Source organism: Nerophis ophidion, linkage group LG15, assembly GCF_033978795.1.
Source record: "Nerophis ophidion isolate RoL-2023_Sa linkage group LG15, RoL_Noph_v1.0, whole genome shotgun sequence".
Taxonomy (NCBI): Eukaryota; Metazoa; Chordata; class Actinopteri; order Syngnathiformes; family Syngnathidae; genus Nerophis; species Nerophis ophidion.
Window position 1 is genome coordinate 34383326 of NC_084625.1, and position 144179 is coordinate 34527504.

Below are 144179 nucleotides of genomic sequence, written 5' to 3' on the forward strand. Positions count from 1 at the left end.
CATCGATCTCTAAAGGATATCACCATATGTTCGTTGCTACATCTGTAAGTGCAAATTAAACTTCTATTATGCAAAGCTAAAGGCATTTATCAACAACATCCAGAAACGCCGCCAGCTTCTCATCTAAGATGGACTGACGCAAAGTGGAAAAGTGTTCTGTGGTCTGACAAGTCCACATTTCAAATTGTTTTTGGAAATATTCGACATTGTGTCATCCGGACCAAAGGGGAAGCAAACTATCCAGACTGTTCAAAAGCCAGCATCTGTGATGGTATGGGGGTGCATTAGTGCCCAATGCATGGGTAACTTACACATCTGTGAAGGCACCATTAAAGCTGAAAGGTACAAACAGGTTTTGGAACAACATATGTGCCATCTAAGCGGCGTATTTTTCATGGACACCCCTGCTTATTTCAGCAAGACAATGCCAAGCCACATTCAGCACGTGTTACAACAGCGTGGCTTCGTAAAAAAAGAGTGCGGATACTTTTCTGGCCTGCCTGCAGTCCAGACCAGTCTCCCATCGAACATGTGTGGCGCATTATGAAGCGTAAAATACAACAGCGGAGACCCCGGACTGTTGAACGACTGAAGCTCTACATAAAACAAGAATGAGAAAGAATTCCACTTTCAAAGCTTCAGCAATTAGTTTCCTCAGTTCCCAAACGCTTATTGAGTGTTGTTTAAAGAAAAGGTGACGTAACACAGTGGTGAACATGCCCTTTCCCAATTACTCTGGCACGTGTTGCAGCCATGAAATTCGAAGTTAATTATTATTTGCAAAAAAAAAAAAATTAAGTTTATGAGTTTGAACATCAAATATCTTGTCTTTGTAGTGCATTCAATTGAATATGGGTTGGAAAGGATTTTCAAATCATTGTATTCCGTTTATATTTACATTTAACACAATTTCCCAATTCATATGGAAACGGGTTTTGTAGGTCGACCAGTAAATTGAGAGCTTTGCCTTCCGGTTAAGGTGGCGTATATTCAAAAGGAATATGAACCTTTTGACAGTCCCCGCCCAAGAACACCATTTGTTTTCGCCGACGGATCGATATAGCGTCCGTATTACTAAAGACCCCGCACCGATCTGCCTGTCAATCTCACGATCCACTCTTCTCTCACTCGTGAACAAGACTCCGAGGTACTTGAACTCCTCCGGTTGGGGCAGAGTCTCCTCCTCAACCCGCAGATGGCACTCCACCCTTTCCTGGGCGAGAACCATGGATTCGGACTTGGAAGTGCTGATTTTCATCCTAGTCGCTTCACACTCGGCTGCAAACCGATCCAGTGAGAGCTGAAGATCCTGGCCAGATGAAACTATCAGGGTCACATCATCTGCAAAAAGCAGAGACCTAATCTTGCAGCCACCAAACCAGATACCCTCAACACCCAGACTGAGCCTAGAAATTCTGTCTATAAAAGTATGAACAGAATCGGTGACAAACAGCAGCCCTGGCGGAGTCCAACCCTCACTAGAAACGTGTCCGACTTACTGCCGGCAATGCTGACCAAGCTCTGACACTGATTGTACAGAGAGCGGACCGCCCAATCAGACAGTCTGATACTCCATACTCTCTGAGCACTCCCCACAGGACTTTCCAAGGGACGCGGTCGAATGGCTGCGCAAAACTCCCGTGCACCCTCAAGGACCCTGCCGAGAGTATAGAGCTGGTCCACAGTTCCACGACCAGGACAAAAAACGCACTGTTGCTCCTGAAACCGAGGCTCGACTATCAGGCGTTGCCTCCTCTCCAGTACACCTGAATAGACCTTTTCGGGAAGGCTGAGGAGTGTGACCCCACAACAGTTGGAACACACCCTGCGGTTCCCCTTCTTAAAGAAAGGAACCACCACCCTGGTCTCGTAAACCAGAGGTACTTCCCCCGATGTCCACGCGATGTTGCAGAGTCTTGTCAACCAAGAGAGCCCCACAGCATCCAGAGCCTTAAGGAACTCCGGGCGAATCTCATCCACCATTGGGCCCTGCCACCGAGGAGCTTTTTAACTACCTCAGCAACCTCAGCCCCAGAAATAGGAAAGCCCACCACAGATACCCCAGGCACTGCTTCCTCATAGGAAGACGTGTTAGTTGGATAAAGGAGATCTTTGAAGTATTACCTCCACCAATCCACAACATCCGCAGTCCAGGTCAGCAGAACACCATCCTCACCATACACGGTTTTGACAGTGCACTGTTTCCCCTTCCTGAGGTGGCGGATGGTGGTCCAGAATCGCTTCGAAGCTATCCGGAAGTCGTTTTCAATGGCTTCCCGAAACTGCTCCGATGTCGATGTTTTTGCCTCTCTGGCATCTGAAGCCGCACTCGGTACCTGTCCGCTTCCTCCGGAGTCCCATGAGCCAAAAGATCCTGATAGGACTCTTTCTTCAGCTTGACGGCATCCCTCATTACTGGTGTCCACCAGCGGGTTCTGGGATTACTGCCGCGACAGGCACCAACTACCTTGCAGCCACAGCTCCAATCACCCGCCTCGACAATAGAGGTGCAGGACATGGTCCACTCGGACTCAATGTCCAGCACCTCCCTTGTGACATGCTCAAAATTCTTCCGGAGGTGGGAATTGAAACTTTCTCTGACAGGACACTCTGCTAGACGTCCTCAGCAGATCCTCACAATGCGTTAGGGCCTGCCAGGTCTGTCCGGCATCCGCCCCCACTATTGCAGCCAACTCACCACCAGGTGGTGATCGGTAGAAAGCTGCGGCCCTCTCTTCACCCGAGTGTCCAAAACATGAGGCCGCAAATCCGATGACACAACTACAAAGTCAAACATGGAACTGCGGCCTAGGGTGTCCTTGTGCCAATTGCACATATGAACACCCATGGTGTTTTTTTATGGATAATCAAGATGGCGGCGCCCGGACGGGCTGCGTCCTCGAGGTGCTCTTGCTAAAGATGGAACATTTGGCAGAAATACCGGACAATTCCACAAACTTTATGGCTGGCTCACATTGTGGTCACTCCGTGATCACGTACGACCGCCAGACACTTCTGGATGTGGACATATCGGGCCATTTTGGACTGATAGATGCGTGCGTGCTAAACGTGCTAACTAGCATGGGAATACGTCGGCGGCTACATCCAGCGGCCTGTGAAGCAGGGGAGTCTAGTAGCAGCGGGGGCCGTCTACGGAGCAGACGCCAGCGGTGTGATCGGAAACGCGGATGCCGAGCGGGGCTAAAAACAAAGCAGAAGGCTAATCCCCACAGAACACCACTTCCCTCCATCCTGAAGACGGATTTAAATGGAAAATGCGAGACTACTGGTCTGGGTAAGGAGTCAGTTAAATTAGAACAAGTTTTTTCTGCTTTGAGTGTTTCAGAGTTGGACATGTGTTTTACTGAGGTGGCTAACTATGATGCGTGCAGTTTATCAAAGCAACAAACAAAATATCGGAAAATTCCCGTTACTGAGGTGGCTAACCATGATGCGTGCAGTTTATCAAAGCAACAAACAAACAATCGGAAAATTCCCGTTACTGAGGTGGCTAACCATGATGCGTGCAGTTTATCAAAGCAACAATCAAACAATCGGAAAATTCCTGTCGTATCATTTCCTAGATATGGTCGTAACTTTACTAAATGCACTGGGCATAATAAACACAACATTATTAATATTGCTACTACGGATAATTTGATCAAACATTCCCTAAAACAGCCCACTACCTGTAATATAGGTTTTTTAAACATAAGATCATTGTCTCCTAAAACGTTGTTAGTTAATGATATTATCAGAGACAACAATCTTAACGTCATCGGTCTCAGCGAAACCTGGCTTAAACCAAACAACTTTTTTGCGCTAAATGAGGCATGTCCTCCTAACTTTACACATGCGCATATTGCCCGTCCGCTTAAAAGGGGTGGGGGGGTCGCACTAATATACAACGAAAACTTTAACCTTAGTCCTAACATAATTAATAAATATAAATCGTTTGAGGTGCTTACTATGAGGTCTGTCACACCACTGCCTCTACAACTGGCTGTTATCTACCGCCCCCCAAGGCCCTATTCGGACTTTATCAATGAATTCTCAGAGTTCATTGCTGATCTAGTGACCACGCCGATAATATAATCATAATGGGGGATTTTAATATCCATATGAATACCCCATCGGACCCACCGTGCGTAGCGCTCCAGACTGTAATTGATAGCTGTGGTCTCACACAAATAATAAATGAACCCACGCATCGCAACGGTAATACGATAGACCTAGTGCTTGTCAGGGGTATCACCGTTTCCAAAGTTACGATACTCCCGTATACTAAAGTATTGTCCGATCATTACCTTATAAAATTCGAGGTTCAGACGCATGTTCGTCAAACTAATAATAATAATAACTGCTATAGCAGCCGCAACATTAATACAGCCACAACGACAACTCTTGCTGACCTACTGCCCTCGGTAATGGCACCATTCCCAAAGTATATGGGCTCTATTGATAACCTCACTAACAACTTTAACGACGCCCTGCGCGAAACCATTGATAACATAGCACCGCTAAAGTTAAAAAAGGCTCCAAAAAAGCGCACCCCGTGGTTTACAGAAGAAACTAGAGCTCAGAAATTATTATGTGGAAAGCTGGAACGCAAATGGCGCACGACTAAACTTGAGGTGCACCATCAAGCATGGAGTGATGGTTTAATAACTTATAAACGCATGCTTACCTTAGCTAAAGCTAAATATTACTCAAATCTCATCCACCGTAATAAAAACGATCCTAAATTTTTGTTTAGTAGGGTAGCATCGCTAACCCAACAAGGGACCCCTTCCAGTAGCTCAACCCACTCAGCTGATGACTTTATGCAATTCTTTAGTAAGAAAATTGAAGTCATTAGAAAGGAGATTAAAGACAATGCGTCCCAGCTACAACGGGGTTCTATTAACACTGACACGATTGTATATACGGCGGATAATGCCCTCCAAAATAGTTTCTCTCGTTTTGAGGAAATAACATTAGAGGAATTGCTACAACGTGTAAATGGAATAAAACAGACAACATGTTTACTTGACCCTCTTCCTGGGAAACTGATCAAGGAGCTATTTGTATTATTAGGTCCATCAGTGCTAAATATTATAAACTTATCACTCTCCTCGGGCACTGTTCCCCTAGCATTCAAAAAAGCGGTTATTCATCCTCTTCTTAAAAGACCTAACCTCGATCCTGTCCTCATGGTAAACTACCGACCGGTGTCTCACCTTCCCTTTATTTCAAAAATCCTTGAAAAAATTGTTGCGGAGCAGTTAAATGAACACTTAGCGTCTAACAATCTATGTGAAACCTTTCAATCCAGTTTCAGGGCAAATCACTCCACGGAGACAGCCCTCGCAAAAATGACTAATGATCTATTGCTAACGATGGATTCTGATGCGTCATCTATGTTGCTGCTCCTCGATCTTAGCGCTGCTTTCGATACCGTCGATCATAATATTTTATTACAACGTATCAAAACACGAATTGGTATGTCAGACTTAGCCCTGTCTTGGTTTAACTCTTATCTTACTGATAGGATGCAGTGTGTCTCCCATAACAATGTGACCTCGGACTACGTTAAGGTAACGTGTGGAGTTCCCCAGGGTTCGGTCCTTGGCCCTGCACTCTTCAGCATCTACATGCTGCCGCTAGGTGACATCATACGCAAATACGGTATTAGCTATCACTGTTATGCTGATGACACCCAACTCTACATGCCCCTAAAGCTGACCAACACGCCGGATTGTAGTCAGCTGGAGGCGTGTCTTAATGAAATTAAACAATGGATGTCCGCTAACTTTTTGCAACTCAACGCCAAAAAAACGGAAATGCTGATTATCGGTCCTGCTAGACACCGAACTCTATTTAATAATACAACTCTAACATTTGACAACCAAACAATTAAACAAGGCGACACGGTAAAGAATCTGGGTATTATCTTCGACCCAACTCTCTCCTTTGAGGCACACATTAAAAGCGTTACTAAAACGGTCTTCTTTCATCTCCGTAACATCGCTAAAATTCGCTCCATTCTGTCCACTAAAGACGCTGAGATCATTATCCATGCGTTTGTTACGTCTCGCCTCGACTACTGTAACGTATTATTTTCGGGTCTCCCCATGTCTAGCATTAAAAGATTACAGTTGGTACAAAATGCGGCTGCTAGACTTTTGACAAGAACAAGAAAGTTTGATCACATTACGCCTGTACTGGCTCACCTGCACTGGCTTCCTGTGCACTTAAGATGTGACTTTAAGGTTTTACTACTTACGTATAAAATACTACACGGTCTAGCTCCATCCTATCTTGCCGATTGTATTGTACCATATGTCCCGGCAAGAAATCTGCGTTCAAAGGACTCCGGCTTATTAGTGATTCCCAAAGCCCAAAAAAAGTCTGCGGCCTATAGAGCGTTTTCCGTTCGGGCTCCAGTACTCTGGAATACCCTCCCGGTAACAGTTCGCGATGCCACCTCAGTAGAAGCATTTAAGTCTCACCTTAAAACTCATTTGTATACTCTAGCCTTTAAATAGACTCCCTTTTTAGACCAGTTGATCTGCCGTTTCTTTTCTTTTTCTTCCATGTCCCACTCTCCCTTGTGGAGGGGGTCCGGTCCGATCCGGTGGCCATGTACTGCTCGCCTGTGTATCGGTTGGGGACATCTCTGTGCTGCTGATCCGCCTCCGCTTGGGATGGTTTCCTGCTGGCTCCGCTGTGAACGGGACTCTCGCTGCTGTGTTGGATCCGCTTTGGACTGGACTCTCGCGACTGTGTTGGATCCATTGTGGATTGAACTTTTACAGTATCATGTTAGACCCGCTCGACATCCATTGCTTTCCTCCTCTCTAAGGTTCTCATAGTCATCATTGTCACCGACGTCCCACTGGGTCATTATTGTCACCGATGTCCCACTGGGTGTGAGTTTTCCTTGCCCTTATGTGGGCCTACCGAGGATGTCGTGGTGGTTTGTGCAGCCCTTTGAGACACTAGTGATTTAGGGCTATATAAGTAAACATTGATTGATTGATTGATTGATGAGCACAAAAGTCCAAAAACAAAACACCACTCGGGTACAGATTCCGGTGGCCATTTTTCCCAATCACGCCTTTGAAGTCCCCCAGTAGGACAAGGTAACCACCTGGGGGAGCACTTTCCAGTACTCCCTCATGTGTATCCAAAAAGGGCGGGTAGTCTGTATTGCTGTTTGGTATAAAAGCACAAACAATAGTCAGGAATCACCACCCCACCCGAAGGCGGAGGGAAGCTACCCGGGGGGAAACAAAACATTTTACCCCAGCCTGTTGCCTCACACTGCGTGCAACGCCAGAGTGGAAGAGAGTCAATCCCCTGTCAAGAGAACTGGTTCCAGAGCCCTTGCTGCGCGTCGAAGTGAGTCGGACTATATCCAGCCAGAACTTCTCCACCTCGCGCACTAGCTCAGGCTTCTTCCCCCCCAGCGAGGTGACATTCCACAACCCAAGAGCTAACTTATGTAGCCGAAGATCGGACCGCCAAGTGCCCTGCCTTCGGCTTCCGCCCAGCTCACATTGCACCCAACCTTTATGGCCCCTCCAATGAGTGGTGAGCCCATTGGAGGGGGGACCCACATTGCCTCTTTGGGCTGTCCCCATGGGGCCAGGCCGGGCTCGCCATTGTGCCCCAACTCCAGGCCTGGCTCCAGAGGGGGCCACAACCCAAGAGCTTATGTAGCCGAGGATCGGACCGCCAAGTGCCCTGCCTTCGGCTTCCGCCCAGCTCACATTGCACCCAACCTTTATGGCCCCTCCAATGAGTGGTGAGCCCATTGGAGGGGGGACCCACATTGCCTCTTTGGGCTGTGCCCGCCCTGGCCCCATGGGGACAGGCCGGGCTTGCCATTGTGCCCCAACTCCAGGCCTGGCTCCAGAGGGGGCCCCGGTGACCAGTGTCTAGGTGAGGGAAAACTGAGTCTCGGCTGTTGTATTTCCACAAAAGTCTTCAAGCTGCTCTTTGTCTGATCCCTCACCTAGGACCTGTTTGTCTTTGGAGACCCTACCAGGGGGAATGGAAGCCCCCGGACAACAGGCAGCTCAGAGAGGAGCAAATCGAAATGTGTGGTGCCAAAACATTCACAGCTCTATATTACATCAATGTCTGATATTAATATTTGCCAGGGATACTCCTAACTTCAAATGCATTGTGTTTCAGTTAAGTATGAATATTTCCATATAATTCTCAACAATCCTATAAAGGTCTAGTTTAGAATATTTATTTTTAGAAATATATTGAACCTTTGGCACTAAAAGAAAATTTGCCACAAACTAGGCCTTTTAAAAGGAGGATAGAAGCCCCCTACAATCAAATAAAAAAAATATAAGACTCGTTGTTCCATTACCTGTTGGGAGGAGGAGCACACAGGCCCCAGGCGGTGTTTGAATTGAGCTACAACAGTTCTCCCTTGCTCTGAAGTCTCTTTCGCACTTTAATCCCTGCAACCTGCAGCAATATCACATACCAGTGTTCGTGTATTCTCTCCCAGCTCGATGTGTAACACGGGATGTGCCAAAAGCTTTAAACTGTAAAAGGATTTGCCCGATGGTTTTTTAGGTGCCAAAAAAACTCACAGTGATGTCGCTCAGGAAGTCATCCATGGGTCATGCTCGCCACAGCTGTGCAAGATCAACATTGTCTGCTCAAAATCAAACAAATGCCTTCCGTGTCATTCTCGGCAAATCACTGGGTGGAGAAGAGAAAAAAATATCAGAGTAGTCCCATCGAATAAACAAAAGATATACATATTTCATGGCATGCATAATTGATCTTTTTAGCTCGCAGGGTGTCCTTTGCCGTTTGCGGTGAGCACTGGAGACGTAAAAATAAAACATGAAGTGTTGGGGAAAGTCATTAAAACAGTAGTAGGGGACTCAAGAGCTGCAGCATCAATACATTGGCACAAGAGTTAACGGCTAGTTGATCACATCCATGCTGGACTGCATGGTCATTTAGGGAAGACCGGGTCTTATATATCAGTGATTATGGGTCAGATTCATCTAAAAAGTTGAGTTTGTGTTAGGGTGTATGACTTAATCTAGGTTAAATGGCCAAAAAATTACAGACAGGCCACCACTGCTGCTCACTGCTCTCCCCACCTTCCAGGGGGGGGAACAAGGGGATGGGTCAAATGCAGAGGGTAATTTCACCACCCCTAGTGTGTGGTAATTTAACTTTAACTTTAACCTTAAGGTAGTCTAGTGGTGGTATATAGTTGTTATAATATATTGTCCCATGATGAAGAGAGTGCTTTTTGGTTGTTTGTGTTGAGACAAAGACATGCACCTGGGGATAGGCTGACTGGCGACACTAAATTGGCCCAAGTGTGTGAATGTGAGTGTGAATGATGTCTATCGATATTGGCCTTGCGATGAGGTGGTGACATGTCCAGGATGGACGCTGCCATACCCCCTGAGTACAGCTGGAATAGGCTCCAACTCCCCCTTGATCCCAAAAGGGAGAAATGCTTCAAAATGGATAGATGGATCAGTAGTGCAATTAAACCTCCTTTTACAAGTACAAACGTTTCGATTTGAAGGAGAACTGCACTTTTTTGGGAATGTTGCCTATTTTTCACAATCATTATGAAAGACATGATGACAGATTTACTTGTTTTAATGCATTCTAAATAGTAAATAAATGCGATCAAAGGTCTGCTTACAATAGAGCCTATGAGAGACGCTCTTTTGTGCCTATAAAGCCCTTAAAAAAACTCCAAACACCCCTGTTAAGTATTTATATACATGATCTAAGTATATATGTAATATAGTAACAGGCACATTTATAATAACATTGAATATTTATGTATTTCTGCGATGAGGTGGTGACTTGTACACCCTGTACGCCGCCTTCTGCCCGATTGTAGCTGAGATAGGCACCAGCGCCCCAGCGACCCCAAAGGGAATAAGCGGGAAAAAATGGACGGATGGATGGATTTATGTATTTTGATTATTTTAAGCATACACAGCAAAACGATTTCAAAAACGCATGAAGACATTTGGTTGTTTTTTTTTTAACATCACTGATCACTGCTTAGTTCAGACCAGGGGCGTCGCCAGACATATTTCACTGGGGCACGTGCCCCACGGTTGATCTGCAGTGCCCTAGTAAAAATTTCACCAATAAAAAAAAAACGCTTCAGAGTTTTAAGTCTATATAACATAGACAACAGCGCACATATTACTTAGTATAGTAATTGATTGCTACTGTATTCACTCCACTAACAATGAGCACATGGCTAAATAATATGGTAATTTATTCACGTGTGGATCGAGACTTCAGTTGAGAGAAAGAGAGAGAGAGAGAGAGAGAGAGAGAGAGAGAGAGAGAGGATGAGAATCACTGCGCGAGGTAGGTAACGTTAGCCAACAACAATTTGTTGATTACATTATTTTGATTTTGATTTGACTCAAACTGTAACTCCTAGATGGATATCATAAAGTTATTCGCCCGCAGCAGAGAAGAAGCAGCAGGAATGAGATGTGTAAGTGAAGTCCTAGCTAGCTAGGCAACATCATTGTCTTAAATTGATGCTAAGTTAGCTAACGTTATTCCTTGTATCAAGACAGACATATTCATTTGCTGTACGAGCTGTCGGGGGAATTTCCAATGGACATGAAACATAATGTTGGTTATTGTCTGCTGGTTCTGCATCAATGATGATTTGGAGTAAGCATGTGTGAGTTGAGTGCTTCTCAAATGGTTTATCTTCAGGAAGAAAAACATTTTTCCATATCATCAAGTCGTGAGCCAATTTTTAAATCATTCAAGTTTATTTGACCGTAAAATAGCACAGTAGACTTGTCTTGTTAATCGGAGTGACTTTGACTAAAATAATTTTGTTTTGTCACCAGAAAAATGGCTACAGCTAAAGCATCTGGTTTTGTTTCCAGAAAAATAGTAACATTTCTGTTTTGTTTTCAGAAAGATGGCTGAAAATATCAGGTTTTGTTGCCCCATTTAGATTAAATATATATATATATTTCCATGTCTGTCCTGAGTCCTCCTCCAACTTGTTAGTCGGTTTGTCTTTTGCTAAAATACTCACTAATAGTCACTAGAAAAATAGCAATAAATATCTGGTTTTGTTGCCACAATTAGATTTTTTTCTCCCTAAACTTTTTTTTTTTCATGCACACATCTGACTGCGACTCACTGAAAATGACACACAATCCACTTTTATGTCACGACCCACCAGTTGGGAACCACTGGTCAACTGAATAACAGTTACTGTAATATTTCCATGTCTGTGATTGACCACTTTGCAAAAATGAAAACGAGACGTTACAGTTTACTTCTCAGAAAATGATTCCCTGAACAGACACACAACAGTCATTTATTGTACTACTGCGGCTTTATTGTTTTGTGTATATTTTATTGTTTTGTCTATCTGAAATAGGATTAGCCACATTGCCATAAATGGAAATTAAATATAAAATAACCCAGAGATGTAGGGGTGCTTTATTTTTTGTTTTACTTTTGCACATGTTAAATTTGCAGATGATTACTGCAATATATATTTCAAAAATATTCATTGCGCTTCTTTTTTGCTTTTACCAGTAGCAGTTTAGAAGTCTGGAGTAAAAAAGTGCACAAGTAGGTCAAATGCATTAGTTAATTTCAGGTGGTTAATCAAAGATCCATACAACATAATCTGATATGATTTCATAGTTTAAAGCACTATTTATGTATTTTTTATGATAAATAAGTGCTAAAAATGTTTTTGCATGCGCGCTTTGCACGCTCACATGAATTATTTGTGCCCCAGGTGTGCCCCAGTACAGTATTAGGTCTAGTTCAGACTTTATTAAAGCCAACATGACAAAACCTACTGTGTAACGTCTGCTGTCATTAGAATGCCGACTGCTACTATGTTCATATATTCACGAAAAATAGCTCATAATCCTGGCTAAGAAGAGAGGATTGGAACCAAGTGTCTTTTCGTGTTGTTCTCGCCATGTCTGGGTCTAAATTGGCTGTCAAAATGTAACAACTTTTCAGAATATGTCTTTATCTTTCTACTATTCAGGTGAGAGACATGATTTATGATCTAGAATGAAGTTTGACGAGCAAGGAAAAGAGGACGCTGCTGATCAGTCGATCATGTCAACATTGGCACAGAAGCTTGTGATCACGGCACCGCTATAGTTAGTCTGCGTTAGCGCTTATAATAACAATATTACTAATACTTGCTTGAAGGTGCCGCATGTAATCATTTCATGTCAAGTGATAATTAAATGGCCCTGATATGTTAAAAGGCAATAATAAAACATGTTTTTTTGAAAACCTCTATAACTGATAACGGCCAGAATATGCTCATTTCAAAATTTAATTTACAGCCCCGAAATATTGATATTGCTTTCATTTCCCTGCTCCGCCTTCCACCGTTTGACCAATTAAAAGTCTGTGAGTGTGTCACATCCGGGTTGCCAGTTACGCACCACCCTCTTTGTCCAGCTACTGCTACTGGTAAAGTTATTAAACATGTCAGACTGTAGTCAGCCTAAAAGGCGTTGTTATGATTCTCAACTTATTCATGCTAAAGCCAGGAACGAAACGAAGATTTGTATTTGGGATGCCTTTGAAAGATGGAGACGATTGAAGGTGGAGAAGATGTGTTCATCTGACGCCAAACTTGCTAATTTCCTCCTTGATAGGTAAGTAAGGCATTTTTTTTTTTATTACTTGTAATAAATGGAAATGGACATTTCGTATATTATATATTGTCCATTACAGTCTATAATCTTGTCTAAAAAAGCTAATATGTTTGTGCTTAGCATGCTAGCCCGGTCAAAGACACATGGATATAAAGGCGAGGGAAATATATGCCCGTTAGCCTGTATGTCGATGTGTCATCTAACTGACAGGGCAAAATATATTTTCGACAAATAAAACCTACGTGGATATGGGTAGTGTCAGTGCCTATTTTGTTCTCAATATGCGGATATGCTGAGGAAATGTGTTACAACATTACCACGGCTCATTGCGGTTTCTGGTACTGGGTGTGCATCAAACACATATGGGGTGGTATTTGTTCGTCACAATGTAATGCATTACATGTGATGATTTTCTACTTTGTGTATTGACATGGTAGTAAGCTATATGATTTATACGTAACGTGTTTTTTGCATAAAGTGAGTTGGCTCATAGAATTGCACTCTGCACTGAAAGATGGTGATGTGTGTACATAAAAAGAGAATGCAGTGTGTCAGATTGGATGCAACATGGAGTTATGTTGAATGAAATGTGACGGTAATTTGAATTAGTCTCAACCGGAGAGAACAGAATGCTAATGCTAAAAAGCTAACGCTAAAGCAAATGTGTTCATGTTGTCAGCGTGCAGTAAACACTGTATTACTTAGACATAGTAGACATGTATTACTTCTATATTGTTGTTTACAGCTGAAATGGACCAAAAGGAATCACCTGACCCTCATTAATTCATCATTGACCGAGAGAACGACTTTCTGACTGTGGACAAAAGCTTGACCTTTTATGAACAATTCCGTACACTTTATTTTTTAAATCTTATCGTTTTGTATATTATTGCTATCGTTACAGTCAAATGGTGTTGTTGGGGCTTTTTTATTCATTTACTTACTTTTTAGTAAAATAACTAACCTATTATTGTTTGTCTATATACATGGTATAAGTGTAGAAATATACTTAACCACTCCTCCATACGTCATCAGCCTGATTTGTATAAACCACCCTTAACTGTGAAATGCGGTTGAAACACAAACATCAACACATTTCTACAAGATACTAGGAACTAGAGGTCACAGGAACTAAAACTTTCCGGAACTTTTGGTCAAAAGGGGCCTAAGCTCATTGTTGTTGCTCTCCGATAGTGGTTTCACAAATGAAGCCCCAAAAAAAAAGAAAAGCTCTTAAGTTCTTCCTTTCGAAGCTCTTTTTATCGGACGATAGGTGTTTTTTCGTGCGGCCGCTGTTGTGGTCTCTGCAGTCAATTACATCAGCGGAGAGGCCATACATCACAGGCTCAGTGGGACCATCTGTGGAACAAACTGACGAATGTCCCTCTCCTTCGTCATAAGGACACACGTCTCACACGGCCCGCGATGAATGCCCCTTTCGCCGACACATTTATTTGTCACGGAGGTATTTATACCTGCAGTGTCTTGCTTCGTATTACCAAGGCTGACAAGACCGCGAGCCATTACCACCATGGCCAACCTCCTGCACATATTTGAAAGCCTCACTGCCTCAAACACAGAAGACCTCAATGACATGTTCACAGGCGAGGGAAAAAAAGGGTGTACCACGCCTACCGCCCGAATGCAGCTGACATAGGCTCCAGCATCCAACTACGACCTCAAAAGGGACAAGCGATAGAAGATGGATGGATGGAGGTTCTACCCATTGTTTAAAAAAGACCCTATACCTCTGAAAGTGGTGATTTTGACCTCGCCCCGATAGAGTGAAACAAGGTTGTTTGCCCTGCGTGACGAGTGTGTCGTGGTCAAGACGAGCACTTGTGGAAGTGATTGCTTTGTTGTCCATCCATCGGTCTCTTTTGCAACCATGGTGATCGTTACAACTACCATTTGGTAAATTGGTGCCATTAAACAAGGTCAGGGAGGCGAGGCTCATTACGTCATCGCTTGGACGACCTCAAAGCATAAGGGCGATCAAAAGTACGTCCATTAGAAAATATGGACTTTGCAGATTTTACACACGTTCAATTTTTCTGAAACATTTGGTCTGTAGGGTAATTTTTGTTTTAGCTCATATCTTGATTATAAATATACTTCCGTATCAACAAATACAAGTAAGAACTATATGCTACTTTTTGTCATGATCTGTGGTCTGGATTATGTTTTTTTCTGTTTGTTTTGGACTCTTTTAGTTCTTGTTTGCACTCCCTTGTTTGTTTAGGTACCATGGCGACTTAGTAATTTCACCTGCCTAATGTGTTTGGGACACGCACCTGCTCTTTTCATGCTTGTTTCATGCCATTGCTTCATTCGTGCTGCAGTAAGTCTTGTTTGTTTGATGCCGTAGTTTGTTTAATTGTTTTCTTGTTATGGGTCACACTCCTGCTTCCTCTCTTCCTGCAATGTCTCCTCCTGCTGGGCGTCCGGACAAGCACACCACGGGCCACTCCTACATGTGCTCTCTCGCCGCTGCGGGCGTGCCTCCTCGCACCTGCAAACACTCACCAAACTACACACCTGCCTGTGATGAGCGAGCTGCCTTCAAGAGCAGACGCAGCCTGAGATCCGACGCGAGAACGTAGCTTCACGTACCCAGTACAGTAAGCCCACACGTATCTAGCTCCTCTGCATGTGCAAACTATCTCCCTGTGCTCCTTCCCTGTTGTGCTCATTGTCTCCTGTGTCCGTCTTCCAGCCTCCCGCCATCCTTCCTTGTCGTCGAGTTGTTTGTCTCATCACCTTGGACCTCCCGTGGATTTTCCCTTGCCTTCCTGGACATCGACCTCATTCCTGCCTAACGACCACGAAACCAAGCTCCTGCCCTTGAACATCTGCCTGCTCCCCGACGTTCGATTCCGCCTTGCTCCTTGCTGGACTTCCGCCTGGATCCCAACACGCATCCTCAACACCCTCTGGCAACCATACTCAGATAAGTCTCACACTTCGTCACACTACATCTCTTTGGTTAAATACACATCTCACTCACACACTAAACTGTCATTAAATACGCTGACAGCTAACGACGTCATCGTTCCTCTGCCGTCTTCTTCTCCCTTTGTATCGTCACATTTCTATAACCATAGTTCAGTCTACAAACCCCGTTTCCATATGAGTTTGGAAATTGTGTTAGATGTAAATATAAATGGAATACAATGATTTTCAAATCATTTTCAACCCGTATTCAGTTGAAAATGCTACAAAGACAAAATATTTGATGTTCAAACTGATAAAATTTTTTTTTTTTTTGCAAATAATAATTAACTTAGAATTTCATGGCTGCAACACGTGCCAAAGTAGTTGAGAAAGGGCATGTTCACCACTGTGTTACATCACCTTTTCTTTTAACAACACTCAATAAACATTTGGGAACTGAGGAAACTAATTGTTTAAGCTTTGAAAGTAGAATTATTTCCCATTCTTGTTTTATGTAGAGCTTCAGTCGTTCAACAGTCTGAGGTCTCCGCTGTCGTATTTTACGCTTCATAATGCGCCACACATTTTTGATGGGAGACGGGTCTGGACTACAGGCGGGCCAGGAAAGTACCCGCACTCTTTTTTTACGAAGCCACGCTGTTGTAACAAGTGCTGAATGTGGCTTGGCATTGTCTTGCTGAAATAAGCAGGAGCGTCCATGAAAAAGACAGCACTTAGATGGCAGCATATGTTGTCCCAAAACCTGTTTGTACCTTTCAGCATTAATGGTGCCTTCACAGATGTGTAAGTTATCCATGCTTTGGAACCATTACAGATGCTGGCTTTTGAACTTTACGTTGATAACAGTCTGTATGGTTTGCTTCCCCTTTGGTCCGGATGACACGATGTCGAATATTTCCAAAAACAATTTGAAATGTGGACTCGTCAGACCATAGAACACTTTTCCACTTTGCATCAGTCCATCTTAGATGATCTCGGGCCCAGAGAAGCCGGCGCCGTTTCTGGATGTTGTTGATAAATGGCTTTCGCTTTGCACAGTAGAGCTTTAACTGGCACTTACAGATGTACCGAAAAACTGTATTTATTGAAAGTGGTAAATTTCTTGTAATTGTACTTTGAGTAACGTTGTTCGTAAACTGTTTGACTATTTGCTCACGCAGTTGTGGACAAAGGGGTGTACCTCGTCCAATCCTTTCTTGTGAAAGACTGAGCATTTTTTGGGAAACTGTTTTTATACCCAATAATGACACCCAGCTGTTCCCAATTAACATGCACACCTGTGGGATGTTCCAAATAAGTGTTTATCAGTATTTATTGCCACCTTTCCCAACTTCTTTGTCACGTGTTGCTGGCATCAAATTCTAAAGTTAATGATTATTTGCAAAAAAAAAAAATGTTTATCAGTTTAAACATCAAATACGTTGTCTTTGTAGCATATTTAACTGAATATGGGTTGAAAATGATTTGCAAATCATTGTATTCCGCATATATTTACATCTAACACAATTTTCCAACTCATATGGAAACAGGGTTTTTAAGTTTTAGCGTACGTTTCCTGCGTTAAGTTTTATGTTCCTTGACCTCTCGTTCAGTAGGCACGCGTTCCTTTTGTTTTAGTTCCTGTCTGTTGTCTTGTGTAGTTAGATTAATAATAAATATATTCCTACCTGCTACCTTTGTCCGGATAAGTCCAATAGCATCCCGGAAGAACAATCCTAGCAGTAAATTGCGAACCCACCATGGCCATCGGACCGGACCCCTCCACAAGGGAGAGTAGGACATAGGAGAAAAAGAAAAAAAACGGCAGATCAACTGTTCTAAAAAGGGAGCCTATTTAAAAGCTAGAGTATACAAATGAGTTTTAAGGTGAGACTTAAATGCTTCTACTGAGGTGGCATCTCGAACTGTTACCGCGAGGGCATTCCAGAGTACTGGAGCCCGAACGGAAAACGCTCTATAGGCCGCAGACTTTTTTTGGGCTTTGGGAATGACTAATAAACCGGAGTCCTTTTTAACGCAGATTTCTTGCCGGGACATATGGTACAATACAATCAGTAAGATAGGCTGGAGCTAGACCGTGTAGTATTTTATACGTAAGTAGTAAAACCTTAAAGTCACATCTTAAGTGCACAGGAAGCCAGTGCAGGTGAGCCAGTATAGGCGTAATATGATCAAACTTTCTTGTTCTTGTCAAAAGTCTAGCAGCTGCATTTTGTATCAACTGTAATTTTTTAATGCTAGACATAGGGAGACCCGAAAATAATACGTTACAATAATCGAGGCGAGACGTAACAAACGCATTGATAATGATCTCAGCGTCTTTAGTGGACAAAATGGAGCGAATTTTAGCGATATTACGGAGATGAAAGAAGGCCGTTTTAGTAACGCTTTTAATGTGTGACTCAAAGGAGAGAGTTGTGTCGAAGATAATACCCAGATTTTTTACCGAGTCGCCTTGTTTAACTGTTTGGTTGTCAAATGTTAAAGTTGTATTATTAAATAGAGTTCGGTGTCTAGAAGTACCGATAATCAGCATTTCCGTTTTTTTGGCGTTGAGTTTCAAAAAGTTAGCGGACATCCATTGTTTAATTTCATTAAGACACACCTCCAGCTGACAACAATCCGGCGTGTTGGTTAGCTTTAGGGGCATGAAGAGTTGGGTGTCGTCACCATAACAGTGAAAGCTAACACCGTATTTGCGTATGATGTCATATTCATGTCATCATGCTCTTCTTACCTGTCGCATTTTGCTACGTTTTTAAAAAAAGAAGAAGACATCTACCAATTTGTATGGGCATTTTAGAAGCAGCCGTGCAGTGCATCTACATCACTTGTTATTATTTTTCTTTTTCCCCCGCCAAAGGTGCGCTCATTGGTGAGAGGCTGCACTTACTCCGGCTCAAGACACACAAAAAATGAACACTTAGAGAAGTTATTTTTGTATGACAAATATTTTGAAAACATACAGTGTATCATATGTGAAATAAACAAAAGTCATTAAAAAAATGTAAATGACACCAAAAGGCATACATTTAATTTATACATTCTATATAGAGAGGATGCAGCTTTCTACCGATCACCACCTGGTGGTGAGTTGGCTGCAATGGTGGGGAAGGATGATGGACAGACCTGGTAGGCCCAAACGCATTGTGAGGGTCTGCTGGGAGCGTCTTGCAGAGTCTGTGAGTTTCAATTCCCACCTAAGCAAGAACTTTGAACATGTCACGTGGGAGACGCTGGACATTGAGCCCGAATGGACCATTTCCCGTACCTCTATCGTCGAACAGGCCGATTTGGGCCATGGCCGCAAGGTGGTTGGTGCCTGTCGTGGCGGTAATTCCAGAGCTCGCTGGTGGACACCAGCTGACAGGGATGCTGTCAAGCTGAAGAAAGAGTCCTATCTTTTGGCTCATGGTACTCCAGAGGCCGCGGACAGCTACCGACAGGTCAAGCGGTGTGCGGCTTCGGTGGACGCGGAGGCAAAAATTCGGACATGGGAGGAGTTTGATTGATTGATTGATACTTTTATTAGTAGTTTGCACAGTACAGTACATATTCCGTACAATTGACCACTAAATGGTAACACCCGAATAAGTTTTTCAACTTGTTTAAGTCGGGGTCCACGTTAATCAATTCATGGTAATAGTTCAGAGACGCCATGAAAAACGACTTAAAGCGCCGGTTAACTCAATAGTGCCGTTGATTGGAAGATTAATGAAATTCTTTGCACTTTTGTTCAAGCCTTTAAATTATTTTTGTGTTGAAGTTAAAAATTGCAGTTTTTGATATCATTATCATTTTGCGTTCTTCTGCAAAACAGCTGCTGCTCCTGTTGGTATGGGTGTGTGTGTGTGTGTGTGTGTGTGTGTGTGTGTGTGTGTGTGTGTGTGTGTGTGTGTGTGTCCATGAGGCACTCACACCCACAGAGGGAGTCAGACAAGGGTGAAAGAAGAAAAGCTAAAACTCACACTCCAAAGGACTCTGCCCCGTGGAACTGAATGTGCACACACATACACACACACACACCCTCTCCGATAGAGAGTCACTTGTTGGTAATGAGGGACTGGATTTGGAATCAATTATGAATGTTCCATCAAGAGGCTTTGGGGCCATATCAAGGGAGCTAGGTAATGAGAAGGAGAACGCAGAGAAAGGAAGTACGGCCCTGCAGGCTGTGATGTCTCCAGGCAGCGCTTTAAATACATTTGCATCCGTTCACGTGGCACAAAGGGCTATATTTTATTTAGGTGAGACAGTTTCCGTGAACAATAACATGGCTAGACAAAGTCTTTGATTCTTGGATAGATGAACAGTGTCTCTTTTACGACATATATGGCCTAACACAACTGTATCGCTGCAATAGGTGTGTGTGTGTGTGTGTGTGTGTGTGTGTGTGTGTGTGTGTGTGTGAAGAGAGAGTGAGTCAGTGAGCAATTCTGGCTGTACTGATCCCAGCAAGTCATCAGGTTCTATTGAGACTTGACGCTAGCCAGAGCCCACCATGATTGATTCTTGTTTGGGGCCATGCCTTTGGGCCTTATTAAATCAAAATGTAAACTCACTCTTGAAACAGATTGCAGAGAAAATGCCAGTAGCCAGCTCATGCAACCTCCCTCCCACACTCTGACTCTCCGACCAACCTGGATCACTCAGACAAGAAGCCTTTCAAAACTGTACTTTAACGGCGTATGCTATTTTTTTCAGGGTGATATTAGCGGGGAATTCCTTTACGTCAGTCAAGACATACTGCAATTTCTAGCTTTTTTGTGAAGCATCATCCATCCATCCATTTTCTACCGCTTATTCCCTTTTGGGGGTCGCGGGGGGTGCTGGCGCCTATCTCAGCTACAATCGGGCAGAAGGGGGGGTGCTGGCGCCTATCTCAGCTACAATCGGGCAGAAATTTATTATTATTTTATTTTAGAACAACCAGGTTGAACCCCAAATTATTTAAATTACCGTATTTCCTTGAATAGCCGCCGGGCATGTAATATTACTGGCGGGTCAAACTCGCTCCCCAAAATTATTAGCGCATGCTTACTATTACCGCCGGGTCAAATTTGTGACGTCATGAGTGACGCTTCCCCTATCGTCATTTTCAAAATGGCAGAGCAGTTTTTTTTTTGCTTGTACTATGTGTAAACCAGGGTTCTTGTTCAACAGCCATACAGATCACACTGAAGGCTGCTATATAAAATAACTTTAACACTCTTATTAATATGCACCACACTCTGTGAACCCACACCAAACAAGAATGACGAACACATTTCGGGAGAACATCGGCTCTGTAACACCTTATAAACGCAACATAACACTTACCCAGAATGCCATGCATCCATGACTCTTGGCTATATTATACACCCCGCTAGCACCAACCCCCCCCCCCCCCCCCACCACCACCACCACCCCTCCGTGCGTCGGTCGAGGTGGGCGGGGTTGGGGGCGCGTGTGTAATATAGCCAAGAGTCATGGATGCATGGCATTCTGGGTATTTGTTATGTTGTGTTTATAATGTGTTACAGAGCCGATGTTCTCCAGAAATGTGTTTGTTATTCTTGTTTGGTTAGGGTTCACAGTGTGGCGCATATTAGCAAGAGTGTTAAAGTTGTTTATATCACAACCTTCGGTGTAACCGGTATGGCTGTAGAGTAAGTATGCCTTGCAATCTCGTACGAGGGGCAGTGAAATGCATGCGTCTGGCCGGTATGCAGATAGCATGGTATAAAGGTGGGCGCGATGACATGTTGTAGAGCAGTGGTCCCCGACCTCCCGGCCGCGGCCCCGATACCGGGCAGCAGAAGAATTTATTATTATTATTATTATTATTGTATTTATTTATTTTTTAACTGCATGCAATTGGTAAGCGCAGGGGTGAGAAGAGGTTTTAAAATAATTAGCGCCCCGGCGGCTATTCAAGGAAATACAGTACTAATATAATTGTGATATATATACAGTGCAACTTTGATTTACAAACCCCTTTTGATTTATGAACTTTAAGGTCAAACCAAATTCATGTGCAAACTATTTCTCTGTGTATGAATGCTTCATTCATTCATTAATTTTCTGTCCAGGAAAAAAGAAGGGCGCAGCATTTTTCGGGAGACGGAGTTCTCCCAGTCACTTGCTGTGCAATACACCACAAGTCCCTTTTCAGCGCTTCAGCGTGTGTGCCTTTACTCTGTTTTGCCACTATTTGACACGTTTTGGCCATTTTGCTAACTCAATATGAGTCCCAAAAAGACAACAGAACAACTTGGAAAGAAGGAGTACATTAATGGTATGGAAGAATCGTACCACAGCAAGTTTTATTTGTGATGAGACCGAACTTATCTGGAAGAACGTGCCGAACACACACACGGTCCGCTCTTCAATCCTCCCCTCGGTCTGCTCCGTGCCAATGTTAATTGGTTCCAATTTTTGGGAAAATTATTGTTGCTAAAGTTGAGGATTTTTGTGGTTTCTGATTTTTTGTGAGGGCACCAAAGGGACTTCTGTGTGAGGGCACCAAAGGGACGTTTGTGTGTGTACGCGTGTTGGCAGAGCAGCGCATACAGATGACAGCAGCTTGTTGTTGTTGTTGTTGTTGTTTTGGCTTGTAAATAAGGATAACAATGATGCATTACTCACCATGATGTGTTTGTTTGATACTTAAGCACTTTTTTTATAGTCTTGAAAGTGTACGAACATTCACTAAAATATAGACTTTTGTCAAGGCTGGAACCCATTATTCATGCTTACATTGTTTCTTATGAAATAATTTGCTTCACTCTACGAATTTCTCGATTAACAAACCCTGTTCAAATACCAAAGAATTTTGTAAATCGAGGTTTCCACTGTACACTGTAATACAAAAAAAGCAATGTCAGCTAACAAACAAAATACTGTACATGCCAATATATATCAATGACTCAATTCATGCTTTCAGATGACACAATAATTATACTACTGAAACACTCTTATACACACTGCTGAAACACTCTTATACACACTACTGAAATACTGTTGCATACACTACTGAAATGCTCTCACATAAACTTATGAAATGTTTTTCTCTCACACACACTACTGAAATACTCTTATACACACTGCTGAAACACTCTTATACACACTACTGAAATGCTCTGGCATACACTACTGAAATGCTCTCATATACACCACTGCAATGCTCTCACATACACTACTGCAATGCTCTCACATACACTACTGAAATGCTCTCACATACACTACTGAAATGCTCTCACATACACTACTGCAATGCTCTTACATACTCTACTGAAATGCTCTCACATACACTACTGAAATGCTCTCACATAAATAACTAATATGCTCTCATAAACAACGACAATGTTTTTCTCTCACGCACACACACACACCACGTGTATGTGAGAGACAACAATTTCAGTAGTAAGTGTACAAGGATTTCAGTTATGTGTATGAGTGCATCTTACCAGTGTGTATGAGAGAGGTTATATTCAGGTTCCGGTCACCAATAATGCCCGCCCCTTTTTCAGACAAGTTTTATTTATTTTTTTTAAAGCCAAGTTGTTTGTGAACAAAATGTCTACCTAACTGCCGACAAGTAGCTTAACCAAAGCAGGAGCTCTATTTCATAATACCAATCTCAGGGCGGACTCTCTAACCACAAGGCCACTGAAGGATGGTGACGTTTGTCAACACACCTCTTACTATGAGTGCAGTGCTGAGAACTGCAACTGAAATGTGACAAAATTGTCACAACTCCCGCAGTGTAATCAGGAAACTCTTATTCTGACATTAAGCTTTTCATTCCGGCCCGCCGGACATCTCCAAAAAATGTTTAAGTAATCTTGAAACTGAGCAATGTGATGTTCCGTGCATTTTTCAATTTACTGCAAGTTATGAGAGTATTTGAATGATCCGGTAACTTAACAGTGAGAATAAGGTGACTGCTGTCAGCACAGCTCTTACACACACAGGTGTGCTGACAGCTGTGTTTCAGTGTTATAGCTTCACTTTTAACATTAGTTTTTTTGCCAAAATGCTTCCGTTCTCCCTTTTCTGTCCACACACTGTGTTTGCATTTAAGTGTTCCGTGATTGTGCGCTGCCGCACATGCTCCTCTGCTCGTAACACCTGCAATGTCACATCGTTGACTACGTCTGTTAATAAAAACAATTTAAAAAAAGCAGAACTGGTACTTTTTAGTGGTGTTATAGTGCCAATTATTATTATTATTATATATTGTGGTACCCTGATTCTCACCAAGACACAGGATTGGTTTTGCAGCAAGCCAAAAAGGGTATTTATCATACAAGTCTTTTTAGGAAGGGCGGGGTGTGGAAGAATCAAACTTAAAGTGACCAAACATAAATATCTCCCGTCCGGGGCTCTCAGTCATTCACACAGCACACGTCTTTAAATGTCATAGGTAATTGCCTATAAAACAATAGAGACACAACATAAGTAAATTATTTCACTAGTATTGTCCATAATGGTAAAATAGTGGATGTCTCAACTTACCGCCTGATATACCTGCCTTGACACAGAGGAGAGCCAGAACTGAATGAGGCAGAGTTAAAAAAGGTTTGTCGCTGCGCCCCACCTGGCCGCACAGCTGGTAGCACTTCAGGCTGATTGAGAAGGTACAGGGGCATGTACCGCCCCTCGATGATGCGGCCAAGGCTGGTGCGTTGTCTTCCATGTTCCACTCTGCCTCCATGCCCTGGCTCCTCCCCTGTGGGCTTACCTGTCAGGCGGTGCTTGAGTGAGACACCACTATATATATATATATATATATATATATATATATATATATATATATATATATATATATATATATATATATATATATATATATTGCCAGAGCCTATATCAGGTGCATTCGGGCGGAAGGCGGTGTACACCCTGGACAAGTCACCCATCACAGGGCCAATTCAGATAGACAGAAAACATTCACACTCACATTCACACACTAGGGACCATTTAGTGTTGACAATCAACCTATACCAAATAAAGCAGAGTGATATAAATATTATAACAATGTATAATGAGTGAGTTTGCCACGAGAGAATTGTGAAAAACATATTTATACAGTAGACACATTTATCTTTGTGTTACTTAGTGCACATGCAAATACACACACAAACACACACACACACACGCTGGAGCATCGTCTTAAAGGGCAACCCGATCGGCCATCTGGCTTACAAATTAACAGAGGTTATTAGGTCAACATCATCATTAGCCAACACATTGGTGTTTAGCAAAGGTAAGCTCAAAATCTGCACAATCATCTGGAACGTCACAGGTAGCTCTCATTTCTTTTTATTCCTGGTAATAATCCACACTTCCACATGTTGATTAGTTGATTAAATATATTAGCATTATAAATGAAAGATTTGAAAGCAATTCGCAATGTGGGTGCGTATAGAACCTGTAATGTCAAATCTCATCGTAAGTCTTTTTATTTAAAAAATGGAAATAAATTTTTTTTTTTATATATTTGCTTATGTAGTTTATGTACACTATACAGCAGAAAGAATCTTGGCTGATATTGAAATGCAGCTGAGATAGGCTCCAGCACCCCCCGCTACCCCAAAAGGGACATGCGGTAGAAAATGGATTGATTGATCTATATAGTAACTAACAGTTCTTGAAGTTTCTTCATATTTGATTGCCATATTTTTGAAGTAATTGTTACCATAGAACATTGTCACATTATTAATATTATTATTATTATTAACTATCACGCAAGTGCAAATAGAAGTTAACAACTGTCAGTTAGTAAACTTGAGACTTACGGTTTTCAATAATTTCAACTGCCTGTGGTCCAAACGCTTTTTGTTTATTTTTAAATAATGCTGCAAAAATGACAATATAGCCCAAAAAAAAGCATTACACCCACTAAGTTGATTATTTTCCATTCAGAGTTGAACCCTTTCTTACTTAATATTTTGTGTTGTTAATAATTACAAAGCAATATAACTAGTTAACAATAACTTTGAAATGTATAATCTATTGTGTATTTATATTCATTAATTTCTGTTTCCACAGCAACAACTCTGGCAACAACTCGTGTCTCTGCTTCGGGAATCAAACACCTGTGTGTTTGCTAATCATGGCAGACTTGGTAAAAGACAACGAAGACGACTATTTTTGGACAAATGAGGATTTACAACCTCTTACTATAGAAGTGAATACGAAGTAAGAGTGAGATGTTGGAGTACATGGATGACGGTAGAAGGGGATGAAAGGAATTTTGTCGCTATAAATATGGAACTTGGAGCCAAGTTTCGACATAAATGGAGTGCTTACCCAAAATCAACAGGAAATGTGCCTGGCTAGCTGGATCAGACTAACAACTGTCCATCGAGTGAGTCGATTTATTATTAATCATGACACATGCAGCACGTCATGCGTGTTATTACAGCTACAGTGCATATGATGTCTGGCTAGCTCAGCTATGTACAAACAAAAGATGAAATGTGGGCTAATACTTTACAGATACTGTAATATGATTGTTCATGTTTTTCAGTAAGTACAATTTGGTGTCGTCTCGCAGTGTTATGCATTACAAACTCAAACACGTTTCTTGTTGATGTAGAAACTAGCTTATGTCTCGCCGTAGTTAGCTCTTAAGGCGATGTGTTAATATGCAATAAAAAAAGTTCCTCAGTGTTCGCTCTTACAATAACAATAGCTTGGTTATTATATGGGTTATAGAATGTAAATTAAGTATTGTTGACTGTTTGAGGGATTTAGAGGGAGTATTGATTGCTTTTATTAGCTGCATTGCTAGCCACTTAGAACGAGACAATTTTAAACATTAGAAAGCGTAAAGAAAAAAAAAAAATTTGTCTTCTTCCATCCATCCATTTTCTACCGCTCATTCCCTTTTGGGGTCTTGGGGGGCGCTGGCGCCTATCTCAGCTACAACTTGTCTCTCATAATGATTGTGAACGATAGGCAACATTTAAAAAAAAGTGCAGTTCATCTTTAAGATGACAAAGTCCAACTGGAGCAGCAGTCTCTAAATACCAGTACATTTTATAATAACATCAGAAAAAGATGTACTATTAATTGATGAATGACGGATTTAAAAAAATAATGTATCTTTACATTTGTAGAGCCTTTTTAAAGAAAACTGTGCCGTTATAGCAGATGGTGTAAATTATGTGATTACTTCATGGTGACCAAAAGCCTCCAACTACGCACTTACTGCCACAGGTATCTTGGCAATCTTGGGGAAACCCTGGTTACCCTCCTTCATGTTTTCCATCCAAACTCTGACCAAAAACTTAGGCCTTAAACGTCAGAATCATTAAAATTATCGCTGCAAATTACAAAACCCAAAACCAGTGAAGTTGAATGGTAAATATAAAAATTTATACAAAGATATGCAAATCCTTTTCAACTTATATTCAATTAAATAGACTGCAAAGACAAGATGTTTAATGTTCAAACTGAGAAACTTTTTTTTTTTTTTTTTGGCAAATAATCATTGACTTAAAATTTAATTGCAGCAACACATTGCAAAAAAGTTGGCACATTGGCAGTTTTACCTGTGTGTCACATGGCCTTTCCATTTAACAACGCTCAGTAAACGTTTGGGAACTGAGGAGACACATTTTTGAAGCTTTTCAGGTGGAATTCTTTCCCATTCTTGCTTGATGGACAGCTTAAGTTGTTCAACAGTCCGGGGCTTCCCTTGTAGTATTTTACACTTCATAATGCGCCACACATTTTCAATGGGAGACAGGTCTGGACTACAGGCAGGCCAGTCTAGTACCGCACTCATTTAATACAAAGTCCCGCTGCCGTAACAATTGCAGAATGTGGCTTGGCATTGTCTTGCTGAAATAAGCAGGAGCGTCCATGATAACGTTGCTTGGATGGCAACAAATGTTGCTCCAAAACCTGTATGGACCTTTCAGCATTAATGGTGCCTTAACAGATGTGTAAGTTACCCATGCTTTGGGCACTAATACACCCCCATTCCATCACAGATGCTGTATGTTAAACTTTGCGCCTAGAACAATCTGGATGGTTCTTTTCCTCTTTGTTCCGGAGGACACGACGTCTACAGTTTCCAAAAGCAATTTGAAATGTGGGCTTGTCAGACCACAGAACACTTTTCCACTTTGCATCACTCCATCTTGGATGAGCTCTGGCCCATGGAAGCAGGCAGCGTTTCTGGGTTTTGTTGATAAATTTGCATAGTAGAGTTTTAACTTGCACATACAGATGTAGCGACAAACTGTAGTTACTGACAGTGGTTTTCTGAAGTGTTCCTGAGCCCATGTGGTGATATTCTTTACACACATATGTCGGTTTTTGATGCAGTACCCCTTGAGGGATCAAAGGTGACGGGCATTGACGCTTACGTGCAGTGATTTCTCCAGGTTCTCTGAACCTTTTGATGATATTATGGACTGGAGATGGTGAAATCCCTAAATTCCTTGCAACAGCTCGTTGAAAAATGTTGTTCTTAAACTGTTCGACAATTTGCTCACACATTTGTTCACAAAGTGGTGACCCTCGCCCCATCCTTGTTTGTGAATGACTGAGCATTTCATATAAGTTATTTTTATACCCAATCACAGCACCCATCTGTTCTCAATTAGCTTTTTCACCTGTGGTATGTTCCAAGTAAATGTTTGATGAACATTCCTCAACTTTCTCAATCTTTTTTTGCCACTTTTTCCAGCTTTTTTAAAACATGTTGCAGGCATCTAATTCCCAAGGAGTTAATATGTGCAAAAAATAACACAGTTTACCAGTTCGAACGTTAAGTATCTTGTTTTTGCAGTATATTCAAAGTGAATATTGTCACGGTGTGGATGCGAACCCAAGATTCTTCCGCAGCAGGTTCCCACACTATTTCTGGCAGCATGTCAGTACAAGACCCCACACGCGCCTAGCGCACCACGCCCACGCTTCGCCGCAGCTGCAGGCTGCCTCTCATCAGAGCACCAGGCAGCAATCAAGGGGACAGCATAAGATCCAGTCACTCCTTGGTTCCTACGCCGGAACGTCGTTAACTCTCGTAGTAAGCATTCACGTCTCTGGCTTCCCTCTCGTTGTCCTCGCCTCTTTTGTCTTTTGCCCTTTTTGTCTCGTTGATGTCAGGTTTTCCCCTGACAGTTTGTCTATGTTTTAGTTTTCCTCTGCATTTGTCTGTTTCCTCTGTGTTTAGTATCTCCTGTCTTTAGTTTCTGTCTAGTGCTCTTATTTTGTCAGCTTCCTGTCTTGTTCCCTGAGTGCTGTGTTCCTCCTCAGCTGCGGCTGATTGGCACCTGGTCACACCCGTTGCCAATCAGCCCGCTCCTATTTGTACCCTCTTCGTCTCGTGTCAGTGGCTGGATCATTGTATTGTATTGTCATTTGTATTGTCGTTGCCACATGTCGCTCTTGTCGTGTCGTTTTGATTTCAGCTATTACCTGTCGTGCTACATCTTGTCCTGGTCGTCATAGCGGTAAGCTGTTTTTGTTAGCCATAGCTATTTCCAGTTTTTCTGTTTGTTATCCTCTAGCTTCCATGCTAAAGTTCCTTTTTGTTTCTTGTTAGCTTCTATGCTAAAGGCCTTTTGTTTTTTATCCGCCCACATGCGCGCTTTTGGTTTGAACCATTTGTTTGGTTTTGTCTTAGTATTTATATTAAAATCATGTTTGCTCACTCAATGCCTGCCTCCATCTCTGCATCCTAGGGTTTGACATCAAACAACCCTGACAGAATGATCCAGCCAAATACGAACCCCGCAGAGTTGTCCATGGCGGAGAGGCTTAATTTAGCGCTAGAGCTAATGGCTAAATTAAAGAGAAGTTCGGCCGCGTTTCAAGCCCTCTCCCACCCACCCCTGTTGACTGTGGGCCTATCTGGGGACGTCTTGGAGCCGTCCCTTGAGGGGGGGGGGCTATCAGTAGCTGTGCAGATGGGGATGCACAGCTACTACTCATCCCAGTTAGTCTGCAACAGACGCCACCATCATCTCCGGAGGGCCGGCAGATGCCACCATCACCTCCGGTGGGTCTGCAACCTACGGCGCCATCACCTCCGGTGGGTCTGCAACAGACGGCGCCATCATCTTCAGTTGGTCTGCAACAGACAGCGCCATCATCTCCGGTGGGCTGGCAGACGCCATCACCTCCAGTGGGTCTGCAAACTACAACGTTATCATCTCCAGTTGGTCTGCAACAGACGGTGCCCTCTTCGGTGGGCTGGCAGATGCCACCGTCATCTCCGGTGGGCCGGCAGACGCCACCATCACCTCCGGTGGGTCTGCAACCTACGGCGCCATCACCTCCGGTGGGTCTGCAACCTACGGCGCCATCACCTCCGGTGGGTCTGCAACCTACGGCGCCATCATCTCCTGTGGGTCTGCAACTTATGGCGCCACCACGCACTCCTGTGGGCCAGCAGACTCCTCCACGCACTCCTGTGGGCCAGCAGACTCCACCATGCACTCCAGTGGGCCAGCAGCAGGGGGCGCCACCACCACGGACTCAGGTGGGCCAGCAGCGGGGGGCGCCACCACCACGCACTCCGGTGGGCCAGCAGCGGGGGGCGCCACCACCACGCACTCCGGTGGGCCAGCAGCAGGGGGCACCACCACCACGCACTCCGGTGGGCCAGCAGCAGGGGGCGCCACCACCACGCACTCCGATGGGCCAGCAGCAGGGGGCGCCACCACCATCCTCTCCGGTGGGCCAGCAGAGGGCTCCACCATACACCTGTCGGCCACAAGAGGTGGTCATTTTATGGGCGATCGCCTCGCAAATGGCAGCGGCGTTCCATTCGCCGTCGCCACCTGACTCTTCCCCGCTGGCTGCGGGGACACTTGGCCTGGTGGCCCACCACCTTGTCCTCCCTCCACTCTCCCTTGACTTTGGACTGTTTTTTTTCTAGGGGGGGAGGGTTCGTAAAACGTCTGGTATCCGTTATGGGAGGGGGGGGCTACTGTCAGGCTTTCCCCTGACAGTTTGTCTATGTTTTAGTTTTCCTCTGCATTTGTCTGTTTCCTCTGTGTTTAGTATCTCCTGTCTTTAGTTCCTGTCTAGTGCTCTTATTTTGTCAGCTTCCTGTCTTGTTCCCTGAGTGCTGTGTTCCTCCTCAGCTGCGGCTGATTGGCACCTGGTCACACCCGTTGCCAATCAGCCCGCTCCTATTTCTACCCTCTCCGTCTTGTGTCAGTGGCTGGATCATCATTTGTATTGTCGTTGCCACATGTCGCTCTTGTCGTGTCGTTTTGATTTCAGCTATTACCTGTCGTGCTACATCTTGTCCTGGTCGTCGTAGCGGTAAGCTGTTTTTGTTAGCCATAGCTATTTCCAGTTTTTCTGTTTGTTATCCTCTAGCTTCCATGCTAAAGTTCCTTTTTGTTTCTTGTTAGCTTCTATGCTAAAGGCCTTTTGTTTTTTATCCGCCCACATGCGCGCTTTTGGTTTGAACCCTTTGTTTGGTTTTGTCTTAGTATTTATATTAAAACCATGTTTGCTCACTCAATGCCTGCCTCCATCTCTGCATCCTGGGGTTCGACATCAAATAACTCTGACAGTTGACTTACCGTATTTCCTTGAATTGCCGCCGGGGCGCTAATTAATTTAAAACCTCTTCTCACTCCTGAGCTTACCAAAAGCATGCGGTAAAAGTAAGCATGCACTAATTATTTTAAAACCTCTTCTCACTCCGGCACTTACCAAAGGTATGCAGTAAAAATTTGAGTATGATGTAAGCTTGGACCTTAAATCCTACTGAACAGCTCTTAATCTTCTTGCCTTTATGCGATTTCAAATTACTGGTATTGAAATCAGCCTCCTCCATTTTGAAAATGATGACAGGTCAAGTGTCACTCGTGACGTCACGAGTTTGACCAGGCGGTAATACTAAGCATGCGTAATTATTTTGGGAAGCGAGTTTGACTTGGCAGTAATTCAAGGCAGGCGCATAATGTATGCCCTGCGGCATTTCAAGGAAATACGGTATGTCCCTTGTCCTCCTTGTAGTGACTGCCATGTTCCGTGTGTTCGAGCGCTGTATCTCGACCTCTACCCGGAAACTGGACTGCCTCCCTCGATCCTCGATCACTCGCCTGGCCTCGGACATTGTTGCTTGCCACCTGCCCTCGACCTTCTGCCTGTCCCCCCTTGTGCCTACCCCCTTGGTCAGACAAAGATTCCGTCCCTCATGCACGTACAAAATCCTTTTGAATCATTTACAAGGTTAACTTCACACTTAATGCTGCAGCCCAACACTTAGAGTAGCATAAACATCCCTCACAATCATCAAAGGTTACGATAAACCTGGTAACCTTAAGTCCTTCGTGGTGTCGTCTCCTTCCAACCCTCACGTACATAACAGAATATAAGTGATAAATGGTTTTCAAATCATTGTATTCTCTTTTTATTTACCATTTACACAACATGCCAACTTCACTGGTTTTGTATTCCTCTCGCTTGGTCTGTCCCCTTTTGACCGGAGAGGTCCATACTTTCCTCATATTTTCAACATTTGGAAATGTATGCAGGCTGACCCCTTCTTCAGTTGTATTGCTACAACCCACAACAATGCTTCTGGCAGACATATTAGATCGTTCCTTCAAATTTAGGATGAAGACTTTTAAATTGCCTCCACTCCACCGTAGGTGATCCTAGCAGACTGAAACATGTTAGAAAACAATCTTAAAATCACGGCTGTGTCTATTTTTGGAGGGATTTTTAGGTACAGAACTATAAAATAAGTACCAATGTTGTCAGCATTAGAGGGCACCTAAAAGGTGAAGGAGCAAGTGGGGTCGAAATAAATTGTAATTAATCTGTGTTTTTAACATGTTATATTAATGTTGTAAGCATTAACTGACAGCGCTTGTCTTAACTAACCCTAACCCAATATATAGCCACTTGTTAATAATGTTGTGATTTGGAGTAACAACCAGACCACATCCACAAAAATAGCTTGAAATCGGGTCGAGAACAAGAATGCAACAAAGCCTCGAAGAAAGTCTCTTTGCACTCTGAGCTAACGAGACAGGTGGGTCAGGCATCAGGGAAGGGACACAGGTGCTCGGGGGAACACTTAACAAAATCAACAAGGGAATGTTTTTGCAGACACATGAGGCTAAAAGTACAGCAAAAAATACTTTTTTGTAGGAAATCCTACCAAATGTTTGCTGTTAAAGTGGTCATCGGGATGAGTATAACCGACTTTTTGGGCTGCCTACACTTGGGTGCTATTTTGGTACAGTATGCCAGACTTTATGTAGACAATCTAATGAGATCCACTACACAATCCCGCCTTTAAATAAGGTAATAATCTTCATGATCATACACTTCATCTTGAATATATAAATAATAAAAGTGTTGAGAAGAAGTTGCAAAAGTTATCTACATCAAGTCGTTAATTAGAGATTTCGCAGTGCAGAGAAAAACATTTTTTTTGTCTGTTATTTGGAGCACAGAGACATTTGGATTGACGACATAGGTGGAAATGTCTCATGTCTCTCTGATAGCACACTAAGATGAAACACACGCACGGTGACACATAAACACACTAAACACATTTGCGGGCACACAAACATTGTCAATATTTCATCTTCGCTCAATTATGAGCTGGGTGGGTTTGTGGGGAAAACACAGACGAGTCTAAACTTAGCAGCGGTACACACACACACACACACACACACACACACACACACACACACGCCCACACTAAGAATCAGTCGTGAACAACAACAACGGAGGACCCCCCAGGTGAAATCCCAGAATATCGACGGGTATGAGTCTCCTCTTTAGAAGTGTTCTCTGTTCTCTTTGTCTATTTCACGTATCTTTTATGAACACTTCAGTCAGATCTTCCTTCATCAGATGAAGTCATGCTCATTCTGACAGCACAAAGTCACCATTCACAAAACCCCCAAAAAACAGTGTGAAGGTAGCTTGGACTCGAGGCGGAACACTTTTACCTCCACCAAGGCTATTATGTTTTGCATCGCTGTGTGTTAGTTAACGGGATAATGTCAGTACTAGGTTATGAGGACTAAGACCAATTTCTGCCAACATGCTAGGTGTGTCAGAAAAGTACCAGGGGCCTCATGTATTAAGAGTTGTGTGGCTTTCCAGCTAAAAATAGACAAACGTTCAAATCCTGAAACTACGCAGATAAAACTTCAGATTTTTTAGAGCAGGGGTGTCAAACTCATTTTAGATTGGGGGCCACATTGAGAACAATTACCGTATTTTTCGGAGTATAAGTCGCTCCGGAGTATAAGTCGCACCTGCCAAAAATGCATAATAAAGAAGGAAAAAAACATGTATAAGTCGCAGTGGAATATAAGTCGCATTTTTGGGGGAAATTTATTTGATAAAACCCAACACCAAGAGTAGACATTTGAAAGGCAACTTAAAATAAATAAAGAATAGTGAACAACAGGCTGAATAAGTGTACGTTATATGACGCATAAATAACCAACTGAGAAGGTGCCTGGTATGTTAACGTAACATATTATGGTAAGAGTCATTCAAATAACTATAACATATAGAACATGCTATACGTTTACCAAACAATCTGTCACTCCTAATTGCTAAATCCGATGTCTCTTACGTGAAGGAGCTAAATAATATTATTTGATAGTTTACAGTAATGTGTTAATAATTTCACACATAAGTCGCTCGTGAGTATATGTCGCACCCCAGGCAAACTATGAAAAAAATTGCGACTTATAGTCTGAAAAATACGGTAATAAAAATTGGTAAGATCACAGCACGATAACTTAAAAATAAACACAAATTCAGATCGTTTTCGTTGTTTAAATATAGAACAAGCGCATGCTGAAAATGTAAAAATCATAATTTTGTTGGTTTTTTGTTACCATGGATGAAGTGCTGGCTGTCCAGAGTCGGGACCGGGGTGGACCGCTCGCATGTTCCTCCACTGAAAAAAGTGACTTTTTGGTGCTGTAAACTCTATTAGAGTAACTGTCATAAGTTATACCTAATATTTTTAACATTCAGTAAGAACTAGAGTTTCTTAAGTAAAATAAAACATTTTATTAACGTAATACATTAATTATGGGGGAAGAGTAAGTTTTACTTATTTTTCCTCATATTATTTAAATGTTTAATAGTTGCACATACATAAACCTAAAATTATTACATAAACTTTACTCTGAAAATCTAGTGTTTTGAAACGCATGCAGGACAACGCATGCGCACAGCACAACAGGCTCTGGCCGACTGGCTCTACTCCGGCCGTTAGGATCACTTTACAGAGCACTGCAAGGTGGCATTATGGGTAATTATTTTCTTTCGTTTATAATGTGTTACAGAGTCGATGTTCTCCAGAAATGTATTTGGTGTGGGTTCACAGAGTGTGGCGCATATTAGTAAGAATGTTAAAGTTGTTTATATTACAACCGTCAGTATAAAAGGTATGGCTGTTGAGCAAGTATGCATTGCATCCTCATGTTAGAAGCAGCGAACCGCATGCAACGTTCCGGCATGTAGACAGCATGGTGTAAAAGTGGGCGCAATGACATGCTGAAGAGCAGTAGTCCCCAACCACCGAACCCAGGCCGCAGAATAATAAATTGTTAAAATTTTTATTAGCAAACTCAATTTTTTACTGCACGCCATTGATAAGAGCAGGAGTGAGAAGAGGTTACAAAATAATTAGCGCCCTGACGGCTATTCAAGGAAATACGGTATATAAAATGTACTTAAAATTTTTAGTAAAACGATGTTCCTGCCAATGAAAAACAAGTGGACTTTACTTAATTTGTTTAAATAAATATAACTTAAAACCTGGATGTAATTAAGTAACAGTTACTTTATATCTTCACAACTGTTATGTTATATGGTAAGTAGAATTTGCTTACAATATCAAGTGAGTGTTACTTGATATTGCAGCATCAAATTTTACTTAAATCATTTGCGTGCAAATACTTACAATAATTTTTTCAAGTAAATCTTATGAGTTATTTTTTTCAGTGTCGGTTGGGGACATCTATGCGCTGCTGACCTGTCTCCGCTGGCCCCACTATGGACTGGACTGTCACTATTATGTTAGATCCACTATGGACTGGACTTCCACAATATTATGTTGGATCCACTATGGACTGGACTTTCACAATATTATGTTAGATCCACTATGGACTGGACTTTCACAATATTATGTCAGACCCACTTGACGTCCATTGCATCAGGGGGTCACCCACATCTGCGGTCCTCTCCAAGGTTTCTCATAGTCATTCACATTGACATCCCATTGGGTTGTGAGGTTTTCCTTGCCCTTATGTGGCATCTGAACCGAGGAGGTCTTTGTGGCTTGTGCAGCCCTTTGAGACACTTGTGATTTAGGGCTATATAAATAAACATTGATTGATTGATGGTTAAACTTACATGTTGCGGTTATTAGTATATGTCGTTATTAATACTTAATAAAGAATGTGATAATGTGCAGCCCTTTGAGACACTAGTGATTTAGGGCTATATGAGTAAACATTGATTGATTGATTGATAATGTTCATCAGTCAACTCATTGGTGTTAATTTTCAATCTATTATGATATGAAAATAATATCAAATTCAAATTACGGTATGTTATATGTAGTTTGATCATTTTCCTCGACTGGTGTACTAACATCATGTGTTTTTTGTTGTTTTTATGCATATGCAGCATAATCTACAAAGATGCAAAGAATTGCTATTGCAACATCTAGTGGATACATTTAAAAACAGCGGTTTCTTTCATTCAAAAAATGTTGGCTCATGTTCATACTTCGCAAACTCATTCCGCAGGCCGGATAAAACCAGATCAGGCCCGCGGGCTGTACGTTTGACGCCACTGTATTTGAGTGTGCGCACTCACAAAGACAAGCACATTCCTATTTTACATTGTGACAATAAAATTGATCATTTGGCACGCGCAGACCACGCCCCCTTACAAATACACATATCATATTAAAAGTAACCATGTGCTTGAGTTTGGCACGGTTTGACCAATCGCAAGTCAGTAGGAGGCGCTTCTTTTGATGGTGCGTCATTGCAGGGTCTCCTAAAAATGAACACAGGCTTTAATAAATAAAGGAAGTGGTCATGTCAGGAAGAAAGTGATGAAGAAAATAGATGTGCATGGCAAAAACTGACTCAGGCTGCACCCCGCTATATAAATATTGTCATGATCCGTGGTCCGGATCATGTTTTTGTTATGTTCTGTTAGTGTTGGACTCCCTTAGTTCCTGTTTTGGGCACTCCTGGGTTTATTTTGGTCACCATGTGAATTAATTGGGATCACCTGCCTAGGGTTAGTGGTCCCACACTCAGCCACTAATCAGAGAGGTATTTATTCACCTTGCTCGCCACACTCAGTCTGGCCTCATTGTTTGCTGTACGCAAGCTGTCTGCGAAAGTTTTGCTTGTGTCCTAGCCAATGCTAAGTGGTAACCTTGTCTTTGTGAGTATTACTTGTCTCAAGTCCATGCTAAGTGATAGCGCTTATTCCAAAGGGAATAAGCGGTAGAAAATGAATGGATGGAAACACGCCGAGTCATACCAAATACTATAAAAAATGGGTACCATTACCTCCCTGCTTGGCACTCAGCATCAAGGGTTGGAATTGGGGGTTAAATCACCAAAAATGATTCCCGGGCGCCCACTGCTCCCCTCACACCCTAGGGGGTGAACAAAGGGATGGGTCAAATGCAGAGGACAATTGTGTGTGACAATCATTGGTACTTTAACTTTAACCTGTAAGTCTTTATATCAGCTAAAACCCCCAATCTGACTGGATTCAGAATAAAACCAAATTCTGTCTTACCAAACAATGTTAGTATTTGAATATTGTTACTTGAAGACTTATTCCTGGTTACATTCATACTGTTAAGAGAGTATTGTCTTATGTTTTGCCTAAAATGAGAATTTATCATAATCAGTGGCGGCTGGTGAATTTTGTTTTAGGTTGAGCTGAAAGTTTGTAAACCAAATACATGTAGGGGCGTCATCCTCCCCCAGAAGATTTCTTTGGGATTTTCACTTACAAATATTGAATATAGTTGCTCCATCACAACTCTGTGGTCATATTCTTTTCACAAAATACAACAATCCATCCATCCATTTTCTACCGCAAATTCCCTTTGGGGTCACGGGGTGCCTATCTCAGCTACAATCAGGCGGAAGGCAATAGTACATTAATGTTAAATCTTACCGGTGAAAAGTAATCCCCCAATTCCTATTTTCAACAGTCTGCTCATTTGAGCACCAGCCCGGCATCTTTGTTTTCTACCTGTCAAGTGTCAGTTTAGGCTGCTCGCCGGCTCCTCAACAACACTTTAAGATGGCGGCCAAATTGCTCGTGTCACAGAGGCCAGTGCGGCGTCTACTTATAAGATGTCTATGGTTATAACATAATTGCAAACACGGCAATCTGTTGCGTCCACTGCAGTTTGCTACCTTATTCAAACTTTTCGTCAAGTGATTTTTTTTTTTTTAAGCAGGGTTGCATGAGTTACCGACACATAACGTTACGTTTGTCAATGTATCACACACATCAACGTAACATTATACGGCGGTCAGCAGCACCGCATATTTTAGCCACCTACAAAAAGACAAACAAACATAGTCAAATAAAGGTCAGTTAAAATGTATACAACATAAAGAATATGTGTACATATTCCGTAGGGCCCTGACATCTAAAAAGGACGACTCTGTTCATTGTTATGTTCATGTATTTGTTATTTTTTTCATGTGTACGCACACTTTAACACACAAACAGTATGATATGAGATCAATGAGATAAGGTGAGAACAGGATAGAAACTGCGGTGGAACTAGTTACACTGCAATATGCCATGGAAATACAATGTTAACACTTTTGCGCAAATAAGTACAGTTGCACTTGTTTTTCCAAATGTGTTTATTCTGTAAAGGAATGAGTTAAATGTTTAAAATGACTGGTTAACAGTGCTATTACGAATTGCAATCACAGCACTATTTTTTTTTCCTGCAATTTCAAATACAGTTGTTTTAATAAATAAATACTGCATTTTAAAAACATACACAATCTGTGTCAATATATTAGTCTGTGGTTGAAAGGACTTGAAAGGACTTGAAAGGACTCAAAACTAAAAATGCAGGACTTGGGACTTGACCTGAGACTTTCTAGTCTTGACTTTGGACTTGACTCGGGACTTGCCTGTCTTGACTGTCTTGACTCGGGACTTGACCCGAGACTTGAGGGAAAAGACTTGAGACTTACTTGTGACTTGCAAAACAATGACTTGGCCCCACCTCTGGTAGTAAGTAAACAAAAAAAGGCTCCTAATTAGTATGCTGCGTACGCAGTAACATATTGTGTCATTTATCTACCCATTATTTTGTCAAAATTATGAAGGACAAGCTGTAAAACTTGATGATTCTTCTATTTGTTCATTTACTGTTAGTATCTGCTTATTTCCCGTTTCAACATGTTCTATCTACACTTCTGTTAAAATTTAATAATCACTTATTCTTCTCTTGTTTGATACATTACATTAGTTGTGATTGATGCAACAAATTAAGGTATCGATCCGATACCTAGTAGTAACAGGATCATACATTGGTCATATTCAAAGTCTTCATGTGTGCAGGGTCATAGTTACTGAGTTCATAATATGAATTTAAAAAAAAGGAAAAAAGATTTTATGACAATTAAAAAAATACAGGTGTAATCATTGTAGTATCGACTAGATACGTTATTGTACTTGGTATCATTACAGTGGATGTCAGCTGTAGATCCACCCATTGCATTTGTTTACATTCAGGCATGCTATGACGCCTGTGAGCTATTGTATCCTCCTACGGTGTGTAGTGAGGCATGTTTAGCTAGTTTAGCTAGAAGTGGGGGTGCTCAAGCTAGCAGACACAGGTCTTTCCAGCAGAAGCCAGCCTTTTTTCTTTTCTTTATTTTTTAACTGTATTTATAACAAACATGGCATTTTTATTTGAGTAAGCCAGCGTTTGTGGGTGTTTTTTGTTGGATGCAAAAATACGGTTAAATTTTTTTGGAATGAAAGTAAATTAAATCAATGTGTCTGCCAATATGGAGGATTATATACTGTATCCAAGATTAAATAGTTCTCTAAACTGGACTTTAAGACAAAATAAATGCTATCATACAAAGTATGTTTTCATGGAGGATAGCTATTGCTGCTTCAGATACAAATGCAGAAAGGTAATATACACTCACAATACTTGATTTATTTTGTTAAAAGCAAATGGGACCAAAAGTATTTAATAACAACTTTATTAAATACTTTTTAGAACCATTTATCATAACATAACATCATTATGATAACGTTTTTATGAAAGCGAATAACTCCCTTTTAATCCCTGTTACTCTAATGTTCATCCTAAATTAACAATGACTAGAGCTGTACATATGAATTTCAGTTAAAAAAAAAAAAAAGAAGAAAAAAAAGTATGCATGACTCACCTGGTGTTTAGTTGACTGCACGTCACTGGACACTACCCATATCCACATAGGTTTTTGTCAAAACCGGGGACGTTGCAGCTTACTGCGGGGTTCGTTCCCCCGGGATGCAGATGGACCACTCCGAACAAGGCATGCAGGTAGGAACATGATTTCATCTTCAAAATCAGAACACTTACCAGAAACAGAAAACAAGCAGAAGAAACAACGTGCCGATCGCACAGTAAGCTAAGGCTACCACTTAACACAGGCAGCATAGACTAGGAAACAAAAAATACATGCCGACCACTAACCAGAGGCAGGTGAACCCAATGAATCCCCATGGAAACTAAAACAAACCCAGAGGTGCACAAACAGGAACTAAGGGAGTCCAAAACTAACAGAAAATAACAAAACATGATCCGGGCCACGGATCATGACAGTTTTATTTGTTGAAAATGTATTTTGCCATGTCAGTTTGATGACACATCGACATACAAGCTATATATGTCATCGAACTAGGTTATGCATACGTTTGCTTCCATTGACCGGGCTAGCATGCTAAGCATTCATTGCGCTAACATACTAGCTTTGTTAGACAAGATCATAGACTGTATTGGAAAATATAGTTAGTATGAAATATCCATTTCCATTTGTAACAAGTAATAAGAAAACAAAAATGCCTTACTTACCTATCATGAAAAAAATTATCATCTTTGGCGTCAATTGAAAAAATATTTTCCGCCTTCAGTCATCTCCATATTTCAAAGGCATCCGTTTCTGGTTGTGTCATGAATAAGTTCAGAATTGTAACGACTTCTTTTAGATTTACTAAGGTCTGACATGTTTCGTAACTTTACCAGTGGTAGTAGCTAAACGAATATGGCGGTGCGTAACTGGCAACCTGGATGTGACTCAGTCACGGACTTTCGAAATGGGCAGGACATCTAAATTTGAACAGTAACAAGATTTTGGGGCTGTAAATCTAATTTTGAAATGACCATATCCCGGCTGAACTACTGTTATGAGTTATAGAGGTATTTGAAAAGAACATGATTTGTTAATGCCTTTTGACATTTAGTGCCATTTAATGATAATGTGACATGAAATTCATACATATGGTTCCTTTAACCTTCCTCTTGTGTTAGCTTTCTGTTACCATCTCTTATGTTAACGGGTCTGTTTTGACCCATGTTTTAAATCAGCTGTAAAATACACTAAAAACAATTATCTATCATCCAATTTGTTTCTCATCTCTTGGTTACCTTGTTAGGCTTCCTTATCATTGAAAATATTGGTTTTAATATTTTTGGTTTGGGCTATTGGGCCTTATTTTGTCAGTATACCCGTCGATTTCAATTTTTAAAAATGGTAAAACGAACCTCAAGAGAATCATATGAATAAAAAAAGGTTGTTGTGTTACCTAACTATTACTAAGGGGCATATTTTCTACCAGAGCATTTTATAATTTAGTGAAAAAAATTAAAATGTTTTATTTTGTTGACAAAGAGGTTCCTGACAAAGTCAAAAAGCGTTGATGCAAAAAAATAAATGTATGTGGTGGTTTCATGCATTTAAAAACTAAAACGGGTCGGTGCCGACCCTAACACAAGACGAAGGTTAAGTATTTTTGTGATTAAGAAATGCTACTTTTCCTCTGTTGTTACCTTAGGTTTCATTTAGATCATTACATTTATTCATATTACAATTATTTATAATCTATTAGTCAAGGCTTGCAATGACGTATTCATTTGTCAGCGAGCCTCGTTCCGGCAGTCACTGTCACATGACTGTTTCACCAATCCAATGTAAGCATTAGTGAAATTTGATTCCATTTCACCATTCAAACAGAGCCTGGCAGTCGCATGACAATTTTAACTAAACCAACTGAAACAGAAGGGACGCTTCACTCCATTCCGCCAAACAAACGCAGCCTGACATTCTACCAGGTGAATAACAACCTGGTGGTGAGGGACTGTTTACGCCAAACAAACACAAAGTACAGATATAGTAGCTGAAATAGGTCATTATTCTAAAGCATGTGGTACAATAGACAACTATTTTTTTTAAAGTGTCAGAATGTTCCTAAAGACACTATAATTATATCACATGACAAATGGTAATCAGACACCAAGACAGTTGACTGAAAAAGCAATATTTATGTATGTCGCCGATGATCCTACTAACCGCAAGTGTCATTTAAGCACATTAAAACATTATCAACAATAGCAAATAACAAATTTGTACTTAGCTGTTAGATCCGTAGCTTGAAAGTCACTAGTTTATTAGAATGTAGCAGTCTCTTCTTCTACAGTATTTACATTACTACATAGCTAACACGCTGAAATGACATCTGATATCTGATATCTATGGTAATGGCTACGCTATGCTATCGGATTGTGCAAGCTACGTTGAGTAGGCTATGGTGTGCTAGCTACATTGTGATAACTACATTGTATTTGCTTTGTTATGCCGTTACCTGTGGGGTGGCGTGGCAAGGAGGGGTAGTTTCACCATCTGAGAACTAAGTTCCCGCGCCGATCTTTGGGTCCACTGGTCCTTTATTGGGCTTGCCCTCATCAGTACCAGGTGAGCAGATTGATAACAGGCTGCAGGCTTGTTGCTGTGTGGGCGTGCTGCACTCAGCACGAGTGAGGGCGTGTCTGAGAGTGCTGTCAGCAGAGGCGACTTTTGGCGCACTGTCCGTACAGGCGCACGCAGCTCCAGCCACCGAGGAGACGTGGGTTCGAATCAGCGCTGTGACAAAAATACCATCATTGATGTCACCAGATGACCATTTCTGGAGAAATACCATACAGGAGCACATTTACGCACTACTGGAAATTGAATCACCTCAACAGTGTACAAAACAGGTTATTTTCTTGCTCATTTAGGAATCAATAAACCCACATTAGCAATTAAAACATATCTTATGTGGTACTGTCAAAATTAAAATTGCTAAAACATATTAAATGTGAAAAAACAAAGAAATTAAATATTTGAACTCACAATTTGTAGCACCCATCCGACCCCGTACAAGCCAGTGGTACCACTCGTAGTCAGTTGATTCAAGTAGCGGAAATTTCCCAATTTCAACGTTGGGACAGCTGAGCTAGCTTACGAGGTTGGCCAACGTCGTCTCACAAGATGTAGCTTCTCTTTAAATATCCTTCTTGAAAATGGCCTTGCCAAAATATATCTGCCACCTAATCAACGTTTTGTTCTCCTTCTTTGTAGGTTAAAAAAAAGTGAGAAGCAGTGATTTCTCTGCTTCATTGTAGCCTGGTATGGCTACAGCGCAACTATTCTTGCTCTAGTAAATTGAAATTACAAATTGTGATTGGTTACTCAGTGTGGAATGACAAGTGAGTATCCAATCAGTCTCGTTAACATCAGGCTATTTAGGCTACTGTCAACAACTTGTGATCTGATTGACTAGCGCAACTGTCTATCAACTATATGTGTTCTCAAATTCATCCGCTGTGGCTCTGTAGATATGCATAGGACCGCCACGGCTCAAACCATCCATCCATCCATATCCTACCGCTTTTTCACTATTGGGGTCAAGTGGGGTGCTCTTCTGCATCCTGGACAACACAGATAGACAGACAACATTCACACTCACATTCACACACTAGGGACCATTTAGTGTTGCCAATCAACCTATCCCCAGGTGCATGTCTTTGGAAGTGGGTGGAAGCCGGAGTACCTGGAGGGAACCCACGCAGTCACGGGGAGACCATGCAAACTCCACACAGAAAGATCCCGAGCCCGGGATTGAACTCAGGACCTTCGTATTGTGAGGCATATGCACTAACCCCTGTACCACCGTGCTGTCCCGGCTCAAACCAGTGAGAATCCAATCACAGGACGCGTAAATGTCAAGTTTAGAAGGCCTTACTGACAACAACTCGTGATCTGATTTGCTACCGCAATTATCTATCAACTTGTTGATTCTGAAGGCCCCAGGCAGATTTGGTACAGCATGGCAACATAAGTTTGCTGAATTCTGATTGGATAAAAACTAAAACTAAAGACAACAGCCCTGGAGGGAGCATAATATGACATGAAGATAATATGAATCATTTTAGATATTTAGGGAAAGTAAATTAAAAATTACTTTTATCTCTAATTATGATCATGATTTGTGGTAACGTTAGGCCAGCAGAGAAGGCCTTGCTGGCCCTGACGGCACGCCACTGGATAAACCCCATTAATCCCCTTCCTATTCCTCTGTTATGTTGCTATTGAGATAACTTTGTGAACCGTAATGCTGTGTTTGGTGCTAACATTTGAATGCATATTATGATAACCAGGTGAAGTGATACAGTGTGACGAGGAGACAATAATGAGCGTCTAAACGAGGGGGAGGACACAGCAGATAAACTGCTTTCATTAATTCCATTTGTTTGTGTAAAAAGGTGAGATAGTGTGACCTTTTCGCCACATGCAGCCCAGCTCCGTCATTCTTACTCATTATGCAAGAGCCGATACCATCCAGGCTGACACCTGTCTCCTGAGGGAGCAATTAAACAATAAATTAATCCTTTGGTACTTTGTAAACTTCTGTGAGGAATTAAAATACACTAAAAGGTGGAGGTAGGGAAAGGTAGCACTTAAAAAAAAAAAGGTAATAAGACTGGAGGACATTTGAAAAAGCCATAAAAGAAGCACATAAAAGCTGCCATTAGCTGTAATAGTCCAAACTTCAATTAAGGCGAAAGCAGCACTGTATTTAGAATTTATCCACAATTCATTTAGATAAAAATTTCCCTTAAATAACTAGACTTTCACATTAAAACCAAGGCTGCTTTCATCCATTTTTACTAATTAATCGATTTTTTAAACCGATTGAGGTTTGTAAATTTGGATGTAAAGTGTGCTCCTCTTTTATATTTCTGTAAAGAACCCGACTTTATTCATTTTATGAAAAAAATAACATGACTTTGACTAAGGCGATGAATGAACTCTTGTATCAGACGCTGAATTTTAATCATCTTCTGCTCCTGCTGCTTTTTTGATGAAGTGGGAAAATAAACAGCTAAAATTCATGTGCATGCAGTCTGACTGTAAATGCTTAAAATACTTTAGAAAACCTGCTTGCATACATGTAATAAAAATATAATCTAAGTGATATTACAGTTAGAGAAATAGGACCAATTAACGGCTAAGTCCCAATTGAAAGATGGTTGATAACGGTGTCGCCATGCTTTTCAACCACCCTGAACAGTGAGTGTTTGGCAGAGCAGTCTGATACATTTCAAGTCAATCCCACTTGTAGGTCAAACTTAAAGGGGAACATGATCACAATTTCAGAAGGGTTAAAACCAATAAAAATCAGTTCACAGTGGCTTATTTTATTTTTTGAATTTTTTTTCAAAATTTTACCCGTCCCGGAATATCCCTAAAAAAAGCTTTAGTGCTTGATTTTCGCTATTTGCCTAAGCCACTGTCCATTTCCTTGTGACGTCACATAGCGATTCCAATACAAACAATGGCGAATAGCACAGCAATATATAGCTCGGATTACCTCGGATTCAGACTTGGATTTCAGCGGCTTAAGCGATTCAACAAATTACGCATGTATTGAAACAGATGGTTGGAGTATGGAGGCAGATAGCGAAAACGAAATTGAAGAAGAAACTGAAGCTATTGAGCGAATAGCTATTGACGCTATTTGGCCATGCATGTCTGTCTTAGCATCGCTGGTAAAATGTGCGGACCAAACGGTCAGGACTTTCGCATTGACACTGGATCAACTTAAATCCGTCAATTGGTAAGTGTTTGTTTTGCATTAAATGTGGGTGGAGGGAAACGCTGGATGTAAATATAGTTTCAAATGTACATACAGGTAGCCTAAATAGCATGTTAGCATCGATTAGCTGGCAGTCATGCCACTACCAAATATGTCTGATTAGCACATAAGTCAATAACATCAACAAAACTCACCTTTGTGATTTTGTTGACTTTATCGTTGGGAATGCATCTGCTTTGAGTGTCGCAGGATATCCAGACATTCTTGCCATCTCTGTCGTAGCATCGCCGGTAAAAACCAAATAAGGGACTTCCGCATCTCTTGACACTGGAGCAACTTAAATCCATTGACTGGTATTTGTTTGTTTGGCATTAAATGTGGATGGAGGGAAAACCTGGATGCAAATATAGCTACAAATGAGGCATAATGCTGCAATATGTACACACAGCTAGCCTAAATAGCATGTTAGCATCGATTAGCATGCCATGCTAATCGATGCACATTCTACGTAAATCAACTTGAATCCGTCCCTGATCGTGTTTTTACACCCTCCGACAACACACCGACGAGGCATGATGTCTCCAAGGTATCGGAAAATAGTCTAAAAAACGGAAAATAACAGAGCTGATTTGAGTCGATGCGTGTGTTGTGGTAGGGAAAAATGGCGTTGAGTACAGAGGTGACGTCACGTTCAGACGTCGTTGCTCAGAGAGGGATAAACAGAAAGGCCTTTAATTCGCCAATATTCACCCATTTAGAGTTCGGAAATCGGCTAAAAAAATATATGGTCTTTTTTCTGCAACATCAAGGTATATATTGATGCTTACATAGGTCTGGTGATAATGTTCCCCTTTAAGGGTTTAGTAAGAACGCCACCATGTGGATTAATTTTAATACAAAATAACAGCACAGGCCACACAATGTGGTGCATATGCATCGCAAAATGGCCACCTTTTTGTGAGCAATAGTTATAACAAACACATTCCAAAATTCATGCGGAAATATTAGTATATCTCATTGGCTAGTAACAATGAATACAGTATGTGTTACCTGCATTCATATTACACAGCCAAAGAGAATTCACTAAAATGGAAGTCAAACTGCAATGTCTATTTAGGCTATTTGGATTTGATTATTGTATTAATTTATTATGAATTGTCTTAGTAATTATCATAAATTAATACATTCTTATGACGTATTGTTAATTTCAATATCAATTCACTCATTGTAAATTTCAAAGTATTTGATTAATTAAAAAAAACCTTTTTATATAGTTTATTTAAATTATTATTTACTTCAGCTCAGGAATTATCTCCAAAAAATAAAATGGTTATACTAATAGTTTATTTCGAACATGCTTACAGTTAGAATTTGATACCTTACGGATTTACAGGTTCTCATTACATCACATACTTTAATCTAAGTGAACACACATCTACAACACTAAATATATCCTGTGGTGTACCTTAAGGCTCATCACTAGGACCAAAATTGTTCAATCTCTATATGGATGACATTTGTGAAGGTACAAAAGATTTAAAGTTAGGATTATTCGCGGATGATACAACAGCATTTTGTCCAGGAGAGAACACACAGAAGATAATGCAAATAATAACAGAGGAAACGAACAAATTAAAAAGATGGTTTGACAAAAACAGACTTTCCTTAAACCTCAGTCAAACAAAAATAATGCTATTGGTAACAGTAGAAGAGAAAGTCAAACACAAATACAAAAAGGCGGAATAGAAATATAAAGAGTAAATGAAACCAAATTTGTAGGTGTATTGATTGATGATAAATTGAACTGGAAATCTCATGTAAAAAATATACAATATGAAGTAGCAAGAAACAAGTAAATAAATAATGAATAAAGCAAAACATGTTCTAGACCAAAAATCACCTCATATTCTCTACTGCTCGCTAGTGTTACCATATCTGAGTTACTGTGTAGAAATATGGGGAAATAACCACACAATTACACTTTATTTATCAACTGTGTTACAAAAAAGATCAGTTAGAATAATACATAATGTTGGATGTAGAGAACATTCAAACCCTTGATTTATTGATTACTGAAATTCCATGACACAGTGAATTTGCAAAAAGCTAAAATTATACACAAAGCAAACTAAGATCTGCTACCCAAGAATATACAACAATTATTCTCAACAAAAGAGGAGAAATATAATCTTGGTGAAAAATATAACTTAAAACATTTGTACACACGTACAACACTTAAGACCTTCAGTATATCAGTATGTGGAAATAAGTTATAGAATGGATTAAGCAAAGCAATCAAACATTGTCCACTTCAAGAAACTCTTCAAACTTAAATGGTGTTTACAAAGTACAAATAAGAAAACCATGATAAACATTCTGACATTATTTCATCTATCCATTAATTTTCTAGATAATCTTTTTTATCTCACCATATGAAATATCACTTACTTCACTATCCATCCATCCATCCATTTTCTACCGCTTATTCCCTTTCGGGGTCGCGGGGGGCGCTGGTGCCTATCTCAGCTACAATCGGGCTTACTTCACTAATTATTATTTATTTAGCTTAAATCGTATTACTTATGGAATATATTGTGAATAAATTTAGAACAAGAAGTGATCAAAAGTTTTAGCAACTGCTATGTAAAGGAAAAGGAGTAGGATTAAATAAGGTCTGCTTCTTCCTACTCCTTTTTCGAACATGTTGAATAGAGAAACTGTAAATTGTGATATATCATGTTGTATGCAAGCATGTTTCAAATAAACACAAACTCAACATGTCTGAAAAAGAGTTGAAAGAAGCAGAGCTTCTCAACTTATTTGTTTGTTCACTTCCTGTGCTCAATGTCTAACACAGACAGAAAAATAATAGACAAATCATCAAATAAAGTTTTCATCTATTATATTACAGATTCTGATTGACATAATGAGATGAATAAAACAGACTTTAAAAGTGTGAGTTGCTGTTTCTCTACATTTTAGCGTATTCGAACCAAGATTTCTGGACTTATAATTGATTAGTCGACGGAGTTGATTGTTGACTAATAACATTTTGAAGCTGTCGAGACAAAAATAAAGCACAGTTATTGGCTTCAAACATCAGAGGCGCTGTTATTGATTGATTGATTGATTGATACTTTTATTAGTAGATTGCACAGTTCAGTACATATTCCGTACAATTGACCACTAAATGGTAACACCCGAATAAGTTTTTCAACTTGTTTAAGTCGGGGTCCACGTTAATCAATTCATGGTACAAATATATACTATCAACATAATGCAGTCATCACACAGGTTAATCATCATAGTATGTACATTGAATTATTTACATCATTTACAATCCAGGGGGTGGGATGAGGAGCTTTGGTTGGTATCAGTACTTCAGTCATCAACAATTGCATCAACAGAGAAATGTGGACATTGAAACAGTGTAGGTCTTATTTAGTAAGATATGTACAGCGAGCAGAGAACATAGTGAGTTCAGATAGCATAAGAACAAGTATATACATTAGAAGTACATTTGATTATTTACATTAGGTTGTTTATAATCTGGGGAGATGGGATGTGAATGGAGGAGGGTATTGGTAAAGTGTTGAAGTTGCCTGGAGGTGTTGTTTTAGAGCGGTTTTGAAGGAATATAGAGATGCACTTACTTTTACACCTGTTGGGAGTGCATTCCACATTGATGTGGCATAGAAAGAGAATGAGTTAAGACCTTTGTTAGATTGGAATCTGGGTTTAACGTGGTTTGTGGAGCTCCCCCTGGTGTTGTGGTTATGGCGGTCATTTACGTTAAGGAAGTAGTTTGACATGTAGTTCGGTATCAAGGAGGTGTAGCGGATTTTATAGACTAGGCTCATTGCAAGTTGTTTTACTCTGTCCTCCACCCTGAGCCAGCCCACTTTGGAGAAGTGGGTTGGATTGAGGTGTAATCTGGGGGGGAGGTCTAAAAGTAACCAGACTAGCTTATTCTGGGATGTTTGGAGTCTAGATTTGAGGGTTTTGGAGGTGCTGGGGTACCAGGAGGTGCAAGCGTAATCGAAGAAGGGTTGAATGAGAGTTCCCGCTAGAATCCTCAAGGTGCTTTTGTTGACCAGAGAGGAGATTCTGTAGAGGAATGTCGTTCTTTGGTTAACCTTTTTTATTACCTTGGTTGCCATTTTATCACAGGAAAGATTAGCCTCTAGAATGGAACCTAGGTAGGTGATCTCATCTTTCCTGGTGATAACAATGTCACCCACTTTTATAGTGAAGTCACTGAATTTCTTAAGTTTGATATGGGACCCAAATAGGATGGATTCCGTTTTACCTAAGTGTATGGATAGCTTGTTGTCAGCGACCCATGTGCAAATATTTAGGAGTTCAGTACTGAGGATTTGTTCCACCTCTGACTTGTCCTTGCCGGATACCAGCAGGGCCGAGTCATCCGCAAACAGGAACAATTCACAGTGGCTTGCTGATGGCATGTCATGTACGTATATTAGGAACAGTAAAGGTCCTAGTGTACTGCCTTGGGGGACTCGAACAGCTTACTGAGAGGGGAGGGGACATGGTGCCTGTTTCCTCCCCTCCAAGTAAGATTGCATCCAGCTCGATGAGGTTTCATCGAATCCGATTGCTCGGAGCTTATCCAACAGTATAGCGTAGTTAACGGTGTCAAAGGCCTTCTGAATGTCCAGCATGACCATGCCGCAGTATTTGCCCGCGTCCACCTCATGTTTGATGTGGTCGCTCAGATAGAGAAGGCATGTGTCAGGGGAGTGGTTAGTTCTGAAGCCGGATTGGAATTTGTACATTAGTTTATTAGTAGCAAGGTATCTATCAACCTCTTCATAAACTATTTTCTCCATTACTTTCGAAATGGAACTGAGAATAGAAACAGGTCGGTAGTTACCAGGTTCTAATTTGCTTCCTTTTTTATAAAGGGGGGTTACTCTTGCTATCTTGAAATCCTTGGGTACTTGGCCTTGTTTGATTGAGAGGTTTATTATATGAGTGATTATTGGGGCAATGGTGGTGGCAGAGTCCATGAGGAATCTGGAGAGGATATTGTCAAGGCCGGTGGCCTTGTTTGGGTGGAGCGCGCTCAATTTATTAAGCACCTCATTAGCTGAGACCATTTCTAATTTGAAATTGTTGTTGACTACTCCTAGTTTTCTGTAGAAGTCTTTAATGTGTTCTACACCAAAGCGACCAGAATGTTGAGATAGCTTGTTAACGAGAGTTGTGGCTATGTTGGTGAAAAAGGTGTTAAGTCTGCTGTTAAGTACGTTTTACTATCTGTAGGACGTTGAGCTACCGTATATCCAACTCCTTTGGGCAGCATTTTTCAACTTAGTACCACAATGGCATGAGAACAGGAATTCAGAATAAACCATTTGAAAAATATCATTGTTGTTCATTGTTATTTTTTCCCATAGAGGATCTAAGAAATATAGCCTAGAGGAAACTACGAGGAAAATTATAAAATGTTTGTTATCTTAAATATTCAATTGGCACTGTCTGAGTTTTGTTCCTGTATTAGCAGAAAAAATACTACATTCACATTGGGCTTGTTGGTAAATTTAGGTTAACATAGCATGTCGCTAGTTTGCCATTATTTTTTCTAATAAAAACAGCGCATCGTTTAAAACGTTTAATTTGTTCTCGGCTTGTATTAAAAAAAAAAAAAAGTTCTTAGCACCCAATAATGTATGTTCATGTTTATTTGGAGTTCACCAGCTAGTCAGGGTGCTAGCTGGTCATTTAATTATACAAAAACAAAGTTAGTTCAAAATATGTGGATTTAATCAATCACATACATTCGATAGGCAGAGAGTAAGGATATGTATGTCAATTTTTTAAGCTAAATACAACTGTTGAGGGGGGTATGGCTTGTGGGCCTGTCGCGGAATGGGGTGTGCCATGCCGGGGCCTCGAAGACAGCGACAGAAGCGTAGATAGCCCAGGTGGGCCTTGCTATCTAATCACCTGTCGCCTTTATTAGCAGCACCCGGGTTGAAACACTTTGTTGAAGCTGGAGAGAGATTGAGAGAGAGAGAGAGAGACACAAACTGAGAAAAATATTTTGCTGGAAAGCAGAACACTCGCACCTCGTGAGGAAAAAGAAAACAGTTTTGTAACCCTTATTAGTGTTTGGTGGTCAGAGGAACCCACTGGAGAGCAACCTCCACAACAACTTTTACTGTTCACACAAAAACAAGCTTGTCATTTTCAAATGTCATTACATTCTCATGCTTGTCTGTATGCATTTAGCATGGATGTACAATACATTGCCAAAAGTACTTGGCCACCCGTCCAAATGATCAGAATCAGGTGTCCTAATCACTTGGCCCGGCCACAGGTGTATAAGATCAAGCACTTAGGCATGGAGAATGTTTACACAAACATTTGTGAAAGAATGGGTAGCACTTAGGAGTTCAGTGATTTCCAGTGTGGAACTGTCATAGGATGCCACCTGTGCAACAAATCCAGTCGTGAAATTTCAACGCTCCTAAATATTCCAAAGTCATCTGTCGGTTTATTATAAGAAAATAGAAGAGTTTGGGAACAACAGCAACTCAACCAACAAGTGGTAGAACACGTAAACTGACAGAGTAGGGTCAGTAGATGCTGAAGCGCATAGTGCAAAGACTTTCTGCACAGTCGGTTGCTACAGAGCTCCAAACTTCTTGTGACCTTCCAATTAACCAATGTACAGTATGCAGACAGCTTCATGGAATGGGTTTCCATGGCCGGTGCAGTGTGCCTAAGCCATACATCAACAAGTCCAATTCAGAGCGTCAGATGCAGTGGTATAAAGCATGTCACCACTGGACTCTCGAGCAGTGGAGATGCGTTCTCGGCAGTGATGAGTCACGTTTTTCCATCTGGCAATCTGATGGACCAGTCTTGGTTTGGAGGTTACCAGGAGAATGCTACATTTCGGACTGCATTGTGTCGAGTGTGAAATTTGGTTGAGAAGGAAAAATTGTGTGGAGTTGGTTTTTTAGGAGTTGGCCTTAGCCCCTTAGTTCCAGTGAAAGGAACTTTGAATGATCCAGGATACCAAAATATTTTGGACAATTCCATGCTCCCAACCTTGTGGGAACAGTTTGGAGCGGGCCCCTTCCTCTTCCAACATGACTGTGCACCAGTGCACATATCAAGGTCCATAAGGACAGGGATGACAGAGTCTGGTGTGGATGAACTTGACTGGCCTAGACAGAGTCCTGACCTGAACCCGATAGAACACATTTGGGATGAATTAGAACAGAGTCTGAGAGCCAGGCCTTCTCGACCAACATCAGTGTGTGACCTCACCAATGCGCTTTTGGAAGAATGGTTGAAAATTCCTATAAACCCACCTTGCAACCTTGTGGACAGCTTTCCCAGAAGAGTTGAAGCTGTAATAGCTGCAAAAGGTGGACATCATACTGAACCCAATGGGTTAGGAATGGTATGGCACTTCAAGTTCATGTGTGAGTCCAGGCAGGTGGCCAAATAGTTTTGGCAATATCATGTATTTGAATGATTGTTATTATAACCATTATCTTAACAGTTACATACATAACAGTTATTTATTCATACATTCTTTATGGGTGTGTTTTAGATCAACGGATTTGAATGGATCGCAAAATTTTACTTAATGTTGTTCAATCTTCAACATATCACCATCTTGATTACACTACGTTTTACCAACCTATAAAATACATTTAATTAAGTGTGGTGTAATTAACTACCCTTTTTCAAGTTTATGAAACCTAATTTTGTTGCATCTTCATCTTATCACCAACTTAATTATACAAGGTTTCAACAAAATAAAAACCTGTAAGTTCACAAAAACTTGTAAAATTTGATTGGAAAATGTTGCAATACTTTTTTTAAATGTGCATCAACGTTTTAATAGCTTTACAGTATACGCCCTCTGCAAAAGGAGAAGCCTTTGTAACATGTAACCTTTGTTTGTTTGTTTTTTACAATGGCTTCTACTCACTGTTGTTGTATATTTGTGGTTGCTACTGTAACAAATTATAGTTTGTCTTGCAGATACAAAATAATGTCATCCTGGCAATTGACCAGGGGTGTAAAACTAATTTTGGATCGAGGGCCACATGGAGAAAAATTTACTCCCAAGTGGGCCTGTACTGGTAAAATCACGACATGATAACTTAAAAATAATGACAACTTCATATTTTTTTCTTTGTTTAAAAATATCAATCAATCAATGTTTATTTATATAGTCCTAAATAACAAAGCCCACATAAGGGCAAGGAAAAACACACCCCTGTGGGACATCGATGTGAATAACTATGAGAAACCTTGGAGAGGACCGCATATGTGGGCAACCCCACCCCAGGGGAGACCGAAAGCAATGGACGTTGAGTGGGTCTGACATAATATTGTCAAAGTCCAGTCTATAGTGGCTCTAACATGATAGTGAGAGTCCAGTCCATAGTGGATCTAACATAATAGTGTGAAAGTCCAGTCCATAATGGATCTAACATAATAGTGAGAGTCCAGTCCTTAGTGGGGCCAGCAGGGGCGTCCATGACTTAGCAAACTCATCCCACGGGCCGTACGTTTGATACCACTGCAATAGACCAGTGAGGGACACAGGACGTGGCATCACCACCCCTTCAATCAATACATCCACTTTCACACATACAGCGCCTACACCCTGCCAGGTATATCTTTTATGTGTCCAATTACTGACAAATCCCCGCCTAAAAATCATATTCCTCTTTTTACCATCTTTAATGAGTTCTTTATCACTGCCGCCGGATGTCGACCGCGGGTCTGATACACCCCTCACACCTGCATTAATAGGGACGTGTCACACACCAAATCCGTGGGGTTTCTGTTATCATGAGAGCCTTATCTGCTCTCAGCACCTTCATCTTCGCCTAATGTGGACTTCAATGAAATCAGTTGAGCAAGAAAGTGAAGCCAAATAATAGCAAAGAGGAGAAAGTATTCTCTTGTTTATTCGCCAGCATCCTAACAGACATATGGATTAAAAGAATGTCAAATTGACCTGACACCATTTTAATTTGGCATTAACATCCCCCTGAACGCCATTACGCTGTTACACGTCCGCTCTATTGATTTTCTTCTTTTTTTGCAGGAGGAAAATGAGCTGTTCTCTCCTTTTGTCAGCTAATTATCAAGAACGAGATTTGCCCTCGATTAAGGGAGCAGATCGTTGTCGCTTCTCGTGCAAAACACCTGAGGTTAGTTGGAGGGAGGGTGTCATTGCGGGGCAAAGTTTTCTCTCCTCCTTAAGCCTCTTAAAATAAATATGCCAGATTTTACAAGACCTACTAGAACAACACGGATTAAATGGCACCGTATGCAACAAAAACCTTTACCCTTTTCACCAGCAGAATTCATTAGAACATTCATGGAGTATTCTGGCTGTGTGTGCATTTGGAGAATGATATGTTTGCTGAAATGCTGTAAAAGCAAACATATTGTAATGAGCCATTCGGAGGTTTTGACTCATCCTCAGTCCCATTTATTATTTTTAATTTTTTGCCTCATGGTTGAGGACCCTTTGGGACTGTTTGACAAGGAGTGGCACTTTTGTGACTTCTGCGGTGCTTTTTTGTAAACTTCTGGACCTGTCTCCAGCCATGGAGACCAGCTGCTGGGTCTCTGCCACACCAGAGTCCATTTGGAGAGACTGGAGGAGATGTGGATGAAGAGACGGACAGGGCTGCGGACCTAGCACTGAGCGCCGGGACGGACAAGCTTCACAGTGTATCAGGTAGCGGACACTTCGTTCTCCTTAGACTTATCCTCGCTCATCCATGCAGACTGGACCCTGGCTGAGAGTTGGTGTTAGTGGGCGGTCGAGGTTGCTTTGTTGGGTCTGCTCCTGTCTTTGGCCATGCTCCCCCCACCCCAGCAGACGATGGCGTGGAACATCGCAGAGTCCACCACAGTGTATATGTTTCTTTGTTGTTGTCCTAGCTGTATATAGAAATGACTGGCCGCATTAGCTCTGCTATTTTAATGTCTTAATGTCCTTTGTGTTCTTTGATGTTTAATGTTTCCCTCTTACACACATGCTTATGTGTGCTGTGGCTATCAGTTTTTTTTCCCCCTTGGGCTCAGTCTGGACCCCCTTTCCAGGGCCTGGGCCCTCCCCAGTGTTTACCTGTTTCTCACATTTTTAGTAAGGGGCGCCGGAAGTTGGCAGACCCGTCAGGGAACCTTTTCTGTCTCCCTGTAATGTTTGTCTGATCTTGAATGGGATTTTGCTGAAAGTCTTAATTTCCCCTTGGGGATTCTATCCATCCATCCATTTTCTACCGCTTATTCCCTTTGGTGTTGCGGGGGGCGCTGGTGCCTTTCTCAGCTACAATCGGGTGGAAGGTGGGGTACACCCCGGACAAGTCATCACCTCATCACAGGGCCAACACAGATAGACAGACAACATTCACACTCACATTTACACACTAGGGCCACTTTAGTGTTGCCAATCAACCTATCCCCAGGTGCATGTCTTTGGCAGAATTAGAAATACTTTATTAACCCCTTGGGGATTAATAAAGTATTTGTAATTCTGAGTTGACTGCATACTGTATTGCAGGGATATTTAATTTGTTTTGGGGGCCACATTTCCAGAACTCTCAGGACCGGTTCCTGACTTCTCCCTACAGTAAATCTCTGTCTACATTAAGCTGGATAACTCAATAAACAAATAATTATTTAGCCAAACCCCTGTTTTGGCCAGACAAAACCATCGTTTAAGGTTTCCCCTTTGGAAAATGTTTTACATGTGCTGTTTATTTCTTGAATCTCCGGCTCTTAGCTTTGTATGAACTCATTGATCGTTTACAAACTGAGTTCAAAAAGGAAATGTTACCAAAAAGTGACATCAGAAAGAACGCACCACAGCCAGCTTCATAATAATAGCGGTTTCGTAACTCGGAGCTAACCACTGGAAATATACAGGACAGGCGAATCATTCAGATATGCCCGTGTTTCTCCTTCCTACCCTGAACTGTGAAACACGGTGAAAACAAACCATACACTGCTGCGGGAACCTATTCATCAAGGAACCAACTTTTGGTGGGAACAGGCCAAATGGTGACTCCGATTACCAATTATTTTCAAGTATTTCTTAACATCTTCAGAATCCTAAAAAAAAAACATGGGTGTTCTTGTCTCCCATAAGGATTGTGAAAGATAGGCAAAAAAGTGCAGTTCTCCTTTAAAGGGGTGCTTTGAGGAATGCCTCAGTTATGTAAATGACCAGTTGGGACCCTAGTGTTATGTTTGCAAGCAAGGATAAGATGTCAATGCACAGATCTGACAGATGTGGGACCAAGTCATTGTTTTGCAAGTCACAAGTAAGTCTCAAGTCTTTCCCCTCAAGTCCCGAGTCAAGTCCCGAGTCAAGTCCAGAGTCAAGTCCAGAGTCAAGTCCAGAGTTAAGTCCAGAGTCAAGACTGGCAAGTCTCGAGTCAAGTTCAAAGTCAAGACTGAAAAGTCTCAAGTCAAGTCCCAGATCCTGCATTTTGAGTTTAGAGTCATTTCAAGTCATTTTAACCACAGACTAATATATTTACACAGATTGTGTATGCTTTTAAAATGCTATATTTAATTTTTAAAACAAGTGCATTTGAAATTGCAGGAAAAGAAAATAGTGCTAACATTTTGTTTCATAATAGCACTGTTAACCAGTCATTTTAAATAAATAAATAAATGGGTTGTACTTGTATAGCGCTTTTCTACCTTCAAGGTACTCAAAGCGCTTTGACACTACTTCCACATTTACCCATTCACACACACATTCACACACTGATGGAGGGAGCTGCCATGCAAGGCGCCAACCAGCACCCATCAGGAGCAAGGGTGAAGTGTCTTGCTCAGGACACAACGGACGTGACGAGGTTGGTTCTAGGTGGGATTTGAACCAGTGACCCTCGGGTTGCGCACGGCCACTCTCCCACTGCGCCACGCCGTCCCTTTAACACATTCCTTTACAGAGTAAACACATTTGAAAAAACAAGTGTGACTGTACTTATTTGCACACAAGTGTTAACATTGTATTTCCATGGCCTATTGCACTGTAACTAGTTCCACCGCAGTTTCTATCCTGTTCTTACCTTATCTCATTGATCTCATCTCATACTGTATGTGTGTTTATGTGTGCGTACACATGAAAAACATGACAAATACATGAACATAACACTGAACAGAGTTGTATTTTTTAGATGTCAGAGCCCTATGCAATATGTACACATATTCTTTATATAGTATACATTTCAACTGACCTTTATTTGACTATGTTTGTTTGTCTTTTTGTAGGTGGCTAAAATATGCGGTGCTGCTGACCGCCGTCTAACGTTCTGTTACTGTGTGTGATACATTGACTAACGTAAAGGTATGTGTAGGTACCTCATGCAACCCTGCTTGAAAAAAGTCACTTGACAAAAAGTATGAATAAGGTAGTGAACTGTAGTGGACGCAACAGATTGCTGTGTTTGCAAAACATTATAACCATAAAGATCTTATAAGTAGACGCAGCATTGGCTGCTTTGGCGTGAGAAATTTGGACGCCATTTTTAAGTGGTGATGGGGAGCCGGCAAGCAGCCTAAACTGACATTTGACAGGTAGAAAACAAAGATGGTGTTCAGCGTTTTCCTGCTCTAATAAGCGGACTGTTGAAAATAGGAATCAGGGGATTACTTTTCACAAGTAAGATTTAACATTAACGTACTGTAGGTAGCATTTTGTGAAAAGAATATTATCACAGAGTTGAGAAGGAGCAAAGATCTTCAAAGTTTGTATGTGAAAATTACAAAGAAATCTTCTGGGGGAGGATGACGCCCCTACAGGGGTTTGGTTTACAAACTTTGAGCCTCGCCTAAAACAAAATTCACCAGCCGCCACTGATTGTGATGCATTCTCATTTTAGGTATTAGACAATACTTTCCTTACAGTATAAATTTAACCAGGAATAAGTGTTTAAGTAACAATATTCAAATACTAACATTGATGGGTAAAACATAATTTGGTTTTATTCTGAATCCAGTGAAACAGATTGGTGGTATTAGCTGATATAAAGACTTTCAGGTGTTTATATATGTTTAAGTATTTGACAGACGCTTTTATCCAAAGCGACATACATAAATAATACACATAAAACAATCACTGTAAACATTATCATTTAAGGGAAGAATGTAATACAAAATATCAATACAAAGTGTCAAGACAGAATAACTCTCTGATGCTGCAGCAACAGAGATACAGTCTATAAGATATATATATATATATATATATATATATATATATATATATATATATATATATATATATAATGTATTCATATATTGTTTATGTAGGATATACACATGTATATATAACCTAATCATATTGTTTCTTCAACTTAAAAATAGCTGACCGTTTTTTGCCCCTTCTCTGAGATTATATTCCCATTTTTTATCTCGGACGTCTGGTCATTTATAGCATATAGAAATATTATATTACTGTTAAGCAAACTATGAATAATAAAAAACACCAAAACATGTGTCCTTTATCATAGTTACACGTATGACAAAAAAGCACGTGAAAATCAGTGGGTATTTAGTGAGGTAAAATGAATTAAATGTGCTGACAGTTCATTGCTCCTGCCAAATGTATTGCACTGAGTGGAGCGGATCACCACTCCAAGATGGCGGCCCCGCGTCACGTCAGCGCCAGTAGGCAGTAGCGGTCGATGCTGTGTCTACTTTTAAGATGTTTATAGTTCTAACATTAGCAGTGAGTTTACAGCCTCACTCATTTAACTACACAGCAAATAAAAGTCACGTTACTCAGCCAATAAACTTCAGCTTACTTTGTTGGTTGTCCTGCAATTTAATTGGATGAATGCTCTGGGATGAAAACAGCGTGGATGTAATTTGATTGGATGTTGTACTGAGAGGCAGCACACATGCCCAAAATGAAAGATACGGAGCGCTCCTGAATAACGTTTTAATCTTTGGGTTTTGGGGAAAGTAGCAAGTCTTGTCAAGTCAAAAGGCTCAAGTCCAAGTGAAGTCACAAGTCATTGATGTGGGACGGCGTGGCGCAGTGGAAGAGTGGCCGTGCGCAACCCGAGGGCCCTTGGTTCAATTCCCACCTAGTACCAACCTCGTCACGTCCGTTGTGTCCTGAGCAAGACACTTCACTCTTGCTCCTGATGGGTGCTGGCTAGCGCCTTGCATGGCAGCTCCCTCCATCAGTGTGCGAATGTGTGTGGGAATGGGTAAATGTGGAAGTAGTGTCAAAGCGCTTTGAGTACCTTGAAGGTAGAAAAGCGCTATACAAGTACAACCCATTTCTTGATGTTAAAGTCTAAGTCGAGTTTTTCCTCAAGTCGAGTCTAAAGTCATCAAATTCATGACTCGAGTCTGACTCGAGTCCAAGTCATGTGACTCGAGTGCACACCTCTGGGATCTGACAATGTGTTTCCAATGGTCCAGGTTCTGTCACGGCGCATGCGTAATCCCTTCATGTCATCTGCTGCAAGGGCAGTCGGCATCCCTGTTAGATGCTCACCGGGACACACCCCTGCTCTCTCTTCACGCATTGTGGCCACGCGCCTACACAGCCGCAAAAAATCTGCAATCAGCACACCAAGGTGTGATGAGGGCAGACGGCATAAAGACCAGCATACCCGAAGATCCAGTGCCGGAACATAGTTCACTCTCTGTAGTAAGCACCCCGTCTCTGGTTTCCCTCCGCGTACTTGCTCTCTCTGTGCTTCCCCGGTGCCCGTGTCTTATGTCCTCTGTGTCCCCCACAGTGTTCCCTCTGTTTCCCGGGATTGAGCTGTGTGCCTCGACATCTCACTGGATTCTGGACTGGCTCCCTCGATCCTCAACCCTTGCTAGGACACGGACCTCATTGCCTCTCTCTGGCCCCCGATCTCTCGCATGCCCACGGACTTCTCGCCTTGCCCCTCTGATCTGACGAAGGATTCATCCAACACGCACTTACAACAAATTCTGGTAACATTTGCATTGTTAATTCCACACATCGTCTTACACCAATCATGTATAGTAGCATGCACACCCCAAAACATCATCATCATCAGTTTCAATAAATCTATCGAACTGATCCCTGCCGTTGTGTAGTCTCCTTCCCCCACCATACGTAACAAGTTCCTCTATACAACAGAGCAGGCTAGTGTTTTTCAGCAAAAATGTTTGGCTCCCAATTTCTTAAAGGGGAACATTATCACAATTTCAAAAGGGTTAAAAACAATAAAAATCAGTTCCCAGTGGCTTGTTGTATTTTTGGAATTTTTTTTCAAAATTTGACCAGTCTCGGAATATCTCTAAATAAAGCTTTAAAGTGCCTTATTTGCGCTATCTTCGAAACCACTATCCATTTCCCTGTGACGTCACACAATGCTGCCAATGTAAACAAACAATGGGAATACCACAGCAAGATATAGTGACATTAGCTCGGATTCAAACTCGGATTTCAGCGACTTAAGCAAGTCAACAGATTACGCATCTATTGAAACAGATGGTTGGAGTATGAAAGTACTGAAGAAGAAACTGAAGCTATTGAGCAAATAGCTATTGACGCTATTCATAGCCATAGCATGGCCGAATAGCTGCGTTAGCATCGCCGGTAAAATGTGCGGACCAAACGATCAGGATTTTCGCATCTTTTGACACTGGAGCAACTTAAAAACGTCGATAAGTGTTTTTTTCGCATTAAATGTGGGTGGAAGGAAACGTAATATAGTTGCAAATGCATCTGCAGGTTATCCCTACATCTCTGTACCATGTCTGCTTTAGCACCGCCGGTAAATAGCATGTTAGCATCGATTAGCTGGCAGTCAACATCAACAAAACTCACCTTTGTGATTTCGTTGACTATCGTTGCAAATGCATCTGCAGGTTATCCATACATCTCTGTGCCATGTCTGCCTTAGCATCGCCGGTAAAATGTGCAGACACTCCGGTACATTCAATGGGGGTCTGGCGGCAGACACTTTCGCATCTTCGGGCCAGTGGTGCAACTTGAATCCCTCCCTGTTAGTGTTGTTACACCCTCCGACAACACACCGTTGAGGCATGATGTCTCCAAGGTTCCAAAAAATAGTCAAAAAAATGGAAAATAACAGAGCTGACACCCGGTGTTTGTAATGTGTTGAAAATGAGAATGGCGGCTGTGTTACCTCGGCAACGTCACATTCTGACGTCATCGCCTCCAGCGCGATAAACAGAAAGGCGTTTAATTCGCCAAAATTCACCCATTTAGAGTTCGGAAATCGGTTAAAAAAATATATGGTCTTTTTTCTGCACCATCAAGGTATATATTGACGCTTACATAGGTTTGGTGATAATGTTCCCCTTTAACTGACCTGGGGGGTATTGGTATCGCCCCTCATTCCATGTGTCTATAATGGCTTTGTATGGAAAATTATGATATAGTATCATTTTAATTATCCTAAAATTATTGTCCAATTAAAGCCCCGCCTTTTGAAAAGAAATGCAGGGGACATGTCCTCCCGGGCCCTCCCCACGCATTACTTCCCTGTCTCAAATTAATCTTTAACTATTGACCATTGCCAGGTCAGGGTGTTTGTCCACCGTCCCTCAATACCCAGAAGACCCACAGTCACATTGCATGAAGATGGACGCTTCATGCGTGTATCAGCACAGGAAGAAGGTGAGGAAGGTGAGGAAGGTTCTCTTCTCCCTTCTTAAAAAAACTAATGCCCTCGGAGAATGAAAGATGACTAAATATTGGAGGTCATAACCAGCAGACAATACTTGGATATGTCATGGAGAACATTAGCTTGTCGGTGGAGTTGTCTCTCGTCCTGTGATGGACGCACATGGTTGGAGGTAATAGCAACACAAGGCTCATATCATCTCAGGATGGGTATGATAAATCAGTAATGGAGGGGATTCAGTGCTCGTTTACCACCGCAGAGCCTGTCTTTCCCTTTGACCCTTGGCCATAAATGCTCCCCCCAACCCACCCTGTCCCAGGGGGAAGAAAGTAATTGCTCATTTTGTAGCTACAATGCCTTGTGACCAAGTCGCTACTTAATTATTTACGTTTCTTCCTGCTGGCCAAGCCCGATGAATTGTGCGGCCATATTGAAATGTGACCAAGGTTGGAACAACCTTCATCTTGGAGAAGACCCTCTAAACAACATGTAGCCTTACTAACAAACGTATTCTGTTATTTCTTTTTTCTCTTTTTTATATCATCACAAACAAGACGGAGCCACTTGTGAATGCTTTTGTATTTTATATGGGGGAGTCGGCAACACTGATCCCTTCCAATACGTCTTCTCCATCTTTGTTTGACCTAAGGCCTCATGTAATAAGAGTTACCATATTTTTCGGACTATAGGGCACACCAGATTATAAGGTGCGCTGCCGATGAATGGTCTATTTTTATATCTTTTTTTTAATATACTAGGCGCACCGGATTATAAGGTGAATTAAAGAAGTCATTTTATTATTATTGTTCTCTATATTAAAAACACTTCCTTTGAGTCTACATAACATATATTGGTGGTTCTTTGGTCAAAATGTTATATAGATTATGTTTTACAGATCTGACAGTCACTTCCGGATGCTCTGTTTTGTGGGTGGTCTTATTCATGTGGCTCACCTTTGACAGCATCGTCTCCCTTTCATCTTTGTTGTAGCGGTGTAGCGTGCAAGGATGAGGTTGGAAGAAATGTCAAAAGATTGAGCTAACTGTTTTGATGACATTCAGACTTTACTTTCAGACAATACAGCTCTGTTGGTAGAGCGGCCGTGCCAGCAACCTGAGGGTTCCAGGTTCGATTCCCGCTTCTGCCATCCTTGTCACTACCGTTGTGTCCTTTGCTAAGACACTTTACCCACCTGCTTCCAATGCCACCCACACTGGTTTAAATGTTGCTCAAATATTGGGTTTCGCTATGTAAAACGCTTTAAACACTAAAGAAAAAGCGCTATAAAAATATATTTCACTTCACTTCACTTAAATCCATAACAGAGCAGCATCTCCTCATCCGTACAAAAAAAAAAAACACGCAGGAAATGTGTCCCGTGAAAAAATATCCAACCAGAACTCTAATAACTAAAATTCCTTGAGTAAAAAATGTAAACTCACAACACTGGTTTGTTTTATTGGTTTCATTGTGTGTTTACTGACAGATATAAGTAACAACTTTAGACTACTTTATATTAGAAATGGCAACAGCGGAAGATAATTGTCCCATAACAAGAAGATAGAGAAAAAGAAGAAATGTATCGACTACAGCGTTGGCACAATTTTTCAGGCTTTACATGGATCCCAAATACACATCAGCAGGTACCAGAAAGTAAGAAAAGTTGCATTTGCATAGTATTGCGAAACAAAACACTGGATAATATGTCTTACCTTATACACCCACCATAATAATACTCGTATGTTAAATGCGCCGACAATCCTTCAAGCGGTGCGGCTTCATAGCTTACCAAAGTCGTACTTAAACATTTTGATAGATTTTTGAGCACCATGTGTAATGTTCTATATTTTCAATGGTATACATTTAAAATGTTGGGGTTGTTTACTTGAGACCCATCATAGTGCAGTCCAGACGAATCTCTTGTTTGACTCCCATCTACTGGTGACACTTATCATACCAAGTACCAAATAAAATAGCTTCGAGGTGGGTGAGCTCAACCAAACTTATTCCTTACATTAGGCCCGCCGGTTTACAACGCACACTGTCAAGTTTTGAGGAAAAAAAAAATGATTTTATTTCCGCCTTATATCTTGGACAATATGGTAAGTAGATTTCCTAACCAAATTAGACATACCCCTCCCGGCATTTCTTGTTTTCTTCTCACTTCCACCCGTCTTGTTGTTTTCTCTATTGCAGCGATCGCACAACAAGCGTCCGTCCCCAGCACTTGCAGCCTGCATAGACTCAATAAAGGAGCACTGTGCGTTTGTATGTTCTGTGATTCAATCAAATAACAACACAACAGAGAGAGATGGACATGATAATGACAAAAAAAACATATCTCTGCCAAACATCCACATTTTGTGTAAATTGACAAAGACATACATATTACGTACAGAAGAGCAGGCAGCAGCTCATTTCTGTAACATTGACCCAGTTTACATTGCACACCAAATCTGATTTTTTTTTTGCCTGTTAAAACATTCCAAAGTGCTTCGAATCTGATCTTTTTGCATAAAATTTGAGCCACATAAGGAGGTTGGGCTGGCGTAATGGACCAAAACTGATTCCGATTTATTTTTAGTCCCAATATATATCTTAAAAAAATGTTGTGGAGAGGCAGAGCCGACGGGCCGACAGCGGGATAGGACAAATCATGGTCCTACCCAAAATGGCGGCCAGGGGGCGGAGTATGCAGCGGAACGGAGAGGTGGGGCGCGCCTGGATTGCCGCTGCAGCGATCAGAGCCAGGTGCGTAATTCACACACCTGCTCTCAATCTGTGCATCTTCTTCTGCTGTATAAAAGGGGAGAAGGAGGAGCAATTGGGGCAGAAGGAGAAGGAGAGAGACGAACAACCAGACGGAAGAGCATACGAGCGAGCAGACGAGGGAGAACCAATGAGAGCCACGGAGCGACAAAGACCAGCACAGGAAGAAGGGCGACTGAAAAGGAGACTGGCGCGAGCAGAGAAGGAGGCACTGTAAGAGCGACTGACTGACACTGCGAGCGACTTCGTTTGCAAAAATAAAGTCAAACCTGTGCAAAGCGATGTCCTCCGTTAATGATCCATGCAACCCACACGATGGCAGCAGGAAGGCGTTCACACATGTGCTAAATGCTTAAGGTGGGACAGCGTGGTGCAGTTGGAAGAGTGGCTGTGCCAGCAACCTGTGGGTTCCTGGTTCGATCCCCACCTTCTACCAACCTCGTCACGTCCTTGAGCAAGACACTTCACCCTTGCTCCTGATTGGTCCTGGTTAGCGCCTTGCATGGCAGCTAACCAGCTCCTGAATGTGTGTGTGAAAGGGTCGGTGTGGAAATAGTGTGAAAGCACTTTGAGTTCCTTAAAAAGGTAGAAAAGTGCTATACAATTACAACCCATTTACCATTTAAAGCATATTCTATAATGTTTTGGTTCCAAATGAAACATGTTCAGGTATAAAAAGGCAAAATTAACCTAAAATATCAAGATTACAGTAGTATTGGCCATAGCATGAGACCAAACCATTCAGCACGCACTGTTTAATATCGTGGCTACTGACTGAATTAGCATCAGACCTCATTGCTATAGTGGAGTGTAAAGGTGACTATCCATCCATCCATCCATCATCTTCAGCTTATCCGAGGTCGGGTCGCGGGGGCAACAGCCTAAGCAGGGAAACCCAGACTTCCCTCTCCCCAGCCACTTCGTCTAGCTCTTCCCGGGGGATCCCGGGCCGTTCCCAGGCCAGCCGGGAGACATAGTCTTCCCAACGTGTCCTGGGTCTTCCCCGTGGCCTCTTACCGGTTGGACGTGCCCTAAACACCTCCCTAGGGAGGCGTTCGGGTGGCATCCTGACCAGATGCCCGAACCACCTCATCTGGCTCCTCTCGATGTGAAGGAGCAGCGGCTTTACTTTGAGTCCCTCCCGGATGGCAGAGCTTCTCACCCTATCTCTAAGGGAGAGCCCCGCCACACGGCGGAGGAAACTCATTTCGGCCGCTTGTACCCGTGATCTTATCCTTTCGGTCATGACCCAAAGCTCATGACCATAGGTGAGGATGGGAACGTAGATCGACCGGTAAATTGAGAGCTTTGCCTTCCGGCTCAGCTCCTTCTTCACCACAACGGATCGGTACAACGTCCGCATTACTGAAGACGCCGCACCGATCCGCCTGTCGATCTCACGATCCACTCTTCCCTCACTCGTGAACAAGACTCCTAGGTACTTGAACTCCTCCACTTGGGGCAGGGTCTCCTCCCCAACCCGGAGATGGCACTCCACCCTTTTCCGGGCGAGAACCATGGACTCGGACTTGGAGGTGCTGATTCTTATTCCGGTCGCTTCACACTCGGCTGCGAACCGATCCAGCGAGAGCTGAAGATCCCGGTCAGATGAAGCCATCAGGACCACATCATCTGCAAAAAGCAGAGACCTAATCCTGCGGTTACCAAACCGGAACCCCTCAACGCCTTGACTGCGCCTAGAAATTCTGTCCATAAAAGTTATGAACAGAATCGGTGACAAAGGACAGCCTTGGCGGAGTCCAACCCTCACTGGAAATGTGTTCGACTTACTGCTGGCAATGCGGACCAAGCTCTGGCACTGATCGTACAGGGAACGGACCGCCCCAATAAGACAGTCCGATACCCCATACTCTCTGAGCACTCCCCACAGGACTTCCCGAGGGACACGGTCGAATGCCTTCTCCAAGTCCACAAAGCACATGTAGACTGGTTGGGCAAACTCCCATGCACCCTCAAGAACCCTGCCGAGAGTATAGAGCTGGTCCACAGTTCCACGACCAGGACGAAAACCACACTGTTCCTCCTGAATCCGAGGTTCGACTATCCGACGTAGCCTCCTCTCCAGTACACCTGAATAAACCTTACCGGGAAGGCTGAGGAGTGTGATCCCACGATAGTTGGAACACACCCTCCGGTCCCCCTTCTTAAAGAGAGGAACCACCACCCCGGTCTGCCAATCCAGAGGTACCGCCCCCGATGTCCACGCGATGCTGCAAAGTCTTGTCAACCAAGACAGCCCCACAGCATCCAGAGCCTTAAGGAACTCCGGGCGGATCTCGTCCACCCCTGGGGCCTTGCCACCGAGGAGATTTTTAACTACCTCAGCGACCTCAGCCCCAGAAATAGGAGAGTCCACCACAGATTCCCCAGGCACTGCTTCTTCATAGGAAGACGTGTTGGTGGGATTGAGGAGATCTTCGAAGTATTCCTTCCACCTATCCACAACATCCGCAGTCGAGGTCAGCAGAACACCATCCGCACCATACACGGTGTTGATAGTGCACTGCTTCCCCTTCCTGAGGCGGCGGACGGTGGTCCAGAATCGCTTCGAAGCCGTCCGGAAGTCATTTTCCATGGCTTCTCCGAACTCTTCCCATGTCCGAGTTTTTAACTCCGCGACCGCTGAAGCTGCACACCGCTTGGCCTGTCGGTACCTGTCCACTGCCTCCGGAGTCCTATGAGCCAAAAGGACCCGATAGGACTCCTTCTTCAGCTTGACGGCATCCCTCACCGCTGGTGTCCACCAAGGGGTTTTAGGATTGCCGCCCCGACAGGCACCAACTACCTTGCGGCCACAGCTCCGATCTGCCGCCTCGACAATAGAGGTGCGGAACATGGTCCACTCGGACTCAATGTCCAGCACCTCCCTCGTGACATGTTCAAAGTTCTTCCGGAGGTGGGAATTGAAACTTTGTCTGACAGGAGACTCTGCCAGACGTTCCCAGCAGACCCTCACAATGCGTTTGGGCCTCCCAGGTCTGTCCGGCATCCTCCCCCACCATCGCAGCCAACTCACCACCAGGTGGTGATCGGTAGAAAGCTCCGCCCCTCTCTCCGCCCGAGTGTCCAAAACATGTGGCCGCAAATCCGATGACACAACTACAAAGTCGATCATGGAACTGCGGCCTAGGGTGTCCTGGTGCCAAGTGCACATATGGACACCCTTATGTTTGAACATGGTGTTTGTTATGGACAAACTGTGACGAGCACAAAAGTCCAATAACAAAACACCACTCGGGTTCAGATCCGGGCGGCCATTCTTCCCAATCACGCCTCTCCAGGTTTCACTGTCGTTGCCAACATGAGCGTTGAAGTCTCCCAGTAGGACAAGGGAATCACCCGGGGGAGCACTTTCCAGTACTCCCTCGAGTGTTCCCAAAAAGGGTGGGTACTCTGAACTGCCGTTTGGTGCATAAGCACAAACAACAGTCAGGACCCGACCCCCCACCCGAAGGCAGAGGGAGGCTACCCTTTCGTCCACCGGGTTGAACTCCAACGTGCAGGCTTTGAGCCGGGGAGAAACAAGAATTGCCACCCCAGCCCGTCGCCTCTCACTGCCGGCAACGCCAGAGTGGAAGAGGGTCCAATCCCTCTCGAGAGAAGTGGGTCCAGAGCCCTTGCTGTGCGTCGAAGTGAGTTCGACTATATCCAGCCGGAATTTCTCGACTTCGCGCACTAGCTCAAGCTACTTCCCCCCCAGTGACGTGACGTTCCACGTCCCAAGAGCTAGCTTCTGTAGCCGAGGATCGGACCGCCAAGTGCCCTGCCTTCGGCTGTCGCCCATTTCACAATGCACCCGACCTCTATGGCCCCTGCTATGGGTGGTGAGCCCATTGGAGGGGTGACCCACGTTGCCTCTTCGGGCTGTGCCCGGCCGGGCCCCATGGGAACAGGCCCAGCCACCAGGCCATCGCCATCGTGCCCCACCTCCGGGCCTGGCTCCAGAGGGGGGCCCCGGTGACCCGCGTCCGGGCGAGGGAAATCTGGGTCCATGATTTTTCTTCTTCATAAAGGTCTTCGAGCTGCTCTTTGTCTGATCCCTCACCTAGAACCTGTTTGCCTTGGGAGACCCTACCAGGGGGCTTTATGCCCCCGGACAACATAGCTCCTAGGATCATTGGGACACGCAAACTCCTCTACCACGATAAGGTTGCAGCTCAGAGAGGAGGTAAAGGTGACTAGAGGGTGTTATTTCATGTCAGGAGGGCTCTCCTAATGTTGAAAAATGTGTTTAACAGGTGGTAAAAAGGATTTTGTTTGCTTCAGCTATGAACATATTTGATTTGTATTTAATGATTCCTACATCACGAAAATGTATTTATTGCGGTCATGTCCGAAAACTAATCAACAGAGACAAATGAGGGATGGCTGTTATACATGATTGAGTATGGACCCAAAATAGACTGATAAAATAGAGTACAGACACAGATATAACCTTTATGTTAAATGAAAAATTAATAGTAATAATGTTAGTAATAAAAATAACAATACAATTATTATTTATTTTACTGAGAGCAGAATGTTATTTCCCATCAAATGTTTATGCCCTGGGGTCCCCACCAGCCCAAACCTACGCGTCGAAGGCCACCGCAAGCCCCGTCAGTATGTTGCTATTAGTTTTTTTATTGCGGGTGATTGTTTGGATTCTCAATTTGTGTTTTGTAACACTGAGGAGTCAGAGTGGAACACTTTTCCGACGATTAACCATGTCAAAATATTACTTGAAAAAAACATAAACCGGTACGAAAGACTTTGTAAATGCTCATTTACAGTACATACATTAATTTTTTCCAAACGGTGCCTGTCACACAGCAGTAAAACTGGCTGATCAAACAGAAGTCTTCATCATGGATTTACAAGCTGAGGAGGCTAACTTTCCAATCAGTTAAACAGACTTAATGACTCCACGGTGACGTTTTGGTGAATTCACGAAACTGAAACATTACAAAAAGAATGCCGTCCTAATTTCATAATATTAACAAAGACACTTGTAAACGTGTTAGCATATTTGCTAATGCTGCATACGCTAGCTTGAATACATTACAATACCACATACAATTATCATGAAAACATTCTGACAGACAACACATGGGACGGTTTAGTAAGTATGAATTGTTTTAGTTATACAGTAAAACTTCTAACGTCGCTTTGAGTGATAAATGAAGAAACCTTTCAAGCAGAAACGCTATATATTCTCAACTCGCAGCACCTGCAGTGAGCAAACTCGTCCAAATAATGGCGCCATCGCACAAACAATAACACACATTTTCTGTGTCGCTGTTCGTGTTCTATGAAAACTATTTGTTGAATTGCACGTATTGTGATTTCTTCTCTGAAGTGAAAACCAGTGGTGGTCAACCAAGCTAAAAAGGCTGTTCGATAGCAGGCAGCGCACGCACTTTCTGAGTACTGTCAGGTTCAAACACCGAACTATCTATTACACAAGACAAGAAGACGAATAATGCAGAGACAAAGTTACATTTTGCTCATGAGGAGAGACGTATTGGGCTGTACACCCAGTTACAGTTTCACCATATGCTCTAAGGCAGTGGTTCTCAAATGGGGGTACATGAGATCTTTTTAAATTATTCTAAAAATAGCATTTGGACAACTTTCCCTGTCGCCGCTCGAATTCCATACACCACCCAGGAAAGACATTGATTTAGCAGGTTTGACTCTCGTTTATTTTTCAATAAAGACAGTTTCTTGCGCCATCGCCGCTCCCGCTGCTCGCTTTCTGTGTCTCGCTCCTCGTCTCTCGCGTTTTGCTTCCTGTTGCTCTCCAGCCACTGCTGTGGACTCTCCAACTCCTTCTGCCCCGATCTCTCCTCCTTCTCCCCTTTTTATACAGTGTGAGGAGATAAGTCAATCGTGTGCCGGTAAGCGATCCACGCACCTGAATCAGATTGCGGCGTCACTCCTAGCACGCCCCGCCTCTCCGCTCCACCGCATTCTCCGCCTCATTGCCGCCATCTTGGGCAAGGCTCCAGCATGCCCGGCCCCGCTGCTCGTTCGCCGGCTCTGCCTCTCTACAAGCAACAATTCAAAAGTCCTTTATAAATATATTATTGAATAATACTTCAACAAAATATGAATGTAAGTTCATAAACTGTGAGAAGAAATGCAACAATGCAATATTCAGTGTTGACAGCTACAATTATTTTGAGGACATGTTACATAAATATTGATGTTAAAGATTTATTTTAGAATGAAGTTGATGAATCTAGATGGATCTCTATTACAATCCTCAAAGAGGGCACTTTTAGCTGATGATTATTTTTATGTGTAGAAATTTTTATTTATAATTGAATCACTTCAACAGGTTTTTTAGTTATTTTTAGGTTTTTTTTTTCAAATAGTTAGAAAAAGACCACTACAAATGAGCAATATTTTGCATTATTATACAATTTAATAAATCAGAAACTGATGACATAGTGCTGTATTTTTCTTCTTTATTTTTTTTCAACCAAAAATGCTTTGCTCTGATTGGGGGTACTTGAATTAAAAAAATGTTCACAGGGGGTACATCAATGAAAAAAGGTTGAGAACCACTGCTCTAAGGTACAGTCCTACGTGCTCCTCTATTTATTCGGGAGGTCCCTAGTTAACATCACTGAGGCTGCTTCTGAAGGGAGGGGTAATGCAAGCAGCCCCAGTAGACACAATACATGATTATTCAGAATGGAAATGTGCTGACACTCGTAATTTCGTCCTGTCTCTGTTTTGTCTGCGTTGAGGTACTCAATGTCTGTGTTCGGCTGTCAGCAGGCAGGGTCTGGAAACAAAATGCTGATACGAGACAACTCGCAAAGCAAGATTACTAGTTGTGCCTTTGCACAGATAGAAAAGTATAACTTCAGCACAACTGATAATTATAGCAACGGCCTTTAAGCATAAGAGTTGTGTGATAACTCATAGATATTTATTCAAACAGTACACAAGGGGCCTGTATTTTCCTGGAAAAAGAAGATATGAGCAAAAAATCCAACTATGCTTTACGGAACAAGCGTAGCAAAAATGTGTTTTAAGAAATGCAATTAATATCAACATAATACCTAAATGGGAAACACTAAATGTTAAAAGTATATCAAACAAACCTTTAGTGGAGAGGTCACTGCTAAATCATGCATATTTTGGCTCTGCTCCATTGTACTGGAGTGCGTGGTACTTTTGTTGTCGTCTTTCATAAAATCTTGCAGTCTTCTCCCATTTTTTTATTACGTCTAAAGGAACTCTGAAGAAACATTTATCCTTTACGCAATTTAAATGGTTGGTACAGCCAAGAACAACGCACAAGTATAAGGTAATTTTCTTTGAGAAAGGCTAAATGGCGCCTCGTTGCCATTGAGAACAGACGCTGGATTGAATACCACACGTATTCCATGAGCCGGACGTAACGTCATTTCAAATCTAGGACAGGGGTGTCAAACCTACGGCCCCAGGGCCGGATCAGGCTCGCGAACAGGTTTTATCCGGCCCACAGGATGAGTTTGCTAAGAATAAAAATTGACATAAATTTTTGAGTGAAAGAAACTGCTGTTCTAAATGTGTCCACTAGATGTGTAAATAGCAATTATTTGTATCTATGTAGATGTTGCTACATATGTACAAAATAAACCACATAATGTTGGTACATCAGTCGAGGAAAATGAACAAACTGCATAAATAATATCCTGTAATTTGATTTTGATATCATTTTTATGTTAAATTATTGAAAATTAACACCAATGAGTTGACTGATGAACATTATCACATGATGTATTCAGAAAATATAAATAATAAAGATAGAAAGTATTACCGCAACATGTAAGTGTAAAAAAAACAACAACATCATTATGATTTGTATGATTTCAGAATGTGCTTGTTCCATTTATAAACAACGAAAACCATCTGAAGTTGTCTTTATTTTTAAGTTATCGTGCCGTGATTTTACCAGTCCGCCCCACTTGGGAGTAGACTTTTTCTCCAGGTGGCCCCCGATCCAATATGTGTTTGACATCCCTGATCTAAGCAATACAAAACTGCATGAGCCGCGCCGTTTTATAGACCGCAGTGGGCAGAGCGTGGGGGAAAAGTAGCGACTAATAGTACAGAAAATACGCTACAATAATTTCCTGTAGGAAATCGGTTCAAACTGATTTGTGTCCAAACCGATATGTTTCACTGTAGTCAAAAATGCTCCCAATGGAGTGACAGCGTGATTTGGCATTGATTTAGTGGACGTATCAACGGTAAACGTGCACAATGTGGAGTAATTGATCTGCATTGCTGTCTCTTCTCTGTTCCACCGCAATATTTCTAGATCTGGAACACTTGATCAACTGGCTGAGTCATTACACGCCATTCTTCCGTAGAGTCATAAATCATATTAGAAGAAGGGGGGTTTTTTTGTCTTCCTTTCCCCTCTTTAGTTTCTACTTTTTAAATGTGAATCCTTGCCGCTGCCATTGCTCTCCTATTGTTACTCAAGTGCATCTTTTGAAAGTGAACGAAGGAAAACACTAGGTGGGCGTTTGCTTGACTTGCTGCAACATAACTTAGTTTTGGTGGAAGGAAGATAGGAAAAAAAAGGATTCCGGGTATTGTCGCAGATACTTCATAGAAAAAAAGAGAAAAGTGGATTCAAGGTGTGATCTATTGTGTTGCTTTGTCTCCCCTGTGCACATCTTAGTAAAGCACTGCAAATGTATGATGAATTTTTCATTCACGTTCAACCTCTCTGTGTTTTTGAGGCACACGAAAACCGAGGTTAGGAATTAGGTGATTCCAGGATCAGTCCTTCCTGTCAGGCTCTTTTCTCATTGATCCAATCTCCCTGAAAAGATGAGCAACGCATTCAAATAAAGCAAATATTCCGCAGTAATCCGAGGCAGGAGGAGGCAAGCAATCCTAAATTGGTCTAATCAGGTCATCTGTTCCGACGCTATGTCTTCGCCCATCATGGATGTGCGACTCCAGCGGATGATATTAAGTCACTCGGCAACCATCAATCACATCAGGCACCGTCACAAGGGCAAAAACTGGAGAAAACGGGGTGAATACAGAAGGGAAGATAAGGACACTAAGCCGGATGTTGTATTCTCAGGCTGGTCTTTGGAGTTTTCTCAGCTTGCCGAGCAGAGCCGTTTGTGCGATCCAACGAGGGAAATGTCTTGGCGGCACACAAGAGGGAGGCAAAACTTGACTGCAGTAAAAATGAAAGTTCAAATAAAAATGTTTGGATCTCCTCTTTTTACATTACAATCCAATCCACTTTATTTGTATAGCACATTTTAAAAAACAAGAGAAGTTTCACAAAGTGCTGCACAGAAGTTGAGACATACATACTAGGAGAGTCAGTCATTCAAAACATTCAACTATAAACGAGTAAATACAAACCTTTGTACATAAAATACCCATCCGTCCATTTTCTACCGCTCGTCCCTTTTGGGGTCGCGGGGGGTGCTGGAGCCTATCTCAGCTTCAACCGGGCGGGAGGCAGGGTACACACTGGACAAGTAGCCATCTCATCACAGGGCCAACACAGATAGACAGACAACATTCACACTCACATTCACACACTAGGGACCATTTAGTGTTGCCAATCAACCTATCCCCAGGTGCATGTCTTTGGAAGTGGAAGGAAGCCGGAGTACCCGGAGGGAACCCACGCAGTCACGGGGAGAACATGCAAACTCCACACAGAAAGATCCCGAGCGCAGGATCAAACCCAGGACTACTACCACCGACATACCAGCGCTAAATATACACATAGTTTCTATTTTCGCAACAAATCCTTTCAATTCAGCTAAATCTGTCAGTGTTGAACAGGAAATCATGTACAAACACAAAATGTAGTATCCAGTTTATTTTCTAAATAAAATACTTCGTCTTTATGATGGCTCGTATTTTATAGTTTGAAATGTCGTAATGGACGGCGACAAACATTAATTCAACTTGTCACATGTTTTCCAACTTAATTTCATCTTGTTGAAACCCGCTCTGTGCCTAGTGGTTGGAGTGTCCCCCCTGACATCGGTAGGTTGTGAGTTCAAACCCCAGCCAAGTCATACAAAAGACTATATAAAACGGGACACATTACCTCCCTGCTTGGCACTCAGCATTAAGGGTTGGAATTGGGGGTTAAATCACCAAAATAATTCCCGAGCATGGCCACCTGCTGATTTCCAGCTGCTCACTGCTCCCCTCACCTCCCAGGGGGTGAAACAAGGGGATGAGTCAAATGCAGAGAGTACTTTCACCACACCTAGTGTGTGTGTGACTATCAGTGGTACTTTAACTTAACTTTAACCTTTTTTTTGACACAAATGGATGAGTAAATGCTCATTCTGGAGGTCCAAAAATAAACAAAGTATAGGCACATCCTGGGCAGCAAAACGGGAATATGGAGGCCTGTGTCAAGTATCAGCTGATTGGGAGATCCTGATCAGATTTAAGTAAAGTAAAAGTGACTAGTGCACAATAAATAAATAAAGCTGTTTACAAGAAGGGTATGAGCAGACTCTTTTTCCTGAGGAAGCTTAGGTCCTTTAATGTTTGCAGCAAGCTGTTGGAGATTTTTTATCAGTCTGTTTGTTGGGGGAGCAGCACCAGCAAAAGTGACTTAAACTGGATTGACAAACTGATCCGGAAAGCCGGCCAAACTATTAAAATCAAATCATATCCACTTTATTTATAAAGCACATTTAAAATTTACCACAGGGGTACCCATAGTGCTGTACAATGGGCAGGTTAAATGATAATACGAGGACCGAGCAAACAACACACAAACAGAACATGATAAAAAATAAATAACACATGGGGTGCCATTGCAGAATGGATATCAGGATGGAACAACACACAGACTGTACAAAGTTAAAAGAGTCAATGACATTCAGGAAGCTTCTGGATAAAGTTTCATCTGGGCAGCAGGTGTGAATATTAAAATCACCAACAATTAAGACACGATCATATTTGGGGAGGATTTCGGCCAGAAATTCATAAAAGTCATTTATAAAGTCTTTGTGGTACTTGGGTGGTCGATATAGTACAGCACACAGGACGACATCAGAAAGACCCAGCTCAAACATGCATAGTTCGAAGCTTGAAAAGGAGGATTGCAGGTGGATCTGACAGCATTTAAAGTCATTTTTAAAAACGACTGCTAATCATCCTCCTTTTCGGCCGGACGACTGCGAAGATTTAGAATACGAGCACTCCGGTGATAAACGTTCATTAAGAGCGGCGGACTCACCGGCTCTCAGCCATGTTTCCGTCACACAGAGGAGGTCCAGTCCGCGGGAGACGAATAAATCCTTCAGGATAAATGTTTTGTTTGTCAAGGATCTTGCGTTAACAAGACCGAATTTAACGGGGGCCGGCGCGTCCAAGGTCGCTGCTAATCCAGGTGGGGCCCGACACACAGCCCGCAGGTGGCGGGAATTTACGCCGCGCCTCCAGGGGCAGGGACAGCAGGAGCGAGGCGGGCGAGCTTCCCCCTGCAGACCGACGACTGGAACAATCCAGGACCCGGCGGGATCCAGCGAACGCGGGCGCAGGAAGAAACCAGGTACTGGACCATACCTCCTTCGAGAAGACACGGAAAGCCGGGCCAGTAGTGCCCTAACTCTCACCAGCTGGCGGCCATGTTTGCCGCTGCGCCGGTGGCGCTTTCGCCGGGGGGGAGGAGTCAGTGGGCAAAAAAGGAAAGCAGGAATTCGGCCAGGTGAGAATGCTGACTAGGATGTCGAAAAACCAACGTCGAAGTTGATCATGTCCGTGTAAGAGGAACACAGATCCAACAGCGTTTGGCGATCATACACAAACATTGAGTTGACAGGGACAACAAAAAACGTGAACAGCACAAAAACAAACAGAGCTGACAGCGAGAGACGGCAGGCCACAGCACATACTGGCGCCATCTTGCACGCAGTTGTAGGCGTTTGTGTCGGTGAGGGACAGGAGGACACTGGACAAACTGCTGGCCATCATGGACAATCCTGCCCACCCACTCCAGCAGACAATTGAGGGACAGCGGAGCTCGTACTCCAACAGGCTCCTTCAGCTTCGTTCCCACAGTGTTCGATTCAAGAACTCCTTCATTCCGCACTCCATCCAGCTGTATAACCACTCGCCATACAGCCAAAGCTGATGTCTATTACCTGACATCTTCTATGTTAGCTACTTCTCTTTGTTTATAATGTCTAGTTTCTGCTGGATCTACTCTCTATTTTATGCTGCAGCTGTCACATATACTGTAATATTGTACATGGTAATTGTTATATATTGTATATATGATATAAACATATAATATAACATATCAGTATATGTCTTGTACTGTACATGTATTATGTAAATATTACATGTATGTTATACTTGATATTGCTACTGTGCTAAATTGTTTGTCTTTTTTATACCTGCATTGTCCTTTCCATCCTTACACTTTCCATTCTTTGTAACTGAGCTACTGTGTGGAACATTTTCCCTTGTGGATCATTAAAGTTTGTCTAAGTCTAAGTCTATAGCCAAACAAAAGCAAAAACTACTATTGGTATCAGGGGTGGTTCTAGGCATGCTTATATGAGGGGACAGTCAGAAATGTGAAGGGGGCATCATGTGTACACATCATGCTCCAGCACTTTTTTTTCTGTGCTTATAGTAACGATGCTTTTTTCATTGAAATGGGTCTTTAGCTATGTGTCCAACCCCAACCTGGAGTAGTGGATTGCACTTTGTCAGGCCTCTACCTTCAAACCTGTCCAACTTGGGTGTCCCACCTGAAGACTAAGCTCCTGCTGGTGTAGCTCTTACGGTCACTGAGGCACGCCAACCCCCTGACCACAATAAGGTTGCAATCCCTCAGGGGGGGAAACATTAACAGCGCTGCCATATTTCTGACAGGGGTAACAGAAGCAGGTGTCTCGCACCACAGAATACTCTAGCCATGGTCGTGTGCGGTACCAGGCAGGATTAAATGATCTTAATGTTGTACCAAATGCACGCTTTGGATAGCCACCCAGTATTGGCTGAGATGGTGCGTTGCCATTTAAGTCACTGGGTAGCTGAGCAGGCTGCTTTGGGGGAGCGCTTGTTGGGGGAACGGAGGTAGCTGGTGCAGGAGAAACGGTGCTTGCTGGTGCTAAAGGTGCAGTATTGCTAGCTGCTGTCCCTGATGTACTAGCAGTAGCATCATTGCTACTACTACTACATGCAGGAGCAGGACTAGACTTTTTAAATGCTCTGAAAAATGGATGCATTACAGAGCATTAACTTTCTCTTTGTGAGCTGCTGGAAGCTGGAGCAGAAAATAAGTAAGCTTGAATAACAACAGAAAAAACCTGCTGTGATTACATGAAGAAAAACAACAACAGTACAGGACTACAGCCTGGGGCGGGGCTTTATGTAGGGGTCTGTCAGACACAGGTCACTTGTCTTCAGTTTGTCACATGCAGTAGACGTGGGCACAAAATTCATTCACTCCAATGTATGTGTGTTGCCCACTTGCTTGTAAATTGATGAAAACGGCAGTGTTTTTGTTTTTAGGTGGCTTGGTCATATCAAATGAAACTTATAATTTGTTTATTACAAAATGTAGATTGAAACATTAAAGGTTGACTATGTAGAATTACAAGAAAAACAACAGAAAAAGAAATCCAGCAGTCGATTGCCAGACCGTTGCTAAGTAAAACGGGCCGTTGCTAGGGACTCCGCTCTGAACAGAGGACAGCAGAGGAGGACTGCTAAGCAGGATATATACCTTATGTTTCATTTTTACCGTCATTAACAGCATTATAAATGACTTGTAGCTTGTTACAGGGACAGTGGAGGCTCTCTGCCTTCCAAACCACTGCTGCTCAGAGCCTCCGCTGTCACTGCTCTCGTCAAGTTGTAAAAAAAAAAAAAAAAAAAGGAACTCCGTAGCACCAAAAGTCTGCGATAATAAACATGTTTATGACAGATAAGACTACACAAATACACCCATCCTAACAAGTATATGATAAATGTGGACAACTTTTCCTTTTCTTTTACTTTCATACTGCAACAGTGATTGGATGTTTACTGAGGGCTGAAGTGTGTGTGCGGGTGTGTGTCTGCTGCGCAGCCTGTGGAATGTTGAATACACGCACAGCGGAGGGAGGGATGAGAGGGAAGCCGACACTACTATATCGTGTGTGTCCCTTTTTCGGCGGATTTTTCCGCAAGTGCAGATAATTTTGTCAACTTGTAATGTAGTAATTTTGTGAGTTTATTTAAATTTGCTTTCTCAAATTTTGATTTGAGGGGGCAAGACATGTATTTAAGTCGGCTCTGCCCCATCTTGCCCCTGCGTAGAGCCGGCCATGATTGGTATCATGATCTGTTACCCGGGTCATGGCATGATTTATGTTTAGTAGTTTCCTATGTTTTAGTCTGTTTCCTGGGTGCACCCTGTTTACTGGTTTTTAGCAATTAATGTTCCCACCAGGTGTTTTGGTTAATCAGTCCATTTTCATAGTTTTATGTCACCCAACACTAGTTGCTAGGTCAATGCTCACTACACGCCACGTTTACGTTTTCCTGGTTTTTCACATCACTCTAGTGTTTTTTCTACACACTAGTATTCCTTGCTGTTTACGCTTGGTGACATTTATTTATTTTTTGACTCCACGCTTGTTTAGCCTCCTCAGTTTTGTTATTTTTGTCCTGCCGCAATAATTAAAAGCTTAATCCTACGTGCACGCCGCACCAGCTTGTTTTCTGCATTGGAGGGAACACGACCAGCGCAGCTATGCGCCCGCAATGTAACAATTGGCTTCCATTTAAGAAATTTGGTTTTGCCCTCAAAGCCTTTCTGTACCCAATACTAACTCCATGGGTTTGTAAAAAAAAACACGAAAAATATTTTGTAATAATACGAATAAGAATAACAAAAAATTATGATCTAATTACAAAACCCCAAACCAGTGAAGTTGGCCCGCTGTGTAATTCGTAAATAAAAAAAAGATTACAATGATTTGAAAATCCTTTTCTAATTACATTCAATTGAATAAACTGCAAAGACAAGATATTTAATGTTCCAACTGAAAAACATGTTGTTGTTGTTTTTTTTGCAAATAATGGCAATTTAAGGGTAGCTACACATTGCAAAAAAGTTGGCACAGGGGCATTTTTACCACTGTGTTACATGGCCTTTCATTTTAACAACACTCAGTGAATGTTTGGGAACTGAGGAGACTCAATTTTGAAGCCACACATTTTCAATGGGAGACAGGTCTGGACTACAGGCAGGCCAGTCTAGTACCCACACTATTTTACTATGAAGCCACGCTGTTGTAACATGTAAAGAATGTGGCTTGGCATTGTCTTGCTGAAATAAGCAGGGGCGTCCATGATAACGTTGCTTGAATGGCAGTAAGTGTTGCTCTGAAACCCGTATGTACCTTTCAGCATTAATGGTGCCTTCACAGATGTGTAAGTTACCCATGCCTTGGGCACTAATGCACCCCCATACCATCACAGATGCTGGCTTTTCAACTTTGCGCCTTGAACAATTCGGATGGTTATTTTCCTCTTTGTTCCAGTGGTCACAATGTCCACAGTTTCCAAAAACAATTTGAAATGTGGACTCGTCAGACTACAGAACACTTTAACACTTTGCATCAGTCCATCTTGGATCAGTTAGGGCCCAGCGAAGCCGGTGGCGTTTCTGGGTGTTATTGTTAAATGGCTTTGCGTAGTAGAGTTTTAACTTGCACTTACAGATCCAACAACAAACTGTAGTTAATGACAGTGGTTTTCTGAAGTATTCCTGAGCCCATGTAGTGACATCCTTGACACACTGATGTCGGTTTTTGATGCCTGAGGGCTCGAAGGTCACGGGCTTAGCAGCTTATGTGCAGTAATTTATCCAGATTCTCTGAACGTTTGATGATATTACAGACCGTAGAGGATGAAATCCCTCAATTCTTTGCAATAGCTAGTTGAGAAATAGTGTTCTTAAACTGTTCAACAATCTGCTCACGCATTTGTTCACAAAGTGGTGACTCTCCCCCCATCCTGGTTTGTGAATGACTGAGCATTGCATGGAAGCTGCTTTTATACCCAATCATGGCACCCGCCTGTTCCCAAGTAACCCGTTCACCTTGTGGGATGTTCCAAATAAGTGTTTGATGAACATTCCTCAACTTTTTCAGTCTTTCTTGCCACTTGTACCAGCTTTTTTGAAACATGTTGCAGACATCAAATTCCAAATTAGCTAATTATTGCAAAAATTTACGTTTTCCAGTTCCAACGTTAAGTATCTTTGTGACGGACTCCCAGCCGTCCTCGTGTGTGTTGCGGGGACACTGGACACACGACGCGTCGTAGGAGGTTTGATTCACTTTTATTCTTTCAGCAAATCTGTCTTCGGGCCAGTCGGGCGCGCCCATTTCTAGTGCGCCGGCCCTGCTTCCTGGTCGCACTGCACCTTTCGGTGCTCGCCTGCTGCGTCTGTGGCGGGGACTCATCTTGGCGTGCTCTGTTGTCGGGCTCGTGGTCGGGTTGCTGTGGTTTCCTCCTCTCTCTCCCGATCGTGCCCCCTTCGCCTCTCTTAAAGTCTAGGAGCAGATGCGCAGATTGTGAGCAGGTGTGTGTTCTATGCACCTGACTCCGATTGCCGTCCTCCTGCCGCTCCGCGTGCGTCACGCCTCTCCTCACCGCCGCATGCCCCGCCTTCTGGCCTCCACCCTGGTCCAGAACGCCTCTGTCCGCCCGCTGTCCGCCCGTCTGCTGCGTCTCTCCACAATCTTATCTTTGCAGTCTATTCAATTGAACATGGATTGACAAGGATCAGCAAATAATTGTATTCTGTTTTTATTTACGATTTACACAACGTGCCAACTTCACTAGTTTTGGGTTTTGTACTTCAGTATCGTTTATATACTGATTGTAGTTTCCTAATGAAGCCTTAGCTTGACGCCCCTTCACTTTCTCCTGCTCTCACAGCAACAACAAAATAAAAACTCCTCTTTTTCGTTTTGTGTATCGTTTACTTGTGAACTTAATCATTCCAAAAATGTCAAACAATAACAATGTGAAAGAAAACATGTATATAGAAAAAAAAAGCGAGTGTGTTACAGTAGGAGACTGTAAGAAAAAGTAAAGTAAAAAAAACTGTGTGGCTCCATTCCACCATACCTGACTACCATTACCCATACTACAGTGTGTCCAAACCTTATTACCCCACAGATCCTTCCGCCATAACTGACATTAAACAGTTAAATGCTCTTCACTGTATTAAAGCAGAATAAAATAATATGTCATCAAATTATTCACACAAATGTAATAATTACAATAAAGTGTGCCTTATGATTACTCTGAGCACGCAATATATACATTATCATATTATTCAAATCAAATAAAAAGTCCCCTTTTGGCTAAATAAACATAAGCCCCTTCCATTAATTGTAAATGAACTGAAATAGCATTTAGGCTCCTACACTGGTAGTATACTATCGATGTACGTTTGTATATATGGATTAATCAGCCCTACTTTACATTCACACTTTAGCAGTTAGCTTCTTGTGTCATCCTGCTGTATGTGTTTTTGTGCAGCATGCTTAGCCATTCTTTTTCCTTTATTCCCTTCAGTGATAATAGTACATGGAAGAAAATGAGTTCATTTTTCATAGCCAGTGTTCTGGAAAAACATGCACACTCCTGGAGTTCATGCAACTCCTGCACATGTGCAACAAGGAATATGGAAATGTAATTCTGTCTCCTTGAGCATGCATACCTTCTGAAGGAATAGTTCACATGAGTACAATCTGAAGCATGTAAACACTGGGACAGAACTGCCGTAAAGACAAGCTGGGCTTGGCAGCTCATCAGCCATTTTAAGCTAATTTCAAGAGCAAGATGACAATTGCAAATAATTTAAAAAAGGAATATCGTCTGGCAAATTTCATGTACATTTATTTAATCAAAGAGACTTAACGGAGAACTGCACTTTTTTTGCAATTTTGCCTATTATAAAAAGTTTGCTTACCTCTTACCCGTCCATAAAAGCCAATAAATAACCATTCAAAAAAGTGCCAACAATACTCCATTTACATTTCGTGATTTGAATATTAACCAAGTATTAGTCATATTGTTATTATAAGCGCTAACTATTTATAGCGGTGTTGTGATAACAAGCTTGTGTACAATTTCAACATTAACAACCGGCGAGATGTTTCCTTTCTTCCTAGCTCCCTGGAAGTTTATTGTAAATAGTAAATGCATCTCAACTGGAAAGTAGATGGCTGAGGACGTACTTCAACTAGATGGTCAACTTTGACAGGCATTTAGGACCCGGAAATGGCGAGAACGACAGGAAAAAACGCTTGTGGATGAATCCTATCTCATTGAAATTATACATTTGTATCCTATAACAACGTGACCTCGGTATACGTTAAGGTGACTTGCGGAGTTCCACAAGGATCAGTTCTTGGCCCTGTACTCTTTACATCTCTATGCTGCCACTAGGTGACAACTTAGCAAATACGGTTATGCTGGTGACTTTACATGCCCCGAAAGCACACCAGATTCTAGTCATCTGGAGGGGTTTCTTAATGTTTTTAAATAATGGATATCCGGCAACTTATTGAATCTTAATGCCAAGAAAACAGAGATGTTGATTAATGGTACCTTATGTGTCCCAGAAATCTGTGGTCCAAGAACGCATGCTTATTAGTTATTCTCAGAGCCCAGATTCAGGCAGGCTGTAAAGTGAATTCTATTCGGGCTTCAGTACTCTAACATGCCCTACTGGCCATGATTAGAGATGCTTCCTCAGTAGAAGTATTTAAGTCACATTAAAACTAATTTATATATGTTTCTTGAACTTTTGAAAAGATCATGATTAGACCATTTGCCCTTCTGCTCTGTCCCCCTTTCCTGCATTGAGAGGATACCAGGTGGTTACGGATCATTTCCAGAGAGGTATCAGTCGGAAAGTGGCGCTAGCTGTTCCAAATCGTGACCCAGGTTGGACCACTCTTCTATGCACAGCTGGTGACGTCTCTGTGTTGGTGACTTGTCTACTTGGAAGAAGATCCCCGACGACTCTCTGTCAGCTTACCGATGGACTGCGCTGCACATCATCCAATAATGTAACAATCCAATAATTGTACTCACTTGTCATCCCCACATCTGCCATTCTTTTTTAAGGTTTCTTTTTTTTGCCAATGCAGGGTTTTGAAGTTTTTCCTTGGACCAGACCTAGAGATGTTGTTGTGGTTTGTGAAGCCCTTTGAAGCACTTGCTTATGGGTTGTATAAACAAATTGTGATTGATTGATTAAAGTATATAATCTCTTTCTGTATTTTCAAAGCTTTCTAGCAGTTTTTGCATAACCTTGCCAACTACACGGCCATTGACTTATCTTTGGTAATAATCTTGTGCAATAAACCCTGCACTTTCTCCTACAAATGAAGACAGGAGTTCTCCCACCGCTCACCTTTTTGTGCAGCCTTGGCGGTTATTTCTCAACTGAATTATGAAGCAATTGGCTGCAGCTTTGATGCGATAAATCTACGGCCGGGCACAAGTGCACACACACACTTGAGGGTCTGCAAGCAAGCCGTCACCACCGGCGTACAGTGTGTGCATGTGGGTGTGTGTCTCCCTCTTATCTCTTACTAAAAACAGACACCAGACCAACCATAGCTGATGGGCTTCTCTGCATTTTTCTTGATTGTGGGGGTCGATGATACCAATGTAGCTGGAAATATGATGACTACACAGGAGTGGAGGAAAATGCTGACTGAGAGCAACGTCAAGGAACGGACAGAACTCATGGAGGGGTCTGTTTTGTTACAATGACACAATTCATCATGTGAAGTATAGATAACATGATGTACAATGTTGTACTTATTAAAGTTAATAAAGTTTTGGAATAGTAGTGAAGGTGTTCTCGTTTTTTTCAGTAACCCTTTCCAAAAGGCTTATATTAAAACTGAAGCATTTTTCCCCCAACAGAAGCAATACAAATCTAAATCATTTTAGTCCCACTACGCCAAAATACATACAAAAAGCATAGATTTCCGCCAGGACCTACTTTCCAATATTTAAAAAAAAATCCTGTATCCGAACATAGATCAGTGTCACACCTAAAATATAATAATGTCTTCCTTATTCTATTTTAGATATTTCCTGAAAGTTTGGTAAAAATCTGTCAGTAAATGTTTGTGTTATCTATAGCGGCAGGTAAGAAGTGGACTGAACCCTCTTGTCAGTCATTCAATGTCTTTGTCTCTGCAGGTCCTCTATTACACACACATACACAGAAGTAGAGGTTGGGATCCCAAATGTAAAGTAATACAAATGACAATTCTAGTTTTCCATGCAGAAAACTATGTGAAGTAGACAACTACTACTCAGTGGACATTTGTAAATTGCAAATCTTCTAGGGGTGTCCCGATCCAGTATTGATATTAAATATCAGTCTGATATCAGCAAAAATAAACTCATATCATATAATAATAACATGCATTGAAAATCCATCCATCCATTTTCTACCACATATTCCCTTTGGGGTTGCGGGAGGTGCTGGTGCCTGTTTTAGCTACAATCGGGCGGAAGGCGGCGTACACCCTGAACAAGTTACCATCTCATCACAGGGCCGGCATGTAAAATGTGTGTCATTATGTCCGATACAAGCAGTCTTGCAACACGTTTACTTTTGCAAAGCTGGCCAGTCAGTTAACATCTACATGTCCTCCAATAAGCACACTTGAGTAGTCTTTTCTTGTATTTTAGTCAAGTCATTTACAAAAGGTAAACATGGAAGGCTATAGGCCAGTGGTGCCTAACAACTGGTCCGGGGACCCGTACCGGTCTGTGACGCATTTGCTACCGGGCCACACGAAACAATAAATAATTTATAAACGAACGCATTTTCTCTGACTTAACTTTCGACTGTCTCACCAGACACAACAATAAGCTTGTTCATAGATATAAGATAGAACTTCTGAGATAATTGTAGTAATAATATATTTCCATGTGTCATATCTTTGTTAGATGGGACAATGCACATTATGACCATATAAAATGTAAATGTGTCAATTTTAAGTCAAATGCTAATTTCCACTTGCAGTCCCCAGCCGGTTGATTGTATATACCAGGAGTGCCCACAATTTTTCAGCAGGCCAGCTACTTTTCAAATGATCAAGTCAAAGTGATCTACCTCTACTTCATCCGGCTTCCTCCCACCTCCAAAGACATGCACTTGGGGATAGGTTGATTGGCTATTTGTGATATATATATACTGTAATTGTCTGTCTATCTGTGTTGGCCCTGTTAGGGCCAACACAGCGACTTGTCCAGGTTGTACTCCGCCTTCCGCCCGAATGCAGCTGAGATAGGCTCTAGCACCCCACACGACCCCAAAAGGGACAAGTAGTAGAAAATGGATGAATGAATGGATATACAGTGGGGCAAAAAAGTATTTAGTCAGCCAAGTTCTCCCACTTAAAATGATGACAGAGGTCTGTAATTTTCATCATAGGTACACTTCAACTGTGAGAGACAGAATGTGAAAAAAAAATCCAGGAATTCACATTGTAGGAATTTTAAAGAATATATTTGTAAATTTTGGTGGAAAATAAGTATTTGGTCAACCATTCAAAGCTCTCACTGATGGTTGGAGGTTTTGGCTCAAAATCTCACGATACATGGCCCCATTCATTCTTTCCTTAACACAGATCAATCGTCCTGTCCCCTTAGCAGAAAAACATTCCCAAAGCATGATGTTTCCACCCCCATGCTTCACAGTAGGTTTGGTGTTCTTGGGATGCAACTCAGTATTCTTCTTCCTCCAAACACGACGAGTTGAGTTTATACCAAAATGGATACATGGATGATACAGCCGAGGATTGGGAGAATGTCATGTGGTCAGATGAAACCAAAATAGAACTTTTTGGTATAAACTCAACTCGTCGTGTTTGGAGGAAGAAGAATACTGAGTTGCATCCCAAGAACACCATACCTCCTGTGAAGCATGGGGGTGGAAACATCATGCTTTGGGGCTGTTTTTCTGCTAAGGGGACAGGACGATTGATCCGTGTTAAGGAAAGAATGAATGGGGCCATGTATCGTGGGATTTTGAGCAAAAACCTTATTCCATCAGTGAGAGCTTTGAATGGTTGACCAAATACTTATTTTCCACCATAATTTACAAATAAATTATTTAAAATTCCTACAATGTGAATTCCTGGATTTTTTTTCACATTCTGTTTCTCACAGTTGAAGTGTACCTCTGACGAAAATTACAGACCTCTGTCATCATTTTAAGTGGGAGAACTTGCACAACCGGTGGCTGACTAAATACTTGTTTGCCCAGTATCCATCCATCCATTTCTACCGCTTATTCAGTTCAGGGTCGCGGGGGGCACTGGTGCCTATCTCAGTTACAATCGTGCGGAAGGCGTCGTACACCTTGGACATGTTGCCAACTCATCGCAGGGCCAACACAGATAGACAGACAATTACAGTATATATATATCACAAATAGCCAGGGTTCTAAATAATATATTTTTTAAGTAATTGATTATAGTTACTCGTTACTTTACCAAAAAAGTGTTTGAATTACTAATATAATTACTCTTAAATAAATATATTTAATTACTAGGGAAATTAATTAATACGTTACTTTAAAAAAAAACTTGAAGTATCTGACGATTGCAGTTGAAAGACGTGTGTGCTTTTAAAAGGCGGGGCCAGTTGCCAAGTAACTTGTGACGTCATCGAGGGTTTCAAAGAAGCGGTGTTTGTTTGCTTTAGCTGTTAGCTCGTGTCGGCTCTGACGCCAATTCATCACAAACTTTTCACCGGATTGTGTTACCTCTAGTTGATAAAATAATTGAATGTGTTTCGATAGCAGTCAAATCTTCTTGTCAACAAACGGTGTATTGCATTGATGGCAAGTTTGTCACTTCAATCATTGATTTATTGTTTATTATTCCCATCGGGTACATGTGTGTATGTTGTTGTCTGCTGTGTCACAGTGGGATGGTGCCTCTCCATATTTGATATCAAGTTCATCTTAGTGTGATGCTGCTTGTTGCTTTAAAGGTAAAATGATATTTTAACTTGCTGAACTTATGACGTTGTCTTGTTTTTTACATAAAACCACATCAAAAGTAGTGTACCACGTTACGTCAAGCTCTTGACGTTGTTACGGACCTAAAAGTAATTAATTAGATTACTTTTTACTAGTAAAAGTAATGTTGTTACTAACACAGTTATCACGATCACTGCAAATAGCACAGTCAAACTAAATAGGCAGGAGTGTGCCACACTCACACACAAACACTTTCTCTTTCTCATCGTCTTCTTCACTCCCAACAAATCTAGTTTTAATACTGCAGGCATGCCTACCACTGCCCTCTGTAACCCACATCGAGTAATTACAGTTCACTACACAAAATGTTCCCATCGCTACTGTATATCATTTTATAACCTGTTTTGATTGATAGTCCGCAAGTACAGAATGTTTAACAGGCTGAATAGTACCTTTTATTCGTAACTAGAGAAGGTTAAACAATTGTCATGCAGTAAAACAAATGTAACTAACTTGTACAACATGTAATGTACAGAATAGAAGAATAGAATAGAATACAATGGACTTTATTATCATTATATTTGCATATAACGAGATTAAGGACTCTATCTTAAGATGCGGTAGTAGAAACAAATATACACATAAATCACAGGTAATAAAGATAATAAAAAATAATTGACATAAACAGAATACTATCCCAAAAAAATAAAATAACTAATCCTGTACAATATACAAAACAATATACAACAAACTGTACGATATACAGAACAAAACAAGAGTAATGGAGTAATAAAGTAATGACAATGAGTGTCGGACGTATTGTATTCGAAGGGTAATGTTACACAGTAGGGTATTGGAGTAGGATATTGTATAGGGGTGAATAATTTATCATAAATTTGAGTTCCGGATGGTGACAGCTGTGGGAAAGAAGCTGTCTCTGAGCCTGTTTGTTCTGGCTCTGATGCACCTGTAGCGCCTGCCCAATGGTCGCAGGTCGAACAGGTGGAACCCAGGGTGTGTTGTCTTTGGTGATGCTTTTTGCTCTGTTGAGGCAACGGGAGTTGTGTAAGTCCTTCAGGGAGAGGAGGGGGTAGCCGATGATTTTTTGTGCAGAGTTTATGACCCTCTGAATCGCCTGTTTGTCTGCTTCAGTGCTGCTGGCGTACCACACTATAACTCAGTACATCAGCAGGCTCTCGACAGCCGAGCAATAGAAGATCAGCTGCCTCTCGAGTCTGTTCTTCGTCAGCACCCTCAGGAAGTGGACTCTCTGCTGGGCCTTCCGGATGACCACAGTTGTATTTGGTGTCCAGGAGAAGTCAGCAGATATGAGGGTGCCGAGGAACTTGAAAGAGCTTACTCTCTCCACTTCCTCACCGTTGATGTAGAGGGGGGCTGGGTCTGCAGTGTTTTTTCTGAAGTCAGAGATGTCATCTCTGTATGCAGACTCATCACCCCATAAGGGGTCCAACCACCGTCGTGTCATCGGCGAATTTGATGATGGTGTTCTCAGGGTGGGCTGGACTACAGTCATGGGTGTAGAGGGAATACAGCAAAGGGCTCAGCACACAGCTCTGTGGAGAGCCAATGCTGAGTGTGCGGGAGGAGGAGAGATGGGGGTCGTGTTTCACTGTCTGGGGTCGGTTGGTCAGGAAATCCATAATCCAAAAACAGGTGGGTGTGGGAGGCCTAAGTCCAGCAGTTTGAAAAGCATTTTGACATAGCTCTCTCGGTGTTCCAGGTGGCCCAGTGCAGAGTGGAGAGCTAGGGTTATGGCGTCGTCTGTGGATCTGTTTGCCCGGTAGGCAAACTGTTGTGGGTCTAGAGTGGGGGGAGGCAAGCTTGGATGTGGTGTAGGACCAGCCTCTCGAAGCACTTCATGATGACAGGTGTGAGTGATACTGGGTGATAGTCGTTGAGGTTGTTTGTGGCAGCTTTCTTGGGTACCGGGATAATTGTGATCTTAGTGCTGCTTTCGATACCTTCAGGCAAAACATTTTATTATAACGTATCAAAACTCGTATTAGTATGTCAGACTTAGCCTTGTCTTGGTTTAACTCCTATCTTATTGACAGGATGCAGTGCGTCTCCCATAACAATGTGACCTCTGAGTATGTTAAGGTAACGTGCAGAGTACCACAGGGTTTGGTCCTTGGCCCTGCACTCTTAAGCATTTACATGCTGCCGCTAGGTGACATCATACGCAAATAGGGTGTTAGCTTTCACTGTTATGCTGATGACACCCAACTCTACATGCACCTAAAGCTGACCAACGTCCCAGATTGTAGCCACCTAGAGGCGTGTCTAAATGAAATTAAACAATGGATGTCCACAAACTTTATGCAAGTAAACGCTAAAATGCTGATTATCGGTCCTGCTAAACACCGGCACCTATTTAAAAAAATCACCTCAACATTTGACAACTAAACAATTACACAAAGCGACTCGGTTAAGAATGTGGGTATTATCTTCGACCCAACTCTCTTGTTTGAGTCACAAATTAAGAGTGCTACTAAAACAGTAAAGTGAAGTGAAGTGAATTTTATTCATATAACGCTTTTCTCTCGTGACTCAAAGCGCTTTACATAGTGAAAGCCGATATGTAAATTACATTTAAAGCAGTGTGGGTGGCACTGGGAGCAGGTGGGTAAAGTGTCTTGCCCAAGGACGCAACGGCAGTGACTAGGATGGCGGAAGCGGGGATCGGACCTGGAACCCTCAAGTTGCTGGCACGGCCACTCTACCAACCTAGCTATGCCGCCCCTAAACAGCATTCTTTCATCTCCGTTATATCGCAAAAAATTGGTCCATTTTGTCCACCACCGACGCCGAGAACTTTATTAATTATTCACCGAATCTGCGGTCCCCTCCGAGGTTTCTAATTGTGCCCATTGGGTTAAGGTTTTTCTTACCCTGTTGTGAGATCCGAGCCAAGGATGTCATTGTAGCTTGTGCAGCCCTTTGAGACACTTGTGAATAAGGGCTATATAAATAAACTTTGATTGATTGATTGATTGATTGATTGATTGATTGATTGATTGATTGATTGATTGATTGATTGATTGATTGATTGATTGATTGATTGATTGAATAATTGGTTGATTGATTGACATTTGTCAACACAATTACAGTCGCATATTACTTTTGTACTTACAAATACAAAGTCTCAATGTCAGAAACTAATTAGAAAGTATGCAGTGACAAATCTGTCTGCATCATTTAATTGAATGCATCATGAGTTTAACCTAATTAATTATTGTGACCACTAGGTGTCGCAAAAAAGAAATTAACACTCCACCTCAAAACCTAAAATCTGTCTTATGGTTAGTGTTTTTCATGCCTACCATTGTTGTCTGACTAATTTAAGTTGATCAAACCTTTTCTAATATTCCACAGAACAAAATGATCAAAACATGTATGGTGTCTGCTGATGCCGTCATGCTCTAGTCAGTAAATGGTCCTCAAGTCAAGGCTCCAATATCGGTATGGTATTCGAGGTGATAAAGTTGTATTGTGACATCCCCTAATATTTTCTTCTGAAATGTCTAATTATGACAAAATAAATGGGCCAAAAGCAATGCTTTTTCTCAGCAGTACAAACAGCAAAAGGATACAGTAAATTAACATCTTACATCACTTGTATCTTAATTTAGAACCCATTTTGGCAGAGAGCCATGCAGACATCACCTTCCTTTTTTTTTTGCCTTTATTTTTTATTTGTTCAAATTCTATAGTGTTTCATACCTACTTTACCAAAGTGCTGGCTCTCGCAACTTCTTATGGCCCCAAAGATGGATTGTTTTGCAAGCATAAGAAAGCCGCAGCAATTGAGTCACCAAGCCATGGGATTCCATGTTCGGGCACTCGATTTTGCGGAATGATAAGCAAGCAAATGGACGAATGTGTTATGTGAAAATATTAGCCATACGATAACCAAGATACAAAAATAAGTTGGGGATTCTGATCAAACGTGACATTCTTGTTTTTTATTAAATCAACTGAAAGATTTCACGAGACAAAATCAGTTTCCGCCTTATTTTAACCCTTTAACCACGTTCTTTGTTCGCGGATCAATAGTGTTAGAGGTTCCTTAGAATAGGTGACATAGCTTCACTAGATTTGGAATTGAATTAGGGTGGTAGGGGACGGAGGCAGAGATGATGAAAAGTATCAATCATTCTGTCTCGTGTGAAGTTATATGAGGGGGTCGACAGAAATTTGCAATAATGAAAGTTTACTTGCACACCACGGAGCGGGGTTGTGGACAAATTGACTTCCCAATCCGGGATCACATGAAGTCCAACCTAGCCTTTCCCCCAACAAACACATTTTGCACACTTTTGATCTTTATCAACCAGACGCTTTATTTTCCGTCTTCACAATCCAAACAAAAGAGCCTTTTACCGGCTCACATAATTCCACTTCCCTTTTTGTTCAGCAGCAGAGGGATCAGCCGACCCCTTGGAAGAGATCTGATAACATTAGTGTGGACCTGCCCTCTCCTCTGTCTCTGTATTAGCGCGCATGGCCGTGATGGAGAATTGTTAAAGTGAGATTGATTGAACCCAGCTGGTGTGGAACTCTGGTGTGTCAGAGTCATTCATGCCAGGGTTGCCTCATAAGCTGTCAATCAGATGGATGGATCGAGGCAGTGGCGTGGCGCTGGGTGGGACTCAACACACTGAGGAGTCACCTAGGAGGTAAGGACGGTGAAGCAGAAGCTACACTACGTCCTTGAGCCTGGAGCAACATGGATTTCGGAATAAATAATTTATTCTAAGGAGACATGCAGATGGCAAAAAAAGCAGATTTATATGGATGGAGAGTGCAGGAGTGAGTGATGTCTTATTGAGAGACATAACCAAAGTGTCGGTGTGCTTTTAAACGGCACATGACAGTTAAATTGGAAATATGAAACAAATAAATTTTAAGAGTCAACTCACCCGCCAAAATTCCATGTATCTGGAGGTCAACTTAAACTTTTTACCCATCTCGAAGAGCTATGACTAATTTTAGAACCAGCTCTCAGTTTGATCCAAAAACCGACCATAGGAAAGTAAGATTCTTGCAATTGTTGTGATTGCCCAGGGAGTGGACAACACAGACACAAGGGAGCATAGTAGCTCCAGTATTTATTATACAAACCCCGTTTCCATATGAGTTGGGAAATTGTGTTAGATGTAAATATAAACGGAATACAAGGATTTGCAAATCATTTTCAACTCATATTCAGTTGAATATGCTACAAAGACAACATATTTGATGTTCAAACTGATAAACATTTTTTTTTTTACAAATAATCATTCACTTTGAAATTTGATGCCAGCAACACGTGACAAAGAAGTTGGGAAAGGTGGCAATAAATACTGATAAAGTTGAGGAATGCTCATCAAACCCTTATTTGGAACATCCCACAGGTGTGTAAGCTAATTGGGAACAGGTGGGTGCCATCATTGGGTATAAAAACAGCTTCCCCAAAAATGCTCAGTCTTTCAGAAGAAAGGTTGGGGCGAGGTACACCCCTTTGTCCACAACTGCGTGAGCAAATAGTCAAACAGTTTAAGAACAACATTTCTCAAAGCGCAATTGCAAAAAATTTAGGGATTTCAACATCTATGGTCCATAATATCATCAAAAGGCTCAAAGAATCTGGAGAAATCACTCCATATAAGCGGCTTGGCCGGAAACCAATATTGAATGACCGTGACCTTTGATCCCTCAGACGGCACCTTATCAAAAACCGACATCAGTCTCAAAAGGATATCACCACATGGGCTCAGAAAATTTTCAGAAAACCACTGTCACTAAATACAGTTGGTCGCTACATCTGTAAGTGCAAGTTAAAGCTCTAATATGCAAAGCGAAAGCCATTTATCAATAACATCCATAAACGCCGCCGGCTTCTCTGGGCCCGAGATCATCTAAGATGGACTGATGCAAAGTGGAAAAGTGTTCTGTGGTCTGACAAGTCCACATTTTAAATTGTTTTTGGAAATATTCGACATTGTGTCATCCAGACCAAAGGGGAAGCGAACCATCCAGACTTATCGAATCAAAGTTCAAAAGCCAGCATCTGTGATGGTATGGGGGTGCATTAGTGCCCAAGGCATGGGTATCTTACCTATCTGTGAAGGCACAATTAATGCTCAAAGATACATACAGGTTTTGGAACAACATATGCTGCCATGTAAGCATCGTCTTTTTCATGGATGCCCCTGCTTTTTTCAGCAAGACTATGCCAAGCCACATTCAGCACGTGTTACAACAGCGTGGCTTCGTAAAAAAAGAGTGCGGTTACTTTCCTGGCCTGCCTGTAGTCCAGAGCTGTCCCATTGAAAATGTGTGGCGCATTATGAAGCGTAAAATACGACAGCGGAGACACCGGACTGTTGAACGACTGAAGTTCTACATAAAACAAGAATGGGAAAGAATTCCACTTTCAAAGCTTCAACAAGTTTCCTCAGTTCCCTAATGTTCATCGAGTGTTGTTAAAAAAAAGGTGATGTAACACAGTGGTGAACATGCCCTTTCCCAACTACTTTGGCACGTGTTGTAGCCATGAAATTCTAAGTTAATTATTATTTGCAAACAAAAATAAAGTTTATGAGTTTTAACATCAAATATATTGTCTTTGTAGCGTATTCAACTGAATATGTGTTGAAAGGGATTTGCAAATCATTGTATTCCGTTTATATTTATATCTCACACAATGTCCCAACTCATATGGAAACGGGTTTTTTACATATTTACTATATACTGTACAAAGTGTTATGGTTATTTTTAAATATATATATAAAGTTCAAGGGTGGACCCCGAGATGCAGAGACTGGAGGCAAAGTTAGCGATAGTGACAAAATAAAATATTTAATAAGTCAAAATGTTAACTAAGGAAGATGGGGCAAACGTGCACACCATGGGAAATATAACAAAGGTAGTCTCTCTCAGAGGCTGGCAGGAAAAAGGCCAGGACGCACACCTGGCTGGCAGGCGATCTTGGTGTTATGGCCCCAGTTCAAGACCTCCGATCGGAGTTCGGGAATGACGAATAACCGCCCCAGAGGACAGTTTTTAGGAGATGTGACCTTCTTGAGTCCCTCAATCACGCGACTCTCGATGTGAAGGAGGGATGAACACAACACAAAGTTTGTATATAAATAATAATCAAACAATAATATAACTAAACTAGAGAATGAAGTGTGACAAAAATCCAAACATGTGTGTTTGAGACTTTGTGTGGAATTAACTGTTGCGTGTTACCGTGCGTGTTGAGCGAACCTTTTATCAGACCAAAGAGGCGAGGCGAGAAGGCAGTCCGTGGGCAAGCAAGCGGTCGGGGCTGGAGAGAAGCAACGAGGTCCGTGTGTAAGCAGGGGGGTCGAGGATCGAGGGAGGCAGTCCAAAGTCCAGATGGAAGTCAAGGCACACAACAAAATCAGGGGGCACACAGGAATTACTGTGGTAAACACAAGGGACATAGGTCACAGGAACTGGGGAGACACAGAGAGAGATCAAGTACGCGTGAGGGAAGCCAGATATGGGATGCTTATAACGGGAACAGATGATTATGTTCTGGCCCGGAACGCAGGTCTGTACTGGCTTAAAAAGCCCAGGTCGATCATCAAAATACAGGTGCGCTGAGTGCTGATTACCTGCAGATGCTTGCTGGCGCCGGAGTGACTGTGGGCGTGTCCAGAGGTGCGCTTCGCCAGACTCATTGATGAATGTGCATTAGTATGCGCCCGGGCTGTAATAGCAATTACATTATTTTTAAATACCAGGCTATCAACAACACATAGACGATGAACAATGTTTGAAATTTCATAAAAGACTGAGCAAAAGCTACAGGCAGGTATTTAAGCTCACGTTTTAAGACAATAACAAGGGCTCTGGGAACGAGCCCTGAGGCAAACCGTGGTTGCAGAAAATTAATTAAAGGAATAGGGACTTTGTATTTGCAGCCGGGTTAAGTATGGCCCATTTGAAGCATAGAGCTCGGGTTTTGTCATGTTAAAAAAAATCTAACAGACAAATAACAAAATAAATGTAAGCAAAACAATGTTTTGTAATAAGAGAAAACATGACTGTAATTATCCATCCATCCATTTTCTACCGCTTATTCCCTTTCGGGGTCGCGGGGGGCGCTGGCGCCTATCTCAGCTACAATCGGGCGGAAGGCAGGGTACACCCTGGACAAGTCGCCACCTCATCGCAGGGCCAACACAGATAGACAGACAACATTCACACTCACATTCACACACTAGGGCCAATTTAGTGTTGCCAAACAACCTATCCCCAGGTGCATGTCTTTGGAAGTGGGAGGAAGCCGGAGTACCCGGAGGGAACCCACGCATTCACGGGGAGAACATGCAAACTCCACACAGAAAGATCCCGAGCCTGGATTTGAACCCAGGACTGCAGGAACTTCGTATTGTGAGGCAGACGCACTAACCCCTCTGCCACCGTGAAGCCGACAGTAATTACTAATACGTAAAAATAATACGCTTTGTCACCTATAACACAAAGCTAACACATAGTTTTGTCTTTTAATACATATAATTCTGTGTGAACTGTGCATGTTCTCCCCGTGACTGCGTGGACTCTCTCCAGAGACTCCGGCTTTTCTCCTACCGGCTTCCTCCCACCTGGGGATAATTTGATTGGCAACACTAGATTGGCCCTAGTGTAGTGTTGTCCAAGTCAAGGCATGCGGGCCAGATCAGGCCCGTGAATGAATTATATATGGGCCCCGGGATGAAATTTGATTAGTATTAGAACCGGCCCACAGGCTACTGCCGCCTGGTGCGGTTTTGCACACAGCAATACTCCATCAGTGTTGGCGTCAGGAATTTTCCGAATGGTGTCCCAAGGACCCCATTAAGTCATAAAAATCAAGTCGCACAATACATTTTTGAGATCCATCTATATTGTGTTTTGGAAAAAGGTTGTCATAAACGTTACTTAATTCATTCAAAAAATTAAACAAAAGAAAACTAATTTTTATGCATATGTAAATGTATTCAGTTATAAACATTCATTCACTTTCTTCTTTCCTTCATGGATCTAAACATTACCACTGCTGGTAGTTTTTTCTATATTTGTATTGTAATATTTTTAGAATGTGTTTGTTCTATTTTTGGCCAAAGTAAGACAAAGAAAGCAATCTGAAGTTGTCTTTATTTTTTAGTTTTAATGCCATGATTTTAATAGTCTGGCCCGCATGTGCACACATTTTCCTTCATGCTAAAATGAGTTTGATACCATTGCCCTAGTTTGTGAATGTGTGTGTGAATGTTGTCTGCCTATCTGTCTTGGCCCTGTTATGAGGTGGCGACTTGTCCAGGGTGTACTCCGCCTTCCGCCCATATGCAGCTGAAATAGGCTCCAGCACCCCCCGCGACCCCGAAAGGGACAAGCGGTAGAAAATGGATGGATGGATGTTTGTTTTAGCATGTTTTTTATAATATAAAATAAATATCTAAATGGCCCCTGCTTTGAGTTTTCATTAGGCAGCACTTGGAATACGTTTTTACACCCCTGATTTACTGCTCATTGAGGGCTTTGTGTTAAATTGTGTTGTATTGTATATCATCAATACAATTTAGACTTAGACTTAGACAAACTGTATTGATCCCCCAGGGAAACAGAAAGTATTCAATACAGTAGCTCAGTTACAAAGGATGGAAATGGAAAGGATGGAAAGGATAATGCGGGTTTAAAGTAAGACTAAAAATGTACTATAGTAACAATATAAAGTATAACTTATACGAAATATTTACATATTATACATACAGTATATAATATATACTGATATATTATATTATATGATATTTTTATATGATATATACAATATATAACAAATCCGAATAACCATGTACAGCACTACAGTATATGTAACAGCTGCAGCAAAAAATAGGGCAGCATAAAATAGAGATATCAATTAAACCTGAGCATTAATACCTCAATAACAATTCTTAATTTACTATTAGTAGCTGTTTACTTTGCCTGGACAGAACTCAAGAACATTTCCATGTGTTCAATGTATAAATGTAAAAATAGACAACTTAAAATGTATGTAAAATAAGCATTAGGAACCGTATTTTTTGGACTATGTTAAAATGTAGGACTATCAAGGGTGTCCTCATTTGAGTAGTCAGTGAATAGAAAAGGCAGACGCAGAGTGAAGTTGAAAATGCAAAAATTGATGCACAATTTATCTCAGTTAACTTGGACAGCATATTTATTTTACCCCCATATTTATTTTTATCTGTAGTTGCAGCAGTGGCAGAATTGTGATTTCAAGCAAATGGCAGTCCACAACGCTCACACTCAAGAAGTCAGAGATATTACCTGGCTGTTATTTATTTCTTGTCTTTGCAAACTGACAGAATTCAGTTCACACAGCTGCATCTGAAACGAGATGGTTAAATGTGTGGCTTTATCTGAATACCAACGGACTATTAAGAGAAATCAGTTCAAAATTCCTGTTTTCAACTGCATTAGACTGTACACCTGTCACGTCTTGGCACGGTGAGGGGACTCCAAGATGCTGAGGACAACAGGCAGCGTGCAGGTGAGATGAGTGTTTAATTCATGCTAAAACACAAAACAAAGTGAAAAGTGCAGGTGAAGCAAAATGAGATAACTCTAGAGTATTAACACAGCATAGCTAGTGAAAAAATCAATAGTCATGTGAAAACAACAACCAAAAACATTGAATTGATAGAAGGGCACCACCAGGAATGGAGCCTGCGGCTTAATTTGACTCAACACGGTGAACCTTACCTAACCTGGACTCGGAAAGGATTGACAGATTGATGGCTCTTTCTTGAGTCTACGGCTGAGGTTATCCCAGTGTGACAACTTTCCAGACGTCATCGTGTGGGTAGCATGGACCATTGTAGCAGGTTTGACACTCGTTTATTATTTCAACTACAGTGTTGAATCCCAGTCGGTCACGCAACTTTCTAGCGTGACCTCCTTTGCTGCTTGTCTCCGCTAGCCTTTCGGTGACTGCGTCTTCCGTGGAGGCTCATTTCTCATCTGGTAGCTCTCGTCGTCTTTGTCGTCTGTTGTTTCTTCTCCGTCTTCTGCCCCGATCGCTCCTCCTTCTCCCTTTTTAAACTGCAGGAGAAGATGTAAGGATTGAGAGCAGGTGTGTGGTTTACGCACCTGACTCTGATGGCTGCAGCGTCGCTCCAAGCGTACCCCAACTTTCCGCTACGCAGCACACTCTGCCTCCTGGCCACCATCTTGAGTAGGATCGCCGTTCGTCCTAACCCTCTGTCGCCTCCGTCCCTCCACACCCACCTAACCTTATCCTTGTCCTTACACACACAATGGTCATTTCAGACCCCCTCCACCCCTCTGTCCACTGGCGCAACGCGATCTAATATGCATGCGCGGAAAATGCGCACATCATAGTCACCTCCAGTTGCTTTGTGTGCAAGTTCTTGAATTAAATTTAACTTATATGAACAATATCCAGTGTTGTGGTATTTCAATTAACTGGAACCCAGTGTGTTGTGGGGCCCTATTGTAGTGACTCACTACATAAATTAATCAATTGGAAATCTTTAATGGAAAGTAAAATTAAACAATGTGATACAGAACATTTTACAACAATCAATCTAGGGATCTAGATATCTGGTCAGGACACTCCTCACTCATTTGCCTTCACCTTCATTGTCCATTCCTTTATATACTCTGGACCTAGACGTTGAGTCGGTGACATACATGGCAGACGTTAACTGATACAGTCTGCTTTGCCAGTCCAAATGCATTGTCCGTTTTCCTCGACAGCCAGGTAATACAAAACACATGCTAACTTTTTAATCACACTCACGGGAGCCCGCATTCTCGTTGTCTCTCCTTCGACAAACGGACAAAGTTTTTCAGTAAGTAGAATCAAAGCTGACCACGACATTCAAAAGTTCTGTTGCCGTCTGAGATGTGTTGTATCCGAAATTTCTGCAATCGCTCGTTTCCTTCTCTTAAGGCAGTGGTTCTCAAATGGGGGTACGCGTACCACTGGGGGTACTTGAAGGTATGCCAAGGGGTATGTGAGATTTTTTTTAAATATTCTAAAAATATCAAGAATTAAAAAACCCTTTATAAATATATTTATTGAATAATACTTCAACAAAATATGAATGTAAGTTCATAAACTGTGAAAAGAAATGCAACAATGCAATATTCAGTGTTGACAGCTAGATTTTTTTGTGGACATGTTCCATAAATATTAATGTTAAAGATTTTTTTTTTTTTTTTGTGAAGAAATGTTTAGAATTAAGTTCATGAATCCAGATGGATCTCTGTTACAATCCCCAAAGAGGGCACTTTAAGTTGATGATTACTTCTATGTGTGGAAATCTTTATTTATAATTGAATCAATTGTTTATTTTTCAACAAGTTTTTAGTTATTTTTATATCTTTTTTTCCAAATAGTTCAACAAAGACCTCTACAAATGAGCAATATTTTTCACTGTTATGCAATTTAATAAATCAGAAACAGATGACATAGTGCTGTATTTTACTTCCTTATCTCTTTTTTTCAACCAAAATTGCTTTGCTCTGATTAGGGGGTACTTTAATTAAAAAATGTTCACAGGGGGTACATCACTAAAAAAATGTTGAGACCCACTGTGTTAAGGTATTCATGTGTGATTTCCACAAGCGTCTGTAGAGGAAAGAGAAACACGTGCATTGCTAAGTATACAAATAAACCTGAAATGTTTGAATGAAAGAAACAGCTCTTCTACATGTGTCTACTGGATGTTGCAATAGAAATTCTTAATATCTCTGTAGATCAGGGGTCGGCAACTAGCGGCTCTGGAGCCGCATGCGGCTCTTGGATCACTCTGATGCAGCTCAGCTGCATACTTGCCGACCCCCCCATTTTTCCGGAAGGTTTTCCGGATTTCAGTGCCTCTCCCAGAAATCTCCCCAGGATAACTTTCTCAGATTTTCACCTGGACAACAATATTGAGGGCGTGCCGTGATGGCAATGCTTTAAACGTCCTCTCGACCATGTCGTCGCGTACGCTTTAATACTATGCTATCTGAGTACCGGCCCGCCACATCTAGTATGCGGCTGCTGAATCAACGTGCAAGCGACTGCAAGGCATACTTGTTCAACAGCCATACAGGTTACACTGAGGGTTGTGATATAAACAACTTTAACACTCTTACTAATATGCGCCACACTCTGAACCCACACCAAACAAGAATGACAAACACATTTCGGGAGAACATCAGCACTGTAACACAACATAAACACAACAGAACAAATACCCAGAAACCCATGCATCCCTAACTCTTCCGGGCTACATTATACACCCTCACTACCACCCCCCCCCCCCCCCCTGGGTATTTTTTTTGTTGTGCTTATGTTGTGTTACAGTGCTGATGTTCTCCCGAAATGTCTTTGTCATTCTTGTTTGGTGTGGGTTCACAGTGTGGCGCATATTAGTAAGAGTGCTAAAGTTGTTTATATCACAATCCTCAGTGTAACCTGTATGGCTGTTGATCAAGTATGCCTTGCAGTCGCTTATGTGTGTCTGCAGAAGCCTCATACAACATTTGAATGGGCTGGTAAGCTGTTTTTTACGGTTATAAAGGGCGCTAAACGCATTGTCATCATAGCTGCTCTTATTATTGTTGTTTGGGTGAAAACCATTAGACAGTTGAGAGAATGGTTGCACTGAAACTCGTAAGTATCCCGGAAAAATTGAGATCGTTGGAAAATGTGATGTTGTAAAGCAGCATTCAAATAAAACACGCGGGGTGCACAATTATTAAATTTTCATATTAAGGTGCGGGCCGCGTGTCTGAGAGCCCTGGTTAATATATAGCACAAAGCAAAAAAAATGTTGTATGCTGTTTTATTTCATTTTGAATTTCAAAAGAGTCTTTTGGCTCCCGTAGTTTTCTTTATTTTGTGAACCGGTCAAAATGGCTCTTTGAGTGGTAAAGGTTGGCGACCCCTGCTCTAGATGATGGTACATATTTACAAAATAAACCACATGATGTTAGTGCATCAATTGAGGAAAATTATCAAACTACATACAGTGGGGCAAAAAAGTATTTAGTCCGCCACCGATTGTGCAAGTTCTCCCACTTAAAATGATGACAGAGGTCTGTAATTTTCATCATAGGTACACTTCAACTGTGAGAGACAGAATGTGAAAAAAAATCCAGGAATTCAAATCTTAGGAATTTTAAATAATTTATTTGTAAATTATGGTGGAAAACAAGTATTTAGTCAGCCCTTCCAAGCTCTCACTGATGGAAGGAGGTTTTGGCTCAAAATCTCATGATACATGGCCCCATTCATTCTTTCCTTAACACGGATCAAACGTCATGTCCCCTTAGCAGAAAAACAGCCCCAAAGCATGATGTTTCCACCCCCATAGTTCACAGTAGGTTGGTGTTCTTGGGATGCAACTCAGTATTCTTCTTCCTCCAAACACGAGGTATAGAGCTTGGTTGATGTGGCTCTTTTGATGACTGCATCTGGCTCTCAGATAAATCTTAGCTGACATAGCTTAACACGATAAGTAATGAATAATTTTGCTGGTTATCACAGTGTTAAAAATAAAGTTCAAAATATAAAACATTCTCATGCGTTTGAATCCATTCATCCATTTTTCTACCGCACCTGTTCAAGAAGTCGCATTATTGGTAAGGAGTATTTTATTTATTATTGGTTAGCCGCAGAATAATAATGTCATTTGAAATAATAAGAGGCTTATTGTACTCAAAAAATGTTGTTATTAATTAAAAATGCTTGCATTTAGTTGTATTCAGTGTTAAAAAATATTATAAGGCTCTCAAGGAAATACATTTAGAATATTTGGCTTTCATGGCTCTCTCAGCCAAAATGGTTCCCGACCCCTGAACTAGAGGGCTGCAGGTTCGATCCCCGCTTCTGCCATCCTACTCACTGCCGTTGTGTCCTTGGGCAAGACACTTTACCCACCTGCTCCCAGTGGCACCCACACTGGTTTAAATGTAAACATTAGATATTGGGTTTCACTATGTAAAGCGCTTTGAGTCACTTTGAGAAAAAGCGCTATATAAATATAATTCACTTCACTTCACAACTTGCACAATCGGTGGCTGACTAAATACTTTTTTGCCTTACCGTACATGGCATACTGTAATTTGATTTTGATATTTTTTTATCTTGATTGATTGAAAATGAGCACCATTGAGTTGACTGATGAACATTATCACATCATTCATTCAGAAACTTTAAATAACGACAAATAAAGATAGAATACTATTAACCGCAACATGTACAGTAAGTGTAAACAAACAACAACATTATGATTTGTACATTTTCAGAATGTACTTCTTCTATTTTTAAACACAGAAAACAATCTGAAGGTGTCTTTATTTTAAAGTTATCGTGCAGGGATTTTACCAGTCCGGCCCACTCGGGAGTAGATTTTTCTCCATGTGGCCTCCGATCCAAAATGAGATTGTCACCCCTGCTTTAAGGGGTTATCCAGCTTAGTGTAGACATAGCCTGAGAAGGGGCATTGTTGGAATTGGCAGCTGTAAAGAGATGCAGATGTGTAAGCTCATCAATTCTCGCAACAAGCGCTGGCAACATAAATAATTACTAACACAGGGAAGAATAATAATGACCAAAACAAGACAAGACATGACCTGACATGTCATAAAAATAACATTGTTTTACTGTAGTTTTATATCACCAAAACTATCGCTAGGGCTCAAAATATTTATTAGGGACTAGGATATTTTTCAGAATTTAGAAATACATCCAAGCACTGATGTTTTTAAAATAACAGGGGACCAAAGCATGTTCCCAGGTGGACGCAATTGTTGCAGATGTTAGTAGACTCATCAACAACTGAGTTTAAACTGCAGCATATGCTTTGCATTGATGTATGACTTACTACAACATGAATAATATTGTTATCATTTTTTTGTCATATTATTGTATAATGATTCATTATTAAATGTAATAACAACAAGAAATGACGCTACTTTCAAAAGAATTTGGCCATGATTAATCGGTTGTCTTGGCGGGCTGGGTGTTATCTTGGTGTTGTTATGTACATTGGACCACAGAGGAGGTGGCAACAGGAGGAAAAGAAGCAGGAAGCGAGCTCAGAGGAGAGAAAAGTGCGCTGCGAAGTGACAGCCACTGTGAAACACAGGAGGAGGACGACAGAAAAAAATGGGACCAGGGTGGAAGCCAATGGTGCTGGCTTTGTCTGCCTTGCAATGTGTTATGGTGGCATTTTTTATCCCCATAGCAGATGAGAGTGAGGTGAATATAGAGTGTGTGTGTGTGTGTGTGTGTGTGTGTGTGTGTGTGTGTGTGTGCGTGCGTGCGTGCGTGCGTGCGTGCGTGCGTGCGTGCGTGCGTGCGTGCGTGCGTGTGTGTGTTTTTCTGTGTGTGGCAATGAGAATCTCAGCTGTGTTTTACGCTAATGAGGTGAACTTTGCACCTCACTGAAGTGAGAGAAATCTGGGGAAAGGAGAATGATATGTGCACAGGTGGGAGAACAGATGGATGGATGTGGGAACGTAACAGATGAAAAAAAAAAAAACGTTTAGATGGCCATCTTTCAAGAATTCCACCTTTTAGCAGGATTTCAATAAAGAATGGCCTTCCTGTGCCTCAACAATACACTTTCATTTGGTATGGAGATTTGCCCACAGTGAGTCAGACAATGTGTCCATGTTACTGTGTCGCTGTCAAACTGATGAGAATTCATGAGCGAGAAGATGCCTAAACTCGATTTAACAAAGAATGCCATATTAAGAAACATGGGGAAAGCTTGAGATTGAGCGACTTCAATTATGTCTGATTGGTGTTTGCTGATCATTTATCGGAAAAATGAAATGTTTTTTTTTTCGTCGTTTTGGTATGGGTAAATGTAAATGGAAAAACGCCCAACTTGTGTTTTTTTTTTTATCCAAAATTGTGAATTATATTTATATAGCGCTTTTCTCTAGTGACTCAAAGCGCTTTACATAGTAAAACCCAATATCTAAGTTACATTTAAACCAGTGTGGGTGGCACTGGGAGCACGTGGGTAAAGTGTCTTGCCCAAGGACACAACGGCAGTGACTAGGATGGCGGAAGCGGGAATCGAACCTGCAACCCTCAAGTTGCTGGCACGGCCACTCTACCAACCGAGCTATACCGCCCCACAATTGGGCTGGAAATGGTGCTTAAACATCAACATGCATGTCTTCAAGACACGGCAACGACTCTAAGATGGGGCCTTTAGGGACGGCAGGATGCAATATCAGAAATATCAACTGGAATTTACAAAATCCAATACTAAGGCTATGTCTTAAGCTGGATAACCCCTTAAACAAATTATTATTTATCCTAAGCACCGTGTCAGCCACATCGTGTAAGGTATCCCTCCTCGGATATTTTTTTTACACAGGTAAGTGCGCCGTAGATTTCTTGAATCTCCGGCTTCTAGCTTTGTATGAACTCATTGATCGTTTACAAACTGAGTTTGGAGAGGAAGTGATGCCAGAAAGACTGCGCCCCACACAGAAAGTAACGTCAAAAGGAACGCACCACAGCCAGCTTCATAAAAAACTGTTTCTAGTAGGAGGTGAACACTGGAAAGATGGAGGCTAGTCATCCAGACATGCCCGTACAGACGCTTGTGGAAATCACACATGAATACCTTGAAAGAAAGCGAATGCAGCTATTTGGGATACAACACTTCTCCGGCGGCAACAGCACTTTCGAATGTCCAGGTTAGCTGTGATTCTACTTACCGAAACATTATGTCTATTTGCCGAAAGAGAGACAACGAGAATGCGGTCTCCCGTGGATGTGATTAAAAAAAGGCAATGTGTGCTTTGTATTACCTGGCCGTCAATGGAAGACTAGAGAAAACGGCACGTTCTTTTGGACTGGCAAAGCAGACTGTATCATTTGCTATCCGCCATGTATGTCACTGACTCAACGTCTAGGTCCAGAGTATAAAAAGTCACCAAAAAGAAATGGACATTGAAGGTGAAGGCAAAAGAGTGAGGAGTGTCCTGATCCCGAGATCCCTAGATTGATTGTTTTAAAATGTTATTTACTGTAGTGAATCACACCTGAGAAATTATTAATTAATCACATCTTTATTAGACATGTAAACAATGTAATAAAGAACATTTTATATGAATTAAACTCTGGATCTAGATATCTGGTCAGGACACTCCTCACTCACCTTCATTGTCCATTTCTTTTTGGTGACTTTCCATACTCTGGACCTAGACCAGTGGTTCTTAACCTTGTTGGAGGTACCGAACCCCTTTAGTTTCATATGCGCATTCATCGAACCCTTCTTAGTGGAAAATAAAAAAAAATTTTTCAAATTCAAGACAAAGTTATGTGTTTTTGGTAACACTTTAGTATGAAGAACATTTTCTAAGAAACAAAGACTTAATTTAGAGGTTTTTGGACACTAGGGGAACATATTCTAAGTAACAAAGACTTAATTTAGAGTTATTTGGTTAGGATTAGGGTTAGAGGGTTAGGGTTATACTGAGGCCATACCGAATAAGGCATTAATAAGTACTTAATGATGACTAGGTAAGGGCCAATATGTAACTACTTTGCATGTTAATAAGCCACTAATTAATGGTGAACATGTTCCCAATACAAGAGTGTTAAAATGTTTTTTTACTGGTGCACAAAATGAACCATGCATGAACATCACCTTGTTCAAAGTACAAAACCAACACAGTGAATGAACTCACAACAAATTACACACCTGCAAATCAGTGTGACTTCTGCTGTTGCCGTATCAGTAATACCCTAATAGGGAGAAGTTTTTATTGACACGATGAGTTGGGTGTGTTTTGACCTCCGCCGAACCCCTGAGGCCGACTCACCGAACCCCTAGGGTTCGATCGAACCCAGGTTAAGAACCACTGACCTAGACGTTGAGTCCACGACATACAGGGCGGACAATAACTGATACAGTCTGCTTTGACAGTCCAAAAGCATTCTCCGTTTTCTTCGACAACCAGGTAATACAAAGCACATAGTTCCTTTTTTATCACATAGATACAGTAGATAGATAAAAAGTCTATCCATCTATGTGATAAAAAAGGTATTGTGTGCTTTGTATTACCTGGTTTGTAGTCTATCTATGTGATGAAAAAGGTATGCTTTGCATTACCTCCATGGGAGCTCGCATCCTTGTTGACTCTCCTTCGACAAATGGACAAAGTTTTTCGCTAAGTAGAATCACAGCTGACCCGGCCGGACATTCAAAATTTCCCTTGCTGTCTGAGAAGTGTTGTATCCCAAATAGCTGCAATCCCTTTCTCTTAAGGTATTCATGTGTGATTTCCACAAGCGTCTGTACATGTAGAAGAAGGTGAAACACAGACATATCTGGACGACTCGCCTCCATATTTCCAGTGGTTAGCTCAGAGTTCCGAAACCGCTTTATTATGAAGCTCGCTGTGGCGTCGTCTTTCCGGCGTCACTTCCTCTCCAAACTCACTTTGTTAGCGATCAATAAGTCCATACAAAGCTAAGTGCCGGAATTTCAAGAATTACATTGCTGACTTACCCGTGTAAAAACCTGTCCAATGAGGGGGGCCTTAAACGCTGGTTTAGTGTGGCTGAAACAGGGCTTAGGCTAAATAATTATTTGTTTAAGGGGTTAAAGTGTAGAAGGGTCCTAAAGCAATATTAAACATCTTGGTCCCTTTACTTAGATAGTTGAGAGGCACAAGTGCAGGTTTTAACACGCCCCACTCGCTTTGATAAAGTAAGGGGTCTCACCCACCTCCTGGCTGATTGCTTCATTGACTATGAGGTGTGTCCCAGTAGTGTATACACGCCAAAGTCAAGGAATATTTCAAACAGAAGTTGGCTCTTATATATTATGCATTTTCTTTTTCATATTTCTTCAGCGAACTCCCCTCCTTGAGTGTGTGTCAGACAAGGTGTCAAGATAGTGGAGGTGGCAAGGATAGGAGAGTGGTAGAAGCACATGAAACGACGTAAAGATGAAAAATGAATGGTTGTCAAGAAAAAAGACGGCGAGCCAAAAGAGGGGGTGGGGGGTGTTCTAAAGAGTGTGTAGTATAACACCTCTGCAAACACGAGAAACCCATACTGAAATATAGGTAATTGAGTGCAGTGTAAACTACCGGCAGAGGTTCTTTGTGTGTGAATAAGCTCCACTGCTCTTCTTCTCTGCAAGTACTGTGTGTGTGTATGTATGAATTTATGACAGTGTGAGACACTAGAAGGTGATGCAGGGTGGGTTAGACGGGCTCTGAGATACAAAGGAGGAGGGTAGAGTGAACGGCATGATTCCAGGGCACACCTAATGCGAGCATAAGGGTCGATGAAGGGGGCTCGGCTCACAGATGGGCTTAGCAGGAGAGCTGAGAGAAGGCAGGAGGCCCACTCACCGACTGAACAGCGCTCAAAGGGCAGAGGGGCTGTAGAACTAGACTGTACAAAATTTGAGAATATATCGCTTCGTGCAGCTTGATTCGGAAAATCCATTCCGAGGGATTTACTCCATGGCCTCCCACCTTTAACCACCTGTTATGCAGGATGTTTCTGGTGGTTAATCCAACCAGTACTCTACCACCAAAGTCATTATCCTGCACCCATAAGCGATTACATATAAATATGCCGTGTTACTGTTATTGTATAAGAATAGCAATGTTCTGAGAACCAGCGTCCTCTGCAGTATTTTGCATAACAAGTCTATTTCTTTACAAAATGTATAAGCCTGACAACATTTTTAAAAATACAATTCTTTCTTAAAGGCCTACTGAAATGAGATGTTCTTATTCAAACAGGGATAGCAGGTCCATTCTATGTGTCATACTTGATCATTTCGCGATATTGCCATATTTTTGCTGAAAGGATTTAGTAGAGAACATTGACGATAAATTTCGCAACTTTTGGTCGCTAATAAAAAAGCCTTGCCTCCACCGGAAGTAGCAGACGATGTGCGTGTGACGTCACCGGTATGAGGGCTCCTCACATCCTCACATTGTTCGTAATGTGAGCCACCAGCAGTAAGAGCAATTCGGACCGAGAAAGCGACGATTTCCCCTTTAATTTGAGTGAGGATGAAAGATTCGTGGATAAGGAAAGTTAGAGTGAGGCACTTTAAAAAAAAAATTTAAAAAGCGACGGCTCCGGTCGGCAGCAGTGGGTGCGTTTCAGATGTAATTAGACACATTTACTAGGATCATTCTGGAAAATCATTTATCTGCTTATTGTGTTAATAGTATTTTAGTGAGATTAATGTCATACCTGAAAGTCGGATGGCTGCGGTGAACGCCAGTGTCTCTCAGAGAAGCCAATGGAGGAGCCAAGATCACAGCTGCCTTTTTGAAAGCTACAGGAGGAGGTCCCATAATCCACTGAAGTCTCCGGTAAGAGACGACTTAATATCACAATTTTCCCATCCAAAAACTTGTTGGTTGACGTAGTGAAACAAGTTTGCTTGACCGCTCTGTTTTAAAGCTTCACAACAAAGAAACACCGGCTGTGTTTTGGTGCTAAAGGCAGCTGCAATCCACCGCTTTCCACCAACAGCATTGTTATTTGACGTCTCCATTATTTATTGAACAAATTGCAAAAGATTCAGCAACACAGATGTCCAAATTACTGTGTAATTATGCGATGAAAAGAGACGACTTTTAGCCGTAAGTGGTGCTGGGCTAATATGTCCGCTACAACTCGAGACGTCACAAACACGCGTCATCATACGCATCATCATTCCGCGACGTTTTCAACAGGAAACTCCGCGGGAAATTTAAAATTGTAATTTAGTCAACTAAACTATCAGACTGCGTGGTCGGTAGTAGTGGGTTTCAGTAGGCCTTTAATCCATAGTCATGTTTAAAGCAGCTAATATTTTTCCATATGAATACTTTGGGTTTTTTATCTTATGTCCGCTAGTAAACCCTTTGTTTCACCTTGAAGGCGCCGTACTGTCCGCGTCGGGGATAACATACTCACTTTTTGTGGAGAAGGCCTTATCTGTTTGGAAAAACAGCTGTATTTCTTTCTGGGTGGGAGGAGCTGTTTTCGCTCTACAAAAGATGACTCTTTTGCCAGACTTTAGACCTCGCTTGCTGACGCTATCATTGCGTTGTAAGGGCTGGTCTCCTAAAGGTTTAGTAAAACTTGGCCAAGTACTATTCTGTCTTGGTGGTCTTTCTTACTCAACATATATGTCATTCAAAAGAACTTGGATTGACCAGAGTGTTTTATTCCCTGAGAGGAAGACTGGTCGGTCGCAACAGTTCCCAAGCGGATATACGACACATTGAGAAGTACAAACCCTGTTTCCATATGAGTTGGGGAATTGTGTTAGAGATAAATAAAAAAGGAACACAATGATTTGCAAATCCTTTCCAACCCATATTCAATTGAATGCACTACAAAGACAAGATATTTGATGTTCAAACTCATAAACTTTATTTTTTTTCCGCAAATAATAATTAACTTAGAATTTCATGGCTGCAACACGTGCCAAAGTAGTTGGGAAAGGGCATGTTCACCACTGTGTTACATCACCTTTTCTTTTAACAACACTCAATAAATGTTTGGGAACTGAAGAAACAAATTGTTGAAGCTTTGAAAGTGGAATTCTTTCCCATTCTTGTTTTATGTAGAGCTTCAGTCGTTCAACATTCCGGGGATAACCGCTGTCGTATTGTACACTTCATAATGCGCCATACATTTTCGATGGGAGACAGGTCTGGACTGCAGGCGGGCCAGGAAAGTACCTGCACTCTTTTTTTACAAAGCCACGATGTTGTAACACGTGCTGAATGTGGCTTGGCATTGTCTTGCTGAAATAAGCAGGGGTGTCTATGAAAAAGACGGCGCTTAGATGGCAGCATATGTCGTTCCAAAACCAGTATGTACCTTTCAGCATTAATGGTGCCTTCACAGATGTGCCTTGGGCACTAATGCACCCCCATACCATCACAAATGCTGGCTTTTGAACTTTGCGTCGATAACAGTCTGGGTGGTTCGCTTCCCCTTTGGTCCGGATGACACGATGTCGAATATTTCCAAAAACAATTTGAAATGTGTACTCGTCAGACCACAGAACACTTTTCCACTTTGCATCAGTCCATCTTAGATGATTTCGGGCCCAGAGAAGCCAGCGGTGTTTCTGGATGTTGCTGATGAATGGCTTTCACTTTGCATAGTAGAGTTTTAACTTGCACAGACAGATGTAGCGATCAACTGTATTTAATGACATTGGTTTTCTGAAGTGTTCCTGAGCCCATGTGGTGATATCCTTTAGGGATTGATGTCGGTTTTTTATACAGTGCCATCTGAGGGATCGAAGCTCACGGTCATTCAATGTTGGTTTCTGGCCATGCCGCTTACGTGGAGTGATTTCTCCAGATTTTCTGAACCTTTTGATGATATTATGGACCATAGATGTTGAAATCTCTAAATTTCTTGCAATTGCACTTTGAGAAACGTTGTTCTTAAACTGTTTGACTATTTGCTCAAGCAGTTGTGGACAAAGGGGTGTACCTCGCCCCATCCTTTCTTGTGAAAGACTGAGCATTTTTTGGAATGCTGTTTTTATACGCAATAATGGCACCCACCTGCTCCCAATTAGCTCGCACACCTGTGGGAGATTCCAAATAAGTGTTTGATGAGCATTCCTCAACTTTATCAGTATTTATTGCCACCTTTCCCAACTTCTTTGTCACTTGTTGCCGGCATCAAATTCTAAAGTTATTTGCACCAAAAAAAATGTTTACCAGTTTGAACATCAAATTTGTTGTCTTTGTAGCATATTCAACTGAATATGGGTCGAAAAAGATTTGCAAATCATTGTATTCCGTTTATATTTACATCTAACACAATTTCAAAACTCATATGGAAACGGGGTTTGTAAAAGAATCCCCTTTCTATATATTTAATTTTCAAAGCCAAAACAAAATACAGATTTAGTAGGGGTGCGTGATAAACATTAGACGGTTAATTATTATACCAATACGACAATTTATGACGTCACGCCAATAAATCTGGTAACATGAATAAAATTGCTCAGATATAAATGCTCTGATGATGTGAGATACCTGTACTTTGCTGTAAGTGGGTTAGAGTGAGCAAATGAAGCGCTCCTTTTTTCCATTTTGTGTCTTAACTTCCCCTGAGCTCAGCGTAAACAATTATGTTGTCAATCGTTTGGGACTACTTCACTGTTTCAGAGGAAGGCATTTCGCGTGCTATTTGCACCAAATGTTCTGCAAGCATTCTGCGAGGAGAAGAATATGGCACAACACATCAAAAAAATTTTGCCAACTGAAACGCCAGCGAAGCCTGCAAAGACGCCTGCTGCTAAAGAAGATGCCCCCTTGACAGACGCAATGAAAGGTTTGCACAAACTACATCTTCATTTGAAAATAATGTACTGTATTTTTCAGACTGCAAGTCGCTCTTAAAATCCTTTAATTTTCTCAAAAATCGACAGTGCGCTTTACAACCCGGTGCACCTAATGTAGGAAATAATTCTGGTTGTGCTTACCAACCTTGAAACAGTTTTATTTGGTCCATGGGGAAAAGATAAATGTAACCAGTAGATGGTAGTTACACATAAGAGATACGTGTCGACTGCAATAAGACGCCAATAAACAACAATATTTTAAATGTTCCATTGAAAATAAAGAACATTACACACAGCGCTTAAAAATCTGTGAAAATGTTTAGTATGACTTTGAAGCCGCACTACTTGATGGTTTGTCGGCCAATTACTGCTACCGTGGTAAGAGATACAAGTATTACTATGGTGTGTGTATAAGGACTGCAAAATGGCACCCATTAGCAGACATATTATCTGGCGTTTCGTTTCACATTATGCAAAACCTACTTTTCTTACCCTCTGGTAGCTGGTGATGTGTATTTGAGATCTGCATAAGTCCTGAAAATGTGTGCAAGTACGCCACTGTAGTTCATGCCAATGCCGTAGCGGATAAGCTTCTTCTTTTTCTCTATTTTCTTGTTATGTGGCATTCACCCTCTGCTGTTGCCATTTCTAATATAAAGTAGCATAAAGTTTTAACTTATAATATATCGCTATGGAAGCGCTAAAAACTACCATTGTAGTGGGTTCACATAATTCACTCACAGGTCTTTAGTTATTAGAGAGTTCCGGTCGGACGGTTTTATCACGGATCCCATTTCCGGCCTTGTTGCACTATACAGATTTAGTAGGGGTGCGTGATAAACATTAGCGTGATAAACAGTGAGCCACGGATGAGAAGATGCTGCTCCGTTGTTGATTTAAGTAAAGTCCAAATGTCATTAAAACAGTTAGATCCATCTTTTGACACTTTTTCAACATGAAAACAAGAGACAATAACATAGTTCCCCCTTAAGAAATTCAATAACCCAATCTAAACTGTTATGAGCATATTTTCGTCTAAACTATAGTACTTACGGACAACATAAAGAGGGGGCTGTCTCCGAACAAAGTGATGAATACATACTCCACAGTATATACACAAAGGTATATTTGACGGGGAGTGCACAAGTGTGATGTCACATAAACCGGAATTGAAACAAAGTGATCAACCATATTGCATTAAAAAACATTTTAAACCATTTGCAAATCAAAATAAAATAAGTAAGACATATTTTAAACACACACACAAAATAATACAGCTGTTATGAAGCCAGAAGACTATTTAATGTTTCCTCTGCCAAGAGAATATATTGTGTGTATTTATTCTAATTACTCAAAAGAAATAGTTAAAAAATTTTAGCTTGTGTTTGAGCACATTCAACAATACTGCATTAACAATGATAACCATGATAATATTGGTCACATTAACTTTATTTATCAATCAATCAATCAATGATTATTTATATAGCCCTAAATCAAAGGGCTGCACAAACCACAACGATATCCTCGGTAGAGGCCACATAAGCAATTTTATATGTATAATACAATGCATAATACAATTGCTTTTAGCAATTGTATTTATTGTTTTGGTTGTGTATATTTGAGAGTCCCCGCACCCTCTCCTTAACAGAGACAGAACCTATTTTTGTCATGATCCGTGGTCCGGCTCATGTTCAGTTTATTTATGTTTTGTTAGTTTTGGACTTCTTTAGTTCCTGTTTGTTTTGTCACCATGGTTACATGATTTGCACCTGCCTCTGTTTGGGACACACCTGTATCTAATCATGAGACACTATTTAAGACCGCCTTTTTTGTCACTCGTCCTGGGTCCATTGTTTGCGGTAAGCAACAGTCACATCTTTGTTCTTGTTCTCGACTCAGTGTAAAAGTATTTGCCTTGGCTTCCCGTGCGTTCGGCACGGTTTTCTTTTGTTTCTCTCTGTCAGTTTGATACGGTGCATTATTCATTAAATCATTAACTACTTTTAAATTTTTGTTCGAAGAGTCCATGTTTGCAATGGAGGAACGATCCCGCATTAAAATGCGACCCCCGTGTGACAATTTTATGGCTTTTGGTGTGATTTTTATTCAAGTGCAAAATTTTGCTAACAGACAGAGTATATATCATTTTTGTTATTTTTTCTAATTATCTTTAAAAAATGTTATGTTTTGGTTTTTAACTTGGATATGTAAAAGTTCACATTCCAAATACAATGTTAAAATATACGAAAAATACAAGTTTATTGCATGAATTTGGTTTCATAATGATGTTGACAATATTTTTTTTATCAGTCAATATATCATCCAGCAAAATGTGTTATCAGCCCAGGCCTAATGGAAATACTCCGCAAGCAGAGAAAGAAACACATTGGACCATATATATCTATTGTTTTTGGTTTTTTTGTAATACGGTAGTACTTTTCGAAAATGCAGTGGGCCGTCAAACAATGTACTGAGAGCCGCACTGGGGTATACTCCCAATATACACAAACCAGCCACAACATTTTAAAAAAAAATTAAAAATCTTGTGTTCTTTACTTGTTAAGAAAACATAAAGCCTGAGAATAAACAGGATGGTTTTACGGTACATTTGAGGTCAAGATCCGTATGTATGATGTAGTGGAAAAAGGTCTGCTCTGACATGGTTAGTTAGCCCTTCTCTAAAAGGAAAACATCCAGGATAGATTTGCAGTAATACAAATGACATCTGTCTGTTTTCTTTCTTCGGAGATACAAAGAAAATCCTTGGGGCCAGAGATGCATCTTTTTTCAACTAGTAATTGTAGAGGACAGCGGAGGTATAGTCGGCACGATGCCTCTTACTTGCAATGGCTCAAGTAAATAAACGGCTTGCATTGTTGAAAATAAACAACTAGGGAGCTTAAGTTGGTCAAGGTTGACTAAAGATATAAGATATTTCTAATGCACTGAATGGGAAGGACTGTATGTCCTTGACCTCTTGCCTTGCACTCTTCTCTTCAACCATACAGTTTATATCGTTAAATCCTGATTTGATTTTTCCATTGCTGTTTTATTATAGATTCATGTTTTATTTTGTTTTCAAGCCAATACCGACAAAGATAATTTCCTATTTTTCAAAACCTATTCCGGTAACTGAGATATATATATATTAGAGATGCGCGGATAGGCAGATATATCATCCGCAACCGCATCACTAAAGTCGTCATCCACCCCCCACCCACCCGAACCAACATTTCATCAAAGCCACACCCGCCCGTTGTTATATATCTAATATAGACGATGCAAGGCATTAGTGAGGTTAGAAAATGTAACTCCCTCCAAATATCACAGAGACAATGGCTTCCTTGAACTGATTTATTTGAAGGCTTACTTTCCCTTCAAATTCACAGTGAAAACTGTAATAAATAAAGGAGGTTACAAACGTAAAAATAATAACATGCACAGCATGTGGATCAAACATTTTACTAAGTAAAATACCAACAAATGACAAATACCTCGTTTGGCTTCCTTACATCCGTCGACAGACAAAACGAGACACTTCAAAATAAAAGTATGCCCACATACTGTTTCAAAGAGTGCTGCTCGATTTTCGTACGTGAGTAACAACATTGAACTATTTGTAAATGGTTGATTTCTATAGGCTAGTAAGGTAAAGTGTTGTACCTGACAAGTTTAGGCTACCTTGCTTCTGCAGCCTTCATCAGAGGTGTCACGTGATGTTAGCGTGACGTTGTCTGTGACGTGATATATGGATTGTACCATCAAGAGTTGTCAGGTACAACACTTTATCTACTAGCCTATATAAATCAACTATTTATAAATACACGTCAGTAGGCTAAATGAACCTCTTCAACATAACATTTAACTATGTATAATGTTGCGGCTGGCTACGGGGTGTTAGCCAATGACTTTGGCTGGGGGGCGGGACTTCCGGGAGAGATAGGGAAGTGACGTTATCGACAGGAAGTGAGAGTTCGAGTTGTCCCGGGAAGAGCGTTGGAGACAAGAGAGCTGTTGTGTGGTTGTATTACATCTTGTGCGATAAAGACAAGACAAACAAAGAAGTTTTATGAGCCTATATTCCTGGAATTATTACAATATATATTTCCGAATTGGTTCAACCGCCACCCGCCCGAATCTATTTAAAATCTATTTTTTCGTCATGTCACCCGCCCGACTCGCGGTTTATCCGCAGACTCCGCGGTTGTGACCGCAAACCGCAGATCTCTAATAAATAAATATATATATATATATATATATATATATATATATATATATATATATATATATATATATATGTATATATATATATACATTATGTTATGTCGGACTGGGGAATAAGACGGCATGAAAACAGGATATCAAGCTCAACAGGTTTATTGAGTGCTTGATGATTATGTGTCATGTCTATGCTACTATGTGTTTGCATGGAAGACTATGTGTGGAAATTACCATTTGTAAATACCGTAAGGTTTGTTGAGGTGCGTGTTGGGTGTTCGGCGTCCAAGTCCAAGGGAAAGAAGCCAGGGGGAAGTCCGAGTGGGGGTCAAAGGCAGGAGAGAGAAGTCCGGAAGTCCAAAACGGGGTCAAGGATCGGGGGGAGCAAAACAAACTCCAGGAGGGAAAAGTGGCAGCGGAGGTACACAGCAACGGCTGAGACACGAGCACTGTGGAGAGAGCGAGAGACGAAAAGGGATCAGGGAACAAAGGCACAAGGACACAAGCAAACGAGCAAGATAGAGAGGGGAAGTCAGAGACGCAAAGCTTACTGCTAGCAGAGCTACCTTCCGACAAAGAGAAGTCAGCGGCGAGGCTCTTTATGCTGTCATCCCTCATCAATGCCAGGTGTGTTGATTGTTGATTGCCGCCAGCTGATGCGGAGTGTGGGCGTGGTCTGCGTGGCGAGCGTGGGGGTGTGTCCGATGCTCACAGCGGAGCCCCTGAGCGCTCCCGCAGAAGAGGGAAGCACGGAGCGCGTGTGCGCCGCAACATATTTTGTGTGTAAAAAATAATCGGTACAAACTGCTAACCTATTCAACTTTTAGAGATATTAATACATTGTTTGCAGAGCTTCTGGATGGGTCTATATACAGCATGGATGGGTCTATATCCGGTTGGAAAGTCAGTTGAGCATTCCTCAACTTCATCAGTATTTAGTGCCACCTTTTCCAACTTCTTTGTCACATGTTGCTGCCATCAAATTCTAAAGTTAATGATTATTTGCACAAAAAAAAATGTTTATCAGTTTGAACATCAAATATATTGTCTTTGTGGCATATTCAACTGAATATGGGTTGAAAATGATTTGCAAATCCCTGTATTCCATTTCTATTTACATCTAACACATTTTCCCAACTCATATGGAAACGAGGTTTGTAAAAAAAACGTGGTCTTTACATTTTGATATCAATATAAAACTCAAAGCAGTTTGGTTAATGAAGATGACATCTAATAAACAAGCTTTGTTCTTCTCCAAAGCCTCCTAGTGGTTCAGTACAACAGTTTGGGAAACAAAAAAAAACAGGAGTGACACCTCTCATCTCGAATACACAATCTTCAAAGCCTGCGTTCACTTCGATGAGATGACAAAACATGTTAGTTATTATTGATGTTATTTGAACACTGATAGGCACCTGCGCCCATCGCAACCCCAAAAGGAATAAGCGGTAGAAAATGGATGGATGGATGGATAGTTAAATAAAGGACAAGTGAGCATCCCTAGTAAACAAACTAATGACTTTATAAAAAGTTATGTCAATGTTCACGACACATCACCTTCTGCATGTTTCCTCATCTCATTAACTGTGTCACAGCAGCTGATGGACGCTGTAGTGTTCCGGGTCAACGTGAATGACTGCTCGCTGACTGCTCTTGTTGCAAAAAAGCTAAGTATCGTTCTATCTGTGTGATTTTAACTGTTTTGCAGCTTTATTTACAACTTATCGAACATATTTAATAGTTCAATTTAACTTGCAAATCACCCGATCTCTGTCTCACCACTTCGCCCTCAGCTAGCTAGCTGCTAAGCTAACGAGGCTAGCGGAGAAATGCAGCGCCGGTCTGAAGGAAGCTTCTCCCCCGCCACCGTGACCACCACTTCCCGAAGACAGCTGGCACCCCACTCGGCGACGGAAAGTTTCTGTGAGTATGGCTTCCTGCGCTTCCTGCACTTTACTCATGGATAGGTTGGCTTTGCTAGAGAGCCGTGTCCGCCAGTTAGAGCAGTGTAATTTCGTAACTTTAGATGTTGCGGACACATCTGCTAGCGTTAGCTGTAGCGAGCTAACTAGCCCAGCTTGTAGCAGCCCTAATCGGCCTACAAGCTACGGTGTACCGGTTGAGACGCATAATAGATTTAGCCCTTTAGCTAGTCTTACACCCCAGTCTACCGGGCACCACACTTTAGTCATAGGGGACTCCATCACCCGAAACATAAAGCTTAGCAAACCAGCCACAATTAAGTGTATTCCCGGGGGCAGAGCACCTGACATTGAAGCTAATCTTAGGGAGCTAACTCGCAACAGGCCTAGTAAACACGTACGGCAGGCTAACCGCACCACTAGTTATGCGAATATAGTAATACACGTTGGTTCCAATGACGTTAGGATGAGACAATCAGAGATTATAAAGAGAAACATAGCCAGGGCTTGTAATCTCGCCAGAAAGATGTCCAGGCATCGAGTAATTGTCTCTGGCCCCCTGCCTGGGAGAGGCAATGATGAGAGATATAGCAGATTAGTCTCTCTTAACAGGTGGCTGGATAGCTTCTGCAGACAACAGGGATTTACGTTTATTAATAATTGGCCCTCTTTCTGGGGCAAACCTGGCTTGCTGAGGAGAGACGGCCTTCACCCTAACCAGGAAGGCGCTATCCTCTTGTCTCGGAACATAGACTTCGCATTGAGCCACATTTGACTAACTGCACTAGAGCAAGCCCGGTCACAGGCAATTACAGAGCCTGCTAGCCTGGGTATGGAGTCAGTTAAGTTAGAACTAGCCAGCGCCAGGCTGGATGATCCCTGTACACATAGCAATTTTCGTAGAATAATACACAACTCACAAAATGTTTTTTCTACTGTCTCTATGACTACGTCAGAGTTAGACATGCGTTCTACTGAGGTGGCAAATTATGATGCGTTCAGTTTATCGCAGCGCCAAGTAGACAATCTGAAAATTCCCGTCATATCAATTCCTGGATATGGTCGTAATTATTTTAAGTACACTGCGCATAATAAACGCAACATTATTAATATTGCTACTACGGGTAATTTTATCAACAACTCCTTAAAACAGCCCACTACCTATAATATGGGCTTTCTAAACATCAGATCTTTGTCTCCCAAAACGTTATTAGTCAATGAGGTCATTAGAGACAACAACCTTAACGTCATCGGTCTTAGCGAAACCTGGCTTAAACCAGACGACTTTTTTGCGATAAATGAGGCATCCCCTCCTAACTATACAAATGCGCATATTGCCCGTCACCTCAAAAGGGGAGGGGTTGTCGCACTAATATACAACGAAAACTTTAACTTTAGTCCTAACTTAAATAATAAATATAAATCGTTTGAGGTGCTTTCTATGAAGTCTGCCACACCTCTGCCTCTGTGCCTGGCCGTTATCTACCGCCCCCCAGGGCCCTATTCGGACTTTATTAGTGAATTCTCAGAGTTTGTTGCTGATCTAGTGACGCACGCCGATAATATAATTATAATGGGGGACTTTAATATCCATATGAATACCCCATTGGACCCACCGTGCGTGGCGCTCCAGACTATAATTGATAGCTGTGGTCTTACACAAATAATAAATGAACCGACGCATCGCAGCGGTAATACGATAGACCTAGTGCTTGTCAGAGGTATCACCGTCTCCAAAGTTATGATACTCCCGTATACTAAAGTAATGTCCGATCATTACCTTATAAAATTCGAAGTTCAGACTCATGTTCGGCAAGCTAATAATAATAATAACTGCTATAGCAGCCGCAACATTAATGCTGCCACAACGACGACTCTTGCGGACCTACTGCCCTCGGTAATGGCACCGTTCCCAAAGTATGTGGGCTCTATTGATAACCTCACTAACAACTTTAACAACGCCCTGCGCGAAACCATTGATAGTATAGCACCGCTGAAGTTAAAAAAGGCTCCAAAAAGGCGTACGCCATGGTTTACTGAAGAAACTAGAGCTCAGAAATTATTATGTAGAAAGCTGGAACGCAAATGGCGCACGACTAAACTTGAGGTGCACCATCAAGCATGGAGTGATAGTTTAATAACTTATAAACGCATGCTTACCTTAGCTAAAACTAATTATTACTCAAATCTCATCCGCATTAATAAAAACGATCCAAAATTTTTGTTTAGTACAGTAGCATCGCTAACCCAACAAGGGACTCCTTCCAGTAGCTCCACCCATTCGGCAGATGACTTTATGAAGTTCTTTAATAAGAAAATTGATCTTATTAGAAAGGAGATCAAAGACAATGCGTCCCAGCTACAACGGGGTTATAGTAACACAGATATGATTGTATATACGGCGGATACTGCAAATATCCAAAATAGTTTCTCTCGTTTTGATGAAATAACATTAGAAGGATTGTTACAAGGTGTAAATGGAATAAAACAAACAACATGTTTACTTGACCCACTTCCTGGGAAACTTATCAAGGAGCTTTTTGTATTATTAGGTCCATCAGTGCTAAATATTATAAACTTATCACTTTCCTCGGGCACTGTTCCCGTTGCATTCAAAAAAGCGGTTATTCATCCTCTCCTTAAAAGACCTAACCTCGATCCTGACCTCATGGTAAACTACCGACCGGTGTCTCACCTTCCCTTTATTTCGAAAATCCTCGAAAAAATTGTTGCAGAGCAGCTAAATGAGCACTTAGCGTTTAACAATCTATGTGAAACCTTTCAATCCGGTTTCAGGGCAAATCACTCGACTGAGAAAGCCCTCGCAAAACTGACTAATGATCTATTGCTAACGATGGACTCTGATGCGTCATCTATGTTGCTGCTCCTCGATCTTAGCGCTGCTTTCGATACCGTCGATCATAATATTTTATTAGAGCGTATCAAAATACGAATTGGTATGTCAGACTTAGCCCTGTCATGGTTTAACTCTTATCTGACTGATAGGATGCAGTGCGTCTCCTATAACAGTGTGACCTCGGACTATGTTAAGGTAACGTGTGGAGTTCCCCAGGGTTCGGTCCTTGGCCCTGTACTCTTCAGCATCTACATGCTGCCGCTAGGTGACGTCATACGCAAATACGGTATTAGCTTTCACTGTTATGCTGATGACACCCAACTTTACATGCCCCTAAAGCTGACCAACACGCCGGACTGTAGTCAGTTGGAAGCGTGTCTTAATGAAATTAAACAATGGATGTCCGCTAACTTTTTGCAACTTAATGCCAAAAAAACGGAAATGCTGATTATCGGTCCTGCTAGACACCGACCTCTATTTAATAATACAACTTTAACATTTGACAACCAAATAATAAAACAAGGTGACTCTGTAAAAAATCTGGGTATTATCTTCGACCCAACTCTCTCCTTTGAGTCACACATTAAAAGCGTTACTAAAACGGCCTTCTTTCATCCCCGTAATATCGCTAAAATTCGCTCCATTTTGTCCACTAAAGACGCCGAGATCATTATCCATGCGTTTGTTACGTCTCGTCTCGATTACTGTAACGTATTATTTTCGGGTCTCCCCATGTCTAGCATTAAAAGATTACAGTTGGTACAAAATGCGGCTGCTAGACTTTTGACAAGAACAAGAAAATTTGATCATATTACGCCTGTACTGGCTCACCTGCACTGGCTTCCTGTGCACTTAAGATGTGACTTTAAGGTTTTACTACTTACGTATAAAATACTACACGGTCTAGCTCCAGCCTATCTTGCCGATTGTATTGTACCGTATGTCCCGGCAAGAAATCTGCGTTCAAAAGACTCCGGCTTATTAGTGATTCCTAGAGCTCAAAAAAAGTCTGCGGGCTATAGAGCGTTTTCCGTTCGGGCTCCAGTACTCTGGAATGCCCTCCCGGTAACAGTTCGAGATGCTACCTCAGTAGAAGCATTTAAGTCTCATCTTAAAACTCATCTGTATACTCTAGCCTTTAAATAGACCTCCTTTTTAGACCAGTTGATCTGCCGTTTCTTTTCTTTCTCCTATGTCCCCCCCTCCCTTGTGGAGGGGGTCTGGTCCGATGACCATGGATGAAGTACTGACTGTCCAGAGTCGAGACCCAGGATGGACCGCTCGTCGGGACCCAGGATGGACCGCTCGCCTGTATCGGTTGGGGACATCTCTACGCTGCTGATCCGCTTGAGATGGTTTCCTGTGGACGGGACTCTCACTGCTGTCTTGGAGCCACTATGGATTGAACTTTCACAGTATCATGTTAGACCCGCTCGACATCCATTGCTTTCGGTCCCCTAGAGGGGGGGGGTTGCCCACATCTGAGGTCCTCTCCAAGGTTTCTCATAGTCAGCATTGTCACTGGCGTCCCACTGAATGTGAATTCTCCCTGCCCACTGGGTGTGAGTTTTCCTTGCCCTTTTGTGGGTTCTTCCGAGGATGTTGTAGTCGTAATGATTTGTGCAGTCCTTTGAGACATTTGTGATTTGGGGCTATATAAATAAACATTGATTGATTGATTAACTGTGTCGCAGCAGCTGATGGACGCTGTATTGTCAAAAAGAAAGCAATATCAAATAGTTTTCTCCTTCGCTGTATAATTTTAATGTGAGTCTGTCTCCAAAATTGTCCACACCTGTCTCCATCTACACACATCAGTGCGCTCTTAAACGCACGTTGGGAAGCGAGGGAAAATTACGTTAGACCAAGCGCTTGGATCTGTTTACTCTGAGGGGAAATTTCCGTAATTAAAGTCAATGATGTTTGTCCGCCATGATTATCAAGCCAAACCACGCTTCGTTTTCAAGAAGTAATCAGTGTTGCCAAAAATGCATTAAAAATTGACGTTTTTTTGGTAATTAAAAAATTAACCATCGGGAATTTTAGCGCGGTTTATCTATATACTGTTTACCATTACAGTCGTAGTCCATTAACAGGCAAAAATTCAAGGGCGGTCATGGCATGTTCTTGTGGTCTATGCGGGTCAATTTTTTAGGGCATTATGGCAAGTGACAAGGGTGGTCGCGGCACTTGCCGCGGTTGCCGTGGTTAAATTCAAACGCTGCGTCAACCCCACCCCTGGCAGCCACATCCAAGTTGGCCACCACAGGAACACCCCACCTGCAGAGCCCCCAATGATGGCGATGCAACATCCAGAAACTGCCCTGGCAGATCTTTCCCCTGAGGGAAGAGAAAGACAAAAAAATAGAGATCACAGACATGCTGACATACAAGGTCACTACTCGAACAGCTGGCCGCCTTGAAGCACTGCAGAATACCGAGCTGCCACGACAGACACGAGGACTAGACGAACCAGCAGGCCCCATTCAAGACGGGCATCCGTAAGTGGTGGATGGTGAGACCCAGGGGCCCCAGAGACGAGCCCAGCTGCAGTAGTCTGAGGCACTGACCCCCGCTTTACAAGCAGGCCTTGAGAGTGCCTCAAAAAAATCTATGTATGTATTTATATATAGCTACACCGGTGGATACCAGTGGGTCTGCAGTCACCGCCATCCTCACCAGTGGGTCTGCAGTCGCTGCCATCTTCTCAAGTGGGTCTGCAGACGTTGCCATCTTCTTCGACTCCTGCTGTGCAGCCGCCATCTTATTTGTCTCCTGCTGTGCAGCCGCCATCTTCTTCGTTTCCTGTTATGCAACCGCCATCTTCTTCGTCTCCTGCTGGACAGCCGCCTCCTTCGCCTCCTGTGGGCTCCTCATCGACTCCGCGATTTCCAGCTTGTCAGTCGCACAAGCGGCCATCAGGCACCCACACGCGGCCCCCTCGTCGGCCAAGAATGTGGTCGTTCTGTGGTCGCCCGTCTCGTCAGCTGCAGCGGCGTTCAACTCGCCACTGCCACCTGGCTCTTCCTCGCTGGCTGCACGGGCACATGGCCTGGACAGTTTGGCGACCCTCCGCCATTCCTCCCTCCACCCTCCTTTGGTTTTGGAATGTTTTTTTTTACTTAACGTCTGGAATCCTTTATTGGAGGGCGGGCTACTGTCAGAATTGCTACTGACAGTTTGGTTATGTTTAGGTTTTCCTGTGTTAAGAATCCCTTTCAGTCCTGGTGCTCTTGTTTTGTCAGTGTTCCTGTTTGGTCTCTGTGTTTTGCAGCACCTTAACTTTCTATTCCATGTCCTGTCAGCACAACAATTAGTTCTATTTAATTCCACCTGGGTGCCTTCTTCAGTGTTGGATCATTGCTCTTCCTTTTTGAGACCGATGCTTCGTGTGCTGTTTTCGGTTCCACGCCTCTTTGTAGCACCGCTACTGTGAACGACTCTGACCGTCGTAGCGTGGATTGCATGGATCATCCAGGAAGGACATCGCTGAGCAGGTTTGACTCTCGCTTATTATTTCAATAAACAACTCTGCGTCACAGTCGATCGCCCCGATGTCCATCGCTTCCTCCTCTGCAGCTCGTCTCGGCTGGCCTTTCGGTCGCCGGTGACTCCGTTTTCCTCGGGGACTCATCGTTCGCTCGTCTCGTTCGTCTCGTCGTCTCGTCGTCTTCGCTTCCGCTTCGCTCTGAACACTCCAACTCTCTCTCTCAGGCATTCCTCCTTCTCCTCTCTTAAATGCTGTAAGGAGATGGACAGATTGAGACCCGGTGTGTGTGTTATGCACCTGACTTTGATTATGGTGGCGTTGCTCCAGGCACACCCCACCTCCTTGTTCCGCTGCATCCTCCGCCTCTTGAGTAGGACCACAGTTTGCCCTACCCCGCTGTTGGCCCGTCGGCTACGGCTCTCCACAGTAGCACCGCTACAAAGAGGTGGTGCTACATCGAGAGGAGCCAGATGAGGTGGTTCTGGCATCTGGTCAGGATGCCACGCGAACGCCTCCCTAGGGGGGTGTTTCGGGCACGTCCGACCGGTAGGAGTCCACGGGGAAGACTCAGGACACGTTGGGAAGACTATCTCTCCCGGCTGGCCTGGGAACGCCTCGGGATCCCCCGGGAGGAGCTGGACAATGTGGATGGGCTTCCCTGCTCAGACTGATGCCCCCACGACCCAACTTCAGATAAGCGGAAGAAGATGGATGGATGGATGGATGGATGGATGGATGGATGGATGGATGGATGGCCTTTTTGTAGGTAATATTGTGTTTCACTTGCATCTCGCCTGGCGTTCTCTGCATCCTTTGACAATAAGCTCCGAGTATGTGCTTTTTCTGCCATCGAGTGACTACTTATAAGTCCGTGCGGAATAAAACCAGTGAAACATCAATACAGTATTTGTTTTCCCCATTTTTATTGACATACTGTGCTTTTGGAGGGTAAGGTTACATGGAGCACTTAAAATATGGGTTATAAAAAAGGTTATAAAACCACAGGTTGGTTTAGGTTTACCCTGAATTGATTAACGTGGACCCCGACTTAAACAACTTGAAAAACTTATTTGGGTGTTACCATTTAGTGGTCAATTGTACAGAATATGTACTGTACTTTATAAACTGTTCTGTTTTATACAATGTATTCTCTTCCTTTGTAATCTACTAATAAAAATGTCAATAAGATCCATCCATTCTTCCATTTTCTACCGCTTGTCCCCTTCGGGGTCGCGGCAGTGCTGGAGCCTATCTTAGCTGCATTCGGGCGAAAGACGAGGTATACCCTGGACAAGTCACCACCTCATCGTAGAGCTAACACAGATAGACAGACATTCACACTAACTTAGGGTTAGGGTTGGGGTTTTGTTTAATAAGGCCAAGCAGAATAAGGCATTAATAAGTACTTAATAATGACTAATTAAGAGCCAACATGTTATTAATTTGTGTGTTAATAAGCAACTAATTAACTGTGAATCTGTTTCCCATACTAAAGTGTTACCAAAGTTTGACAATAATAAAAAACAAAAACAAATGCACAGTGAAAGCGCAACACTGCTGTCAGTGTGTGATGAGAGTCGTGTCAGACAATACCTATTTATCGTGATGGCAACAATCAAACAGAAGCAAACAGCAAAGCTGTAGGGTGAAGAAGCTAATTGAAAGCCAAACACTCCACAGCCCCGCGGGATGGTCCCTTTTGTGCGCGGAACGTGTTGAGTGCCGACTATCTATGGGGTGGGGGGAAGCCGGATAGGGGGAACGGCATGGCGCGTCTCTCCAACGGAGCTGGAGCCTCCTCGTGCAGCAGGAACAGCTTGGCGGTTCCCCGTGGAACGGACCTGACGACGGTCTGCAGCTGTGCTGAGAATTGTCATCGTTAATTATTCACATATTTAATCAGTTAAAACAGTGGGACCACAATGCACACTTTTGCACACATGCTCACTGTCCTCATGAATGGGTTCGTTTTGAACACTGCGCAAAGGTTGGTAGAGTGAATCATATTTAAGATCACTGGTAGTTCTGTCCTTTTTTTGGCTTAGCGTATATTCTGGGCTATTGGGCACACTGAAACTCCTTTTTTTCCCCCTCAAAACTCGACAGTGCGCCTTATAACCCGGTGTGCCTAATGTACAGATTCATTTTGGTTTTGCTCACTGACCTTGAAGCTATTCTATTTGGTAAATGGTGTAATGATCAGTGTGACCAGTAGATGGGAGTCAAACGTAAGAGATACGGGTAGACTGCAATATGATGGCAATATGACCGGTAACCAACACCAATATGTTATATCTTTCATTGAAAATATAGAACATTACACAAGGCGCTCAAATCTATCAAAATGTTTTAGTATGAAGCCGCACCGCTTGACGGATTGTCGCCGCATTAAATATGCAAGTATTATTGTGGTGTGTGACTAAATGATAAATGGGTTGTACTTGTATAGCGCTTTTCTACCCTTAAGGTACTCAAATCGCTTTGACACTACTTCCACATTTACCCATTCACACACACATTCACACACTGATGGAGGGAGCTGCCATGCAAGGCGCTAACCAGCACCCATCAGGAGCAAGGGTGAAGTGTTTTGCTCAGGACACAACGGACGTGACGAGGTTGGTACTAGCTGGGGATTGAACCAGAGACCCTTGGATTGCGCACAGCTTATGAGATGCGATGCAAGTGTAAACCACTGTGACACTATTGTTCTTTTTTTTTTTTTTTATTAATGTCTAATGATAATGTCAATGAGGGATTTTTAATCACTGCTATGCTGAAATTATAAATTATATTGATACCGATGTTGATAATATTAATTTTTGTTTCACTACTTTTGGTTTGTTCTGTCTCGTGTTTGTGTCTCCTCAATTGCTCTGTTCATTGCAGTTCTGAGTGTTGCTGGGTCAGGTTTGGTTTTGGAATTGGATTGCATCGTTATGGTATTGCTGTGTAGTGGTTTGTTGGATTGATTAAAAAAATTTAAAAATAAAAATCGATTTTTTTAAAAAGGAGAATCGATTCTGAATCGCACAAAGTGAGAATCGCGAATCGTGTATATATATATATATATATATATATATATATATAGAAAAAAAAATATATATATATATATATATATATATACATACATACACATACACACACATATAGCCCCGCCAAATTGTTTTAACCCAATGCGGTCCTTCAGTCAAAAAGTTTGGGGACCCATGGCTCAAAGTATTGTCAGATTATTATGGATATCACAGTCAGACGTACTGTGCTTCGACATACGAGTATTATTATGGTTCGTGTATAAGGATGGCACCTATTACAAGACATCATCTGGCATTCTCTTTTGCAGTATTATGCAAAACCAACTTTTCTTACCTACCAGTACCATCTGCTTTGTATTTGGGATGTTTGTAAGTCCTAAAAATGTGCGCGTGTCCGCCATTGTAGTCCGCGCCATTGCCAATAAGCTCTTTTTTTTTCTATCCTATAGTTGTGGGAAAATCGTCCTCCACTGTTGCCAATTCTGACACAAAGTGTCAGATATGTACAACAATGTACAGTTCACACTTATAGCCATCAGTAGTCCTGCTATGGAAGAGTTAAAAACTACCACAAAAGATGAGTACAAAATGCTGTCGAAGTGGAGGCATGTAAATTACACCACCCCCAAAACGGGAATCCTGAAGAGATGTCAGAAAGCGGCTTGAAGTATAATAAATACGGTAAATATACAAGAAACACTTGCGTTGTTGACTTTATGAAGTTCTTTAATAAGAAAATTGAACTTATTAGAAAGGAGATTAAAGATAATGCGTCCCAGCTACAACTGGGTTCTATTAACACAGATACGACTGTATATACGGCGGATACTGCAAATATCCAAAATAGTTTCTCTCGTTTTGATGAAATAACATTAGAAGAATTGTTACAATGTGTAAATGGAATAAAACAAACAACATGTTTACTTGACCCACTTCCTGGGAAACTTATCAAGGAGCTTTTTGTATTATTAGGTCCATCAGTACTAAATATTATAAACCTAGCACTTTCCTCGGGCACTGTTCCCCTAGCATTCAAAAAGCGGCTTTTCATCCTCTCCTTAAAAGACCTAACCTCGATCCTGACCTCATTGTAAACTACCAACCGGTGTCTCACCTTCCCTTTATTTCAAAAATCCTCGAAAAAATTGTTGCGGAGCAGTTAAATGAACATTTAGCGTCTAACAATCTATGTGAAAGCTTTCAATCCGGTTTCAGGGCAAATCACTCTAAGGAGACAGCCGTCGCAAAAATGACTAATGATCTATTGCTAACGGTGGATTCAGATGCGTCATCTATGTTGCTGCTCCTCGATCTTAGCGCTGATTTTGATACCGTCGATCATAATATTTTATTAGAACGTATCAAAACACGTATTGGTATGTCAGACTTAGCCCTGTCTTGGTTTAACTCTTATCTTACTGATAGGATGCAGTGCGTCTCCCATAACAATGTGACCTCGGACTATATTAAGGTAGCGTGTGGAGTTCCCCAGGGTTCGGTCCTTGGCCCTGCACTCTTCAGCATCTACATGGTGCCGCTAGGTGACATCATACGCAAATACGGTGTTAGCTTTCACTGTTATGCTGATGACACCCAACTCTACATGCCCCTAAAGCTGACCAACACGCCGGATTGTAGTCAGCTGGAAGCGTGTCTTAATGAAATTAAACAATGGATGTCCGCTAATTTTTTGCAACTCAACGCCAAAAAAACGGAAATGCTGATTATCGGTCCTGCTAGACACCGACCTCTATTTAATAATACAACTTTAACATTTGACAACCAAATAATAAAACAAGGTGACTCGGTAAAAAATCTGGGTATTATCTTCGACCCAACTCTCTCCTTTGAGTCACACAATAAAAGCGTTACTAAAACGGCCTTCTTTCATCTCCGTAGTATCGCTAAAATTTGCTCTATTTTGTCCAATAAGAGGACGAGATCATTATCCATGCGTTTGTTACGTCTCGTCTCGATTACTGTAATGTATTATTTTCGGGTCTCCCCATGTCTAGCATTAAAAGATTACAGTTGGTACAAAATGCGGCTGCTAGACTTTTGACAAGAACAAGAAAGTTTGATCATATCACGCCTGTACTGGCTCACCTGCACTGTTCCCTGTGCACTTAAGATGTGACTTTAAGGTTTTACTACTTACGTATAAAATACTACACGGTCTAGCTCCATCCTATCTTGCCGATTGTATTGTACCATATGTCCCGGCAAGAAATCTGCGTTCAAAAGACTCCGGCTTATTAGTGATTCCTAAAGCCCAAAAAAAGTCTGCGGGCTATAGAGCGTTTTCCGTTGGGGCTCCAGTACTCTGGAATGCCCTCCCGGTAACAGTTCGAGATGCTACCTCAGTAGAAGCATTTAAGTCTCACCTTCAATCAATCAATCAATCAATGTTTACTTATATAGCCCTAAATCACTAGTGTCTCAAAGGGCTGCACAAACCACCACGACATCCTCGGTAGGCCCACATAAGGGCAAGGAAAACTCACACCCAGTGGGACATCGGTGACAATGATGACTATGAGAACCTTGGAGAGGAGGAAAGCAATGGATGTCGAGCGGGCCTAACATGATACTGTGAAAGTTCAATCCACAATGGATCCAACACAGTCGCGAGAGTCTAGTCCAAAGCGGATCCAACACAGCAGCGAGAGTCCCGTTCACAGCGGAGCCAGCAGGAAACCATCCCAAGCGGAGGCGGATCAGCAGCGCAGAGATGTCCCCAGCCGATACACAGGCAAGCAGTACATGGCCACCGGATCGGACCGGACCCCCTCCACAAGGGAGAGTGGGACATAGAAGAAAAAGAAAAGAAACGGCAGATCAACTGGTCTAAAAAGGGAGTCTATTTAAAGGCTAGAGTATACAAATGAGTTTTAAGGTGAGACTTAAATGCTTCTACTGAGGTGGCATCTCGAACTGTTACCGGGAGGGCATTCCAGAGTACTGGAGCCCGAACGGAAAACGCTCTATAGCCCGCAGACTTTTTTTGGGCTTTGGGAATCACTAACAAGCCGGAGTCCTTTGAACGCAGATTTCTTGCCGGGACATATGGTACAATACAATCGGCAAGATAGGATATAGCTAGACCGTGTAGTATTTTATACGTAAGTAGTAAAACCTTAAAGTCACATCTTAAGTGCACAGGAAGCCAGTGCAGGTGAGCCAGTACAGGCGTAATGTGATCAAACTTTCTTGTTCTTGTCAAAAGTCTAGCAGCCGCATTTTGTACCGACTGTAATCTTTTAATGCTAGACATGGGGAGACCCGAAAATAATACGTTACAGTAGTCGAGGCGAGACGTAACAAACGCATGGATAATGATCTCAGCGTCTTTAGTGGACAAAATGGAGCGAATTTTAGCGATATTACGGCGATGGAAGAAGGCCGTTTTCGTAACGCTTTTAATGTGTGCCTCAAAGGAGAGAGTTGGGTCAAAGATAATACCCAGATTCTTTACCGTGTCGCCTTGTTTAATTGTTTGGTTGTCAAATGTTAGAGTTGTATTATTAAATAGAGTTCGGTGTCTAGCAGGACCGATAATCAGCATTTCCGTTTTTTTGGCGTTGAGTTGCAAAAAGTTAGCGGACATCCATTGTTTAATCTCATTAAGACACGCCTCCAGCTGACTACAATCCGGCGTGTTGGTCAGCTTTAGGGGCATGTAGAGTTGGGTGTCAACAGCATAACAGTGAAAGCTAACACCGTATTTGCGTATGATGTCACCTAGCGGCAGCATGTAGATGCTGAAGAGTGCAGGGCCAAGGACCGAACCCTGAGGAACTCCGCACGTTACCTTAACGTAGTCCGAGGTCACATTGTTATGGGAGACACACTGCATCCTATCAGTAAGATAAGAGTTAAACCAAGACAGGGCTAAGTCTGACATACCAATTCGTGTTTTGATACGTTCTAATAAAATATTATGATTGACGGTATCGAAAGCAGCGCTAAGATCGAGGAGCAGCAACATAGATGACGCATCAGAATCCATCGTTAGCAATAGATCATTAGTCATTTTTGCGAGGGCTGTCTCCTTAGAGTGATTTGCCCTGAAACCAGATTGAAAGGTTTCACATAGATTGTTCGACGCTAAGTGTTCATTTAACTGTCCCGCAACAATTTTTTCGAGGATTTTTGAAATAAAGGGAAGGTGAGACACCGGTCGGTAGTTTACCATGAGGTCAGGATCGAGGTTAGGTCTTTTAAGAAGAGGATGAATAACCGCTTTTTTGAATGCTAGGGGAACAGTGCCCGAGGAGAGTGATAAGTTTATAATATTTAGCACTGATGGACCTAATAATACAAAGAGCTCCTTGATCAGTTTCCCAGGAAGAGGGTCAAGTAAACATGTTGTCTGTTTTATTCCATTTACACGTTGTAACAATTCCTCTAATGTTATTTCCTCAAAACGAGAGAAACTATTTTGGAGGGCAGTATCCGCCATATATACCATCGTATCAGTGTTAATAGAACCCCGTTGTAGCTGGGACGCATTGTCTTTAATCTCCTTTCTAATGACTTCAATTTTCTTACTAAAGAATTGCATAAAGTCATCAGCTGAGTGGGTTGAGCTACTGGAAGGGGTGCCTTGTTGGGTTAGCGATGCTACCGTACTAAACAAAAATTTAGGATCGTTTTTATTACGGTGGATGAGATTTGAGTAATATTTAGCTTTAGCTAAGGTAAGCATGCGTTTATAAGTTATTTAACCATCACTCCATGCTTGATGGTGCACCTCAAGTTTAGTCGTGCGCCATTTGCGTTCGAGCTTTCTACATAATAATTTCTGAGCTCTAGTTTCTTCTGTAAACCACGGGGTGCGCTTTTTTGGAGCCTTTTTTAACTTTAGCGGTGCTATGTTATCAATGGTTTCGCGCAGGGCGTCGTTAAAGTTGTTAGTGAGGTTATCAATAGAGCCCACATATTTTGGGAATGGTGCCATTACCGAGGGCAGTAGGTCAGCAAGAGTTGTCGTTGTGGCAGCATTAATGTTGCGGCTGCTATAGCAGTTATTATTATTATTAGTTTGACGAACATGCGTCTGAACCTCGAATTTTATAAGGTAATGACCGGACAATACTTTAGTACACGGGAGTATCGTAACTTTGGAAACGGTGATACCCCTGACAAGCACTAGGTCTATCGTATTACCGCTGCGATGCGTGGGTTCATTTATTATTTGTGTGAGACCACAGCTATCAATTACAGTCTGGCGCGCTACGCACGGTGGGTCCGATGGGGTATTCATATGGATATTAAAGTCCCCCATTATGATTATATTATCGGCGTGTGTCACCAGATCAGCAACAAACTCTGAGAATTCATTGATAAAGTCCGAATAGGGCCCTGGGGGGCGGTAGATAACAGCCAGGTGTAGAGGCAGCGGTGTGACAGACCTCATAGTAAGCACCTCAAACGAATTATATTTATTATTTATGTTAGGACTAAGGTTAAAGTTTTCGTTGTATATTAGTGCGACCCCCCCACCCCTTTTAAACGGACGGGCAATATGCGCATGTGTAAAGTTAGGAGGACATGCCTCATTTAGCGCAAAAAAGTCGTTTGGTTTAAGCCAGGTTTCACTGAGACCGATGACGTTAAGATTGTTGTCTCTGATAATATCATTAACTAACAACGTTTTGGGAGACAATGATCTTATGTTTAAAAAACCTATATTATAGGTAGTGGGCTGTTTTAGGGAGTTTTTGATCAAATTATCCGTAGTAGCAATATTAATAATGTTGTGTTTATTATGCCCAGTGCATTTAGTATAGTTATGACCATATCTAGGAATTGATACGACAGGAATTTTCCGATTGTTGGATTGTTGCTTTGATAAACTGCACCATCATAGTTGGCCACCTCGGTAACACACATGTCCAACTCTGAAACACTCAAAGCAGAAAAAACTTGTTCTAATTTAACTGACTCCTCACCCAGACCAGTAGTCTCGCATCTTCCATTTAAATGCGGCTGCAGGATGGAGGGAAGTGGTGTTCTGTGGGATTAGCCTTCTGCTTTGTTTTTAGCCCCGCTCGGCATCCGCGTTTCCGATCACACCGCTGGCGTCTGCTTGGTAGACGGCCCCCGCTGCTACTATACTCCCCTGCTTCACAGGCCGCTGGATGTAGCCGCCGACGTATTCCCATGCTAGTTAGCACGTTTAGCACGCACGCGTCTATCAGTCCAAAACAGCCCGATATGTCCACATCCAGAAGTGTCTGGCGGTCGTACGTGATCACGGAGTGACCACGATGTGAGCTTAAAACTCATCTGTATACTCTAGCCTTTAAATAGACCTCCTTTTTAGACCAGTTGATCTGCCGCTTCCTTTCTTTTTTCTCCTATGTCCCCCCCCTCCCTTGTGGAGGGGGTCCGGTCCGATGACCATGGATGAAGTACTGGCTGTCCAGTGTCGAGACCCAGGATGGACCGCTCGTCGGGACCCAGGATGGACCGCCCGCCTGTGTATCGGTTGGGGACATCCCTACGCTGCTGATCCGCCTCCGCTTGGGATGGGTTCCTGTGGACGGGACTCTCGCTGCTGTCTTGGATCCACTTTGAACTGAACTCTCGCGGCTCTGTTGGAGCCACTATGGATTGAACTTTCACAGTATCATGTTAGACCCGCTCGACATCCATTGCTTCCGGTCCCCTAGAGGGGGGGTTTGCCCACATCTGAGGTCCTCTCCAAGGTTTCTCATAGTCAGCATTGTCACTGGCGTCCCACTGGATGTGAATTCTCCCTGCCCACTGGGTGTGAGTTTTCCTTGCCCTTTTGTGGGTTCTTCCGAGGATGTTGTAGTCGTAATGGTTTGTACAGTCCTTTGAGACATTTGTGATATATAAATAAACATTGATTGATTGATTGATTGATTGTTTTTCGGCACGCTGGCATTGGGTATTGATGATAATGAAAAAATCAGGTATCGATTCTTTTTTGTGTGTTATCAACTGGTGTTGAAAATGTGTCGGCGATCATTCCAAGCATGACGACTGCATGTGTGATACTTAACTAATTGCAAAGGATTTACTGCCGAGCAACATTAAAGCAGAAAAATAAAACTTGTGTGCAAACAATGACGCTATTAGTCGTCTATGTGAGATTTAGAGACAACTTTGACATGTCACTTGGATATCGGAGCAGCTTTTATCACCCGTGCATTGTAGTGTGAGCGGTATCATCCTTAATCATGTGCTGCCGCTGTTATATTTAAATCTATATACAAAAATATGTCTTGGCACCGCGCACGACTCCCCAGACATGCCATGTTGTTTACAGCCGATTAACAAAGGGAAGGCAAGTCAAGCTTGTGACACTGAATAATGTGAAGGAGGCGCCACAATAATACCGCAGCGGGAAAATAAGTCTAAAGCAAAAAAGTATAAAAGAGAAAAAGCAACGTACGAAGGAGGCAAAAAACAGAAAGCACGTGAGGAAAGCCTTGAAGAAGACAATAGGCGGTGATTTTAGCCCTCTGTCGGTCTTCATTGCTGAATGCCTTCTCTAAATGTGTGCATAATAAAAGACAAAATGTCACGTGCTTTGCAGACATCCAGCATTCGGAAAAAGAACATTTGGATGAAAAGAGAAACACGTGAAGTCACATTTTCAGGTATGTGTGATTCTTAGAGGATATGATAGGACAGGTGAGGATAGCATAGGTTAGGATAGGATACAGTAGGATAGGATGGGATAGACTTTATGTATCCCACAATGGGGACATTATGTGGTTGCAGTGCGAGTCCATTAAAAATAAGATTAAAAAAACACATAAAAATAAGAGGCACGTGTTAAAAACACAAGGGACATAAAATGACAATAAAAGAGCACAGAACTGATGCAACCGGCGGTCAATTCAGCGCTGCCATTTTTACATACAGCTACAAACGCAAAACTCAACATCAAAAAAACGAGCAATAAATCGAAATATTGCGCACATATACCCCATGCGGAGACAAAACAAAACAAAACAAAAACACCATCCTCATCCTTTCTCTTGATAATGCACCTGACTGTGGATAAAAACCTCCATCCATCCATCCATTTTCTACCGCTTATACCCTTCTGGGGTCGCGGAGGGTGCTGGCGCCTGTCTCAGCTACAATCAGGCGGAAGGCGGAGTACACCCTGGACAAGTCAGCACCTCATCACAGGGCCAACACGGATAGACAGACAACATTCACACACTAAGGCCAATTTAGTGTTGTCAATCAACCTATCCCCAGGTGCATGTCTTTGGAAAGTGGGAGGAAGCGGGAGTACCCGGAGGGAACCCACGCATTCACGGGGAATAAATGATGGGAGAGAATTATTGTTTTGAGCGCAACAACTAAATAAAACTAGAAAATGTTTGGGACCATGTTTTGGGTTTTGCGCATTAAACAGGGATTCTCAAATTGTGGTGCATGTACCACTAAGAGTACGCCACTACTACTCGTGCTTCGCCAAATAATCACTGAATTAAAGTACAGTGTTTTATTTTCCTGTATTCAAACAAATTGTTACTGTTCAAAATGTGTGTAATGTTTCAGTGGCGAAAATATTAAATATACTTGTTAAAAACCTCTGCATTGTTTTTAATGATTACTTGGGCCTACTACACTATCGTATTTTTATTTTGGTCATTATGGTGGTACTTGGGGAGCCAAGTACTTTCTGAGGTGGTACTCTGTGAAAAAGTTTGAGAACCACTGACATACACTGATACATACATTAGGCTGACAATATTGTGAAATCCCAAAAAGAGGACACATATAAGTGTGCCAAGGCTGGCAGCACGCCAAGGCCGGGACTAGGTGAAAACTTGCCAATGATACGTGAACTTGCTTTATAATTAATATATTTATTTGAATAAAGCATTTTTTCTCCTCTGTTGACAGCAGTGTTGGCGCTACAAATTTTCAAAATGGGGTCACATGGACGGTCCATGGGACCCCAGTTTAAAAATTCCCATCATGGACCCCTACTTGATGGGGTCCATAATGGACCCCATCAAGTCATAAAAATGGAGTCCCACAGTAAATTTCTGGGGTCCCACTTTTTTGTAAGCGTTTTGAAAACAAATAATAAACGTATAGATTGTCCTGTTATATCTCACATTATATATTGTGTTTTGGAAAAAGTTGTCATAAACATTACTTAATTCCATCCATCCATTTTCGACCGCTTATTCCCTTTCGGGGTCGCGGGGGGCGCTGGCGCCTATCTCAGCTACAATCGGGCGGAAGGCGGGGTACACCCTGGACAAGTCGCCACCTCATCGCAGGGCCAACACAGATAGACAGACAACATTCACACTCACATTCACACACTAGGGCCAATTTTAGTGTTGCCAATCAACCTATCCCCAGGTGCATGTCTTTGGAAGTGGGAGGAAGCCGGAGTACCCGGAGGGAACCCACGCATTCACGGGGAGAATATGCAAACTCCACACAGAAAGATCCTGAGCCTGGATTTGAACCCAGGACTGCAGGACCTTCGTATTGCGAGGCAGGCGCACTAACCCCTCTGCCACCGTGAAGCCCCATTACTTAATTCATTAAACGAAATAATAACAAAAAGAAGACAAATTTGTGTACATGTGTTGTCATGATCCGCTACTTGGATCATGTCACGTTCTGGTTTAGTTCTGTTTTTGTATCACATCTGGTTAGTTTGTCTTCCTTAGTTCCTGGTGGAACTTCCTGTTTGTTCCGTTCCCTTAGCAACGCATTCGTGTCACCTGCCTTCTGTTAGTCACGCGCACCTGCTTTTTGATTATTCCCTGTATTTAAGCCTGCCCTTTTTGTTCCTTCGGTCTCGCAGTGTAATTTGCAACAGGTGACGTCGCGATCACGCATTGTGGTAAATACCCTTTTGAACTCGATTAGCTTCCACGCTATTTGTTTGTTTATTTCCCTAGCTCACATGCTAGCGTCTTTTGTTCCTTCTAGCTCACATGCTAGTTCTGTTGGTTTTGTTTATAGTGCTTTTGTGCAAGTGTTTTTTTCTTAGTTTGCTCTTTAGCATAAATAAATAATTTCTTACCTTTACGCTGTGTCTATCCGACTGAATCATTGAGAAAACGCAACCGCTTCACCACGATGCCAGCTAAACGTCACAGTACACAGCGAGCACAGCTACATACTCTAGCAGCGGAGATCAAACATTTTGATGAACTTACGGAGAAGATAGCCCAAGCGGTGGAGGCTGGGACATTTCGCTACACACCGGGTGTAGAGATGATCTGGGGCTCTGGAGGTCTCCAAGCCCCGCTCGACTCCACTTGGCACGGTGATGTTCCCTCTCGCTCTGCTCGCACTCGTCCGCGAGGGCGGAAGTCACAGAGGAAGGCTTCGCCTCGCGATAGACACGCGCTAGCCCCGCCATCACTCTCTCAGGGACACAGCCACCTTCAACCCGTCCAGGACTCAATTTTCATGTCTGGTAAAACCTTCTGTCACCCCTCTATTGACTCCTCCGGCTGGCCTGTCAGTCACAGGTACTGCAGTCGTGACGTCACTCCTCCGACGTCTCCTGAGGATAGTGGAGATGAGGATTTTTTTTTTAAAACATGCACTCCCTCAGTCATCCACAGGGGACTTAAATGAAGATATCACCCATCTAAAGGACATTTTCAGTCTCAGTATTCTCAGATCCCGCCACCTGTGACTTTGGCTCCGCCCCCAGTGACTTTTCCTTCCACCCAGTTTACCTCTTTCCGTACCTCCCCCCACCCACCCCTAGAGGAATTTTCAGACCACGGGGAACGCGTCTGGCATCCGCGTCCAGAGGAGGGGTGGGGCTAGTGCTGGTAGTCTCAACCTCCTATTAGACCTCCACCACCGGTCTTTCGTCCCGCTAAGCCGCTACCTCCTCCTAGGACGCCTCCATCGGCACCACGGCTAGCTACACCTGTAGGTAGCACTAGTCCTAGCCCTAGTCCAAGCCCTAATCCAAGCCCTAGTCCACGCCCTAGTCCAAGCCCTAGTCCAAGCCCGACTCGTGGTCTGACTCGTTGTCTGACTCATATTCCGGGTCCGAGGCCGAGTCTTAGCCCAAGTCCTAGCCGTAGTCACAGTCCTAGTCCTAGTCATAGTTTGAGTCCTGGTCCTAGTCCTTGTCCTAGTCCGAGTCACAGTCTTAGTCCTAGTCACAGCCCTAGTCCTAGCCATAGTCATGGTCAAAGTCCTGGTCCTAGCCCTAGTCAAAGTCCCAGTCATAGTCCTAGTCATAGTCACAGTCCCAGTCATAGTCCTAGTCTTAGTCCGAGTCCTAGTCCTAGGCTGGTTCACACACCAGCACCTGACCCCAGTCTGTATCCCACTCCAGCACCGGACCCTAGGCTGGTTCACACACCAGTACCTGCCCCCGGTCTGGATCCCACTCCAGCACCGGACCCTTGGCTGGATCACTCTCCTGCACCTGATCCTCGGCTGGTACCAGTACCTACACCTGCTCCTCGGCTGGCACCGGTACCTGCTCCTCGGCTGACACGCCAAGCTCCAGCGCCGGCTTCATCGTCTGCTGCACCCGTGCCTGCTTTGGCTGCAGCACCCGCACCGGCTTCGTCTGCGGCATCTAAGCCAGCCATTATGACGGCGCCGATGCGCCCACCTCGGTAGTGGCCGTGCCCTGGACGTCCTCCTCGCCGGGCGCATCCACCTCCATGTCGGCCACGGATGTGGCCTTGCCCTAGCCGTCCTCCTCCCCGTTCGGCCAAGGATGTGGCTTCTTCGAGGTCGCCCGCCAAGACTTTTGCGGCAGCGGTCCATTCGCTGCCGCCACCTGACTTGTCCCCGGTGGATTCGGGGACACGCAACCTGGCGACCCTCCATCATGTCCTCCCTCCGCCCTCCCTTCATGTTTGGAATTTCTTGTTTTGTAGGGGGGTTCAAGCTAGTTTTTGTTGGGACAACTGGTATCTGTCCCTTGGGGGGGGTTATGTCATGATCCGCTACTTGGATCATGTCATTTTCGCATTTAGTTCTGTTTTTGTATCACATCTAGTTAGTTTGTCTTCCTTAGTTCCTGGTGGCACTTCCTGTTTTTTCCCTTCCTTTAGCAACACATTTGTGTCACCTGCTTTCTGTTTGTCACGCACACCTGCTTTTGGATTATTCCCTGTATTTAAGCCTGCCCTTTTTGTTCCTTTAGTCTCGCAGTGTAATTTACTCTTGAAGCAACAGGTGACGTCGCGATCCCGCATTGTGGTAAATACCCTTTTGAACTCGATTAGCTTCGACGCTATTTGTTTGTTTATTTCCCTAGCTCACATGCTAGCGTCTTTTGTTCCTTTTAGCTCACATGCTAGTTCTGTTGATTTTGTCTATAGGGCCTTTGTGCAAGTGTTTTGTTCTTAGTTTGTTCTTTAGCATAAATAAATCATTTCTTACCTTTTTGCTGTGTCTATCCGACTGCATCATTTAGAGAATGCAACCGCTTCACCAAGATGCCAGCTAAACGTCACATATGTAAATCTATAAGTTATAAACATTCATTCACTTTCTTCTTTCCTTCATGGATCTAAACTTTACTGCTGCTGCTAGTTTTTTGTATTTTTTTATTTAATAAGTTGTAGGTGTATTTATTTCAGTATAAAAGTGTAAAAAGGGTTTTGCTTGGGTCATAAAATGATGATAATGGTGTGCCAGGGCATACATACATTTTATATTTAATGCTTAAATCTCTGGAGTCTACATCAACTTCACATCTATTCCTCATTTCAAAATGTTTTAGTTTTTTATGTTGTTTTTTTTTTTTGTTTGTTTGTTTTCCGCCTTTTTTTGTCAAACCAAACTATATTTTTTTTATGACAAACACACAATATATGCTAAATCTTCCACCAAAAATATTTTTCAAAGTGGAATATTCGATGTGATGTAATTGGTGTTGAGGTGGAGGGCAGGGTGGGTGGATTGTACCATCCCGCAAGAGTCAGTGTTACAAGGGGTTCTGGGTATTTGTTCTGTTGTGTTTATGTTGTATTATGGTGCGGATGTTCTCCCGAAATGTGTTTGTCATTCTTGTTGTTTGGAGTGGGTTCACAGTGTGGTGCTTATTTGTAAGTTGTTTATACAGCCACCCTCAGTGTGACCTGTATGGCTGTTGACCAAGTATGCCTTGATTGACTGTTTATCCACTATCTCGCTCTCTCGTTCTCTGCCCTTCCTTCACGAATGTTGCTGCGTGTGTACATCTTCACAATTTGTTCTTAACCCTGTACGCACATTGAAAATACACGTAACCTTGACACAAAACATTGGACGTTTGAGGCATTTAAGAAACCCCACCCGGACACCCAGGACCGTCCCGCAAAAGAGGACATGTCCGGGGAAAATTGGACGTATGGTCAGTCTAACATACATGGCAATATGTCTTGCTTAAATGCATGGTTGTTAAAGTGCTAAGTCTCATTTTGATGTGCAAAATACTCAAACAGAAATGCTAACAGCTAAAAAACTAGGAACTTGTGTATACATTGGGATAGCGGGATTAAATTTCTTGCTTCAAAAGATGGTTGTTTAGGTGTTAAATCTCATTGTGATGTGCAAAATTCTACAAACGTTTGTAAAATGCTCAAAGGAAATAGCTAAAAGCTGACATGCTAGCAACCTGTTGGGAGACATTGTAATAACATTGTAGCAACCTCGTGCTTAAGTCCATGGCTACTAAAGTCTTAAATCTCATTATGATGTGCCAAATGCTAACAGCTAGCACGCTACCAACATATGTGGATACATTCATAGACATCTGTGGCAGGAGCATGGTCCACGCGTTCCCTGCGGGCGGGGTGTGTGCAGCAATCGGCCTGGAAGCGCTGGGCCAAGTCCTGGCGAGAGTGTCGGCGGCGAGCAGACAGCAGACCCAAGTGCTGCAGGCATTGATAGGCAGAGCGGAGACAGCGGGTGGGTCATCCACCATGAAGCGCATGGTGGAGGGGGAGGACCCACAAACTTTCTTGGAAGTCTTCGAGGCCACGGCGACCTCGAGCAAGTGGCCGGAGGAAGAATGGGGTGCGCAGCTGCTGCCACTCTTGGTGGGGGAGACGCAGCGGGCGGCGTTGAGTCTCCCAGCGTTGGCCCGTGCGCACTACACCAACCAACGGCACGCCATCCTGGACCGAATAGGCAGAAGCCCCGAAGATCACCGCCGACAATTCCGGGCCATGAAATTGAAGCCGGAGGGTCGGCCGTTCGTGTTCTCCAATCGGCTGAGGGATGCAGCGATCCGGTGGCTTCGGCCCAACGGGCAGGACCAAAAGATGTTGGAGGCGATCGTTTTGTAGCAGTTTCTTGATGGCATCCCGGCGAGGACATCCGCGTGAGTACGGTACCACAGCCCGCCGGACGTAAAGGCAGCTGTGAAGCTGGCGGAAGAGCACTTGGCGGTCCACCGGGAAACCATGACGACATCAGCCGAGAAAATCCCTCTGGCGCCCCGGCGACGTCTCGGGGAATAGGACATCCATCAACCCAACAAGATCCAGGGCCGAACTACCGGGCGCCAACAAGCAGGTTTTTCACCCAAACAGCCAACAACACAACACACACACACACACACACACACACACATCACGGGGTGATAATGTGATGTTTTCCCGTGTATTCCAGGGTCCCGGCGCTGCTAAGAGGGGGCTTCCCTCACAGAGTGCACCTCAGATGCCAGGGCCGGTGTGCTAGGGTTGCGGACAACCTGGACACGTACGCCGGGAGTGCGCCGTGATGGAGGTGGGGCAGGTGTTGTGGGTTGTCGGGCCTCCAGCACCCGCCTCCGATCGGGGAGAGATGTACTGCGTACTGGTAAGGATACAAGGGAGTACATACCAGGCGATGGTGGATTCGGGCTGCAGGCAGTCCATGATCCACCCGAACCTGTTTCGTCCCAGGGCGTTGAGGCATGCAACACGGATAAAAATTAAGTTTGTGCATGGGGATTTACACGAATATCCAACTGTGCCAGTGGAAATTATACATGAAACCCAAAAGCATAAAGTGAAGGTTGCCCTAAGCTCGCAACTTGCGCACCCTATAATTTTGGGAACAAATTGGCCGGGATTCAATCAATTGGTGACACAATGTGTGGGGGTGTGTTCACGGACGCTAGGCAAGGGGAGTATCCGCGTCGTTCTCAGCGGCAACGCGGTTTCCTCCGGGAATGCCGAGTGGGAACCGGTGGGGGCTTCGTGGGAGGCCCCCCCGGTCCTTCGATGGCAACCTACGGAGGATTTTCCCCTCGAGCAGGCCCGTGATGAAACCTTACGCGGGGCATGGGATCAGGTCGATTTTGTGGACGGTCAGCTGGTGCGCCCGGGGCAAGCGTGGCTATTCCCCCATTTTTCCATTATTAGGGATAGGCTTTATCGAGTTGCCCGTGACATGCAAACCGGGGAAGAATACACCCAGTTGTTAGTGCCAAAATGCCACCGGGAAATGGTTTTCCAGGCGGCACATTTCAATCCCATGTCTGGCCATTTAGGATATGATAAAACACTTAATCGGGTCATGGTCCGATTCTATTGGCCGGGCTTCCGGTAAGACATACGTCGATGGTGCGCGGCCTTCCCGGACTGCCAGCGGGTGAACCCCGCGGCCACCCCAAAGGCGCCTTTACGCCCATTACCACTCATAGAGGTGCCGTTCGAAAGAATTGTGATGGACCTCATCGGACCATTTAACCCGAACACACAGGGATATCGCTTTGTGTTAGTTCTGGTGGATTACACAACGCGGTATCCCGAAGCAGTGCCGCTTTACTCCATCTCTGCCAAGAATGTGGCGCAAGCACTCATCACGGTCATCTTCGGAGTCGGAAACCTGAAAGAGATTTTGACTGACCAGGGCACGTCCTTTATGTCACGCACGATAAAGGAACTTTACGGGTTACTGGGAATTAAGGCCATCCGCACCAGCGTATACCATCCACAAACGGACGGGCTGC